A 127,482-nucleotide genomic window follows, 5' to 3' on the forward strand; every position below is an offset into this window, starting at 1 on the left:
GTATTGGGTTTTTTTAGTTACAAGCATCCAAATGGTTTCTCTGAGTCAGATCAAGAAGCTGTGATGTGCAAGAGGTTTTTAACCCTTCTCTCCACAGCTATTCTCCTGATCCAAATAGTACAATGGAGGATTATTTAGATTAGAACAAGGATATTGCATGCAGAAAGGGGTTCGACACCATCCTTGCCCAGCACTGCTCCCTTGATGCAATTAGGATCTTGCATGGCTGCTTTGAACTAAACTTCTCTTCATGAGAAATCAAATAACAGAATGTTTTCTCTAATAAGATCCTTATTTCAAATGTAGGCTTCAGAGTGTGGCCTACTTGTTTGGGTTTTACTTTATTGAGTGTACAACACCAATAGAGGGTCCACAGGTCAAGAAGGCAGTTTCTGCACGTGTTGTAGAGGGAAGTGAGAGGTAGATGGGGCTTGTCAACCTGGGAAGGTAGCCCATCTAGCAGAAAGAAAACTTAGCCCTCACTTGTGAAAAAGGCTTCATAGTAAACCCTGCGGAAAAATCCATACTCGCTGCCTTATAGGACATCTTTGGAGAAGAAAAGGTTGAATAAGCCCTACACAAATCCAGAGTAGGGTCCTTGAGACAATTGGATGGCATCTTGTATGCCTCCTTCTGGTAACTTTTGCAGTCAAGCTTGTGCTGAATGTACTGCTCTGCTTTCCTTTGGACCACATCAGCAAGGCCGAGATGTGGGGGTATTATCATCTGGGCAACCCAGGACCTCCATACACAATGCCTTAGGCCCGCACCCTGGAGAGGTCACTATGGTGCTGCTAATGCAGCCCAAACAATGTGGAAGACAGCAGTTATGAGTTACTGGTCACTGCAGGCACTGTGATTCTCCAGTGGTTTGACTTCCTCCATTGTCTCTCAAGACAGATGGATGCCAAAAAACAGTGTGAATTTAAGAAAATTCTTCGCACGCACGCACGCACACACACACACACACACACACACACTGCCAGATAATGCAAATATAATATGGTACAAAAGACAATGGCCTAATTCAGACAATCACAAAAAACATGGTTTATGGGTGATCTATGGTTATCCAGATATTGTGGACTCCATCAGCCTCAGCCAGCATAACCTATGGCCACTGATAATGGAATTTGTAGTCCAGCAACAATCAGACATCTGAATGTTCCCAGTCCCTGGTTTAGGTGACTCTTTGGACCCAGGACTTGTTATGGTTCATTCCCAATCTCCTCCCCTCCTGTTTCACAGGAGTGTAAGTTTCTGCTCTTACTCTTAGAACAAACCACAGTTTGTTGTAAGTTAGTTTCTGCTCTTACTCTTAGAACAAACCACAGTTTGTTGTAAGTTAACATGCTAATTTGGGAAACTGTGGTTTGTTCTAACCACAGTTAGCTAAAAAACCAATGTAAGCAAAGAAAAAAGAAAAAAAGATTTAGTCCTGCTTTAGTTTAACTAACTTTGGTTAGAATAAACCACTGTTTGTACCAGAATCCAAAATTGTGGTTTGTAATAAAGCGAAAGCATGTAGTTTCGTTTTCCCAAGTGAAACTGTTGTTTAGATGATTGCTTGAATCAGGCCAATGTTTACAGGACAAATGGAGGATGTGACCTTTGATATCTCTTGTGAAAATAATTCATTTCATTTCTTTGCAGTATAATATGTCTGTGGTGAATCAAACAAAGTTCAGAAAAGAGTATATTATTAGACTATTACCAAAGCAAAGAAAAGAAAAGAAAAGAAATGTCTGTTTAGATAATAAATGACCTGGGAAACAAATGAGCTACAAATCACGCAAAACCAACCAACCAACCAAAACCCCCAAAACTTACCTCTAGCCCCAGAACTTACCACATGGCTGCTTTGCAGTGGTGCGTTAACTATAAGTCTCTTAGCTAGAAGAAACTTTTTAGGTGTTCATCTGCATATGTAGAAGAAAGCAAGCACCCAGTCCATGAATCTAGAAACTGAAGGCACCACTATGGTAGAGGCCCTTCTCAGCCACTTTATATTGAGGACTTGGAATAATGTTTGCAAGTTCATTCCCAGACAGGATAATTCAGAGGCAGAATATGTTGAGGCCACCTCTTTTCATAAAACTTGTTTTACCATATGGAAATCACCTGGGTGGAAATAGCACTCTTCTACAAGTACAGAAGTTAGATTAAACTTCAAGCAATGTATCTTATAACATGGAGGCCGCAGTGCAACTGGGGACTTTGGCTCTGCTGAGCAATAATTCTGAGCAAAGCATTATAGTCAGTGTGCTCATCTTGATCTCAGTTGTTAGATGCTGAGGGAAAAACCAGTGTTTGTTCGTGGACAGGTGTGGTTTTGTGCCTTTATGTACACATGACATCTGGCAAAGAAAAGGTGTGGAAAGTCCTCAAAATGGTTTGTCATTCAGACCCCGTGTTGATAAATCTGGATTAATTTACTGGATCTCTTGATATGATAACTAACTGTGTAACAGGAAAGGGGGAAACACAATTGTAATATTTAAAGTTGCATGAGATATATTTATCCAAAGGTTAGGTTCCAGTACTCATCATTTTATCTATAAATATTAATACTAGTTCTTATATTTTAGACTGCAGTGTTATTACTAGTATAATAAGAGTATTGCATGATTAAGATTCAGTATTATTAGTTTGTTTCAAGTTACACCTTTATAATAAGTTTTGATAGCAATTCAACTCTGAACTGATAATCTTTAAGGTCTCTGATGAAACCAAGGAAGCTTGTTTCAAACTGCTTAGCATTCAGAGACCCAGATCGTAAATCCACTTTGTGCCACTTTTGGAGAAATGTTCCAAAAACTTTTTTGGCTTTTATTGCTACTAGTTAAACTATTGAGTGTCAGTCTGTGGTGTTGGTGTTGGTGTTGTTGGTGTTGGTGTTGGTGTTGGTGTTGGTGTTGGTGTTGGTGTGTGTGTGTGTGTGTTTAAAAGACATATGAAGAATCTGTCCCATATCATCCAACTGAAGAGTGTAGCTGGAGTGAATACACACAGCCGTATGGCATCTCAGGGAGGGAGTTGGCACTATCTCATGGCATAGCAGTTCTCTGCTCTAGCAAGAGCACAGGTGGTCACTGCAAGCCTTTTACAAGGGAACTGAGTAAAAATACCCCAACTTTTGTCCAGTGATGCACCTAGAAAACTATGCACTATGAACAAGTGATTAAAACCCAACAACCCACTCCCTAACCTGCCAAAAAGCATGCGCATGGCCACCGACCCACCCACCTGCTTGCAGTATGCATTCATCACATTCAATGGATTCCGATATCCCTAAACTGATCCCAAGACTTCTGTGTTTCATGATATGCAAAAAAAAAGCATCCCTAGATGGTGGTCTAAAAATTTCTCGGTGATGCAAATTTAGCAACGTAATATCGGATAATTTGGAGGAAATCTGCTACAGTTCCAATGCTTGGCATTTAAACTTTAAACATATATATATATATATATATATATATATATATATATATATATATATATCCCCTGATGGAGGCTAAAAGGTGGCAGCTGTGCCAAAGTAGTGGACCCCAAATCGCTGAGCAGAAATGAGCGGAGAAAGCTTTGATTGCTTCTAGAGCAGTAGCGAGTAGTGTCTCTCAACTACAAATCAAGCAAGCTTCGAGGGGGGAAAAAAAGACCCAATCAAGGCAATAATGGCCTCCACTTCACAATCAGACAAGTGCTCCTACTTTAGAAATCCTACCATTTATGGCTGATTGCTAAGCCTGGCCTCATTTCTAATCTAAAGGGCGAGTAATAATTTGAGAAAGGAATTATAACAACTTCCCAACAATTTGGTAAATTGTTATTATTTGGAGTGGGTGGGGGGAGGAAGAGAGGTTGTTGTGAAGCTATTGCTGTTTGTAAGTTATTTCACCCCCCCCCCAAATATATATGGTATACTCCTATATCTTCCACTCTGATTCTTTTTAGTTTCATCCCAGACGTGTTGTATAGAGATTTACCCACCCCACCCCCCAAAAAAATTCTGAAAAAGAATACCATATGATATTGAATCTTTTAAATGTTACATCAAAATGGGGATGTGGGAGGGAGGGAGGGAGAGGCTTGCTGCAAAGCCTTGGCTACCCCAAATTTTGCACTCACAATTATGCAAATATTGCTATTGGGAATAGAAGGCGGGTAGAAAGTGAAGCATAAATTAGATGGTTGCAGAAAGTTGCAGCACCCACCTTGACATTGTATACTGCTGAAGTTTTATTGCAGTTCATTATATTGTCATGGTTTCTGCAACATGCATAATATGGGTGCTAAATCTGTTTCTACTTCACAATGTCACTTCTCAAAAGGGCATTATATACTGACGTCCAGTTTTGACAATCTGTGTACATCTCTGGATTCTGCTGATTCAGAGCAATAATTTATTCATCTTAATTATCTTAATATTACACTATTAACATTCAATAAAGCAGATGTGGTACTGCCCAAGTTAAGCGTTAGGATTTACAAGTGCTTGACTTTGGCTGATCATACTGAATATACATCTGCTATAATGCCTAGTATTATTAGTTCAACAAACTGGTGGACAGAGTGATACAATTCACCCATAATTGTCTTAAACACAACTTCAACTTGTACACCAGTAAGTATATTTAAAACCAGAGGGTAGGATGGGTAGGATGGATATATGCAAGTTGGATGGTTTTCATTGTGCAACTTGGACGGTTTCTATAGTTTCATATTTGTTTTCATAAGATGTTCATAATTTTGAATACCAATCCATATTACCACTGGGATGAATCTGTATATGCTTTAATTTCCACTGCCAATTGCATATATTTCAAGGTCCTGTCCCATCCAACCCAGCTGTCATTCTGTAATAATAATAATAATAATAATAATAATAATAATAATAATTTATTTATACCCCACTCATCTGGCTGGCTTTCCGCAGCCACTCTGGGTGGCTCCCAATGGTATATTAAAAACACAATAAAAGATCAAACATTAAAAAAAACTTCCCTAAACATTCTGTATTGTGTTTCTGACCAGCTGTGACAACATTATCTAAACATAATACAGGTGACCAGTTTCATTCTTCATAATATCATAATTTTATCATACTTCTGTAAATCATCAGTTTACTTGTAGTGTGAGGAAGGCATTATGCCGAGGCCAGGCTACCAGCTGTAGGTTCTGTTTCCATAACTCACTGGTTATAGACAGGTGAGACCTGCACAAGATGAATGCCAAAACTGGGATGCGTGTCAGATCTACATACAAGCCTGTAAGAATAATACCGCGAGTAGCTTTCCCGGGAAATACATTTCAGAAAATAAGTGCAGAAATGAATATATGAATGAGAGGTTTCAGAAATTTCTGGCATTTGTGCGATAATCATTTCAGAACCAACGCTTCCATTTTATTTCAGTAGGCCCCGATCCACTCCCATGCACCATCTGGCACTTTCATTCCAAAGAAAGGCCCTGTTTTACTTATGCGAAGTTGGCTTGGAGACTCTCATAGGATTAAGAGCATGGAGTCTGGCACCTTCACCCAAATATTCTTAATGGGGGATTTAAGTTACTTCAAAGGAACCTACTTCCAAGTAAATGTGTTTAAAATTGAGCCTTAAGTTAAACAAAATCAGAAACTAGATCAATCATTTTCATGAATCTGTTACTTTACTTAGTAAGGTAGGGATTAAACACAGTGTCTTAAACCAGGACTGTCTTATAGAGTCCTTTAATTTCTTTTCTGCATCCATAATTATTTGTGCTTGGGGTGGTATTGGGGTGATTGTACACAGTCTTGCTTTTAACACTGCTTGTTAGGGTGATGACTTTTTTACAACCTCATTTCCCTGTATCATAATTTTATGAGCTTTCATTAAAGATTAGATAAAATCTTACTTTCAAAGAGATTTGATTAAAAAACCTCACGCACAAAATGATTTTAAATTTTTTATTTATCAGGTTTTTTTTTACCATTTTTGAAGTCACTGTAAGCAGATATAAAATTGAACCCAAGCTTTAGAGTCACCAAACACACAAGGAAGCTTTTTTTAGCTGCAGTGACAGTATAGACGCTGCTAGAGGACGATGTTTTGCTACCTCTCCAGTAGGTTCTTTTCCCAGCATGTCCGGCAGGGTCTGCTGGCTGAGTTTTGAGGTCCCCAAAAGGGGCTTTTACCTTGTGCAGGTGTGACATTTGTATACCCTATGTTGCTAAGAACACTCCCCATTGTGGAATGTGGTGTTGTGTCCAAATTTGATACGAAATATATATAGAATTGTTAATACAATTTTATGAAATGGTAAAACGGCATACAAAAAAAATTAAAAATGGTTTGTGCATAACCTTTTTAAATATTTCAATGGAATATACCTCATTTTAGTCATAGGCAAAAGTTCATCCATTTGTGCTACAGGAAATAATGTTGTACTGCTCGTGCAACGCCTTTTGGGTGTTTTTGGGTGGTTATTACAGTACTGCTTTGTTTCTAATAAGTGCAGGCCACATAATGTCTGCTGAAATCTTGTAACTTTTTGTAGCACATATGTCCTGGTTAATTTGTTGCAGAATAGTGTAAGAGTGCTCAAACAGCAAAACTGCAACAATGTTGAGGGAGCCATCAAAAGAACAAGCAAGAAACTGGAATGATGTGTGTTATCATGTCTAGGATGAATCCACCCCTAACATACTGCTATTGCATCAGTAGCATGCTGCAGAATACAACCACGAAAAGCCACCCGTCTGGAGGTGGCCGTGGACTTCCTGTCCTGCACAGCTGAAGCTCATTCCTTGGTGTTCCTTTGTTTCCTGAAATGATGCTGTGGACTTCAGCAGACACGACACTAGCTCAATAGGACAATCGTAAAGCACACATATCCATATTCTGAAGCCCTGACATGAAAACAAATTTGAAATTTTATCATTCTTGTAAGATAATATTTGTGCCCTAAATATATCCCAGCCATGCAACTCACTTAACTCCAAAATTTTGTAGAAATGCTTTTTGAAGGATAATTCTACAGATGACAAAGCTTCAAATATAACTTTACATGCAGATAACAAAATGTTGGAATCATAGGCTCATGAATGGCTTCATGCTCTGAATGCCATTCGCCTTTTAAAATTCTAGGTGGTATCCAATGCTAATTCTGTTCAGAGTAGCTTCACTGAAATCAATGAACACAGCTAATTTAAGTTCATTACTTTCAGTGGGTTTACTCAGAGTAGAATTTAGCTAGCTATAACCTTCTTAATCTATGGTTTGCATATATTCAAAAAACCAAAAATCTGCTGTAATTTGATAATTCCTATACAAATGATTTGAGGATGGTGTTATTTCTTGTCATTTAACTCAAGATCTGTGTTCAGTGTCTTATACAGCTGCTTGTATACAGTAGATCTTTTGTTGGAGAGTTCTGGCTCTATGAGTCCCGAGGTAAATAGTGCGTGCATATGTGTACTTATAACGCAAAGGAAGGGATATAAACCAGATAATCAGATATTATCTGTAAACCACAAGTAGAAATTTAGCCTCCCATTCCAATAATTGTATGCAATGATATGCATACATACGTGTTCACTCAATAATATTCAAACCAAGCCAACAACTGAGATAATAACAGTTTATCTGTTATTACTGTAGAGGGAAGTAGTGAGAGAAACACATGGTGGGGTTTTATTTTAAAGGACAGACTGTTCATAATAAGCTGAATTTTTTTTAAAAAAAACAACCACTGATCAACCTGCAGTTTTGGTTCAAATCTTGTGCTCAGTGGGACTGTCTTGTTGCATAAGAGAAGGAAAATTGTGAGAATGGAAATGGCAAATCTAAGCACAAGTCTCAGCTGAAGCCTGACATAATTTGAAAAGCTAGCCATGGTTATTAAATACATGCCCTTCTTTGAAATAAATTTCCCTTTTATCACTCACCACTGAACTGGAATGTAAGGGCTGTCTCCGGCTAAGCCTTACTCAGAACAGACACATTGAAATTAATGTACCTAAGTATCAGTATCAAAACCTTTATTGGCATCACTTACAAACATTCAAACTAAATAGGACAGTACGATCTCGTCGCCATACCTTCAGTTTGTACCTAAGTGAGTTCTGCACATTTATTTCAACTGGTGTACCAGGGGCGTACCCAGCACCCGGCAGGTTAGGGCTCCTGCCCCCCTCTAGAAGCAATAAAATAAAAATAAAATAAACACCCGACACGGCAGCTTGCCGACCAGCTCCCTGAAAAGTAGCTCCTGCCCCTCCCTCCCCGCCTGACTGTCGGGCAAGGCAGCGGCTCGAGTCGGGAGAAGCAGCCTCGGCAAAGCTGCTGTTCTCCCTTCGGCTCCTTCCCTATCTCGCAGCCCCAGCGGGGCTCCTTCCCTCCCAGCAAAGTGGCTTCCCCTCCCCCTCCCCACCCGGCAAGGCAGCGGCTGGAGTTGTGAGCAGCAGCCTCAGCAAAGCTGTTCCTCTCCCTCCCTGACTCGCTGTCAAACTGAAGGAGGTTTTCCTGCAAGCTCTTCCTTCCTTCTTCAAACCTCCTTTTTAGTTCACATTGGTCTTGCAAATTGTGAAAATTATTACTGTATGATAAATGGCCTCAAAAGTTTTGCTTTTTAAAATATCTTTTTTGCAGCAGCTCCTCCTGTGCCCAGCCCATTGCTGTTTGTTTGAGCTCAACAGCCACATAAAGAAGGAGCTGTGAGCTCAAATCCAATTCACACCCCAAGTAGATTTGCCTGGGGGCAGGGATTTAATTTGCATCTTGCAAATCCCTGACATTCTTTTGTTTCAAAGGAAGAACCTGTGTATTTCAGTTCTTCACCTCAAAGAAATGCAAGCCCCTCTCTTGAGCTGGTTTAGGTATCCAAAGCTTGCCAAATTATAGCAAACTGTTATTGTCCTTTCTTAAGTGCTCCTCTGGTTCCTGGTTCATGCTTTCTGGGCTGTAGCTCAGTATAGATCAACTGCCTTGCATTGCCCTAGGACGGTTCAGTTGCAGGCATGTCCAGGTAGAGTCAGAAACTCTGGAAAGCTGCTGCCAGTCAGTGTAGACAATACTAAACAAGATTGACCAATTGACTTAGTATAAAGCAACTATAAACAAGCAGCTAAGCAGTTTACATTAAATAATAGGATGAATGGTTGACTCCGTGGATCATGTACCTGTGAGTACCATATTTACAGTTTATCAGGTAGTAATTGACAGCATGTACACGGAACAAAACTGAAAGGTTATGTTGCTGAAGGTTGGGTCTATGAGAGCATACTTATTGCTATGGCAGCAAAGCACATTATTGGCGGGGCGGGGGAGTGACCAATATGATCCAGGGGTTGGAGCAATTCCCCTATGAGGAAATGTTACAAAACCTGGGGCATTATAACTTTTAGGAAAAGGGCAAGTAATTGGGGGTGGGAATGAGAGATTTTTATCCTTCTCATAATACTAGAACCAGGGAATATCCAATTAAGTGGATGTGAAATTCAATCTATTTCAGCATTTTAACTTTTTGTACGTTTTAAAGGGGGGGAATCAAGTTTTGTAAGAACAGAAGGCACCTCACCTATCAAGTCTTTGCTGGAGAGAAAATATGTCTGAAGATCTGCATATGACCTTCTCCACCTGCCCCCCCTTTCTTATTTCTCTTCTTCCCAGGAGGGGTGAGGGGTTAAAATTAGGAGCTGGGTTTGATTTGATCACTGGCAGTTTATTAATCTTTAAATCCTACCTAAGATAAAATGAATCAGCCCTATAGATAGGTATAGATAGATCCCCAGCCAAGCTCTCCTGGGCAGCCCCATTGCCACTGCAGAGCACTCCTTCAGCTCACCAGGTCTCACCTGGTGAATGGGACTTGGGCTAGAGGGTGGTTTGGCAGGGCACATACCAAACTTTCTGTGGGATGGCCGCCCCTGGAGCCCTTTCCAGTGACTGCCACAGAGAAGCCTGTTTGTATATTTCTTGGAGTATTTTAATCATAGGATCACAGAACTAGATGGTTGGAAGGGACCCCCGAGGGTCCTCTAGACCAACCCCCTCCAGTGCAGGAATTACAGCACAAGCATCTCTCCCAAAACAAGTTTGCTCTATCTTTCCTGTGAACAGCCCTTCAGATACAACAGAATCATTCACATAGTTGGAAGGGAACCACCAGGATCATCTAGTCCAACCCCCTGCAATGCAGGAATATTTTGCCCAACATGGGGCTTGAAACCACAACATTAAGAGTCTCATGCTTTACTGACTGAGGTTTGTTTATGTTTCCTGTTTTATTTTCCCAAGCAGAGATAATGTGTAAGCGTGGTGTCAGCTCCCTAAAAAAAGGTCAGTTTCACCTGGGCTCCGTAGCCCCGCCCACATTCCCACTTTGTGGCCCCTCCCCTCCCGTGTCTTGGCCCCGCCCCTGAATGACCATGGCTTGCCCCCCCCTAGTTTTGATCCTGGGTACGCCCCTGTGGTGTACTTAGAGTAGGACCAACATAGGGGACTCTCACCATTTAGAGGTATCCAAATGTGTAATGGGTGACTGTTTCAATATATGATCAATATATGATCATCTAACTTAATTCCAAGGGAAAGAAAAGAAGAAGAATGAATGAATGAATTTCATTTACAAAGAGATTCTGATTTTTCCCAGCAGATTTAGGTAACATATGACAGCTTTGCCAATACTTTCACAAATGCACCGTAGGCAGAAACTCTCTGTAGTGCAATGGGATCAATTTACAGACATATTAATAGAAAATTGGCGGTCAAGACCCAGGAAAATGGTTTTCTTAGTACAGCTGTATTCTAGGAAATTTTGTATTCTCTGAATGTTTAGTATTGCACAGCAGGAGTGTAAGCTTAAATGACCCCTAGTGTCAGAAAGCAGCATGCTTAAGATAATTACATGAGCTGATTTTTCCCTTGAAGGATGCACATTGAGCAAGAGAGAGAGAGAGAGAGAGAAAATAATCTAACCTACATGAATAATCTGATCTAAAAATATAGCGGCAGTCACCCATCCCATAATAAGAAATATTTTAAAACACACACAAAATGAATTAAATAAAGAAAAGCTGGCTATTTGTTCTTTTCCTTCTCATTCAGTTCATTTAGGCATAACTATTTAGTAAATGTATATAATGTGAATACAAAGTGATAGTGTGCTATGAAAAGAATTTCCTCTCCCAATGGCAGCAGAACTAAAAGAAGCTAGACATGTTTGGATGTTTGATCATAACCTTCTTCAGAGTAATTTTGGTACAAATGTATCAAACAAACAAAAAAGCCACCTGTTCATTTCAATAAATGAGAAAAACATGCTTGTTTGCTTTTTCTAATTTTGGAAGCTGGTTTCAAAGGTTGCATGATATTTTTGTAATTCAATTAGGCATGCTATTCCACACATATTAGCTCTTCTATGGCAACTAATTTCTTACATTAAATATTTAGTAGTATCTGGGACATTTTCTTAAATCTCTGTTTGCGTTATTGGTAAATATCCTTATGTAGTCAGCGTCAGTCATTATAACATAGAAAAATACATTTCCAGTAATTTCAGTAGATCGGTTGATTGCAAAGGGAAAGATTAAGGGAAAGACTCATAAAAGGCTTCTGAGACACCAGTTTGTTTTCTTAAACAATACTTTGCAAATATAACAGAAAGTGGTATCTAAACCAGTCTGGTGCTTATAAGTCATGCATTCGAATGTGGAAAGGACAGGGCCACTGTGTAAAAAACAGTGGGTGTTTTCCCTTCCAGCCTTGTAATAGAAGTCTCTTAGCCACCATAAAGTCTCACAGAATCCACTTTTTGTTGTCCATGTGTTAGACTCCATGCCACAAGAAGATATACCAGTTTATGTAGCCACATACAGATGGAATAGGTGAACAGTTAAGATCATTTAAATGCTTAAAGAAAAACTTGGGAGGAAGGCAATTTTTCTTAAAAGATGATATGCCTGACAATAAAAGACAGCGACCCTAGAATGTTTTTGCCAAAAAGAAACTACGTGTTCCTCTGGAATGGAAGAGGTGTATTTATAAATATGTAGGATAGTATCATAACAGCTGGATATAAACAGAACTCCAATAGATTAGATTAAGGATGTATCTAGTGGGCTTTTGGGGGGTGATCAAAATTGCTTATCCAGGGTTTACATGACATACTGTATGGCTGAACTTCTCCCAACCTTCTGATCTGGTGCTAAATCACCAATCAAGTAAGGAGAATATCCCAGGAGTGCCATTTCAGATTTTATTGCTGAGATTGCGGAGGCAGAGACAAGATTCTCGGCAAGCTATCAAGGCTTACATTTGAAAATATTCGAAATTAGATTGCAAAAAGCAGTATGCATCAAGAGCATTTGCTGTGGTTTTGTTTTTATCTGTATCTATATATAGATATTACAGCCACAGCAATGTTATCAACACAGGTCAAAGAGTCATCCTTTAATTTATGAAACAAAGAGTTTATGGATTTGGCATGCTTGCATATACTGTGTGTGCCTGCATATGCGATTTGATGTGTTAATTCAGTGAAGCTGGCCAGAAAGATAGACACTAAATCTAGTCTGAAACACAGGTGGGGGTGTTGGGTTGCCCTACCTAATATTGTCCCCTGTGTTGTAGGCAAAATCCTTATGGCTTTGCTGAAAACTCTCTGAAAGAGGCCTCTTCCATGCTGGTCCTGCTCACTGAGATTCTTTAGGGTAGGACTACATTTGTGCAAAGCACATGCAAAAACCCGATACACTGAGCACTCTTTTTACCAAACAAGACAACATGCCACATATGATATAATCAGGGATATGCAGAACTGCGTAGAGAAATTTCACCAACTGAAACTCTTTCAGCTGCCTTCAGAATCCCTCTGGATATTTTGCCTGAGAAGGAATAATGAAATACGCTTCAATTAACCATGCCACACTTTCCCTTTTCTCAGTACCTCTAGTTGCACTTTATAAAATTGCTCTTGGATATCCAGACAGAGGTTTGCATTCATTTAAAAGAAAGTGTAATTTACGTTGGGGTTACATCGATGCAGCTTCATTCTCCCTATTTCCAATGCTCAGTTGTGAGTGCCATTGCTTATGTAGCCAAAAAGGTACCATTCATGTGGAAGAGTAGCAGGAGCAAGGGAACCCTGATATTTGGAAAATTACAAAAAAAACATATGGTGGTGGGGGACCCCAAGGGGAATCCCCCCCAAAAAACCAGCCCAGTGAGTTGAGTGTCCTCAGTAAGCACAGAATGCTGCTTGTCTATGTGTGTTTGTGTATGTGTAGAAATCTGGGTGAGAGAGGGGAAAGGAATAGATGGCGATGCACTTCACATTGCAACATTTTGTTACAGGCCACACATGTAATATCTACTTCACAGTAGGAGAAATCCAGCTGTAGCCAATCTACCAATTTGGAATTGTCCATTAGTACAATGTATGTGTTCCTGGGATGCTAGTTTCCTTTGGATTATCAGACAGTAACTTCCAGCACAGCAGTTGAAGCTCCCAGTTGTTTAGTCCTTGGGATTCTTATTAAACTGTTGGGGCTGTAGAGTTTTAAGTTTCAAAATTACCCCTGCTGTCTTGTCTGATTAAGTGAACATCTACTTGCATGTCAGCAGAAGTATCGGTTTTCAGGGGGAAAGATCATTTTCATGAACGATAGAGTTTTATTTTTATTTTATTTTTTTAAAAAATGTATAATGCAATTACAAAATATGAGCTACCAAATGAAATATTAGAAGTAGCACATAACAACTCTTGCCTTTGCTATGCCACCCACACTTAAGGCAGGTAAACAGCACTTACAACAAAAGTAAGCATCTAATTTTATACTATATGTTGGGATTTGCTCAGTGTTGTTTTGCGGCAGACAGAAGAGAAAATACAGAGCGGTGCATAATTTGTTCTCCCGCTACAACTGAAGAATCAAGATGCTTAGGAGTTTGGGTTTCTTATGTAAAATGATCTGGGGGCTCAGGGAGGGATTCCCCCCCCCCAAGCTTAGCTTTGCAATTGAGAAATCAGACAAAAATGGACAAGGACACCGCCAACCTCCTCAGTCTTGCAACCAACAGTGCATTTTCCTTGCTACATTAGGATTCATTTCATTGACTGGAACCAAACGATTATGATGATGCTCTTATGACCATAAGGTAAATAAATCAAACTGCATTAAAAGAGTGATTAGAAATTTGAATGACTAAACTCATTACAATACATATAGTGTTTATCACCAGCATATTGATGAGAACGCAGAGGTGCCCTTCCAGATTGAAAGGGTGCAAAATGGAGAAGATGCTTCGGTGTACACTGAAGGGTTATTTTCAACAAGATCCAAAGACCCACTTTTGGATATAGCTTCAAAGCTAAACTGTGAAAACTTAAAAGTGTTTTAAGAATATCTGCTGCAATTGTTTCCTGTTGGCTTAATGCTGGACAGAAGTCACAATCTTAGTTGCAAAGGGTTGTGTGGAGGTTCCCTGCTTGTGGAGATCTCCCCAGAACAATCTGGTTAAACACCAACACGGTTAGCATCTAGATTCTATGTGAAAACCTTGCTTTCCCTCTAGACCTTTAATCATTTTAGAATTCTTCTCCATTTTTAAATATTGCTGCCCTTAAAGATCTTTGCCAATTATTTGTGATATTTTATAACAATTGTTTTTTAATTTTTATTTTGTAAGCTCTTTTGTTGCCCTTACAGTGAAAAGATAGGATAAAAATGTTTAATATGAAATGAATATTGCTAACAGAGAAGAAACCAGCAACTTTGGAAACAAAAGCATTTTTTTAACGTCTTTGACAGGCCTGCCTAGAACCACAGGGCCATTTCATGGATGACAATAGCCAGGCAGGGTCAGCGCAAAGCATTACAATTGCAGCAAACAATGGTGTTACTCTAGTGTCTCCCACAGCAAATATGTCAAATCTGGAAGCAATACACTTGAGTGCATGCATCTTGAAACATCTGTGTAAACAAATCTGGAAAAATGACCCCGATCCCTTTTGACATAAAGCCACTGCAACAGTTATAACATTTTGTATTGCCCTGCATGCACAAAATATGTAAGCTGGCTGGAGGAAGAGCTGAAACTGGCAGATAACTGTGTGTCTTCTGAAATGCCAATGTGAAAATGCTGCTCTCCTCTTCCCTAAATGGTACTTCTGCATCAATAGTGACTGCCCTATATTAAACAATCCAAGAAGATGTTGAAATACTAGACATCTGAGGGCTTGTTTGAATTTTCTTCCTTTTAGCCTATTGAATTACAGTGCAAATATTGGGAAATTACTCATTTTGTACAGATAATAATACTAAATTTGATACATAAATGTCTATTTGGTTTTGGTTGTTTTTAATGCAAAGCTATAGGCACACACAGAGTGTTATGTTGGGTGTGGATAATATCTGGAAAACAACAGAACAGCAAGGGATTGGGAGGAACTGATTTTTTTTTTTAAGGATTTGAGGCAAATGCAACTGTAGGTGTTTCAATATTGCCAAGTTCTACTCTGGTTACTTACAAAGTTCTAAAGATGTATAGATTGAAACAAAAGTGGCTCAGTTTACCCCTCAGAACTTTTGGGTACCTTATGGATCCTCACAATATGTATGAAAAGAGAAGAAAAAGAAAATCAGAGGGGGGATCTGTGTGGTTGATAGTGCTGAAATAATATGAAAGCACCAACTCATATAATATATGAACTAGGCAAATCTTTCATATTCAGAACTGTCAAATCTGACTATAGACAGTAGACAATACTGTACAAAACTTGAATTTTAAAATCAGGTTAAGTTTAAAAACTTTACTTTGACATATGAAATCTTGATATATTTTTTCCACTTGCAAAAATGTCATATTTATTTTCGGTTTGCTTCAACTCTTGTGCCAGCTCCCTCCAAAGCTGTGTAAGCATAAAGAAAACATACTTTCAGTTTTATGCCCCCCCCCCAGCTTCAATAATATTCCACAGGTCCAGCTCAAATACAACAGCCTCATACACCCTTCCCCTAGGTACAAATGTAAAGCTAAATATTAAGAGGTTTTTTTTAAAAAAAGAGGTAACATTTTGAGGGTGAATATGTCAGTATTTTCTAAATTTCTCTTGCAAATCACAGAAAAAATGTGCAGCTCCCTTGAAATTTCATTCCCTGTGCTGTGGCTTCTAAAACATTCAGAAGTAAAAACTGATAATTTAAGTTGTTCATTCAACAACTCAAAGAGCTGAAGTCTGAACATTATTGGAAACTAAAAACAATTGTTCTGTTCTCAGTTATCAATCAATTGACAGTCCCTAGTCTAGCTGATGACTGGCAGTGCTATTTTTTATTTCCTTATTAAATTTATAGATTTTTCATTTAGAGCTGTAGGCCATTAGCACTCTTTTTATTTTATCTTAATCATTTTGAAACTGTCTTTGTCTGTGACTCGTCTTTCATGCTGGCTAAAGAGGCAAAGGAGTTAAAGGCTATCACAGACCATTGAAAAACATCTTCCAATATTTGCCACAAGAGAAACACGAAGACACAAATACCAGAAATTAACAGTTCTGCACTGTTTGGAACACATAGTTCTGACTAACCCAAGATGCAAAGGAAAAAAGAAAAGTGTTTTCCAGTCATTATGCATTAGTAGGATATAATCCAGTGAGGTACATGAACTGTATGGATTAAAGAATTAAGAGAATGCCAGTACTGAAAACAGTGCATTAGCTCAAAAGTATGCTATCCTGATCATACAATATTATGTGGCACGTTAATAACATCGGTATCCACCTTTAAAAAAATGCATCTCTTGTTTCTCTCCTATGTATGCTTTACTCCAGTCAATCTTCTCTCCCCACTAACCCCTCCCCAAATGTCTTGGCTCAGTTTTCTATTTTCAACTCCTGTTACTCCCTTCCCATTGTGCCTCCCCCCCCTGCTTTAGAATATGGGCAAGAAGGTGTCTATTTCCTCCACATTACTATATGCTTGTGAAACATGGACCACTTATAAACGCCATCTCCAACTCCTCGAAAGATTCCATCAACGTTGTCTCCGAAAATTTTTACACATCACTTGGGAAGACAGGCAAACTAATAGCCTTTACCAAAGGTGCCATGGGCTTTGAAGAAACTCGATCTCAGGACTCAAGGGAGAAACGTGCTAAGAGGAAGGCACGCTTGGCAAATCCACACCGTGATCAACTCCCGCCCGGAAACCAATGTCCCCACTGTGGAAGGACGTGTGGATCCAGAATTGGCCTCTACAGTCACTTACGGACCCATTGTTAAAACCGTGTTTAAGGAAGACAATCTTACTCGGATACAAGTGATCGCCAAAGAAGAAGAAAAAGAAGATTTCCTTGGCCTACACAGAGCATCTAGCTGCCGTGTGCTCTCTTGATAAATATTATTATTACTGTGTGTATTGTGGGAACACCCACCTTATTTCTAATAAGCTATAACCTATTGCTCTTAATAACTGGTTTTTTGTTAAACCTATTAGGAGCAATAAGTTACGGTATATTAGAAATAAGGCAGGTGTACCCTAACTTGTAAAGCAACTGGCTGGGATCCAAAGAGCCGATGGCTTGAGCAGAAAGCAGCCCCACACATCCTAGGGAAGGTGCAGATTTTCCATCCATCTGGATTCTCTAGGGTGCATCACATGCCATTATTATTAATAATAATACCCTGCCCATCAGGCTGGGTTTCTCCAGCCACTTTGGGCAGCTCCCAACAGAATATTAAAAACACGATAAACATCAAACATAAAAAACTTCCCTAAACAGGGCTGCCTTCAGATGTCTTCTAAAAGTAAGAAAGTGGATTATTTCCTTGACATCTGATGGGAGGGCGTTCCACAAGGTGGGCACCACTACCAAGAAGTACCTCTGCCATGATTGAAGGTCCTCTGATCTTCAGCAGTGATTTTTCCGGGGGTGCAGTAGGAAGGTGGAGCAAAACAGCTCTGGTGTGTGCCATTACATATTGTTGTTGTTGTTTAGTCGTTTAGTTGTGTCCGACTCTTCGTGACCCCATGGACCATAGCACGCCAGGCACTCCTGTCTTGCACTGCCTCCCGCAGTTTGGTCAAACTCATGTTCGTAGCTTCGAGAACACTGTCCAACCATCTTGTCCTCTGTCGTCCCCTTCTCCTAGTGCCCTCAATCTTTCCCAACATCCTTCATGGATCAATGCCTTGTCGTGGCGAAGGGGCTTGAATAACTCACGAGAAGCTATGAGCTATGCCATGCAGGGCCACCCAAGATGGACAGGTCATAGTGGAGAGTTTTGACTAAACGTGATCCACCTGGAGAAGGAACTGGCAAGCCACTCCAGTATCCCTGCCAAGAAAACTCCATGGACAAAGACCATTACATATTGCTTTCACACAAATAAGAGTGTGGGGCATGGGCGTACCCAGGATCAAAACTAGGGGGGGCAAGGGGAGGGGCCAAGGCACGGAAGGGGAGGGGCCACAAAGTGGGCGGGAACAGCGAACTCGCGCTCCGCCGGGCTGTGCCCCTCCCTAGAAGCAGGGCTGGTGGGCGGAGGCGGAGCCCAGCCCAGCGGAGCGCGAGTTCAGCGTTCCCGCCCGCCGCGCCGCGCTCCCTGGTTCCCCGCCGCGCTTGGCCTTGCCTGAGGGCGCGCCGTGGAGCTGGAGGGAGGGTGCGGCGCGGTGCGGCGGGAATGGCGAACTCGCGCTCCGCCGGGCTGTGCTCCGCCTCTGCCCACCAGCCCTGCTTCTAGAGTAGGGCAGCTGCCCTAACTTGCCGAATGGTGGGTACGCCCTTGGTGTGGGGGGGGAAATATGGAGATAAAGATACAACACGAAGGAGGTCCTAGGCTGGGCTTTTTTTCAGCCTGCTGGAACTGAGTTCTGGCACCTCTTAATGGCGGTTGCCATTATAAGAGAACAAGGGTGAGTTCATGCTGAATTCCAGCACTTCTTTTTTCTAGAAAAATAACACTGGTTATAGTTGCCATGATCTCCAATGGCATGGCAGTGGGAAGGATCTGGAGGCTTGATGCAGGGATAGCTGCATATGATTTGCATCGCACAACCTCGTTGGATGGGGATGTGCCTCCAAATACAGAAGTGGGTGGTTGTGGTAGCTCTCTTCCTTCCTCCAAATCCCTTCTCATAAGCCGTCTTTCCCACGAAGCATTTGGCACAGCCCCTTAGCTTCCATGCCGAACTTAAGTTTAAGCACGTGCAACTCTAAGGACCAGATCCTGCTTCCCTGCTTAGCCTTGCATCCACTTCCCTTTCTTATTGCCCCCCCCACCCCACCTGGCAATGCCGAATTTCAGATTGGAGGTTTTGCCCAGCCAGGAACCTGCCCTCTTAGATTAAGTAAAGTGTCATGTATACTAAAGGAGGAACTTCCTGACAGTAAGAGCTGTTCGGCAGTGGGATTTGCTACCAAGGAGTGTGGTGGAGTCTCCTTCTTTGGAGGCTTGACAGCAGAGGCTTGACAGGCATATGTCAAGAATGCTTTGATGGTGTTTCCTGCTTGGCAGGGGGTTGGACTGGATGGCCCTTGTGTATGATTCTAAAGTTTATCATGCAAAAAACAGCTACCACCACCACTACTAGTAGTAATAATACTGGTTTGCTGGCCTCGCCAGTTCTTGTCTTCATTTGACCTTGCCCAGTGGCACCCTGCACTGTTATAAGGTCTCCCCCACCCCTGGATGCGATGGCATTCAGTGCAATTTTTTGCGTTATTCTCTGTGTGCAAAGCTCTTACTGCATGCGTCGTCACAACTAGGGTGATCGTTTATATAAAATATCAGTGGTCCCCACAAAAACATATATTTTCCAGTGGATCTTCCTGCAAGCAAAGACGATTTTAAACACACCAATTCTATGCACACATAACGGGGAGTAGTTTCCACGGAACTCATTGGCGCTTACATCTGTGTTAATGTGTATAGGATTGTACCGCACAAGTATTCCATTTAGTCAGCAAAAAGCTCCATGGATCTCTAACACAGTTTCAATAGGCTGGCTCTGTGAGAAAGGTTTAACCTGGGTTATGTTGTGTCTAAATCAGTGCAGACATGTTCTTATTTAACTTTCACATTCCTAATGACAAGGTGCCATTTAAGCCTTTCCATTTTCCTCATGCATTTCATTTATCACTCCCCTCAAATGCTGTCAGTTTAATTCCAGGCCATTCTGAGCAAGCTGTTTGAGAAAGTGCTTTCCCACCAAAAAAACAAAAGAAAAAACTAAGAAGCTTTCCATTATTCTAAAAATTACCAAACTCCCCACCTCCACCCCTTCATGTATAAAATCTGGAATGAAAGTCTCTTGTGCTGACTCTATGTTGCATACTGCCACCCGGTGGCCTACTGTAAGACTTTTTTTTTAAAAAAAGGAAAATATGTTCTACATTACAATACATTATTTGTCTGATGGACAGAACTACAGTCTTCACTTATCCCCACTGCTTGTATTCTATTCGGACAGATGTTTCCGATAGCTGCTTCAATTTCTAAACTTTTTAAAACCTCATTTAAAAATGCAATTGTGCTGAGGGATACAATACTAAAATTCGAGATCCTTGTCCTTTCCTCCCAGCAAACATTCTTTTTATTAATATGCAACCTGTCAAATATTGTACTTTTAGAATTTATTACGTAGTCCGCAGCGATAAAGAATGCTGCTTTTTAGAACACACAGGGTTCACAAAATATTGTTTCTATGTGCTGTTCAGCAAGTAATAGCATCTATTTGTAGCATGATGGGCATTTTTGGGATGATTTGAATTACATATTCCTGGATCAGCAGGACCAACAACACACATCAAGCCTGTAATATTCAGTGACTGAATTCTGCTTCTTACCCTTTGCTTGTTTAAAAGCTGCAGGATCTGGCAGCCCTAAGTTCTGCTTTTTGAAGCCTAAAGAGTGAATTCACAAATGCCTGGTCTTCCTAATGCCTGCAGCATCAAGTGATGGCTTGTCTATCAACACACACACCTATACAAAAAAAAATCACTTGTGGGCGATTAAGTGTTGAATAATCAGTTCAGGGATATGCAAGTATATCGTCCCTTTTACCCTGTTTCTCTAAAAAAAAATAAGACGTAGCCATAAAATAAGCCATAGCAGGATTTTTAAACATTCAAGGAATATAAGCCTTACTCCAAAAATAAGACATAGTGATAGGCACAGCAGCACTGCTGGCTGCAGCAGCAGGAGGAAAAAATAAGACATCCCCTGAAAATAAGCCATAGTGTTGTTTTTTTTGAGGAAAAATAAATATAAGACGGTGTCTTATTTTCGGAGAAACAAGGCATACCATCATTAGCATGGCCTTGGGCAATGTCAGCATTTCTTTGGGTTGCCTATTCAATGACCTAAACGGAAATAAGCTATGGTGGAGGGCACTGGGGTTAGTGCTAACCATAGTTAATCCCACATTAGAGTTTTGAACAAACCATGATATACTGTAGAAGCGGGTTTGCAAAATGTGGCTTGGGAAGAGCACCATGAACTCCAGAGTTTGAAGGTTTAAGTCAGTTCATTTCACAAGAGTGTCAAAAGCAAGGTCAGGACAGCTTAGTGCCTGCTATGAGTGAATTTTGAAATCTTATTACTAAAGTGCTGAAAAAAACTAAGGAACTAATCAAAGGAACTTTCACTTTTCCTCAGGACCATCAAGTTCCCTTTGTCTTGTCCCTTTAGCTCCTGGCTGTTCTCATGTGGAAGAGTTTTCTGGCTACTTCTAAAAAGCAATGACTATTTTTAGGCTAAAAGCCAACATTGCCCATTTATTTAAACAGTATTTCCAGTCAGAGGCACCCATCTAAAATCTTTAAATTTGTACTCAACAAAGTTGTCCCACTGGTGCAAGACTTCCACCTGCGGGCTGGAACTGTTGTTCTGGCAAATTACCGTATACTTTAACTGTTGGGTTTAGATATGTTGTGGTGTATTCTAGTCATTGTTTTTAACTACTTTGTTTTTATTATCCATTATTTTATAATTGCTGTTTTTAAATGCTGTAAGCAGCCTTGAATATAAATAAATTAAGTTAAACATTTTTTCTCCTTGCCTCCCACCAGATGCTTCAGAAAAGATCAGTGGTCATGTTGGAGGAGAAGCTCCATTGCACAAGCAAAACTCCTTGTACAAATGAGACTCTATTATGCAAACCCCACTAAAAGATGAAGAAAAATGTGATTTCCAAATGGAAATATCACTGCCTAATTCTTTTATAATTTGATTTTGTTTACTCGTCTGGAGTAGGAAGGAGTGAAAGGTTTACAAATGACTGACATGGCAAAGATTAATGCTTGTGACAACCATTTATTTCAGTAGGATGAATTTCATAGTTGCCAAGTTCTCCCTTTTTTTAAGGGAAATTCCCTTATGCTGAATAGGCTTCCTCGTGAGAAAAGGGAAAACTTGGCAGCTATGATGAATTTGTTTCACACTTATTTTCATCTCGCAAACATTTGAAAGCTTTTCCTCTCAGAAGGGCCCTTGTGGTCTCAATTATCTCTACTAAGTGAAGACGATATATATATTTAACAACAGAACTTTCAGACTGGGTTTTCAAAACTGGAATAGCAAATATCAGAGCACAACGATGGTGGTAGTTTGGAATTAGGTAGTTTGGAATATTGCATATTTTGTGTAAAACAATATTGCTTGAAGAACAAGTTTTACCTCCACTATTAAAAATGCCATTTCCACATGTTCATCAACATTTTGTGGCATTCTATTACAGTACTTTGCTGGTAACTTAATATCCATAGTAATCTACTTTAGATATCTACTTTATAGAGCACAGTAATCTATCGGCTAAGCTCTCACAAAGAGCAAAACAACATAAACATTATACAAACATAATGTGGGTATATATCTACTTCACACAATTATCTGTAGCATATTTTAGTGAAAAACACCAATACTGTTTTCTGTCTCATCTTCACTTTCTAAGCCTCTGTTTTTCCCAGGAGAAGTACATTCACCATCCATTTCAGTTCCTTTAGACTTTATTTTTCTTCTGTAGGAGTACATAGTATTGTTCTCGTCTTTGTTCTCTTCTTTCTCCTCAAGAGGTGAGCTACTGGAATGGTCTCTGCTTTCCAAAGCAAGCTGGAGAGAGCTATAAAACCTTAAAAAATAAATAAAAATAAAGGTGTATGGACTTGGGTTTCTTCAAGGTCTGCTAGACATTTATGTATTTAACTTGCTGAGTCCAAATAAGTTAATTTTAGCTTTCTATCTGGTAGCTTGCATCTTATCTACATCTTCTTCCTTTTCCTGCTGCCAATATTTTACCTGCTAGGATTGGTATAAGCCAGGCATCCCCAAACTTTGGCCCTCCAGATGTTTTTGATTAAAGTTCTCATCATCCCTGACCACTGGTCCTGTTAGCTAGGGATCATGAGAGTTGTAGGCCAAAACATCTGGAGGGCCGGAGTTTGGGGATGCCTGGTATAAGCTAACAATAAATTTATTGTTAACAAACCTGTCAATTCTCTTCCAATTTTCTTCCATCTTCTGATTAGCAACTTGAACCACAAAGTCAACGTATTCTTCACTGACCATCAGTTTTCCTTTCCTGCTTAGTGGCACTTCTAAGCAATGGGTGCTTCGGACAGCCTGCAAGTGAGACGAAAACAGGAAACCTGGAATTTACCATCTTTTACTGAACTGGAGGCAGCAGCTACCCCCACCGGAGAGGCAAATTCATTAAAGCAAAGTAAGAATTTTATCATTGCATTTTGAGAACGAGATGGCAAAGGTAGGCACTGCATATTTCTGCCACAAAGTACGTTCACATAGCTTGGTGGAAATCAGCATGTGGTCATATATGTGGCGACCACGATGTAATGACTTTTAGGGATTTTAGTGGCTGCTCCCAAAGTCTGACCAAGAGCATTTGGGGTCACCTCGAGATGGCTTGAAGCTGATTCCACATTTTTTTTTAAAAAAAGTATCTGATACTTGCACTACCACTCTGGTTCTGCGTGGTTTATTCTCTTCAGCATTATTGTTAGGACCACAGCATTCTACTGGGTACTGGACTCAAAGCCGTATTCATGCCTGTCGTATCAGTGCCTCAAAAATAGGTCCCTGCCATTGCAGAGCCTGAGGAGGTGACATAAACAGTACCCACATGGAAGTTGTACTCCGGCTGTGCCTGCCACCCTTCCCTCCTGCAGTGTAGGAACATATAACATACCATCATAATTTTTCCTTTTCGGCCAACAGTTATGCCAGAGTTCCGGAATCCGGCTTCTATAGCCACTTTGTGCTGTAAAAGGCAAGAGGGAAACGGCCATCATCAACCACCACCTCCTCCTCAGCTATGGCCTTGGAGAGATGGGCAACAATGAAACTAAGTGCACTGTCAAGTAGAGATATGAAGACCCGAAACCCCCCTGGAAAAATTAGGAAAAAACCTGGATTTTTCCCCCGAAGCCTTTTTTGTTTTTTGTTTCTGAAAAATTGAAAAAAAAAGGTTATGGAATGTTTTATTTTAACACGATGGATATTTTAAGATAAGGGGTTCAAATATTTTATAAATCATTACAGCTCAGAAAATGATTCTGATTAAATTTCATGCCCATTCATTGAAACTTAGTCCCACTTCCTTCTTCAGTTCTTTTTATGAGAATGTTTTTTAAATACAGTGGAGAGGAAATGAAGCAACAATCTCCTGAACTGTTTACTAGTTTATGTGGAACAAAAAAACTCCAGAAAACAATTTTTAAAAATCCAGAAGTAACATTTATTCATGTTTTCTGGAGTTTTTTTTGTTCCACATAAACTAGTAAACAGTTCAGGAGATTATTGCTCCATTTGTTACAAATACAAATAAATATTATTTTAAAAGTAAATTCTGTTTGTAATAATTGTTTGGATACACTATATTTTTTAATATGCTAGTTGTGATCATTTTATGCCCATTAAAATTGCCCATAGTTATATTTTATGTTTCTAAATTAACAGAATGATTTTCAATCTGGAAAAGAAAAAAGAAGTGCTAATGTAGCATTTTTTTCAATTTTCCTGAAAATTTCCATTCCCCCCCCCCCCAAAAAAACCTGGTGTTTTTTTCCGAGCTTCAAAATTTTCGGAAATTTTACATCTCTACTGTCAAGTATTTGTTTCCAGTCTAAATGCTTTCAGAAATAGGGGTGGTTATTTCAAATGACTTGTTATATTAAAACCTGAATTATAAATGGTTGTTTCTGCTTTGAAATATCCCTGAGCTTCAGAGCGGGATAAAACACCGCGCTGTAAATTGTATTGCAACTCTAAAATGTTCATGATTTGAATTCAATAGGGGCGTGCTTGATGGCAGTGTGGAAATGTGTTGTGAATCGGAAAGCTTAAAAGCCTTATGTTACAGGCAATTCAGGGGCAAGGAAGCTCAGACCCAGAGGCCAAATCCAGCCCCCTGGAGCCTTCTGAGGCTACACCTCATTCACATTTATTGCTCCACCCACTTTTCTCTCTGGTCCGCTGTCCACTTGCCTACAGCCCCCGGAAGGTTGCTCACAAAGGAATATGGCCCCACTTCTGCTCTCAGTGCATGAGAGAGCTTGCATCTCTCGAGCAGCGGAGCTGCCAAACAATTTCCAAAGCTACTTTTTGGGGGAAAAGCATCCAGCTTTAAATGCAGCTTGCAATATGGCACAGACCAGTGTTTCTCAAACGTGGGTCTCCAGCTGTTGTTGGCCTACAACTCCCATCATCCTTAGCTTAGAGAATTAGTGGTCGGGAATGATGGGAGTCATAGCCCAACAACAGCTGGGGACCCAAGTTTGAGAAATGCTGGATGGACGAAGAGTTGCCATTTAGGGGAAAAAACAGCAACACCAAGTCTTCTCTGGTAGGCGCTTCTCCAAATTGTGGCCATATTACATAATACTCAGCACGGCCAAAAAGTTAGGAAAAGCCAAAGATAGCATTTTTTTTGCTGATGTGAACCAAAGTAGTAGAAAGAAGCTTGCAATAGCTCCTGGAAGATGCATGGTCACAGTCTTAATTATCACAAGTTTAGCCCCGAAAGGGTTCTGGCTACCACACGAAACCATGTCTGCAATGAAAGCTGCCAGCCAAACAGGACAGGCAATGTTTCTGAAATTCTCATTCCAACATCAGTGGGATCTTTGCCGTTGATTTTAACCAAACTATAATTTTACTTGCGAGCATCACATCTGCAGAAATAATAAAAATCCCATTTCGCTCCCATCATCGTATTTTCATAGTCTTAGTTATTAAACGCAGAATGCTTTGGGGAATGGTTGTAGGTGTGAGAACTTAGTTAAGAGCCAACTGTTTCTTATGTAGCAAGTATGGAATTTAAGTACAACAGCAATACTTCACTTTACCAGAAGTTGTGCATCTTGAAGGTCTTGACACTGCACATGAAGCACAAATGGTTCAAATTTGAATATGGCATCATCTGTCGCTTTCTGTAAGGCTGTGAGCTGGAAGATCCACAGTATGTTACTATCAGTGCTACATCTGTGAGCCATAAAAAAAAACAATAGCTAGCCTATTTAGCATCTCAAAAACACTGCACAGCAGAAGCTGATTCAGTCTGCTAATTAAAAATAAATTCCTACAACTCATACTACTTACCGTACATACTCTGCTTGGTTGATTCCCTTCAGCATAATGGATTCAGCTACACATTCTACTGGGATTTGACTTCCCAAAGATACACGCGATATCATTTTAGAGCTCTGGAGGCAACGTTGTATAGCTGTGACTGTTCACACCGTACACACTCATTCGCAAAGTCTCACCAAAAGCCTCCAAACAATCTGTTGTTTTTTTAAAAAATACTCAATCTAGCAGCAAGGTCAAAGCACTGCTTTGAGAGATGTGTAAATTTTGGGAGGGGGCACTTTTTCGACAATCAAATTGTGAGGCTTTTTTTTTTAAGGAAGACTTTTTTTCTGCACATGTAACCTTTTAAACAGGGAGGGGGGAGAGACCAGTATACGATTACTTTTTCCTGCCAGCAGTGCCTTCATTCAGGAATATTATCTCTCCACTTTGGAAAGATATTGACCAGCACAAAAGCAGACTGAAATCTAGTCTAGTAAATGTCAGTAAATGTCACTATTCTATGCTAGATAAAGCAGCAGCTCCAGCTAGAGCATAATTTCCCTTCGGTGAGGAATTTCCACCATAGCAGAATTTGTACAGTTGCTAAATTACCGTACCATTGATGGATCATGGCTGGTGCCAACCATGTGGAAGTGTGTACTCTACAGAAGTTCTTGCCTGCACAGATCAAAGTTTCTCTATTTTTATGCCCATCCCAAATAAATAATCTGGCTTGAATTTAAGCAATGCTTTTAGCTATAGTTATGAGCCAAGAGTAGTGATTAATCTGTAGTAGGCCACACTAATTCAAACGATATTGCAAAGTGAAAGGAAAGAAGGCATCAATTAAAATAACTACAAATCAAAACAAATCCAACTATTGGTTGTGGTAAGGTGTATGTATTAGTTTTTTTTTCTTTAAAATATCATTAGAAATCTTCATATAACATGTTTTTTCAACCTTTCTACAGGTTTGCAGGTCTCTAACGAAGTCTGAAATGTTATAGATTCAAGGTAGGCACATCAAATTTCTCTACATAGAAAGGTTATGCCTCCAATTGGTCATATTCAACAATTAATTAAAATTGCTTTTGCCCACTCATTAGCTGAAAAGGTTCCACTGAGCGGCTTACTAAGGCAGTCCTTAGTGTGGGGTGGGGAAGAACCTAGTTCATACAACAATCAGCTGGGATAGAATGGCTGTCAGTAAGTGACAGCTCTGAGGAAGAGCCAAAGGCAGCTTGTCTCTCAGCAGTGGTGATTGATGACAACCCTTCTTCTTTTCTCTCCCTCCCTTCTGCTACCTGATGGAATGTCTGCTGCTAGGAGACCACACGGTTGCTAGGACACACAACTTCATTTTCTTTAACATCTTAAGCTTGCCTGGGTTCTTTGACCATATTGCATGGCATATGGATTCAGCAATTCTTCTCCATGCTCTTTCGACTATGGGCTAGAGAACTAAAAATCAGAGCTGGGTTGGTTCTTTAACTACCAGTCCCTGAAATTCTATACTAACCTCTTGAGGTAAAAACAAGGGGTTGTACAGGTGAAATTCAGAAAATTAGAATACCGTCAAAAAGTGCATTTATTTCAGTAATGGAACTTATTATTTTTTATTTTTCTTTTAATTTTTACAAATGCTTTCTTTTGGAAATTCCACAGTAATAAAACAAATAGTTACAATAATACAAAAATAAACAAAAATAAACATTACTATTGCATTTCATTAATTCCATTCCATTTATAATTGACCCGCCTAACGACAAATAATTACAATTACAACAAATAAAGGCTTGACATATCTTGCTTTGCATGTCATGCATCTATCTCATATATTGGTTCCACCTTTTAAGTTGCATTACTGAAATAAATGCACTTTTCGACAATATTATAATTTTTCGAGTTTCACCTGCACTGTATACTATGGTTGCAAAGCATGCAACTCTATCAAAAGAGAAAGGTTGCCAGGAAATCCTCGCCAGAGGGTTGGGGGAGACTCCTGGATCAAGATTCTTTTGCCCTCCTTGCACTGCAGTTGTATGTGATACAGCCCCCAATGTTCAGGACGCTCTCCCGAACTCTAGTGAGAGTTTCCAGGGAGTCACAGGGGATAGAATAAAGATCAGTTGTATAAACTTCCTCTACTCAACCAATCATTGGAAATGATAAGCTTAAGTAAGATCAGCTGGCCTATGATCTTAAATATGTACTCCATTCAAAATACCCTAATGATGAAGGTGCCAGAGTATTTGAAAATTTACTTTAATTACAGACTCTCAAACATATTTTTCTATATTCTCTCTCTCCCCCCCTCCAGTTTTCGCAGGTAAGTCTAACAGAGCAGTTACAGTTACAATGATTTATCCTCTATCCTAGGAAAAGGAAGCACATAAAATACAGTTTAATCACCATCCCGTCATAAATCCAAAAAAGATATAGGCAGGTATGGAAGGAGAAGACCTTGGGTGTAGCTTGAGATAAAAGAAAAAGGAATTCGCCACAGAAGTAGCATCACTAGATAAAGAAACCAGCTTCAACGGACAAATTCATTTTAAAACACAGCTTTCTGGTATCAGAGCTGCTATGGTGCATACTTCAAAGAAAGCACTGGCTGTTTTTCCTCTACACATGCTTATAGTTTCTTTGGCTAAATCTATGGAGACTTACAAATCACATTTCTTCAAAATATGGTTCTGAAATATGCATTGTGATTGAAGGATATTGTTACCGTATAGCTTCTAGATCACTAATTTCCTGCAAAAGGCTCAACTTTAATATTAAAATACTGAAAGTAATTTCCTATGCACACTCCCACCTTTCTTCCACAAAAGCCAACTGCCAAATTCCCAGTGGGTGTAGGATCAGGCTCTCAATCAATAAATATGAAAGCATAACTTCTGGAACTGTAATTATATACTGCTGAGGCTGAAACAAGTCCTTTTTCAGATCTCAAAAATACCCATTTTTCATTAAACTATAATAATAATACTGTAGAGAGTTTTGCCATGTGGTGTTTTGAGAAAGGGGCGTCAGGGAAATATTTTCACGTATTTAGTTACTGGAACTACAGTCTTCCCTCCAGAGATTCAATCAGATCTACAAGCGTGGGCTGTTGTATCTTCTGGTGTAGAAGAACTGGGCTCCTGGAAACCCTGCATCAGACAGGTAGCAATTATAATATTTGTGTGATAGCATTAAGGCTATCACACAAAGATTATAACTGTTACAAGCAGAAAAACAGCAGTGATGGAATCAAATGTCCTGCCGCCTTTAAGAACTTGGTAGTCCACCTTTTTTTAACAAGTGAAATACTGTACAGCCTATATTACATACAACTAATTCACAGATGTTAAAGATCTCTCATACTTTCACTGTAACAGTTCTATTAGCCAAATATGAAAAATCTAAACATATCATTCTACAACAATGGCATTTTTTTTCTGTGCTAACATCCTGCATCAGCTACCCTAAGTCTGCCCTCACCTGGTAGATATTGGAAACTACTACAATTTCCAGATCTCAAAATAAATCTCAAAATTATTGACTGTATGCATATGGCACAAACAAGGATTTTCTAAGCATGCATAAAGAATTCACCCTGGAACAGTTCTCTTACCACGTTTTCGATTGTACATATTTGATGGGTCACCATGAGCCAGGTGCAATTCTGCTTCTGTATCTCAAAGCCGGTGGTAGCCTAGCAGGAAGGGGAAATCGTTTCATAAATCTCTGGATATATAGAAACCAATGCAGAACACTTCCCACAATAAATTTCACACCGCAGGTGAGTGGGAGAAAGAAAGGCCAGACAGAAAAGCACAGTGTGGTGGAACAAATGTGTCAAAGTGAGAGTATGAGATGTTTCAGTGGAAGGAGAGGGAAGGAGACAAGAGAAATGACCAAAAACAATCTTTTTTGGAACCTGCCACATTGGGCTTAGGTAAAAGAAACCTTATGAACAGAAGATGATTGCTACTGCATCAGGCCAAAGGCCTGATAAATATCCTGTTCTCACAATGCCCAACTAAATGCCCATATGAAGCTGCACCTGAGTTCAAAAGCACTCTTTCTCCTGCCTGTGATTCCCACCTACTGGTATTCATCAGAGATATAGTGTCTTCAACACTGGAGGTATAACACAGCCATCATAGCAAGTAGCCATCGATAACCTTGTCCAGAGTTTTGGGTTTCAGTGTCACCAGTATGTAGATGACATCCATCTCTCTCTCTCTCTCTCTCTCTCTCTCTCTCTCTCTCTCTCCTTTCCATCTTAAATATGGACCAAATGGGGGTGAACAAAAAAAAAAAAAAAGACAAGGCAAGCGTGCACCTGGTCAGTCAAAAGGCAGATCAGGAAATAGGAATTCTACTGGTGCTGAGTAGCGTTACACTTGTGCACCAACTATGTCAGCTCCAGATGCCTGCTCTGGCAATGGTGGTACATGTCTTAGTTATACCCCATTTGGATTATTGCAACATGCTCTATGTGGGACTGCCTGTGGAAAGTGCCTTAAGATGCTGCAGCCAGCTTGCTAACTGGAGCCAGTTACAGGGAGTACAACAACTCCACTGGTTTCCAGCTTGTTTCCAGAAACAACTCAAAGCACTAGTTATGGCATATATATCTGAAGGATCAGATCTCTCTATATGAGCCTGCCTGGGCTTTGAGATATTCTAGGGAGACTCCTTTCCCTTTCCTTTCGGCAGCAGGCAAAGCCTTTGGCCACTAAGGGGCTGTTGTGGAAAAGACTTCTGAGGGTGCGTTTGCACACATTTATTTCCATCCCCTGCTTTTTTCTTTTAAATGGTTTTCAGTGTTTTTGGTGCTGTTTCAACAAAATTACTCCCCCCTCCATTTACTGTATACTGATTGTGGGATTTTCCTTTTAATGCTGTGAGTCACCTTGGGTCCTGACTAAGGCAGAGAGATAGGGTGTGTGTGATTTGTTTAATCCCCATTTAAACGTCTGTGATCTGAACTGAAAATGCTGAATAAGTTTGGAAAAGGCAGATTTTCCCCCCATAGGAAGATAATGGAATTTGAGGAGAGGAGATGCTGATGCCCAACGTCTAGAGGCTGTGAGTAGAAACGGCTGCACCCCTGGATTCCTATTGCTGAAGGCTACCCAGTAGCAAGTCGCGCTAAGCAAGGATTTCCAGAGGAGCAGCGACGTCCGTCTCCTACAACGAAAGCATCCCAGAGTTTTGCGGCGCCCTAAGCCAACTAATAAATGCCTTATTACGTTTTCGTGAACCTGCAGTCTGAGGAAGTCGGTTTAACGGCACAATGGTTTTGTTTTAGTATTTTAACTTCTCGTATGTTTTAATGTGTCAAATTCCACCCCCCCACCCCACCCCACGATTTTATCTTTTCACACACCGCTTTGAGGGTGGGGTTTGTTTGTTTTTTAAATCAAGTGGTGTACAAATTTTATGAAATGCATTAGGCTTTAAGAAGCCCCACAGGCTCTCCGCGTTATTGTAAATCCTAAAAATTAAGATTCGCACAGGAGCGTACGGAACTAAGGTTTTACTTTTGAATAAAACCCGAAATCTGCACAAAACTCTAGAGGACGCAGGAGACACCCTGAGCCATTTGGGCTGGAGGAAAAAGCTGTTGGGTTTGCGGGTCCCCCGCGTTGGTTGCAGTGGCGGTGGCGGTATCGCCCCAGGGGATCCTTAGCCGGGCTCACCTCGGCGCGGGGAAGAAGGGGCGGCTGCTCCAGCACAACCACGCGCCCCGAGCACGAGCTGGTGGTGCAGAAGCTGTCGCGCTCATTGAGAAGCCGCACGATCCCCGCAATGGGCTCGTCCACGCTGCCCTTCCGGCTCCCGTCCGCGCGCGACAGCCGCTGCTCCTTCCAGCGCTTGAAATCAGCCATCGACGCCGGCTTTTTTCCATCGCCGCCCGCCCACTTTACCGCTCTATGGGCGCTGCCATCTTAGTCCGACGGCGGCCCGCTTGGGACAAACTTGTGGCCCGTGCGCATGTACCCTGCGCGGGCAGCGCGAGTCTGTAATTTGAGTTCAACGGGGCTAATTTGAGACTACGGTCCAAGCGCACCTATTGGGCTTGCTGCTGTGAGAAGGCACGGTTAGGATCCCGCAACAAGTCTACATAGGCTTTGATCCTGCGCGCGTTTTACTCGATAGGCTAGCTGCGTTTCAGCCGGCTTTATTGCGCCCCTGGAAGCTTGTATGACTCGAGACTGCAGCGGTGCAACAGTACTTGCTCTCAAGCGTCTGTGGAGGGTTGCTGCACTATTGCATTTTAGCCTCTCGGATTAGCAGAGTTGTTAGGAGGGCTGTGGAACGAGAGTAAGGAGGAGGAGATGTAGTCTTTGTATGTGCGTGTTTGTGCCTTAGCTTCCCTAGAGGCATCTAAGGGCGCCAGTGTTTATGTGCGGTACCGGAGGAGTTTTGTCTTGCCCCCCCCCCCCAGATGCTGGGCGATATTCCGGGAAATAGGCAGGTGCCAGGAGATCCAGAAACCGAAGGAGAGGAGCAAGACAGTGCAAGCACATGCATATGTACTCGGAGGCAAGTCCCCACTTGGGCTCACTCACAGGCAAGAAGGCACCGGATTGAAGCTTAACGAGGATTTTAAAATCTCCATTGGTCGTAGTGGCGCCTACTTTTGAGTAAACAGCACAGGACCAGGGCTGCAAAACGCTATGCATACTTACATACTGTCCTTATTATTGTTATTACATATTTCTTCATACCGCGTTTTTTTTCCTGCTGGAACTTAAGACGGCTCACAGATAAAAATAACTGCTGAAAACATGGGGTGGGGGGGGAACAATTAAGCATAGTTTTACTATATAGTTTTAATTGTACCAATGATTGGTTTTAAAATGATTTCTATATTGTTATAGTATTAAAAACCGCACCTATAAGTTTTAATTATATCAATTAAGAGAGTTGCTAAGCGAGCAGGAGACGCCGAGGGTAGACACGTGTTCTACTGCGCGCGCGCCGCCCTGGAAGAATCTTCGCCGGAGCAAAGGTTGCGAAGGTTCTGCAACGGCGGCGCTTGCGCACTAGAACTTACGGGACTCCGAAAAGATGGCTGCTCTAGCGTGAACCCGGAAAGAGCGCATTGCGCAGGCGTGTCGAAGATAAGTAGGCGAACCGAGGCTGTGATTTAGTGAAGCTCGTTTGGCTAGGCGCGCAATCACGTCGTTCTACATCAAGAGGGTGAGTGACGTAAAATGGGCTTCCCCTCTCATCCACAGTTGGCAAGGAGGGCTTTAGGATGTAGCGGAATGCGTTGCGGAGATAGGATCTAGGTCTGTTTTCCCTGCTGCTGGGCATTGCATTACGCGCGCGTGTCTTATAGGCATAAAAAGGATTGGAGATTGAATTGAATATAAACGCACCTCTGCAAGCAATGTGTCTTAACTAGCTGACCAATGCTAGGATGTCAGTGTGATCATCGCAACTGGGTGTTGTGTTTTTTTTGGGGGGGGGGGGTCCTAAAGCCACCCTTAATGTAAAAGCAAAGGAAATGCACAAAAGTACAGATTAGTGTATTATTTAGGGCAGCTGCTTACAAAAAAAGCAGGTGTTTTGATAGCACGGACCTTGTGGCATTGGTTAGCCACATGTGTTTGCTGGGCGGGAGGGGGGTGCATGCTTAGTGTACTGTATACACTTTCCACCAGATACCAGATCCTAGCTGGCAGCCAGTCCCACTGATTTGGGCTCTTTATTATCTCATTATCTCTTACTTTTGTTTTATTTTTTTTAAACAAACAAACAAATGTAGAGCAACCTTGAAAGAAAAGTTACAAGTTATTTTTATTCTGAAGCATGTGACCAGCTGTGTTTTCTAAAATAAGAATCTGGCAAAGTTACCCATGCACACTGAGGTTCAGGAGAAACTTGAATCTGTCCATTCTCCTGATAATTGAGAGTTACAATGTTTCTAACTGTGCTACAACTTGTTGCAGCTATTGAATTTATTTTAGAAAAGACACATATTTACAGTAGTATTGTTTGGCAGTTACAAACAGCTTCAGAATAGTTGCTGAAAGTGCCAATTTGATGGCAACAAGTCCAGAAAGTGATGTTTAAAATAAGAGGTCTAAGACTGCTCTCATGTATGGGGAAGAGAGTAAACTACAGAGTTCTGTACATCTGAACCATAGTTGCTGAGTAGAAATGTGAGACATTTTTGGTATGTGGTAGGGGCAGTTGGGAATATATTTCTTTTCTCATTGCCATCATTTCAAGCTGATCTGTTTCTGTCCCTTTTTGGCTTGATTTTTTCCACCTCTAAGATGACCTTTGTTATGTCAACAGCAGTCAAAGTTAAAAATTATTCTCATCTAAATTCTACTGGCTTTAAAGGATACAAAGGTTAATGCTGGTTGCAGTTGAAATACAGATATTAACATGGATAGATGCACCTATGGTAGCAAAGGAGTCTACCTTAACATCTTACAAATGAAAACTCTCTCTCTCTCTCTCTCTCTCTCTCTCTCTCTCTCTGTGTGTGTGTGTGTGTAAGGAAGTAAAATACCTATTTTTATATGAAGGTCCACTGTCTGGAGTGTTTAGACGACCATTACAGTACAGTCATACCTCGGTTTAAGTACACTTCGGTTTGAGTACTTTCAGTTTAAGTACTCTGCGGACCCGTCTGGAACGGATTAATCCACTTTCCATTACTTTCAATGGGAAAGTTCGCTTCAGGTTAAGTACGCTTCAAGTTAAGTACGGACTTCCAGAACCAATTACACTCATACTTTGGGTTAAGTACACTTCAGGTTGAGTACTCCACAGACCCATCTGGATCGGATTAATCTACTTTCCATTACTTTCAATGGGAAAGTTCGCTTCAGGTTAAGTAAGCTTCAGGTTAAGTACAGACTTCCGGAACCAACTGTGTACTTAATCCGAGGTACCACTGTATTGCATTTCATTGTAGCCATTTAAAAGTCAAATCTTGTCACTGAATTTTAAACAGATACCTGCATCTTTAGATACTTCTCTACAGTTTTGGATTCCTTAAGTACAGTACCTGGTTGTTACTATCAGTGGCAGTGAACTTACATTTCATGGGCTGCTGGCTCGCAGTGTTAGCAGGGTACAGTTAACCTTATAAAAATAATTTGATCCTCACCCAAACCCCTTTTAATGGCATTTCAGTTCATATGTAGTTGGGCTGTCTACTTGAAGGGGTGCTCAGGTGTCCTTGAGACCTCTTGCAGCAGGTTCTAAAACAAGGAAACTAGCAAGGATGGCAATAGAAGGCCTCTTATTAGCTTTCATATGGCCTTTTCTGTGCCCAGAGATTTTTGATCAAATTTCTAGAACCTTCTGTCTCCCCCCTGCCTTTTTTCCATGGGTGACTTTACAATTTACAGCCTAAATGAGATATTGTTGATTTAGGCCAGAATGCAGAGTTTGAATTAATGTCAGTAGTTACTCAATCTTGGAATGCCAGGGATAACTTGAAATAGTTTGGGACCCCTTCATTTTCCCCTCAAGAGATGGTTCCAAGGGCCACAATTTAAGATCTGTATGGCTACTTCCTAAATGCAAGTGAACTTGCTCCCAGGGTTCTGATTCCATGCTTATCGATAAGTTGTTTGAGGCTGACGCCAAGCGTTTTTGAAGCAGAAGCAGGTTAGGCAGAAGAAAGCAGCCAGCACAGGTGTTAAAATCAGTGTTCAAAATGCCCCAGGAGCCAGGTATGTTTTGCGACTGGTGCAGGTCCAATTGCAACCATTTGGAAATCTTTGAGTGCCACGTTGGCAACTGACATCTCAGTGTGGCTGGCTCCTCCAGCTTTCTTAAGCAGGTAAGCAGAAGGGCTTATTTATTGCATTTACAGCCCACCCTTTTCTCCAAGGAGTACATGGTTCATCCCTGCTTCAGTTAATCCCTACAATGATCCTTTGAGGTAGGTTTAGGCTGCAACTGGCCAAACGTCACCCAGTGAGCTTTATGACTTGAGTGGGAATTTGAACCCTGATCTCCCAGGCCCTAGTTCAGGCATCCCCAAACTTCGGCCCTCCAGATGTTTTGGACTACAATTCCCATCTTCCCCAACCACTGGTTCTGTTAGCTAGGGATCATGGGAGTTGTAGGCCAAAACATCTGGAGGGTCGCAGTTGGGGGATGCCTGCCCTAGTTTGACACTCTTAACCACTACACCACACTGGCTTCCTAGAGTACTTCTGCTATTGGGCAGCTATATAAATCAAGTACATAAATAAATATTGGGATAGCAAAAAGTCACTTGCATTTTTTTTCATTGAAACTTGAATTTTGTTTTAGTCCCAATTGTTTTACTTGATGTTTTAATGTGTTATAAACCGTTTTGAGAGTTTTTCCTTTAAAATATAAAGCAGTATAGAAATGAAATGAAATGAAATGCATAGCTGTCAAGTTTTCCCTTTTCTCGCGAGGAAGCCTATTCAGATTAAGGGAATTTCCCTTTAAGACAAGGGAGAACTTGACAGCTATGATGAAATGATGATGATAAAAACAAACAAACAAACTCCCCTGCAAAAAAAGGAAAAAAAAGTGTCTGGACATTTCATTGTGGCAGCCGTAACCTAGGTTTAAGGTTCCATTTGGCAATTAGCTTCTATATCTGAGTTTCTAATACTGGTTAAAATGGCTGTGAGGGAGAATGAGCCACTTCTGTAGAACCCTAAAAGTTGACAGGAATCTCAAAGGTCATCCAGCTCAACCCCTTGCCAGTGCAGGAGCTGCATCCCATGCGTAAAAACCTAATGGAAGGAGTTGCTCTGTTCTCATAGTGACCTGCCAGATGTCCATGAGAATCCTACAAGCAGGACCTGAATGATATAGGACTTTCCCCACCTATGATTCCTAACTACTGTGATTCCCATTATTTGGATTTCAAACTCTTCTCCAGGCATAAAGTCTTTTAAAAATGGGGATTCAGTTATTTATTTTTTAAGCTCGTGTAACTCCAGTTGTAAGGTCTCCTGAAGATGTGACAAAAGGTATCCTTTCTAAGCTGGTTTGTGTGTGTTTGCGCAAGCATCTGCATATTTGACAGTGCAGTCCTGTATTTGTCTACTAAGATGTAAATAAATGGGGCTTATTCCCAGGTAGTGAAGGGAGGGGTTTGCCAATTGTATTCTTGAGCTAAATCTGATCATATAGTTGCATTGTATAAGTCTGATTGTATGGCTTAGCGCCCCCCCCCCCAATATCCCTGGGATGTCTTGCTTAAAATGCTTTTTTTTCTTTGCCTCTCTCTGTGTGCCAAAGGGTAATGTAAGCAAAAGGAACAAGGATGCCCAGCTTGCTATCAAGGCCGGATGGCTGGCCTTGTCTAATGCTATCAGTCTGACGCATAGAACAGGCAAGATAGTCAAGGACTCAAGCCCCCCCCCCCACTCAAGGCTGCTTGAGGATGCTACTGGGGTAGCATGAGTCAGCATATGTTTACAAGAAGAACCGGGCACAGGAAGATCCTTATATGTACTTGTGACCCCGTTGTGTTTATGAGAAGGACAGGATACGGATTTTCCTTATATGGGATTGTAACCCATGACCCCCTTGCGTGCACACATTTACAGAGGAGGGGGAAAGGAGCCCAAGAAGTATATAAGAATGTTTGCAAATTCGTGTTTCTTTACTCTTGTCGTGAAGCTTGATCACCAAGAGTCTCTTAAATTTAAGAATTAAATTCTTTCTCTGGATTCAACCCTCGGTGTCGTTATTGACTGTCCCTGTCCCTGCCTGGGCGCAACTTAAGGACCCTTATCAGCTAATAAGGCTACAGTAGGTGGATACAGGATTGCGATCTGATTCATTTCTTATCCAAAGTGAAACTATTAGTTCTCCTTTGTATAAGTCAAAAAACCTCCAATTGGAAGCACATTGTTAGAACAGAATGAAATGCATGGTGAACCTCTGATTTAAGAGCAAGTAATTTGATCCTTTCTCTTTGAAGTGGGAAAAGCGTGGAGGTTAAGATAGTACTGTATTTTATCTCTGTGATTTTTCAGGTTGCTATGGCAGCCGGGAAAAATGTGATGAGAGCTGTCAAAGTGTTTGAATTTGGTGGACCTGAAGTGCTTAAGCTTCAAGCAGATATTCCCTTGCCAATTCCAGGAGAGAACCAGGTAAAAACAAAGACCTTGAACTGGATATATAAATACTGCACACACTGAAATTAGCATTATTGCTATTTAATAGTTTATTGGAAACTTTTCTGCGTCAGTCAGCATGCAGAATGAATTTGCAAACAGAGTAAAAATCCCACAGAACACAGCCCTGGGGAGCAATCCTGACATCTGTACATGCCATTGCTTGCCAATACTGGTATAACTTTTGTGGTTACCTGTTTTATAAAGGATCCTGCAAAAGTTCTATAGGGAATTAACATTGGTTTGCCTGTTACCAAAAAAAAGAAAGAAAAAAGGATTTGTGTTCTTAATGCTTAATAAGTGTTTATGCTGCTTGTATTTTGAACACATTTGACATTCAACAACAAACAACTTGGCATGAAAATGAAGGTACCAAATTTCTTTCAGTTGTTCAACAAATATCCTTTTCTTCTGCAGGTTCTCATTAAAGTTCATGCATGTGGCATTAATCCAGTGGAGACCTATATTCGTTCTGGGACTCATGCTAAAAAACCAGCTTTACCTTACACACCTGGTTCAGATGTGGCTGGGGTAGTACAAGGTGTTGGAGGACATGTAACTACTTTAAAGGTATCCCATTTTTGTTGCTCATTTGCTATCTTTTATACAATATAATTCCGATCTTGGTTACTAAACTGGGTCTCTTCATAGTTCCTGTGTCTTGGATATGATTCATGTCATCCCTATACATCTGAATTTCTGCCTTCCTGTCTACAAATTTGAATGTAAACCTTTGTTTGTTAACAAACTTTGGCCTACATTCTTTGCCAAATAGTCTTTGGTACTTCAGTTACTCCAGACACAAGTGCTTTCAAAGTGTTGGATTTTAAACTAGTTGTTAATTCTGCTTCTTCTAATGCAGAGTTTCCCAAACTTTGGTCTCTATCTGCTTTTGGACTACAACTCCCATCATCCCTAGCTAGCAGGACCAGCGGTGAGGGGTGATGGGAATTGTAGTCTAAAAACAGTTGGAAACAATTAGTACAGATTAGATCTGTTGTAATGCTGTTATCTTCTTCTTGTGGGTATTTCACCTATATAATTGGGTTTTATTTAACTCTTATGGAAATGCCTTCATTTTTACACAGGATACAGAAAACACTTTGGCACAACGCTTCACCTTGTGCATTTGTTTTCTCCTACCAGAAAGGAGACAGGGGTTTTACCCTTGGTACCATTTCTGGCGGTTATGCCGAATATACCATTTCATCAGTTGACACAGTCTTTTCCTTGTCTGATAAACTGGACTTCAAGCAAGGTGCTGCAATTGGAATTCCATATTTTACTGCTTACCATGCTCTCTTTCAAAAGTAAGGCAATGACATCCTAAAATTGCTTTTGAGCAATAAAAATGCAGTAACTTTGGGCCTTTCTGCCCAATGTTCATTCCCTTGAGGCTTTTCTGTGTCACATGTTCAGTCAGACTAATTTTTTCCATGTTCTTTAATGCAGCAAATTTGTGGGCACTTTGTCTCCCTCCCTCCCTCCCTCCCTCCCTCCCTCCCTCTCTCTCTCTCTTGTTTTGAGCCTGAGAAAAAAAGGAGTACTTGTGCAACAGAGTGACAGCATTTAAAAAGCCAGTGTGGTATAGTGGTTAGAGCAGGCACCCCCAAACTTGGCCTTCCAGATGTTTTGGGACTACAACTCCCATCATCCCTAACTAACAGGACCAGTGGTCAAGGATGATGGCCGTTGTAGTCCCAAAACATCTGGAGGGCTGAGTTTGGGGGTGCCTGGGTTAGAGTGTTGATCTGGGACAGGCATAGGCAAACTCTGGCCCTCCAGATGTTTGGGACTACAATTCCCATCACCCCTGACCACTGCTCCTGTTAGCTAGGGATGATGGGAATTGTAGTCCCTAACATCTGTTGTGGAGGAGTTTGCCTATGCCTGATCTAGGATCTGGGAGATCAGGGATCAAATCCCTATGCTGCCATGAAGCTCACTGGATAACCTTGGGCCACTAAGTCTAACCTACCTCATAGGTTTGTTGTGGGGAATTACATGAGGGGGGGAGAACCATTTAAACCACCTTGTGCTCCTTGGAGAAAAAGGTGGGATACAAATGCAATGATTGATTCATTGATCAATACCTAGGCAAAGTGCTTGTGGCTTCAGTCCAAGCTTGTTCTGATGGCAGTGTGTTTAACAGGGAGTTAGGAAGTTAGTTGGCTGTTTTGCAATAATACAGTGGTACTCCAGAGCCTGTGTTGGGTTGTGTGTGTGTGTGTGTTTTTTTTTTTTTTTAATGTACCACTGTATTTCCTGCTCATCACTGACAGGATTATTTTGTGGCCATCAAAGTAGCTGCACTGTGACTATTTAATATTAAGGGACATTGACAGTCAACATAAACACTGTTGTTTCCTAACACAGATTCAGAAGAAGTGCATTCTGGGGTTCTTCCCAAATTAAAATTCATTGAATGTTGGCTAATTTAGTTTTTTAACTCCTCACTACAGCTATACTGTTGGCTGCATAGCAAGGTACACACTTGTTTTTCATCCTTCGTTAGCCACTTCCGGCAACTCCTTGTTGGATATAATTTCTTGTACAGATACAATCCAGACAGTTGTATTGAAAATGTCTTGTGTGTGTCTCTCCCCCCCCCCCTCCAGAGGATCTGCTAAAGCAGGAGAAACCGTGCTAGTCCATGGAGCAAGTGGAGGGGTAAGTATCATGAAAACTCACCTTATGCTTAAAAGGGGCTTTAGCATGGTAAAGTACAGTGCCTTGTCACCCCAGTGGGTTGGCTCTCTCATCCATATGCCTTTCTGAACTTCCATCTCCTCTGCCCTGCAGCCCACTCACACTGTCCCAGGTTCTATCCCAGAGGGTTGGAGTCCCTCTGGGAGAGGAGAGAAAGGGAGGTCCCGTTGCGTGAGCAGAACTCCACTTGCCCCCCAACACATGGGGTGAGGTGGGGCTCATGCAGGGCTCAGTTGGGGGGAAGGGCTTGCGTCTACAACCAGCTGCATTTCTTCACACTACTTCAATTGCATGGAGGAAAATGCTGGAATAGGGTTTGCGTGGAGTTCAAATCTGGCCCTGTTTAGGCTTTTAATCCTGAAGTCCTGGAAGTATTCTTCTTCTTCTTCTTCTTCTTCTTCTTCTTCTTCTTCTTCTTCTTCTTCTTCTTCTTCCTCTTCCTCTTCCTCTTCCTCTTCCTCTTCCTCTTCTTCTTCTTCTTCTTCTATTATTATTATTATTATTATTATTATTATTATTATTATTATTAAAGTGTCAAAGCTCTGTAATTGCCTCTTTTGGTCATGACCTCGGTCCAGTATACCTGAAGGAGCGTCTCCACCCCCATCGTTCTGCCCGGACACTGAGGTCCAGTGCTGAGAGCCTTCTGGTGGTTCCCTCACTACAAGAAGCCAAGTTACAGGGAACCAGGCAGAGGGCCTTCTCAGTAGTGGCAACCGCCCTGTGGAACGCCCTCCCACCAGATGTCAAAGAGAAAAACAGCTACCAGACTTTCAGAAGACATCTGAAGGCAGCCCTGTTTAGGGAAGCTTTTAATGTTTAATAGATTATTGCATTTTAATGTTCTGTTCTGTTGGAAGCCGCCCAGAGTGGCTGGGGAAACTCAGCCAGATGGGCGGGGTATAAATAATAAATTATTATTATTATTATTATTATTATTATTATTATTATTATTATGAGAGACATGGCAGAATCCAGTACAGTTGTACCTTGGAAATCGAACGGAATTCGTTCCAGAAGTCTGTCCGACTTCCAAAACGTTCGAAAACCAAAACTTGACTTCTGGTTCGCTGCAGGTACGACCGTACTGGCCAAGATTGCTGTTCTTTCTGTTTTATGAAGTGCCTTTTAAAAATGTTAACTTGGCAAGATATTGTTTTCTTTTTTAAGCAAAAACCCTTTGAAAAGTACTTCCTGTTCAAAGTTTGACACTGTTGCTTCCAAAGTAGGGCTTGAAATGATGTTAATGAGAAGTCCCTTGCAGTTGTTGCCTTTGAAATGTGAAGACTGGGCAGTTGTGTTATAGTGGTAATTGAGCTGATATATTTTACTGTCTCTATAAAAGAGAAACAGAAGTGTGTACTGTTGGTTGGCTTAATTATCAATTTCCCTGATTTTATTTCAGGGAAGTTGTGCTAAGAGAAGCCATATACTGTTTTTGTGTAGGAGATCAAGTCATGCTATATCAGACTGTTTTTACAACTTATTTAGGGTCACCTGCAGCTCTGTTGCTATTGAAATTTCCTCCTTCAAAACGATTGTTGTCAATAATTATATAAGGAAAATGCTATGTTAAACTTACAACACTCCCCCCCCCCCGGCACCCTTTTTAAAACCTAGGTTGGAATAGCAGCATGTCAGATTGCAAGAGCTTATGGCCTGAAGGTCTTTGGCACAGCTGGAACGGAGGAAGGGATGAAACTAGTTTTGCAAAACGGAGCCCATGAGGCATTTAATCACAAGAAGAAGGATTATCTCACTCAGATTAAGGTAATTTAGAACACAGACTGCAAAGTAGTAACTGGAATACTAGTTACTGTAAAATAGAGGGCAGTATTCTGCTAACAAGTCCTGTTAGTGCAAGGATTTCTGCTTGCATAATGTGCCTTCCTCCAACCACATCCTCCCCCCAGATCTGCTCCAGAAGATTGGGGGAATGGCTAGGACAGTTTTTGGGGTGTAGGAGGAAGAGGAGAACATTCCATTGGAATGTTCACCTTAGTGATATGTTGAGTTCCCCTTAGAGCTCCATAGGTTCCCACCCATTATGTTCCTAATGAGCATTTTTAACACCACATGCACCCTTTACTGGGTATACAAATGGGTATCCATACACCTGGCTTCCTGCAATCTCACAACCTTCTTTAATAGAGGAAGTGTGAGGGTTTTATAGTCATGTGTGGCTGCAACTGAATCAGCAGCCTTTATTAGTCTGACCAACGGCAGGAGGCCAGAGTGTTTTTCCCTTCGCTTGTGCGGTTCCAGGGCAACTGGCAATTGGAACCAAGCATTGTTCCTGGTTTGGAGGAGGGAAATGAGCTCCTTGCAGCTGCTAGGGTTGCCAGACTCAATAGAGGGCAGGACTTCTGTGCCTTTAATTGCCCTGCTCTCTTTTGAGTCTGGAAACTTTAAAGAGAAACCAGCAGACCCTTTGTTTAATTTCCAAGCAAAGGGTCTGCTGGTTCCTCTTTAAGGTTTCCAGACTCAAAAGAGAGCAGAGCAATTAAAGGCACAGAAGTCCTGTCCTCTATTGAGTCTGGCAATCCTAGCAGCTGCTCCTTCTCTAGCTGATAGATGTAGCCAGGTTGTTCTGCTCTGGACTCTTGCTTTTTAGAATGGTGGTATTTAGATTGTGTGCTTTTATTTAAAATGCATCTCTGGGTTAATTGTGGGACATAGGAATTCATTCTTTTTTCCCCCAAAATATAGTCCGTCCCCCTACAAGGTCTGAGGGACAGTGGACTGGCCCCCTGCTGAAAAAGTTTGCTGTAATGTGTATCTTTGTCTTGTTGTATAGTGGCCTGTGAGCTGCTTTGTGTGCATCTTGATTATTATTATTATTTACGAAAAAGCAGGATATGAATAATAACTTGTGAACCACAAAAGCAGCCAGGCTTCCATGTATCTTTGATACTGAACTGCTGATTTCTTATGCAGGAAGCTGCTGGTGCACACGGCATAGATGTGATAATAGAGATGTTGGCCAATGTCAACCTTGCCCATGACTTGCAACTGCTGTCAAGTGGAGGCCGAGTGATGGTAGGGATGCACCCCCATAAATGAGAATCTTAATGTTTAGAATTAAGCGGTCAGCATCTCATTCTCTCCACCACTTTGTGTGACAGATTGTGGGCAGCCGTGGTCCCATTGAGATAAACCCCAGGGACACTATGCTGAAAGAATCGAGCATCAGAGGACTTTCTTTATTCTCTGCATCTAAGGTAAAAATAATCATCATCATGCAGTGTATGTACATAATTCACTTAGAGGAGCCAGCATGCCTTTTCTGTAACACAGCCTGGATCGGATGCTTGGCTTCAAAACATGGGACGTTCTGGAAAGCTTCTTTAATCTCTCCCTATATTTTCTTCGTCCCCAAAGGCGCACACACCCCTTTAATCATTTCATAGTCTGGGGAGCTTTACATAAGCTCTTGGGAGTCTATTGCTATCTGTTGAGAAGCTTTGGACTGGCCAGTGAAACTATATTCTGCAATAGCATTAATCTTTCAGGAGCTGGTCTTGCCTCTTTGGGCTTCATATGTCCTGCAACTTTTTCCCTCCATGCATTTAGAGAGAAACAATGTTCTTAAAAACCTCTATTGCTTGGGTTGTGAGGAGTACAGTCGTACCTTGGATCTCAAAGGCCTTGGTACTCGGACGTTTTGGTTCCCGAATGCTGCAAATCTGGTTCGTGAACGTTCTTTGGAACCCGAACGTCCGCTGGGGCTTCCGTGGCTTACAACTGGCTGCAGGAGCTTCCTGCAGGAGCTTCCTGCAGCCAATCAGAAGCCGTGCTTTGGTTTCCAAACGTTTTGGAAGTCGAACAGACCTTTGGAATGGATTCCGTTCGACTTCCAAGGTATGACTGTACAAACAAAAACCTTCTTGTACAGTGGATAATTCCTGCCTCCTCCTTCTCCAGCCTTCTCCAGCTGTGTCCCATGGAAAGTCACTGTTGGCAGCGTGGTGTGTGGGGAGGGGGTGGATTGATTTCCCAGCTCTTGCTACACACATGTGTCATAACTGCCACCGCCATATCCAAGCCTTTCTCCAGCCCTTTGGGAGAATTTTCCACGGGGCTTACAGGTAGGGGTTGGGAAATCTCTGCTGCGAAAACTAAATTGTGGTTGCAGTGCTCTGGAGCCAAGCCTACATTCTTTCTTCTCCCCACCCCCGGGTACAATGTAGAAGAATGAATTTGACTGCTGGAGGGCATAGAAGTATTTTCCTTTCGTGCTCAATTTAAAAAATGTTTTCTTCTCCATTTAGGATGAGCTGCGTGAATGCGCAGCATCAGTTCTGGCTGGTGTAGAAGCTGGCTGGCTGAAACCAGCAGTAGGCCCTGAATATGCATTGGAGAAGGTGGCAGAGGCTCATAAAGACATAATACACAGCCCAGGTGCCTTGGGGAAGATGGTGCTTCTCATGTGTTAAATTGTGCCTCCACACCAATCGTATAATCGCTGCTCACAGTTGTTAATGTAGCACGTTCTGAATACTCCTCAAAATGTGGTTCAGGTATAAGTTGCAATAAACACTAATTTGGGGAAATATTTGAATATCAGGTTTAAAAAAGATGACATGCTTTGTATTTCTGACTTAGACACTCTGCAGTTTGGGGGTGGAGTTTTTTTATTGCAGGTCTTTGTAAAATATGTTTGTTTTGCACCCGAACGGTATTGCTATATTGCGGACTACCATTTCCACACATGAACGTGCTAAACGTGTTTTGGGGCCTACATTAGGGAGTTTTAGAAATCCACTGTTTTGCCTTTAATTTGCTAACTACAGAATTACGTTCCAGAATCCCTCTTTTCAAAATAAAGAATACAAGGAAGACAGACTCAACAGTTCCTTTGCTTTTCGTCTTTGGGTAACAAAGCTCATCCTTAAGCCATGTTACCTTTTAGTAATCCACATCTCCAGGAGGAGTGCCATTCTTTGGACAAAATGCCCAGTTTATTTCAACTGCTGATATGGGGGAAAGGTGTGATTTGATCAGTACCTGTGTACATCCGTATGCAATCACACCCAGCCTGTGTTGTCTTTGCTCTTTGGAGAAGAGGGGAAGACTGTGCAAATAGGGTTTCCACACATATGAGAGTACGCACAAACCAGCCACTGTTGTTCTCTTTGTAATGGTAATGTATAGATTTAGTGGCTTCATTCTGATGTAAGGCTAAGGCAGGCATCCCCAAACTTCGGCCCTCCAGATGTTTTGGACTACAATTCCCATCTTCCCCGACCACTGGTCCTGTTAGCTAGGGATCATGGGAGTTGTAGGCCAAAACATCTGGAGGGCCGCAGTTTGGGGATGCCTGCCTTAGTGAATGAAGCATACTGAGCCTCAGGCTTGAATAGTTCACCTCTTCAGTGTGTGTAGGAGAGACCCGAGCCTTTCAGTTTCATCTTAGGTGAACCACATATTGCCATGTCATACGAACCTGGGCAAACTGTTGTGAATCTCAACCATGGTTTGTTGAAACAAACAAATTTCAAACCATAGTTTATGAAACTGGTTTGTTTTCAAATCTAGTTAAGGTTAACCCCCTATGCTCTTTTCCCTCGCAGTTTTTCAAAAGAACTGACAATGTAGGCATACATTTACATTGACCAAGTGAAACAAATATTGGGATACGTTCCTCATACCTCTTCTGAGTTGTTGTAATGTGCTCATTTTCATGCGTTTGATAGGAACCAGGAAAAATTTTTTTTCAGGTATGTGAGGTTGGGCCACTAAAGCTGGTTCCAAAGTAAGGTTCATAAGCTTACCATAATCCATCATGAATTTCATTTGCACTTATGCAAGCATGCCAAATGTTACTAAGGGAGCAAGAAGAGAAAGAAGAATGCAATAGAATCTTGCCACTCAGACTAGCCATCTCCTATTACTATGCAAATGGCCTCCAGCAGTGAGTGTAAACATTTCAGCACTCTTGTAGGATGTTCGTGTTGAGAGAGCTAATACTACAGGAACTACATTTTACAAATCTTAATTTAAAATGGGTTTCTTCAAAGAATGGCCCCACAGTGCGGTGTCACAGGTACCAAAAAGCAACAACACAAAACCCCTATTGATTTTTTCCCCATTATCATCCCTGTTTATCCAAGAACTGCATTTTGGCTTGCTGCTTGCTGCACATAGCCAAGATAATTGGACAGAAGGTAGCAAATTTGGGCGTTAGAACTCAAGTTAAAGAGTATGGTTGTCCTTCTGAACCACTACATGTTGAATTTGTACTGGGGATGCTTGTGACAGAGCATCCTTTTTCAAGTGGTGTTCTATGATCGAGAGCAGGAACAGTTGCAGTGGAATTACTACAAAGCATATGGGCCACTTTATTACATCTACGGCTCAAAAGGAGCATTTGAAAATGGCTTTGGTACCACTCTGATTCAAGCTGTTGCCTGGCTAATCAGCAAAGGTTTCCAATGCGGGTAAATGTCTGCTGCATCTGCAGACCACCTTCCCCCAGAATTAGCTCTAGAAATATATTAAAGGTGCTCGTTCATGGATCTGAGCCTTCTGCTAAATGTGACCTAATGCTGCTGGATTATTTGGTTCACCTGAGCACATGAGATGCATGAAATCTAGCACTGCTGCCTTCCTTGAAAGATGGAAGTATAGAGATTATGGCTGTCAGAGCAAAGCACCAGGGAAGATGAAATATTACTTAGGAAGGCCTGGTAGCAGCTGGTTGGGCATGTGATGGCAGTAACTAATAGTGGAACTATGAGGTCAGATGTATACAGAAACGAGAAGCTTAATGATACGTTCTTTGCAACAGCGTTCCCTGTGCCCGCCTACATCTGTCTATCTCAGTTCTTTATATCTTACCTTTCAGGATACAAATCCTCCCAAGGCAGTGTACAAGAAACAGTGCAGTATTAGTGAAAGAGCTAACGTGGTGTCTACTAGTTGTTATGGACTAGAGCTCCCATCACCCCCAGCCAGCCCAGCAAATAGTTAAGGATGATGGGAGTTGTTGTCATCAGCAGTATGTGGAGCATACCAAGCTGGCTGTTGCTGATCTACAGTGAGGGGGAAAGTCTTTGATCCCCTGCTAAATTTTCCCGTTTGCCCTCTTGACGAAGAAATGACCAAACCATAATTTTAATGGTAGGTTTATTGTAGCTGTGAGAGACAGAATAACAACAGGAAAATAAATATTATTTTTTAAAAAAGAAAAGAAAAAGATAGCTTAGTGAATGCAAACAGGACTGTGTCCTGTAGCCTTTTCACAGAACTTCAGTGCCATTCAGAATGCAATAGACTAGAGAATGCAAGTAGAAGGAGGAGGTGTGGTTAGGCTTTTAAGAAATAAAAGTTGCCAAGAAATTTTGGGCAGGATTCACTTGCAGAAACGCACGAGCATTTCCACTTGCCCGAAGGGGTTACTCCTCCCTCTGCCCGCATTCTCCACAAAAGTGGCTCAGGATGGGTGGGTGTGGAATGCAGGACCATTCCCCCTGACAACCTGGAATGCTTGGAAGAGCACAATGTTTAATTATATCCTCTATTCAAAATAAACAATTGCATGCATAAATACAGCATAGGCCTAGCAGTGATGTTCCACTGTTTCCTGTTGATGGAAGTTTTCAGTGGTGTTGAAAGTGACCGTGGAGAGAGCTGCTTGACTTCCCACCAGAAGGGGTCGTGCTACTCCTGTTCCTAACACATTTCTTATCTGCAGTGATGAGATGCATTACATTTTATACCAGTGAAGGAATGGGGAGATATTCCTAAAGGCATTTGCCAAAACACAATTTCACACTTTCTACCTGGGAGACGCATGGGATATTACCTCAAGAAAGGTGGAAATGGGAGACCTTTCCTTCTCTTCAATAAGTTATTAGCACTTCTGTTTCAACATGTTTCCTTTACCAGGACTGCTGCAGTAATAACAATACAAAATCCCCGCTTTGCAAAGAATGGGAGAACTAACCTTTGAAATGCTGGTGGCTTCCTCGGAACTATGTGAAGGCATATGCTTATGCCAATGTTTTAAATGTGTTAGGAAATGGGACAGACATGGGGCAGGGACCCCACAGTGGAGTCCCATCGTTCCTGACTGCTGGCTGTGCTAGTGAGGGCTGATGGGAAGTTACTTATTACTTTGATTTGCCTAAGACAAACAATACCTCCTTCACAAAAACTCCACACAGAGAGAAGCAGCAATAAGAATGATGATTATCATAAGCCCTCCAAAGCCTTGAGAAAGATGTACATCTTCGCATGGTGCCAAAAGGGTGATATTTCAGCGCCAGGCAAGCCTTGCTGGGAAGAGAATTCCATAGAATGAGGCCACAACCAAAAAGGCCCCTCTCCCTTGGTGTAATTCTTCAAACTTCTCTCAGAGCACCTACTGAAGAGCCTGAGATGAATGAAGGGTCCAGGTATGTTCGCTTGGTAAATTGTAGTTCAAGAACATCTGGTGGGACTTCTCTGCCATACACACAGCTAAGCATAATGTGATGAACAAGCCATCTCACTACTATGTGTAAAGTGCTGAATATTTATTTTGCTGACTACATGGCCTTTTTGCAGTGAAATTAAGACAAGTTGCCAGAATCAAATTCTTAGATTCCAGCTTAGTTTTGCTTACCACTTGTATAAACCCACAGTTCTGGGTGGCATGCTCTTAACTCCACAAAGATAGAGGTTTCTAGAACAGGTAAGCCTTAGGATCCTTGTGGACAGATAGGAAGATAGGAGTGGAGAACTATGACATCTACTGCCTCGTCTTCCTTGAAATGAAGGTCCAGAGGTTCATATGGATTGAAAAAGGTAGACAGAAAAAGCCATTCAAAGGAACAGACAAAAAGAGGACATTTTCATTAGGAGTAGGAGATGCCAGCAAAACACTGGGTGGTATTTAATTGCCATGCTCAGAGCAGACCATAAATGGACTTTAGACATGGCTAACTTAAGTCCATGGATGTCAATGGGTCTAATTGGTACAGTATATGACTTAGTTGGATACTACCATTGCTTTTTAAAAGTTTCCTTCCCACTGTTTTTAAGCCAGAACAGACATTGTATTAATAGGACCATCAATGCTGTGTTCTTTCTCAATACAGTACACTTTTTTTAAGCCTTCAAAGCCTGTGGCCATCACTACATCTTATGGCAGCAAAAACCTTAATAAGTTGTGCATTGTCTGAATAATTTCTAGAAACATGTTCAAGCTCAAGAGATTTGGGAGACACTCTGCACCTTTTGCAGCTCTGTAACAAGTCTTTTTGACAAGAGGCAACTAGAATCATACACTGAAATAAATATTCTTGATTCACCCCTCAATTCGGAGTAAAGTATGCATACTTCTTAGTGGTACGTACATGGGACGCGATTGCTTGTCCCTTTAATACTGGTCCCCAGCTGTAATGTTGCTTTAAGTGTGCAGTTGTCTACCACTATGTCACCTTTCCTTTCCTTCTCCTTACTCTCCTTCCAAAGCACATTCAGTGACATGACTTCCCTCAGAACTGTAGTTTCACTTATCCGAGCTACAGTTCCCAGCACCCTTAACAAACTACAATTCCCAAAGTTCTTTGGGTGAAGTGACTGAACATACTTTAAATGTGTTTTTTTGGGGGGGAATCTCCCCCTTTTTGCCACTGCCTATTGCAGATTGTGAGCACCTTGGAGGCAGGGTTCTGCCCAGGTAACTCTTGTTAGGTTTACATCCATGCTGATGGCATCCCAGATCCTCCAAGTGTCTCTATTTTCCAGGGATGACCCTGATTTAAAGAAACCATCCTGGTTTCAAATTTGATCCTGGGATGTCCCAGTTTAATATAACAACAACAACAACAACAACAACAACAACAACAACAACAACAACAATTTAATGATACCCCACCCATCTGGCTGGGTTCCCCCAGCCACTCTGGGTGGCTTCCAACAAAATATTAAAATATAATGGTCTGTTAAACATTAAAAGCAGGGGTCCCCAAACTAAGGCCTGGGGGCCGGATGTGGCCTAACCGCCTTCTCAATCCGGCCTGCATACAGTCCTGGAATCAGCATGTTTTTACATGAGTAGAATGTGTCCTTTTATTTAAAATGCATCTCTGGGTTATTTGTGGGGCATAGGAATTTGTTCATTTTTTTCAAAATATAGTCCAGCCCCCCACAAGGTCTGAGGGACAGTGGACCCTGCTGAAAAAGTTTGCTGACCCCTGATTAAAAGCTTCCCTACACAGGGCTGCCTTCAGATGTCAATTTTCCTTAGGATGTCCCTATTTTCATTGGAGAAATGTTGGAGGGTATGGAGTTATCCAACCTTCAAGCCACCTGTAGGCAATCCTGTATAGGGAAGTGTTTTTTTAAAATGTTTCATTATGTTTTTATATATGTTGGAAGCTGCCCAGAGTGCTGGGGCAATCCAATAAGATGTGTGGGGTATAAATAGTAAAATTATCATTATGGAATGGGACGTCTCTATTTCCATTGGAGAAATGTTGGAGGGTATGGCACCCTGCCGTGACGGATCACCCTCTACACACAGCATTGACTCGGTGGCGATTTCAGGAAGAGACCAACAACTGCTGCAAATGCTTCAGATCCTCGCCTAACAGGGGCAGCTGCGGGAGCGCAGTGGAATCAAAGCAAGCAATTCCCCTAGGACGCAGATGAACAAGCATTGCGGCTGGCCTGGCCAGGGCATACCAGCTTCCGAACCTTTAAAATGCGGCCGTGCTGTTATCTCAGTTGGTAAAGCGTGAGACTCTTAATCTCAGGATCGTGGGTTCGAGCCCCACGTGATTGGGCAAAAGATTCCTGCATTGCAGGGGGTTGGACTAGATGACCCTCGTGGTCCCTTCCAACTCTATCATTCTATGTTCTTAAAAAGGGACTGGATCATAAATTAGCCTCCATGTCTGAATCACTGGTCTAACCACATTGCAAACTCTATAATAGTTCTGTGTATGAGATGGGGATTCATCGTCTCTCTCCAGCTCTTCCGAGGTCCCTGTCTGCAGATCAGACCAGAAGCTCCACCGACGGTGTGTTGTTGTGTGTGTATTTGTGTGTGTCGGGTTACAGGCGCCTGGGGAACCTGCTTTCAACACAGCGCAAGTGGCAGCGCCATTCCTCCTATCAGCTGAGAGAGCCTCCACAGTATACTGCCAATGCATTGGGCTAAAGGAGGTTTTTCTCCCCCCGCCCCGGTTTCTTTCGGTCTGTGCGCCCGCCTCCTCCAAAGCATCACCACGTGGCCCTCCCTTAGCAACGGGAAGAGATGTTTTGGCACAGTCAGCTGGGGGTCAGGTTAGGATCCCCGAGGGGAATCCACAGGGTAGCGGGGATCTGGAAGAGGCGAGGAGGATCAGCAGTCAGTTTCTGAGGCGACTGCTGTCTTTTAAAAGCACACGACCTTTAAGCATCAGGGTTTTTTGTTTCTGCAAAAATGAACCATCCTCACCCTGGGTAAGTGAGAAGGTTCCAGATCTTCAGGGGGAGGGTCAGGGGTGTGTGTGGTCTGTGGTGGGATAAAATGGACTTCCGTGGGATGGGGCAGACAGCAGCTGTATATATTTTGTGTGTCTTAAAAACCTACTTATTCACCAGCTTGCGGGGGTGGGGGTGGGGGGCTTTTTGGTATTGTTTCAGGGTTCATCTCCTGTTTAAAAATTACATATACCGGTATGTGCCTTTTCTTCCCCCATTACCAAAATGTCATTTTCTTTTCAAAATGAAAGAGAAGCTTTTTTTGTATAATTATGACATGCGTCACTCTCGCCACCAGAGTTGCAAGCGTCAGGTGCTAAACCTCAATTAATGGAGCAGAAAGATATGTTTAGTGCAAAGTTTTTTAGACAGCAGAGGAATACGAACAGGGAAGTGCCACAGCTGAACCAATTCATGTTCTTCAAGAGCAATGCGGTGGCAAGGAGCATGGAGGGGTAATTTAATATTAAAAACCCGTATCCAAATGAAAGTTACTGTTATCTTCCTCCTTTTGGGGTACCTGCCTAAATACAGATTTGGCAGCTCTTGCTATTCAACCAGCAAAGTCTTTTGTGCAACTTAAATATAGTAAAACTGATATTTTAAAGCAACTGTGATGAGTTGCTTTCTTGTAATGAGCCATCAGAAATAATGGCTGGGAGGCAAAGTATCCTTGAGCTTGTCTTGAATTTAATTTAAGTTTTTCTTTTCCCTTTCCCTTGTATCACCTTTTCAAAGAAGAAGAAAATGGAGGGGGTCCGAATTTAAATCATTACAAGTTTCTTGCATTAGAGATGCAACAATAACTTTGACTTTCAATTCCCGTTGTCAACACTGGCTGTCCCCCCCCCCCCAATTAATTCTTTGAGAATTGTGAAATCAACTGTAAGGAAAGCAACAGTATTAAATTCACAGCTATTGCTTAACTTGCTAAAACATCCAGCTTTTTATTGGGTAATATTCACACTTGCTTTGAACTTGGACAGATGATTATGATGATTATTTTTAAGTGAACTTTACGTGTTTTAAACACATGAGCTTTAGTGAAGATAACCCCTGAAGCTGTGTGTATAGATTAATTTAACGAAGACAAATCCATATACTGTATCTTGTTTTTGGCAAATAATTCTCCATGCTAAGCCATGCAAACTGAAATGCTGTCTCTGGCGTCATTCTGGGAGGACTATTACACAAATCCGATCCATGGAGTGCTCCAATGTTCAATTAATGATGGACCTATTATGAATTAAGGGATCCAGATTAAGTTAGTTGTGCTTGGTTCTCATTAAAACCAATGCTGTTTACATAATGATTAATTTACTCCGTTGATTTCAATGTGACTTAAACTTAACAAACTGAGGCTACAATCCTATAGCCACTTACTTGCTAAGTCCCATTGAACTCAGTGGGTGATATCCAGGACATAGCAAGAATATGCAATGCAGCTTTACATAGTGATCATAAATAGAATGTGCAGGGAGAGGAACAAGAAACTAGGCTAATCTTTTACGATCTTCTACGAAGCCTCTCCACATAGTTTAGGCATACCTTTTTGACAAGGTAGTAGTGACAACTAGAAGCCGCAGTGGACAAAATTGTCCTTACGTGTAACTCTTAAAGCTGCTATAGACCTATCAGGGTATATACTGGGGGTGAGGAACATATGGTCTTGCAGATGCTGCTGGAACTCCCATCACCCCTGACTGTTGGGCATGGCTTCCTATCTGTGGCTGTTGGGTACTGAGGCTCAATATTGCAGAGGGGGTTGCATGAGATGACTCTTTGAGTCTGCAATTCGACTCTGCAGCAACTCGAAGATTCAAACATTGGGAGGGCAGCAGGCTCCCCACCTGTGGTCAATGCTGTATCACTGGCCTGCAGCTCCAGCCCTCCTTTTTTCCCTCCCTGCCTACAGTATCAATACTGCTGCCTCCTGTGATCCTTGGCCATATGAAGGTGTTTGTGTCAGAGACCCATCTTCACCTTGGTTCTTCCATACTTCAACTCTATCTCTTGAGTCTTGACCATTCCCATGCATTGTTTTATTAGTCCACTCGCTACTCAGTCTCTTTAGCTTTCTAAGCCTCTTTTTCTTCCTACAAGGCTCTCCAGACCTCAGCATTAACATTTATTCAGCATCCCTCTCTTATTAACCCCTTCCTGTCTGAGAGATCCTGGCCTTCCTTACCCATTCCTCAAGCCTCCCCTCCTCCATCTATTATGGGTTCCCTATCTTCTAGAACTTTTCCCCCAGTACTCATTCTGCCTTTGAAAAATAGTTATGATTCTGGCTCCAGGTCCCATGTTGAGTTGATTTTTAATCCCAGCCAGACTGGCAGCTCCATTTTTATCACAGAAGGCATATTGCAAACTTCCTCAGAGTTTTGCTTCTGGAAGTTAAATGTTTAGAAACATTCCATACTATTAGTCTATTCTCAGCCAATCAGTGCCAGAGGCTTTACAGCCATCAACACAATACAACGTCTATTTAAATTATTTACAACTCACTTTTCATTGTTCACACAACCCTAGCATGAGCAAAAACTTTAAAATACACCAAAACAACATTTCCTTTAAACAGAACCCAATGTAAAATCAAACAACATAATTTAATAGTGATTATTGGAACTTGTGAAATATATATAACTTTTCAAAGTCAACCAAATCTTTGTTCTACTTCCTATGCCTTTGCACCATGCATCATATTCCATGCCTTACTGTGAGGCTGGATCTAGACACATAAAAAAAAGTGTTTCAGGGAAGCACCTTGTAAACCTCAAAGTGGGAAATCACGTTGGCGAAAGACAGAACTCAACACCACCACCTGGTGTCACAGTATTATAACACATATAAAATGCTTTTCCTTTACTAATGTAGCTGAGTCCTAACATTCATCTGCCATTTGACAAGTTAAAGCCTGGCTAAGTTCTTTCATAATTTCTCCTGGTAGCACATGTATACCGTGATCATTTTCAGATTCAGAGGTGGCTCTTAAAGGAACAAAAGCAAACTTCTAAATATTCAAAAATTAACTAAGGTCTCAAGAGTGATTGGTCAACTAGCTTTAACATGAGGTTTCATGTATCTGAATGGGTCGTATATAATCTGCTGGGACTTCCATATTACATGAAACATTCAGTTTTCTGTTAAATGAAGGATCTGTACACAACACCAGCTTAAATGCAGCTACGTTGCTGTTTTCTCAATTCAGATCAAAGCAGGTTTTTGGAAAACTGAGTATTTCATAAGAAACAACAGGACATATACAGGATAGATATGGACTGTGATTGATGCTGAGTGTACACCACTTTCCAGTGGGAGTGTGCTGGATGCAGAGTAAACAGGAATGTGTATACACTATACTATATATTTACCCAGGAGTAAGACCCATTTACCTTAATGAAGTTTATTTCTGAACAGACGTATGTAGGATATTGCTGCTATTCTGTTTGCAAAGGTGCCAGTTTTCTTTATCGCAACTGGAAATAAAGTCACATTGGTCACTGTATTAAAGCTATTAAACCTGGGAAAATATCTCAGTTGCGGTTGGGTCTCATTTCAGCTTAAGTGTAGAATTGGCAATAAAGTGCAATTGTAAACTATAAGGCAGAGTTTGTAACTCCCTGGAACTGGCTCTACTGATCAATAACTAGGATCTTTCCAGATTGTTTCTTTGGTGTACCATTGCTAACTTAATTGCACCATGAACAATTAACCGTGAAGATTTGTTTTCTAAAAAATAATGTTAGAGACTTACGGAGTTTTATGTTCAAATCAACTTTCAAATCAATAAAAAGAGACACAAAATTTCGCTCTGAAAGCAAAATGTACTGTGACACACTATTAAAGGGCAGATAATGCATTGGATCTTGCATCATAACCTGCCAAGGGGGCAGGTCTTTGGTTTGATAAAGCCTTAAGGGTTATGGTTCTGCGTTTCTGCATGATTAGGCCTTGATGGCTGGTGGCCTCATCATGCCCTTTTCTGACTGGAGTTGTGTGCTGGTTGGAGCTGTGCATTGCACACCCTAACAGGAGGCAGTGAGTTTAAGCAGATGAACGGTTGGGACAAGTAAGGCTCAGGGCTTGCAGGACCTACTACTGTGTTTGGGGATCAAGCCCTTCAGGAACAACAAGTGATTGGGGGAATTATTCCAGTGCTAGGAGAAGCTCTTCTCATTGCTGCCTGTGGTTGTACACTTCACTCCTACATGTTTCCACCCTCTTCTATCACCACCCCAATGAAGATGCTTTATTCTCTTTTGTCTCAGGTCAGGTATGGTTAGTAAGCTTGTGGGAAACAAACAGTGCTTCATGCAATGCCAGGAACAGGTAACATAAGAAGAATGTTGTTTGCTTGTGGTCTTTCCAGTGTTGAAAACATAATATGTGTGCTATGGTTTGCTGTTAACACTTGGAAACAGAAACCTGGTCTAGGCTTTCAGGACATAGTGTGTGTGCACACATGCATTGTTTGTTTGAATGAAAGGCACACATTTCTTTAAAAGGGTGGAAACCATGCCCACACGTAAGCAGTGATGTCTTACTAAATTTTATCGTATTGGACCTGCTGGGTTGGAAAGGAGCCCATTTCTTTCTCACAGACTACAGACTCTCATGAGATGTGCTTCAAAAGCAAAAGAGGCTGGGGTCCGAGTCTGCCTAGAACAGTGGTTCCCAACAGGTGGTCCGGGGACCCCCAGGGGTCCGCGAGCTATGCCAGAGGGGTCCGCAAGATGCTATTAGAATAAAAAATATATTAAATATATTTCGTATGATAACAGATTTTTTGTTTTGGCTGCTTCCTGCATGAGCAGAGTCTAGCGCAAAACTAGAATTAGATAGAGGCAGTAGTTCTGCTGTATGCCGTTAGGTGGCGCTTTACAAACACTACTGTTTTGCAAAGAGGCAGCGCGCGCATTCTACTAACGCTCACCTCCCCAAGATGCTTTGCACGCGTCGGCTTCATTTGTGCGCTACTGCGCAGGTACCCTGTCTTCTCCATTCCCCTCCCTCCTCCCTGGCGTGCGCTGCCTCTTTGCAAAACAGTAGTGTTTGTAAACAAAGCGTTGTTTTTCGCGGAAACTACAGTTCGCGTAGTTAAAAATGGACCGTTGGTTAAAAAGTGGTTCGTTAAAACGACAAAGGCCTACAGATGAAGAGGAAGAACTGTAAAAAACGTATAAATATAAAATATAAAAAGACTCTTAATTTGGCTCTCACTTTTTAATTTTAGGATTAGGAATTAATGGGGGTCCTTGTCACAATCGCGGCTCGATGAGGGGTCCTCGAGAAAATTTTGTTGGGAACCCCTGGCCTAGAAGCTAGATCATCAAAGCTGGAAGTCTTTCTCTGTGATCTAAAACACATGTGGAAACAGGGTTTGGGGGACTGGCCTGGCTCGGTTGGATATAGAAGTGTCTCTTTGTATTGTTAAGTCCCTGATGTATATCTCTGTGCATATTTACCAGTGAGGGGAAAGGGGAGGCACATGATGATGCATGGGGATGGAAAAGAATGGGGACCAGTAATGGGCTTCTCCTAGCACATGATGCTCAGTGTTTTAGCAGCAAATAGAAGTAAAGCCAAAAATTGTAAGAAGACCAACAAATTACATATCTTCCGAATAGACACACATAATTTCCTTAATCAAAAGAAACCCAGGGTTTCACTGGATCTGAATCTGTCCCATTCTTGCCCATGGGGTGTAATGCTGCCTCCTTACAATCGTATGCGGTGAATGCTAAGCATTCACTTATACTGTAGCTGATAAACCGGCCAGCTTTGAGTTATCTGATTCAGTAGCCCAGGGATCCTCATGGAGAACTCCAGGTTGAATCCAAACTGTCCAGGTCATGATCTATGGCAAGTGTGGGGAATGTTGGTCATTATGCTTGATGGGGCTGATGAGAGTTGCAGTTCTACAGTAAAGTACCTGGAACCAAATATTATCCACCCTTGATCTACAGGTATTCATGAGCAGGTGTGTGGCAAAAGGTCAGAAGTGAGGACTCCCATAACATCTCTCTTGGGATTAGTAATAATAATTGCTTGTCAGAGAAAAAGAGCGTGGCATTTATTCTACTGAGCACTGCAACCTTAAACCTGGCTTTTGAACAAAGTGCTATTTGAGCCTATAATGAATTTGGACGTTTTGCTGAAATGAGACTATCCACAACTGAAATGTAACACAGTAGTTCAGCAGCTAGCGTTGCTCCATCCCTGTGCTATGTGAGATATCTGTGTTTTAACTTATATCTGGCCCGTGAAATACTGAGAAGGAAGTAAATGAAAGAATATTGGGGTAGGTTTATTCCCCCCTACACCTCTATTCATGCAGCACACTAGTGCCAGGAGACATTATAAATCAATGCGTGGCATAATTGCTGCAATCTGGCAGCTTCAGATGCAAATGCAACTACTGCGATAAGGAGAGTAACATAAAACAGTTGCTATAGCGCCAGTGTTTAATCACCAGGCATAACACGTCAAACTAAATTGTCTGCTTAAAGTTCAATTTATCTGCTGTAGGCTGTGGGATCATTGTGAAACCAAAAATAAACTTCCTGTAAGTCTTTGGCTTTTGTCAATGTTCTTTTCTGAAGAGAATATTTTTATGCCACCCTTTCTTCTCACCAAGAGACCTCTTTTGTTTACCACCACACAACTTCCTGATAGCAGATCCACCTGCTAAAAGCCACAGGGTTAACACACAACAAGAGAACTGAGGGAAAAGAAAGGTGAGCTACCAGTAATAATAATTTTATCCACCATTTCATTTAAGATGAGGTGGCATAAGTTTCCTTGGCTTGCTTGGCATTTAAAAGAGGGGTTAAAGGTAAAGGTAAAAGGTAAAGGGACCCCTGACCATTAGGTCCAGTCGCGGAGGATTCTGGGGTTGCAGCGCTCATCCCGCTTTATTGGCCGAGGGAGCTGGCGGCGTACAGCTTCCGGGTCATGTGGCCAGCATGACTAAGCTGCTTCTGGAAAACCAGAGCAGCACACGGAAATGCCGTTTACCTTCCCGCCGGAAACTTGCACTTTGACATGCTTTCAAACTGCTAGGTTGGCAGGAGCTGGGACCAAACAATGGGAGCTCACCCTGTTGCAGGGATTCAAACCAGTGCACAAAGAATCTAAACCAGATGCACCTCTTTAAATGCTCATGTGTAGATATCACCCTTGTTGGGCCAGGACAGGTCTTTAAGGACACACATCGTAGTTCTGTAAGCACCTTAATTAAACACGCCAGCTGTGGGAAATGCTGGTGTAACTGCAGCAGATACAACTTCCAGCCTTCCCCAACCTGTACTGGCTGGAGCTGATGGGAGTTGTTCTCCAAAACCTCTGGAGGGAACCAGGTTGGGGAAGTTGGCATAGAACCTCTCTTAGCCCTGAAAAAAGTTACCTAGGTAACTATGTGGGTTGTTTTGCCTGGGTGTTGTGTGTATGTGTGTGTGTTCCTTGCATTTAAAGATAAACAATTCTCTGGGTTGTTGTTTTTTACGACTGTTTACAAGTGACTATTTTGGTTTCAGATTACTTGCAAATTATAACAGTCTAACAGACAAGCACCTGGCAGGCTACTTCAGCAACACTCGGATTAGACGTCACCTGCGGAGATCGGGGCTGGTAAGTATGCAAATATTTCCTGTCAGTTTCCCTGCGTTGAGCCCTGGAGTGAGGAACCTCAGGCCCTTCACATATTTTTGAACTACAACTCCTATTGTCCATGACCATTGGCGGCACCACTGGGACTGATGGGAGATGAAGTTTCTCACTCCCAAATTAAACACATCTGTTTATTGAAATGCATGTTATCCAACCCTTCCTCTTAGGATCTCAGGATGACGTGCATGATTTCCCCTTACCCTTCATCTTGGTGACAACCCTGAGAAATTGGTTTGGCTAAGAGAAAGGGACTGGCCCGCAATCACCCAGGGAGCCAGATGAGTGGGAGTTTGAACCACATACAGTGGCTAAGTGGTGACACTTTTAGCATTCTATTTCATACCCCAGCATATTGCCCTTGCCACCACCCAAGAAAAAGCATTTGGGGCATACAGTGGTACTTTGGTTTACGAACTTAATCTGTTCCAGAAGTCCGTTCTTAAATCAAAGCGTTCTTAAACCAAGGTGTGCTTTCCCATAGCAGCGGGGGGAATCAATTGCAAACGGAACACACTCTCAACTGGAAGCAAAACATGTTCTTATTCCAAGGCAAAGTTCACAAACCAAAACACCTACTTCCAGGTGTGCAGCACTCTTAATCCAAGTTGTTCATAAACTAAGCTGTTCTTTAACCAAGGTACCACTGTATTTCATTTACTACCAAGCCTGGGTACCATGGCATTCCTAATAATGTGGATCACACCTGTCACAAATCATTGTGACAGCATTGAGAGTTGACCAATTAATGTGGCAGCATTATATGGCATGCAGTCTGCACAAAGGTTGCACACTTCCTCAGGAGCATCCAATTGAATTTTGTGGGACTTACTTCTGAGTAAACATTTGTAGGATTGAGCTGAATGTACCCTCTCACAGGTGATGTGGAACCCTTCTATTCCAGGGTTGTCATTATTGGCCATTAAACCTGTCACTCACATTTACAGTGACTTGAGTCCACTGTAGAGAAGTGGAAATCAAGCAGCCCAGGTGAGAGTGGACCAGGTGGGCAACCACCATTTGCAATAATTTTGCGCATTTAAAAAAAATGGATCAAAAACAAGTTGCTTCTGACTTTGTTGAAGTGCTGGAAAACAGAAGACATTTCATTTTGTTTACATCAGTGGGGTATTCTAATTCGGATTTGAAGAGTTGCTTGTGCCGGACTTCACCTATTGATAGAGCAGCAGGTGAGAGTGACACAAAACAATGGTTCCCGTGATGGAATGTTCCATTTCTGGTTCCTTAACTGCCTTCTCCTCACTGAACAACCCACATTGCCTGGAAATCTCATCTATACTATACATTGAAAGCTACATCAGACCAATTTAAATGGTTGTGGCTTCCCCCAAAGGATTCAAGGAATGTTTGTTATGGGTGCTGAGGAAACCTCTATTGCGCTCATGGAGCTACAGGGTTCTGAATTTCCTAGCAAGTGGGGTTGATTGTTAAACGACTCAGGGAAATGTAGATTTCTGAGAAGAATAGGGGTATCCCAATAACTCTTAGCTTCCTTTACAAACCATAGTTCCCAGATTCTTTAGGGAGAGCCATGTCTGTTTAATGTGGTATATTACTGTTTAAATATATAGTGCAGATGAGGTCTGACTGCAGGCAATTGCCTGATTTGCACCTAATATTTTTTAAAACACAGAAAACTCAGTGACAAATGCTCTCTTTTGTGAGGAGCTGAGGGATCAGTGGGGTGGGGGTTTGAATTAGACCTGAAAAACAAAGAGATGCAAAATTGAGAAATTGCTGCTTGCAGCAGCTACCGTAGTTGTTATGTAACATCAACCATGAAGGGCTAAAAAGAATAATGACTGCTACAAAAGCAGGCATCGTGAAAATAAAGTAGAATCGCTGAGATAAAATGCAGTGAATGCTGGGAGGGTGGATGAATTGAAATGGAAACAGTATACTTTTAGGCTATGGTTTTCTTGAATAATAGAAGAACTTTAACTTGGTCACCACACTTGCTAGAAACCCCCACTCTCTTTAACTATCTAATGTTATATATGAGTAATGCAGTAATAGGTCAATCTGGCATACTGGTGCTTTTAAACTGTCTTGCTCTTATGACTTAACACTGCAATTAATGGAAGAGTTCTTTGGGGTCCCCCCCCCGCTTTTAATGTAGTTTTGTTTGAAATATTCATACCTCTTCCTTCTGGTTCTAAATATAGGTGACAATATGAATCCTTACTAACAAAAACCTGAAACTTAAGGTTAAATGAGATCAGAATTGTACTTACAGATTTTTTATGTGATCATGCCTTCCGGCAATGCAACATTCACAAAAGTTAAAGTTTCCGTAAATATTTTTGCTCCTGCCCACTAAATGCTGTAGACCTCCCCTGCTTTCATTCTTTGCGAACATTTTCTAGTATTAACATATCCTGTAAAAATAACCCCTCTAATTTTATTTACTTCCTCCCTTCCTCTTTTCTCAAAGAAAGCCTAACAACCCAATGGGGAACATAACTCCATCTAAGCATGCATTTATATGCATGTTAACTCGAACTAAGTTCCGCTGATTTGAACAGCGTTTGCCCTTCAGTAGTGTGCATGGGGTTGCAGCCTGATTTACAGTACAAGCCTAAGCATGTCTACTCAGAAGTAAGCCCTATTACATTCAGTGGGACTTGCTCTGAGGTAACCAGGTATAGGACCACAGCCTTAATAGGATATTTTCCAGTGTAACCATTCACACTAAACCATTTGATGTTTTATCGTATTTTTAGTTTGATGTTTTATTGTGTTTTTAATACTCTGTTGGGAGCCGTCCAGAGTGGCTGGGGCAACCCAGTCAGATGGGCGGCATACAAATAATAAAATTATTATTACTTATTATTATTTGGCATAGAGATTGCAGAAAGGAAAGTGGATGTGTATATACCATATGTTTAAAACACATTTAAAACATGGGATTTCCCCAAAGAATCCTGGAAACAGTACTTTGTAAAGACGCTGGGAATTGTAGCTCTGTGAGGGTAAACTACTGCTCCTAGAATTCTTTGTGGGAAGTCATGTGTTTTAAATTAATGATGTGTCATAGTTCATCCTCCTGGCCATCAGGGGGCAGTCTACAGCTTCCAGGTGGGAAAGGCAGTGTTCCGATGAATTGCTATTGAGATGTAGACTTTGTCCATTCATGGAATACAGATAAATGAGAATCCATTGGGTAATCTTGGTAATGTGGAAGAGTGGACTCCTTGGTCACAAGGCATTTGAATAAAAGCTATTTAGAGGAGAATCATGCCACCTAATGAGGCACTTAGCATTTTCAAGTGACATTTGAAGCAAAATAAGACCGTTCCGTGCTCAAGACGTCTAACACTAGGAATGACTGATGAAGAAGTATTAATGGAAACTGGAGCTTTGTTCCATCTTAATAAACATGACTTACTATCAGTAATACAGCAGCAACCCATTTTAATGCTACTGGAGACCTTTTGGTGACATAGATTGATTAGGTCTGCATATACTTGCTATCTTGGCATAGGGCTTGGGCTTCTGAGCATAGTTGCATCAAGTCATTCCTACCCACAAATGGCACCAAAGAGTAAGCCTGCTTTTAAGCTGTCCCCCCCCCCCCCCGTGCTTCTGTTACATAGCTTTCCAGGCACTATTTGTTCTTGAGTAGTTCAATAAATCGTGACTTGGAAGGCTGCTCTTAAAAACTTAAAAATGAAAGAAGAGTCTTTTAAAGAGGACGCTGAAATGGAATTTCAGGCTGGGGTCCTAAATGTCTCTGTGCTACACTGGGTACTTTTCAAGGTCTCCTACCTCATTCAACCACATAGCACAAATTGGCATAGCATGTATGGAGTGAAGGCGCATCGTTGTGTTCTGGCCTTAGAGCCTGGCTACACATTACACTCATAACATGAGAACAACCACACAGTGTGGGAATGTCCTCTGCTGACCCTTCTGAAGGCTTCCTGATCAACAGGCAGAGAAAGGTGGGAGAGATAGGAATTGCACAAACACAGAGTGGACACGAGAACTGCTGGCTTATCCTCTGCTCCAGGGATGGTCAACATGTTGCCCTGAGAACGTTGTTGGCCTAAAATTCCTATAATCCCTCACATTGCCCATATTGACAAGGGCTGATGGGAACTGTAGTCCAACAACATCTGGAGAACACCACATTGGATACCCTTCTCCACCCCTTGTTTATCTGACTTCCTCTCTTCTTAATGGAAGATTTTCTCCAGGAGTTAAGAAGGAGTAGGAGAACAGGACATAAGCCAATAAAAAGATTGATAATAAGTAAAGAGTAACGAGAGGCAGAGTAGGCAACCAGTGGCTCTTCCTTCACTGTGTTCTGATTTTTTTTTAAAAAAAATCTCCTCTAGAATCATAGAATCATAGAGTTGGAAGAGACCACAAGGGCCATCCAGTCCAACCCCCTGCCAAGCAGGAAACACCACCAAAGCATTCTTGACATATGCCTGTCAAGCCTCTGCTTAAAGACCTCCGAAGAAGGAGACTGCACCACACTCCTTGGTAGCAAATTCCACTGCCGAACAGCTCTTACTGTTCTTCCTAATGTTTAGGTGGAATCTTCTTTTTTGTAGCTTGAATCCATTGCTCCGTGTCCGCTTCTCTGGAGCAGCAGAAAACAACCTTTCTCCCTCCTCTATATGACATCCTTTTATATATTTGAACATGGCTATCATATCACCCCTTAACCTTCTCTTCTCCAGGCTAAACATACCCAGCTCCCTAAGCCGTTCCTCATAAGGCATCGTTTCCAGGCCTTTGACCATTTTGCTTGCCCTCTTCTGGACACGTTCCAGCTTGTCAGTATCCTTCTTGAACTGTGGTGCCCAGTTTCCTCTGCCAAATTTGTAGCAGGCAGAGTTCTTACCCTATTCCTGCGTGACTGTGATATGCTTTCACTGTTTTAAATTCTGAAATACATAATGTAACCTGCCCTGGGGCCACCTCCTGGCGAAGGATGGAAAATAAATTAAATTACCACCACCACCACCACCACCATATAATAGTAATAAAACATCTCAAGCAGTGAGCATATCATTCTGCTAGGTTTTTAAGCAGAGCTTTCATTGACAATGAAAGAAAATGAGGAAGGCTTGGTTCATATTGATCTCCTTGGGTATATTGGACCTCAAGACATACTAGATCATGGGTAGGCAAACTAAGGTCCCGGGGCCGGATCTGGCCTAATCACCTTCTAAATCTGACCAGCGGATGGTGCGGGAATCAGCATGTTTTTACATGAGTAGAATGTGTGCTTTTATTTAAAATGCATCTCTGGGTTATTTGTGGGGCATAGGAATTCATTCATTATTATTTTTTCAAAATATAGTCCAAGCCCCCACAAGGTCTGATGGACAGTGGACCGGCCCCCTGCTGAAAAGGTTTGCTGACCCCTGTACTAGATTGTGACTAATAAACACATATTTGGCAAAGTTGCCTGGATCTTGATTCCTCTACCACCCTCTGTACTTTTATTTTACTTTTTCTTGGCAGATCTCAAGAAGTGGAAGAATAATATCAGAGAAGGAATATCAGCTAAATGCTATGAGGAAGGATCACCATAAGTATATACGGGAATGTTTGGCCCAGGCCATATTCCACAAGGTGCTTGAAATGGAAGTAGGTTTACATTATGGCTACTTCTCCTAAAGGCTGTTAAAAAGAAATATTCATAGTGTTATTCCAGAAGGATTACTGAGAAAACTTCCTGGTGTGGCAATAGCATGCAAATTCAACCTTTCCTAGGGAGAATGGTCTCATTAATATAACAACATGGTAGCTTGAAGAGTCTGCAACACTTTAGGACTTAGCGACCAGAAAATTCTGAACACCCATTTCTCATGACAGTAGAGCGATTAAGGAACATTTGAGAGTTATTATGGTTTAGTTGTGGGATGCAGGTGGCTCTGTGGATTAAACCACAGAGCCTAGAGCTTGCTGATCAGAAGGTCGGCGGTTCGAATCCCCACGACGGGGTGAGCTCCCGTTGCTCGATCCCAGCTCCTGCCAACCTAGCAGTTCGAAAGCACATCAAAGTGCAAGTAGATAAATAGGTACTGCCCCAGAGGGAAGGTAAATGGCATTTCCATGCGCTGCTCTGGTTTGCCAGAAGCGGCTTTGTCATGCTGGCCATATGACCCGGAAGCTGTACGCCGGCTCCCTCGGCCAATAATGCGAGATGAGCGCCGCAACCCCAGAGTCGGTCATGACTGGACCTAATGGTCAGGGGTCCCTTTACCTTTACCTTTATGGTTTAGTAACGATGAAATGTATGCAAGAACACAAGGGATATCCACCCCTTTACTAATTCTGACTGTGAAGAGTCTGTGAAATTCTGTTAAGAAGCAATCTGATTTTTTCTGACTCTCTAAACCATGCCTTCAAGGTTTTGCTATCAGTATATAAAGTCCTTAACACATTGGGACCAGTTTGCTTGAAGGATCATCTCATCCTACATGTGCCTATTTGACTGCTTCAGTTTGTGGAACATACACTGTTCCAAGTGCCACATACTGCTTGTACTGCATCTGTTCGGAGTACAGTGGTACCTCTGGTTAAGAACTTAATTCGTTCTGGAGGTTCGTTCTTAACCTGAAACTGTTCTTAACCTGAAGCACCACTTTACCTAATGGGGCCTGCTGCTGCCCCCGTGCCGCCGGAGCATGATTTCTGTTTTCATCCTGAAGCAAAGTTCTTAACCTGAGGTACTATTTCTGGGTTAGCGGAGTTTGTAACCTGAAGCGTTTGTAACCTGAAGCATTTGTAACCCGAGGTACCACTGTAAACCATTTAGAGTCACAACCTTTGAACTCCCTGCCTTTTGACATTAGGCAGGCACCCTTGCTATGACGTTTTAGATTCCTGCTGAAAACTTGCTTTGTTTCAGCAAGCCGACCTAGGTACATAATTTAGTCTTTGTCTTTAAATGTTGCTGATACTATCTGGGTATTATAATTCATATTGTTTTATATTTATGCAAAATATAAAACAAGTATAATACCAACAAGAATACTACCACCAATGATAACCACATCCCAGTGCAGAGTCAAGCTTTTACCTGGGTAGTTACTGGAAAATTGTTTTTATGTGTGCCCTGTAAATTTGCTTGTCTGCTTTTGTTTAATTGGTTTATACATTTTTTTCTGAATTAAATGCACATGCAAGCAAGCTAAGCAGTGTGTTAGTGACTGTGAGGATAGAATCATAGGACTATTTATCTGGAGCAAAATCCAATAAAACGCCTGCATGAGCAGGTAAATTTTTCCTCCACTAATTTGCAGGTGGCCTGAGAAATATTAAATCATAGCAAAAACACATTCTCCAATAATTTCATATTGGCAGGGAAGAGGAAATTAAGGGAGGAAGGAAAGCTGCATGAATAGCCTGCAATTGGTCAGAACCAATAAAGTGGCACGAGCAGCTCAGAATGCAAGAGTTCCCTACAGCCACTGGGTTCCACGCAGTCATCTCCTGAGGGCAAGGCAGCAGGAGGTCATGTTCCACCTGTGTACTCAAGAACCTATTACAGCCCATCAGATACACGCTCACATCTACCAATACGAACACCCAAGGTCAAGGACAGCCAGCAATAACAAAGAGGGGCATGGATGTAAGGAGCGAGGCAGGGCAGGGAGGAGCAGACGCTATCTCATTCACACAGAAGGTGGAAATGTGGCTGCAGGTAGGCCCCATTCTGCCTTGGTTCCACTCATGGATTGTTCCTGCCTTCTGTTTTCCCTTTGTGATGCTGATGCCCTTCCGTGGTTGATCCTGTGCAACATTAAGGTGCACGGATCGCTATATATCTATATACCTCCAGCCCATAATGCAGGTTATTCTACCTGGACTTCAGGTCTCTTGAGTCCTCCTAAGATGCCAGCTTTCATGCTATGCTTCCTTTTGACATGGCTGCTTTATCTTGCATAGAGTGTAAAGCAGCAGTTGAGACCAACTGCCTTGGAACCATGGAATTCTAAGGGAGGCCCCGCTGTCACATACAAACATGGAGATAATTTAGCAGTCGCCTATCGCCTCCCCTCCCCTCCCCTGGCCAGCCAAATAACACCAGCAGAAACACCTTGCTCACCCAAGGACCGTTGAAGGGACCTTATGGATCATCCAACACAATGGTTTTGAACAGTTTGCCCGTGGAATACACAAAGAGAGTTTTGCTGTGGACTTGTATCACCTTCTCTCCAACTCCCGTGCTTGCCAAGACTGGAATCCCCATCAGTGGAAGCGGGATAAGATCGTTTTACTTGGTTTGGAGTACATTAGAAATTTCGCTGTTCCCTTCTCCCTGTTCCCTTTTCTATGAGAGACCAAGTGTAGGGAAAGACTCTGTGTGGCCAGGGATAGTTACGGGTATTGCCTAAGACTGGAAGGGGGAATATCAGTGGTCTCTAAACAAGGGGTGTGAAACGCAAAGGGTGGAACAGAGGTCTGATGAGAGTTGTAGTTTTAACAACACTGGGGTGGGGGCACTACATTAGCTCATTAGCTGCCCCATTATGTGTAACAACACCCCAATGGATGGAAAAGTGCCATGGGCCAGGCCTGGGGAGTGGGAAGAAAGCTCAGCAAAGGCTGCAATTTAAGACATTAATAGACATTAATAGAGGCATGCATGATGTGCCTTGTGGTTTTTGGAAGATTTACCTAGGTGTAGCTCTGTTGGCCGCAATGGGGCTTAACTTCTGAATAATCATGCTCAGTGGTTGTTACTTAAAATCATGTCAAAAATGGCTTCTAAAGAGCACAGGGTCTTTGATTCAGATCAGAACATCTGCAGAGTTGTAGGGTGGGTGTGGGTGGGGTTAATCATTTGTTCCCAGTTTAGTTGGTCCTCCTATGCCTGTTTTTAGAATTGGGGTTTGGGAGATTCTATTGGCTCAAATAAGAGTTCTAATTCCAATGCATAGGGCAGGAGCAGAGCCCCTGATCCACGTGAAGACTGAAGTGAGGCAGACACTTAAAGTCCTCTACCCCTCCCAACAGGGTCCCGGTGCAAATCAGGGTCTCACACTTGTAACTGCATGCATGACAGTATGTTTAGGGCAAAATAAAATGGTCATTCCTTTTCTTTTTCTATGCCAACCGTTTCCATCTCTGAAAACGTTTACATCAAGATGGCCCCAAACAGTGTAGCTAATAGGAAAGATGGTAGTTTTAGCCCAGCAACATCTGAAGTGTCGCATGACATGTGGTTTAAAACTACATTAAAATTGGAAAAGTACTTATTTATTGTACATGTCGAGCAGAGTGCTGATTATGTCACAGTGAGGCTGAATGCATATGATCAAACCAGAATGTTAAAATGACGTATTGGTTTTTAGTTGCTCTGTGGAGCTTGCAATATGCATTTGGTAATGTGTTTTATGAAGTCACACACAGGAACCCCACTCCTGCGCACACATACATTCCCCCCATGTTTTGTGAATATTGGTGGAAAACATATCACAGAGCAGTGGTGAAGATTAGCCTCAAGCTTTATTTCTTCCAATGCATGTGAATAATTGTTAATGTGACATTTGCCTTTTCTTTTCTTTTTCAAAAAACACCTAACTAGCGTCATCACCAGGGTGAGCTAAAAAGAAAAATTGAAACTTCTGCCAGAAAAGACCGTATTCAGAGAGCTAAGGTAAAGATTTTTCACTTCCATCTTACAAGAAACTTCAAAAACTTGTTTTGTGAATGCTAGAAATGGGATCACTGGTGTGATGGATAAGAATTCTGTGAAGAAACTTCGTCAGATTCTGTAAGCAGTTACTTCTATGTATATAGCCATGGCATTGATATTTATTTCATATCTCTATTTCTCTCTCTCTGTTCTTAATGCACAATTGGCTGTGTTCTCTCACAGTTTATTAGACATGATTTGCTTTTGACCAGCAACAATCACATTTATACAGAAAAAAACCCACAATTTTTTTCAAATCAATTTTTATTAGATTTTTCATTTACAACCAATTATATCATACCAATGATTCCAAATTATACAAACTCAGATCCATTAATCCCAAGATTATGCCAAATTATAAAATTTCTTGACTTCCCATACTTCAAATTCTGAGGAATTTTGAGGGTTCTGATCATCGATAATTACTGTCTTTCTAGTCAATGAAATCCAAATCCTTTCCAATCATTGTAGTCCAAAAATAATCCAGATCTTTTCCAACAGTTCTATTACAATCCTTCGATCTTCTCGCAGCCTCTGAGGTGTTCTCAAGCGAGATTAAACAAAAAGTATCTGTTTCTGTGTGAAATTTATGTCCAGCTTCCCCATAAATTCCCTTGCAGTCTTTCCTTCCACTCTGGAATTTTTACCGAGTCCAACCAACAATCTTCTCGTGCTAGCAGACACCATCATGAGCCAGATCCAATAAATCATGTCCGTGCTTCTGTGCATTTGTTTCTCCGGTTGCAGATTTACAGTCTTTCCAGGCAAGGGTCAGCCAAGTCCAGATAATAAACACACATCTAATAACATACCAGTGGCTCCCTCACTCTATGACTGCTCTTCCGCAACCCGGCGTCCATTTTGGTGGGCTCAAATATAACTGCATCACAAGCCATAAATCTTCTTAAAAAGCGTCCACAAAGAATTTTAACGAACTCCAGCTGCTGATGAAACCACATTAGGGAAGCTATGATCTTACAAGCTTATCAAAAAATATACCAATAAAATATACCAATAAATCCTCAATTATATATATTTCAATATCCACAAAGTTAATATTATAATTTCTCGCTTGTTCTAGGTATTTTAGACTGTTCTTCTAGGGAAGGTTGTTAGATGAAATCTTAAAGAAAAACCCCCCACATTTACTAATACCTCAAGAGTCATTTGCTAGTCTTGGCTCTCTTATGAGGTCTCAAAATACTGGTTTAGTAATGGAGGAACAGATTTCTCCAAACAGCAGGGCAAACAGGGAGCATCTTCCATTTCTTAACTATACCACTTTCTCAGGCATCTAAATTTTCTAGGTGGAACGATCAAGAAGGGCAGTGGAAGATGGAACTCACCTGCTTTCCCCACACCCACCCACTGGGCCAAGAAATCGCTTGGGGCGCCGCAGATTTGGCAACAGAGGATACTTAGGTCAACTGGTGAGTTGAAGCGGGCCCATAGGTCATGTTATGTTTGTTTCAGCTCTGTCCTACAATTAACTTTCAGCTATGCCCACAGGTGGTGCTGTGGTCTAAACCACTGAGCCTAGGGTTTGCCGATTGGAAGGTTGGCGGTTCAAATCCCCACGACGGGGTGAGCTCCTGTTCCTCGGTCCCAGCTCCTGCTAACCTAGCAGTTTGAAAGCATGTCAAAGCGCAAGTAGATAAATAGGTACTGCCCCGGAGGGACGGTAAACGGCATTTCCATGCGCTGCTCTGGTTTCGCCAGAAGCAGCTTAGTCATGCTGGCCACATGACCCGGAAAGACTGTCTGTGGGAAAACGTCTGCTCCCTGGGCCAGTAAAGCGATATGAGCACCGCAACCCCAGAGTTGTTCGTGACTGGACTTAACTGTCAGGAGTCCTTTACCTTTTTTATGCCATCACAGGCCACAGCCCTGATCCAACTGGAATCAAAGTGTTAAGACTTCTGAATTTGCAACATTGGGATTTTTACCAGTAACATTTTTTTCTTTGCTTTTGTCTAAAAACAAGACCTAACTCTAGGCCTGATGACCTACTTCAATCCCCCAATTCTCTTTATCTGACCATTAGGACTCTTCCCATACCACTTTGCCTTCCCAGCAACAAACACGCTCTCTTCGCAGACCATGCCCCTCACTGGCCCGCTTTGCTGCCTCCCCGAGTATTTTTGGCTGGTTGAAATGTGTCCTTAAATACTGATACAGTGGTACCTCGGTTTAAGAACAGCCCTGTTTAAGAATGATTCGGTTTACAAACTCCGCAAAACCGGAAGTAGTGTCCTGGTTTGCGAACTTTTACTTCGGTCTAAGAATGGAATCTGAATGGTGGAAGGGCACCGGCGGCGGGAGGCCTCATTAGGGAAAGCGCGCCTCGGTTTAAGAACAGTTTCGGTTTAAGAACGGACTTCTGGAATGGATTAAGTTTGTAAACTGAGGTACCACTGTAATACCTTTTGTTTGCTTGGATGGAGGATAAGAGTTTCATGTGTGTGTGTGTAAAAACTAGTTTACGGTTCAAAGGTAAAATATATGTTGCTCCACCCATTTTTTTCATTTGACCACGGGGGGGGGGGGGGAATGCCCCCCGGTCCCTGGGCAGCAACATGAGGGGCAGGTGGGACTCTTCAGACTGGGAAGGTAGCCCATTTAGGAGAAGGATAATTCTGATCCTAAGTCTCTGCTGCCTTGGGGGATATATTTGGGAGAGGAAAAGGCTAAGGATTAAACTCTACAGAAATCTGGAGTGGAGTCCCAAAAACGGTTGGATGGCGTCTTCTACACCTCTTTCTGGCAACTCCTGCAGCCACACTGGTGCCAAAAATATTGCTCTGCTTTCCTTTGGAGCACATCAGCAGGGCTGAGAGTGTGGTCTTGTGGTTTGGACAGCCCAGGGCCTCCAGGCTTGCACCCAAGGAGTTTATTGGCCTCATAGTATCCTCGCAGCAACCCCATGAGGTAGATCCGACTGAAAGATTCTGAATTGCCCAAAGGCCACCCCATGATATTTGTAGCTGAAATGTAGTGTTTCACTTGTTCAAGTCTTATGGTCCAGCTACTATACTGCACAGAGATTTCTTAAGATATGAAAATGGCATTACGCTTCAGCTGTACAATGACGTTTTTTATTAAGAAAGCTGCTTTGTTTCACAGTGAGGCTGTGTCCATGCTGGGTTATTTGTGCCTCTGGGTGCTGCTTCTGTGTGGGCATTTGTGTACCATCATCCACTTATGAGTGCTTTCAATTTTATGTTTCCACCTTAGTGTTTCTGGTCCACATTAGTGGGCAGTGTGCGTTGTTCTTCTCTCCCTGCAATTAGCACTTCCCCATTCACCAAAAGTTATGGAAACTTTAGGTTCCTTGTGTGCATGCACACAGCCCACACCTTTAATTGCTATCATTTTTTAAATACAAGTTTTCCTATATACCAGATTTGCATAAAAAGAGTAGTAGGGGGGAAAATGAGCGTATTGAGCTCTAAGCCAGTAACCTGTGCACACACACCTTTATTTTATTTTTAAAAATGCAAGATTTACACAAAACAGCAGTTTATAAAAGTGTGTCCCTCAGAGACCAGCAAGAATATGGAGTCACTTGCATGAAATGTTCCCACTGCCTTTCTTCCCTTTTTCCTTTCTTGCCTCCTATGTCTGCAAGAGCAAATTTTCTTTTTCATATCAAGTACAGTTGTTTTGTGCAAGAGCAGTTCTGCACAAAATAGCTATGGTACCTTCAGCAACAACCACTGGAAAAGGGCAGGCTGCATCCTTTCCTTTGGCCTCATGGAAACCACATGGAAGTAGGGGGTGGTGTGTATAAACTGCACCCAGAAAATGTCACCACACATGTAAAAAAAGAAAGAAAGAAGAAGCCCACCCACACAACCCACTTCAATGTGTCCACAGTCTGTTTATCTGGATTATCTGTGGATTGGGAGAATCCAAATTTAACACAGGGAAAGTACAGCCAAGCAACTTGGATGAGGAGGATGTTGTGCGGATGCTGCAAAAATAAAACAATAGAGAGTCAAGCATCTTCAGATACTCATTAAACTCCAGAGTGGATTACTCTTCAATCTATATATATAAAAATGTAGACGGTGCATGTTTGTTCCAACGAACCTCTCTCCACAACCGCTTACCCGATCGTCCTCAAATTCGCCCACATCGGGAGTGCATGTGAGAGTGTCTCTATCCACTTATGTTGTCCATACACACACCTAGGACAGGTAGAAACCTAGATTTGTATACAAAAAAATTGCCCCCTCCATTGGACATCCAACAAACAACATCGCCACAGCAAAGCGTGGCAGGGCCAGCTAGTCTCTTATTAAAAAAAACACATCGTTCTTTATTTTGTCCACATGACTTCCCAATAGAATATATGTCTGAATACCATAATTATTACTGGCAGAACAGTGAGCAAAGCATCTGGTCTGATCCTGTGACCAGTTATTCAGTTAGGGATATGATAGTAGTAGCAGTTGTGTTGGACCTCTGCCTATGTACTTTGAAACAAAAGCACCAGGTCACATAGAGTGAGCTGCTCCTAAGCGTCTCCCACTTTCCCGTTTATTTAAATTGCCCAGGCTACCTATCCTCGACCAAGCACTGCGCCAGGGAGTATACAGCAACCAGTCCGACTGCAGCCGCTTCTCAGCTGTGCCACAGATGAACCTGCACCAAAGGCTGCTTCTAGACCAAAGCCCCTCGTCTTTGAGAAAGAACAACAATATGCCAGCGGGGTCAGACTTTGCACTTTTATACAAGCGATGTTGTAGAAAGAATGATTATAAACTCACTCATTGTATTAATAATTAACTGATGGCCCAGCATGAGGTTAGCTAAGAGATTATTGGATTCCAGCTCCTATTTGCCCTGGATATCATAGCTAAGGATGATGGCAGCTGTAGTCCAACTGCAAGTTTTTTGAGGGGGTTAAGATTGCTATATGGTAACTCTTATGTTAGGGATGTGGGGTGAGAATTTGAAGCACACGTTGCAAGCAGAATCAAGGCAGACCTGGCTGACCAGGTGCACTTCTTTGATTCTACTCATACCCCAAACTCTCTCTAGCTGCTACCCTGTTCTTCTCTTCCGTAACACAAAAAAACTAATCTGCTTGGACAGGCTTCCTCAAACTCGGCCCTCCAGATGTTTTGAGACTACAGTTCCCATCATCCCTGACCACTGGTCCTGCTAGCTAGGGACCATGGGAGTTGTAGGCCAAAAAAACATCTGGCGAGCCACGTTTGAGGAAGCCTGTGCTAGGATGTCAGTTATCCAGTTCCATGTGCCAGGATCTGGGTAACTCAAATTCTGCCCCACCCCAAAAAAGGTTGGTTTTGTAACTTCTCTTAGTACCAACTTAAGCAAAATTATATTGTTCTTTTCTGCTATCTATCAATCCATTTTTTGTGTTATTTTGCTGTTCATAAGGAGGGGCATGGACCTTTGAGATAGTTGGGTCTCCAGCTGTTTTTGCACTAAAACCCCTGACCACTGGTTCCCTGATGATGGGAGTTGTAGTCCAAAGACAGCTGGAGACCTAAGTTTGGGAAACCCTAGGTTAGACCAAAGGTCCATATAGGTCAGCAGGGCCGTCTTAAGCATATCTTAAGCATATCCCTCCGACGCCCCCCCCCGTTTCCCAGTGTGGCTGTCTGGTGGGCGCAGTGCACAGCATGGCTTTCGCAGGCGCCGCAATGCGGTGCCCCCCCGGCACCCTGTGCCACCCAGCCTTGCCGTAGGGCCGGCCCTGTAGGTCAGCATCATTCTATTTCCATCAGTGAACAGCCAGATTCTTCCCAGAAACACAGCCATTGGTACTGTCACTGCCTCTGAACATGGAGGTTTAATGTAGCTGTCATGGCTAACAGCTATTGATCCATGAGTGTGTCTGATCCTCTTTTTAAAAAACATCTACGCCAGTAGCCCTCGCCACATCTTTTGGCAGTGAACTCTATTCACCACTTACACGTTGTGCGGAGAAGTACTTTCTCAGTCTACTGCCAATCACTTTCATTGATTGTGTACTTTCTTTGTAATTGCCTCAGTTAGTAAGCTGCCATGATCTGGCATGTGATTATTCAGATTCATGACTGGAATGCAGATACATGGCCAACGGGACGCTCTGTAGCACACCCACAGTAACTGGGGATGTTCTACACCAGGCATCCCCAAACTGGCGGCCCTCCAGATGTTTTGGCCTACAACTCCCATGATCCCTAGCTAACAGGACCAGTGGTCAGGGAAGATGGGAATTGTAGTCCAAAACATCGGGAGGGCCGAAGTTTGGGGATGCCTGTTCTACACTAAATCAACTAACCCCTGTGATGCGGACTCCAGACTAAAGACAACAGCGGCAACACATGGACCGATGAAAAATGAGGGCATAAATGTTTATCTTTATGTATATCTTTCTAAGTTGCAGCGAAGCGATATTCAAGAGTACAGTCCATATAGTATCAAAATAAAATTCATCCAGTGATATAATTTGAATGCTTAGCGATATCTGTCGATGCAAATAATAGCAAATCATAGACAGTGATCTGGATAATGACACTGTTTCGGCCTGTGGTCGGTTTGGTGTATATTAGACTTCTAACACCTTGGTTTGGGTAGCAGTGGTTACATAGTTTTATGACCACTGCTCCTTAGAAGTTGACTGTATACATTTCTGAGGTATGCTATTATTTTGTTTACTTTTGTGTTGTTTACCTTTATTGTACTGGATGAAAATTAGTGTTTTTGATTATTAAGAACCTAGTTCATGCTGGTTATTGTCCTAGACACACACACACACACACACACACACACACACACACACACACACACACACATATATATTGTAGTTCAACACTGAGGAAGACCACGTCGAAACAGTGTCATTATCCGGACCACTGTCTATGATTTGCTATTATTTGCATCGACAGATATTGCTAAGCATTCAAATTATATCACTGGATGAATTTTATTTTGATACTATATGGACTGTACTCTTGAATATCGCTTCGCTTCAACTGGGGATGTTCTGGCAAGTGCAAACCTCACACACGAGGCAGCAAATGTTCTCGGTGCATGTGCCTCATGTTCCCTGGAGGAAACCCTGTCAACTGTGAATGGGAGAGATGTGGTGTACCTTGGCATGTGCCCACTCCATGTTTACAAGCACACGTTTGCCCTTCTCACAGTTTTTTCCTTTCACACAGAGTTCACTGTGGCAAACCCTGAGGTACAGTACATTTACATGATGTGTGAAAACGTCCCATAAATATTATCTCATAAAAGCAGAGGACAAAGGGAATTCCAAACCCTAGAGGAGCAGTAAAAGGGCTGGGATGTATTGAGAATCTGTATCGCAGACCAGAAATGAACAAGTGGGTCTGTATTCCCCCCCCCAAAAAGAAATTTGTGTGTTTTTTTTTTAAAAAATACATTGAACCTAAAGTACTGAGATATTCTAAGCAAAAAAAGTCTATTGAACACTGCTCTTAATGCATAATTTTAAACAAGGCATGGATGCTAACTGCTGTTAAAACATTTCAGGGGGAGAAAGGGGTGCTGAAATCTCTGGATTATTCAGCTGGAATATCCCCATACCGACTTCCTGTCGTTAACAATTTTGTGGTACCTACTCCACCACCTCCCAGAAGTGATAAGAAAAGTGGGACACTGAGAGGCCGCCGTTTTCGCCCAACAACCGCACCCAATGGCTTGGACCAAATGATGAAGGTAATATGATTTTGCCATAATTTTGGGCTTTCATGTTTCCTCGATATCACATTTTCCCCTAAAACCTTTGAGAATGTAGACTGATTTGCGTGTTCAGATCCAGAGACCTCCCCCCTAAATAAATTCACACTTCACTCAAATTTTAGTTTTGGTTTTTGGCAGAATTTAGGCCACAACTTTATTGATTACAGGAAGTGAGTGGTTGCATAGGCTCTGGTTTGACTAGCTCCCTGTACCCTTGCAGGTAGCGCTGACCCAGGGCACCAGCATAGGTCAGCCAAGGGTGAACACCTGGATAGGCGAAAAGCCAGGAACAGACTATGTCCACCACCCAGATGTCCCCCTGGACTCTGGCATGGGCACAATCCCCTCACAGGGGTTGACCAAACCATTTGAGTCGCTGCATTCCTTTAACGTAATACCCTTCACATGGGGATGGTGAGAATGTTCTCCCATCCCTATCACCTGAACCAGTGCCTATCCACCACATGAGCACCCACACTCACCGCCAACCACTCACACCTGTAACCAATCCCTTAACCCTGCTGACATGGTGGTCAGCCACAAATCATTTCCAATCACAAACAGATGAACCCCATCAAGCCTGTAAAGGGACACATCATGGAAGGTAATGCCCTGGTGATGGATCACCATCCTGCCCAAGGCCAGGACCTTCTTGGTCACTGTGCTCTGGATGCACCTCCTGGCCCTCTCAGTGGCAACTGGGCATCGGCTACCACGCCACACACATCGCTGTAACAGCTGCAACCAAAAAATTTTGAGTCCTGGAAGAGCTGCCTTCAACTCTTCCAAGTCCTCCTGCATGCGGGTCCGCAGGCACAACCCGGGAGCTTCCAGCAAATCATTCTTGCCCAGCTGTACCACCAATACCACAGGCGAGCCTTCTGCAGACACCTTCGCCCGCACCGTCGGGAGAAGCTCCTCCCAACACATTCCTCGTCTGGATATCCAGGAGACGCTCACATGGTCAGGGAGCCCGAGCCTGCGTCCAAATCCAGACTCCGCCACCCTCCTGCTGGCCCAGTGGGCAATGCTTTGCCCGACAATCCAGATGTTGAATATGGTACAGTGGTGCCTCGCTAGACGAAATTAATTCATTCCAGGACTCAATTCGTGCTACGAAAAATTCGTCTAGCGAGGCACCGTTTCCCATAGGAATGCATTAAAAGTCAATTAATGCGTTCCTATGGGCTCTGGGGGAACTGGTGGCAGCGGTGGCACTTGCTCTCTTGGCTCGGGTAAGTCAGGCAGGCGCTTCCCTGAGCCAAGAGAGCAAGCGCCGCTGCTGCCAACGACAGAGCCGGATCGGACGAAGCTTCAGAGGCAGGTGGGAGGCGGCGGAGGGAGACCACCTCCGCCTCCCGCCCGCCTCCCCCGACACGGAAGGCAACTTCGGACGTCTCTGAAGTTGCCTTCCGTGTCGGGGGAGGCAGGTGTGAGGCGGCGGAGGGAGACCACCTCCGCCTCCCGCCCGCCTCCCCCGACACAGAAGGCAACTTCGGACGTCTCTGAAGTTGCCTTCTGTGTCGGGGGGGGCAGGTGTGAGGCAGCGGGGGGAGACAGCCGCCGCCTCCCGCCTGCCTCCCCCGACACGGAAGGCAACTTCGGACATCTCCAAAGTTGCCTTCCGTGTCGGGGGAGGCAGGCGGGAGGCGGCGGTGTTCCCCTTTCGCTAGATGAATGCCCTGATTTTCTGATCGGAGGTTTTTATGGCCACTTTCGCAAGACGAAGCGGTGGCCATAGAAAACCTCGTCGTATAGCGAGGCAACCTCCGATCAGAAAATCATTTCGTTAAGCGGAATTTTCGTCTAGCAGGGCATTCGTCTAGTGAGGCACCACTGTATATATATCCCCGTATTCAATGTCTGGATTGTCAGGCAAAGCATTGTCCACTGGGCCAGCAGGAGGGTGGCAGAGTCTGGATTTGGAACAGAAACAAAAACAAACTAAAAGAAACAGAAACATACACCATCTGTCTATCTATCTATCTATCTATCTAGTGTATGTTTCTGTTTCTTTTAGTTTGTTTTTCCTCTCTTTTCTTTCCCTTTTTATTATTTTGCTCTTTTTAAATATCATCTTTGTCTGGTTTTTATAGTATTATATGTTGAAAACCTTCAATAAAATAGATTATTTTTTAAAGTGACCTCATGGATCAGGCCAAAGTCCCACCTGATTCAGTGTTCTGTTTCCTGTCCGATAGCTATGGGGTGCCCACAAGCAGGGCATGAAGGCAATAGCACTCTCCTGTAGTCCTGCAAGCACACTGCCTCTGACCCTGGAAGTCCTATATTGCCTTTGTGACTACTAGCCCCTGATAGACTTATCCTCTCTGAATTTGTCTAATAAAGCCACCTAAAGTGAGGGCCACCACCACATTATGTGGTAGTGAATTCCATTGGTCACATCATTTACCTTCACTGGATTATTATGAAAGAGGAAGGAACACTTTTCTGTATCCACTTTCTGTCATTTGACCCCTTGCCTGTGTTTCCACTAAAGTAAAAAGCCTCACACACTAATCTTTTTCGTAGGAGGGTTGATTCACACTCCTCAGAATTCCGGTTGCTCTTTATTGCACTTCTGCTGCACTTTCCTTCCAGTCCCTCAGTATTCTTCTTGCTGTGTAGTGACCAGAGCAGTACACTGTCTTCCAAGTGTGGTTTCACCATAGATTTCTCCAATGCCATTGCAATATTGCCAGTTTTATTTCTGAGCTCTTTCATAATGATCCTATTATTTTATGCTGGAAGCGGGATATTATTATTATTATTATTATTATTATTATTATTATTATTATTATTACCCCACCCATCTGGCTAGGTTGCCCCAGCCACACTGGGCAGCTTCCAACATCAAACATTAAAAACTTCCCACACCGATACAGGGCTGCCTTCAAATGTCTTTTAAAAGTTGCATAGTTCTTTATCTCCTTGACATCTGATGGGAGGGCGTTCCACAGGGAGGGCACCACTGCTGAGAAAGCCCTCTGCCTGGTTTCCTGTAGCTTCACTTCTTGCAGCGAGGGAACCACCAGAAGGCCCTCGGAGCTGGACTTCAGTGTCCAGGCTGAACTATGGGGATGGAGACGCTCCTTCAGGTATACGGGGCTGAAGCTTTTTAGAGCTTTAAAGTTCAACACCAACACTTTGAACTATGCTTTGAAAAGTACTGGGAGCCAGTGTAGATCTGTGCCCACTACCCAATCTAACTGTCGCATTCTCGATTAGTTGTAGTTTCCGGGTCACCTTCAAAGGTAGCCCCACGCAGAGTGCATTGCAGTAGTCCAAACAGGAGATAACCAGAGCATGTACCACTCTGGCGAGACAGTGCACGGGCAGGTAGGGTCTCAGCCAGCGTACCAGATGGAACTGGTAGACAGTTGCCCTTGACACAGAATTCCGTCACAGAATTCACCTTTTTTCATTGCTGCTGCATAAGATGTTCTCTGCCTCTGAAGTACCACCTTTCTCCATAGTGTGATGCTCTGTGCAGCCCCAAACAGCTTAGGTTAGTTCATTGGACTCTTTCCATGTGGTGCATATGGAATATGTGTCAAGGTAGTGGGAAGGCCCTAAGTGATTGCTTTGGATTCTAGCAGAGGGATTGTACATGCCATGTTGCCAGTTGCTCATCGCCTTCCCACATGTCCAGAGTGTGATTGCTAAACACTGACAGCAGAAAATGGATCTTGGCAGGGCAAATATCAGCCATGGAAAACTGCAGGTATCTCAGTGGACTTTTGTGCTCTTTGATGTAGGAGACAGTGAAGTTCTACAGGCCTCAAATACAAAGCAATGCGTCTGTTACCATGATCTATTTGGGGAAAACAGTACACCTGTCCTATGACCTTCTGGACAACCGAGAGGAAATCAAAATATATCAACAGCACTGTGGAGGTGAAAACCTGTGTGTGTTCAGAGACAAAGTACTGGAGGGAGGTAAGCATGAGAAAGCCCAAGAGTTCATTTCAGTTCTGGATAACTCTTTATTTTATATGGATAAACTGTGGAAGTGGAAGCGAAATTATTTCCGCGAAGCTGTGTCTCGTTATGCGTGTCCAGGGACGTATATACCAGCTGCCTCAAACTAAGTCTAGATTTACTGTTTCATGATTGAAAACGAGGCTGCAATTACTTTTGCAAATTATGGAAGAAGGGGATGTACAGCGGTGATTTAGCAAAATACAGCAGGTTAGATTAATTTTTGGATGGAGATGTATGGTTAATAAAATGCTTGCAGGGGTAAAATGAATACCAAATTATCTGCTTACAAGAAGCTATAATATATCAGGGTGAGCTGTTTATGACTCCAGGAGGGAAATGAATACATGCTTGAGCTTTGATTCTGAACGTGAATCAATGGTGACAATGTTGATCTGAGGGAAGACTTGCATGCTGGGTAGAATTAATCTCATGGCACAATAGAAGGCGATTGCTGTGGGAAGGATGTAGTCTCTATTTTACTTATTTATTTGAAATAAATAATAAATTAAGTAAATATAATTTACATTATTTAATTTGCAGTAGTGGTAGGCAATGAATAGAATGTAGAAGTAAATATAGCCCATTCCCAGAGGTCTTGGACGGGATACACCACAGGTAGCGAACCCTTTTCAGCATGTGAGCCAGTGTGGTGTAGTGGTTAGAGTGTCGGACTAGGACCTGGGAGACCAGGGTTCCAATCCTCACTTGGTCATGAATTTTACTGGGTGACCTTGAGTCACTCACTGCCTCTTTCTTACCTCACAGGGTTGTTGTGCAGATAAAATAGGGAAGAGAACTACGTAGGACACCTTGAGCTCTGGGGGTGGGTGGGATACAAATAAAAGGACTGCAAGCACTTGGCAGCCATCTTGAATCTCAGCTACCCCTGCCCCCAAAGCAGATGACCCACGATGGTATAGCAAGGTCAACACAGACCCTAAATATAGGGAGGGTGATCTGGTGGACGAAGTGAAACAGAAGAATCTCAACGCAACATGCAGCAGTATATATCTATCCCTTGGAAGCAATTTCTGCAACCCCATTGGCCGGAACAGGTCCCATGCTTCCGAGGGACCAGTCAGGTAGCTGTGGCAACCCAAACTGACCCACTCCAGCAACAGAAGGTCAGTTGTGGTGACCTCACCACAACACGTGCTCTCTGGGAGGAGAACCCGATTTGTAGAGTTGGAAGGGACCCGGAGTCATCTAGTCTAGCCCCTTGCAATGCAGGGATCTCAGCAGAAGCACCAGTGACAAATGGCCATCCCACCTCTGCTTAAATACTAGTACACTAGGCTAGTATCTGCACACATTCTGTATCTTCCTTTTTTATTTAAAGAAAAACAAAAAAAACCCCTAAAGGGTAAGGGGGAAATCCCTCAAAAACAGCTTCATGAAGACTGAGCATGTGAACATAGCTATAGAGTGCTTCTGGCAGTGGGTGATTGGGAGGATGGAAAATAGGTAACAGGAATGGAATGGAGAGGTTGGAATCCTGAACAGCAGAATTCTGCACTGCAACATTTTGTTGCAGCTCCAACCCATGGCAGTGTTGCATGCAAGTTCTTTCTAGTTTTGGGGAGTTGCAACTTCTTTCATTCTCACAACAAAACAAATGAGGCAAGTTACTTGTTTAGTATTAATTTATCTTACAAGAAGATAGTTGCCTCTGGTGAATCCAAGATTCTCCCCGCTGGGCAACATTAGATGCCTTACGTTTATAGTTTGATTAGCGCTTCGGCTTCCTCTTCCTAAACTTAGTTATTTCTTTTGTTAAATTTCTTTCCTGCCACTTTAAGTATGCAGTGCTCCCAGGATGATGTATAATAAAATTCATGCATGCACACATCACACTCAGTCACTAAAATAACAAAATGAACAAGAGATGAAACATTATAATGAGAATCAGGAAAGAAAATAAACATCTTTTACATAGTGGGGGAAGAAAACAAAATTCTTTTCTTGGCACCGAAGTTTCCAAAACATGGGGCCATAAACTAAGAATCTCTCACCAGTCACCACCCACTTTAAATCAGCAGGTGGTCGCACCCAAGGGACAGTTTCAGATCAGAGTGATAATTTAATATACAGCAAACACAGCCTCAACAGGTACCTGAGCCCCAGGCTCTATAGGCTTACTCTCACAAATGTTTTATAATAATTCTTACAGCAGTATTTCTCAACCTTGGGTATCCAGCTCTTTTTTGGACTACAATTCTCATGATTCCTGACCACTAGTCTTGCTAGCTAGCGATGATGGTAGTCCAACAACTTCTGGAGACCCAAGGCTGAGAAAGGCTGTCTCATATTTTCTCTCTCTTGGTCAATAGTACAGTAGATGATGGGCTTCTTACTTCTCACGTTTTAAATCCAACTGAAACAAGCAGAAAAGGCCAGATGAGGCATTCTTGGACAGTGCCATTTCTATCTACAGGGTTAGGGTTGAATGTTGAAACACACTGCCATGCCAAGAAAGCTCACCTGAGAAGGTTTGAGCCCCGCTTTCTCCCAGGCACACCTTTACACACACACACATGTTCCCCTTGATGCAGGAAATCCTTCATATGTGCCACCTCCTCCCAGCGATAAGGTACCACATGCTTTCCCTGTACACTTGAATCGGCTCTTAACTCACCTTAAATGCTGTGGAAAAGGCTCAAAACAGTCTTGTGTTGCTGCTGCTGTTTTCAATTGCAGAAACTTTTCAGTTTGTCTCCAAGCGGCATTACGGCTTCCCCTTCAGCCTCACTTTTTACCTCAATGGAATGCAAGTGGACCGCTTAAGTACCTGCTGTGAATATAAACATCGGAAGGGGACTCGGCTGGGAGGTAAACATGGATACTTTGGTCTCGTCAATGTAGAACGATCAGCTCCTTGCTACAGGTATGGACAATGGGTTGGTTGTCTGTTGGGACCTGGAGTCTGTAGCAGATAAAATGGGCATGAAAGAAACTTGGCTTTTGAATTTGCTGCCAGGCTCTTCTTTTAGGGCCCTGTACCTGTTCAGGTATAGGTTCAGGAACTGGCTGCCATCTTGCATCCTGCTGATTCCAAGCTCCAAAAGAGAAGCCTTATGCAGCCAAACAAACAAAAAAACCAAAAACCTCCATTAGCACCATTTTAATACTTCCAGTTAAATTGTGGCAGAAGCTTTCATGATCCTGAGCGTACTTCATCCAATGTACGTGGCATGGTGCATCTGACAAAGTTGGTGCTGACCCAAGGAAGCTTCTGCCACAATATGCTGGTTAGTATTTATGAGTTACGCCACTCTCGGTTGGTTTTGCTGAAACAGGCAGCCCTGGATAGTATAGCCATAAAAAGAGACCAGCTATTCTATTCTTTCTTGATGTCGAGTATGTGGCAGCGTGCGGCATCAAATGCATAACAGAGACTGAGGAGGCACAGGAGGTGCATTTGCATGTATGAGTTGAAGGAGAGTAGAGGATAAAGCTTTTAAAGAAGGGTGCACTTTCAGATTCTGGGAATTCAACAAACAAACAAAAAACCTTAAGAATGGCTTCATTTGATTGCTTGATTTGTTTGAAACTTCTTTCACCGGCTGACACCACTTTTGCATGGCTTTCCTCTTATTTTGTGGCTTTGCTTGGTATGGGTTGATTTGTGGGGTGCTTTCAAGGTAACGATCCTGCTTTGTAGCAGTAGACTGAACAAGATAGTCTTTTAATCCTCTTCAATTCTGCATCCCAGTAATGTAGTCACTAAGTGCTTGCAAGTATTGCTGTATTTTTTGCTAAATATTCAAGGTCTGTTTAGGAAATAACGATACTAAGACAGGATAAAAATAATGCTCAGAAATTACATTATAGATCACAGCCATCTTTTAAAGGATGGAGTCTCCAATGTACTTCCTGGTTTATTCTGATATTGCAGTTAAATTAATATGGGCACACCAGGACCCTCATTTTTGTCTTTGGCTGAAATCAGTGGCAACGCAGCAATTTCTCCTTGGAAGCATTCCTTTCTACAACATTTCTTTTGATTTGCAAAGTAGCACCAGGCAAGAGAACGCATGCAAATTTTCTAGTCTCATCTTTCCCTGTTATAAGATATTTTATAAATAACAACAAAAAGCAGAAGAAAAAGAAAGAAATGGGAACCCCCATAGAGCCAAATTACTTTTCAGATAAGCATATTCCACTATCCAGAAACACTTTCCCCCTCTTCAGAGTAAGATTTGCATAATGTATGTAAATGTTATGCTATCACTGGTGTGATAAGGCTGTTCGGAGGAGTAGAAAGCATGCAAATTAGAGGTGGTTGTATTTTTCAGTAAATGTCCAAACTAGCTACATGCATGTGTTTCTGTGACAATTTGCTCCAAAAAACTTGGGAAAATAGCAAAATCCTTCAAACAATATCTTTTATAAGGGAATAATGTTTACTTCTGACGCATCAACATTTAAGTCTTAAGTATGCAATCCTAGTATAGACACATACCTGGGAATAAGCCCCATTGAATTCAGCAGGGCTTACTTCTTAGTATATATGCATAGGATCACAGTTTTAACCATTTTAATTATTATGGCCATGAACCTAATTTGCTATTTTGTTGCCCATGCACCCAGTTTGAAAATTCTGTTTTGGAGCTTTTAGTAGTCTGCTTAGGTTTTTATCATCTATATCTTCTACAACCTTGATGACTTCACTGCTTACCTCAGATTCCAGATCATTTATGAAGAGATTAAATAGCACTAGTCCTTCCCTCCCCCAATTGCATTGTGAGAAATGTCCATTTCCTCCTCCCTCCCCAATTCTTTTGATGATGTGTTCCTAAGTCATAAGCCATAATAGGGTTTGTCTTCCTGTCTTGTGATTGCTATATATGGAGAGGATAGTGCAGGAGAACAAATCACACCCAAACAATCATAGTTTGTAGGAATACTGACTCTCTACAAGTCTTTGAAAACATAATTTCAAACCTAAGTGGCGCTCCGTGGAACAAACCAGACAAGTCTCCTTTTTATAGAAATCTTTACAAAGTATGATTCGCTGTGGGATGAAAAACATGTGTTTGCATCCTTTCTCATCCACTGCCAACAGAATTGTGGCTATTCCTCTTAAAAGAGGCTTTTCTTCTTTCCCCAGATCAATATGCCTGCCTCGTATTTTTCCGATACAAAGTGCAATGGTCATTGCCGGGGAAAATGTGCTTCTAGGCAACCTGTTAACCATGCTATTTTTTCCCATCCATAACAAGCTAAGTTTGATGGCATTGCCATTTTGCAACCATTCCTTATGAATCCACAGATAGTCCTACTCAGAGTAGACCCACTGAAATTAATGGGCCTAAGTCGGGCATGTCTATTAATTTCAGTAGATGTGTCTCTTTTGAGCATGATTAATATTGGATATAACCCACTTCTTTGCATTTTTTAATATAAGCACAGGAACCTAAGATGCAGCTGTAACTCTGATGTTGTTTCTTCAAGGCTCTTGAGCCACAGGAGAGCCCATGATTTGTGCCCTTTCCATTATCAATGGTCTGCTTTCATAATCTCCCACTTTGCCAGGTGTATCATCAAATTGGGTCTGGACAAAAAGCCTTTCCCTCCCAAGAAAAAGACCACTGTTGCCGATGAAGAAAAGAAAGAAGATTCTGTGAAGGAAGAATATAGCTATAAGCTACCAGGGAGTAGCAGCAGTGGAGAGGAAAGCAAATATTTAAGGTTTACTCCAGCTACCAAACAACAGAAAGAATTTGTGGGAGATGCTCAAGAAATGCAAGAGGAGGCAAGAAAAAGAGCATTAGCAATAGAAAGAGCCCTTGGTGAGTATGAAAAGAGCCCAAGAAGTGCAGCGATTGATGGTATAGTATGAATGGGGAGAAATTATTGCACAGTATATGCCCTGCAGGCAGAAAGTTCCAGCGCCAGTCTCTGGCATCTTCAGTTAAGGAATCTCAGCTGGTAGATGACAGAGGAGACCGCTCTCTGCCTGAGACCCTGGAGAGCATCTGCCAATTATGATTAAGCAAACATAGGCTAGATAATTGTTTTTCAACTGGTGTGTCAGGACTCAATACCGGGTCACTGATTTATGGTAAGGTAAAAGGTTAAGGACCCCTGGAAGGTTAATTCCAGTTGAATTTGACTATGGGGTCCGGCACTCATCTCTGCTTTTCAGACCAAGGGATCCGGTGTTTATCCACAGACAGCTTTTCCAGGTCATGTGGCCAGCATAACTAAACCACTTCTGGAGCATGGAAACACTACCTTCTGCAGTGGTACCTATTTATCTACTCAGGCTGGTATGCTTTCGAACTGCTAGGTTGGCAGGAGCTGGGACAAGCAATGGGAACTCACCCCATCACACAAATTTGAACTGCCGACCTTACAACCGCCAAGCCCCAAAGGCTCACTGGTTTAGACCACAGTGCCACCCGAACCCCATTGTCTATTGTGGGTCACAACAGCAGTGCTACCACCATACAAATATAAGGGGAAAAAGTGGCCCCCAGGTTAATAATTGTGTTGAAGGTGTGTCCTGGGTCTGGAAAGGTTGAGGACTACAGGGCTAGAAGGACCAATGGTCTAACCCCATATAAAATAGTTCCTTAAGTTCCTATGAAAATTGCCCCCTAGTTATCCTGTGTTCATAAACATAATCACACACACACTCCTAATCACACCCACAGAGATGTCGACACATGATAGGATGCATGGCCAGACACAGGAGTTACTATCGATACAGTGCTATTAGTGACAATTTAACCCCTTTTTGTTTAGCTATAACCATTTTGCAGAGCTGATTGTTTCTTTATTTATTTATTTCTTTGTTTAAATAGTTCTTACTCAGGCTTCCTCAATCTCGGCCCTCCATAATAATAATAATAATAATAATAATAATAATAATAATAATAATAATAAAAATAATTTATTATTTATACCCTGCCCATCTGGCCGGGTTTCCCCAGCCACTCTGGGCGGCTTCCAACAAAACACTAAAATACAGAAATCCACCAGACATTAAAAGCTTCCCTAAACAGGGCTGCCTTGAGATGCCTTCTAAAGGTCTGGTAATTGTTGTTCTCTTTGACCTCTAGTGGGAGGGCATTCCACAGGGTGGGTGCCACTACCGAGAAGGCCCTCTGCCTGGTTCCCTGTAACTTGGCTTCTCGTAGCGAGGGAACCGCCAGAAGGCCCTCGGAGCTGGACCTCAGTGTCCGGGCAGAACGATGGGGGTGGAGACGCTCCTTCAGGTATACCGGACCGAGGCCGTTTAGGGCTTTAAAGGTCAACACCAACACTTTGAATTGTGCTCGGAAACGTACTCCAGATGTTTTTGGCCTACAACTCCCGTGATCCCTAGCTAGCAGGACCAGTGGTCAGGGATTATGGGAATTGTAGTCTCAAAACATCTGGAGGACCAAGGTTGAGGAAGCCTGTTCTAACTTTTTCAAACATAGTGGTTTATAATGCTGCTTAAAAATAAATTAAGAATATCACCAATTTATCCTTCATTCTTTATATAGCACAAAAAAGCCAAAGTAAGTAAATAAACTCCAAATACACTTTGAAATGATGCCTAAGAAACTGCTAAAGAGGCATGATGAGATTTCCTGGTACAGTGGTACCTTGGTTTTCGAACGTCTCAGAAGTCAAACGTTTTGGTTTCCGAACGCCGAAAACCCGGAACTAAATGCTTCCCTTTCCACTGAGTGTTCCTCAATTTACTCAATTAAATTTGCAGACCGCCCATTGCGCCTCAGTTTTTAAATGTTTCAGAAATCGAACAGTCTTCCGGAATGGATTACATTTGAAAACCGAGGTACCACTTTACACATGACGTGGCAAAGCTGGTAATCTGTAAAGCGTGGGTGAGAAATGTTGGTTCTCCAGAAGCTGTTGAACTGCAATCCCATGAGCCCCAGCTAGTGATCAAGGATGATGGGAGCTATAATGTGACAACATTTGGATGGCCACAGGTTTTTCCCCCTTGCCATGAAGCAGATGTAAGCAGGTACATTGTGTTTTGACCTCTTTGTGAGCAAAAATGGCTGGCGGTCTCTGCTCCAAGGAGAAGGCAGCAGGTAGTAAGGGATGACTTCAGTTCTGCAAACATATAGACAAATTTATCACCTCTAAATGAAAAATTTGGAATTAATTCATTATTTTCAGATTTAGAATTCAGTTAATGGATTTACCTCAAATGCATGCATTTAGTCCTATTAGCAGGAGCCAGGTAGAATCCTCTACTTCTGCTAATAGGACTAAAATCATGCATTTGAGCAGAGCTGGGCTGTCCTGGCAGGTCCTAGCGAACTGTTAGCAAATTTGCGCCTCTGTACAGGAATTGAAGACCCACCACTGACATTTGTTTGCTTCTGCACGTGAGTCCTTTGCATGCTCTATTTTCCCGCCATAAATACATTCTCACTTCCGACTCTTGAAACTTCCTTTGTGAGTTTATTGCAAGTTTCTCATTAGTTGCCAGCTGTGCAGTTTTGTTTCATCTCCCCTCTTCCCCCTTCAGGAGGTGGATACATTTCAGACAATTACCTGTGGAGGAGACTCTGGCTGTCCCAGATGCAGCTGGAACCCTCAATCGATGCAATTAAATTTACTTACTCCTTAAGCCCCACTCTACGGGTTATTGTTTATTTGCCTAATTGGTTCCGCATGAGATGCTCCCCCCTATATTTCTTGTTCTTCCTGGCATTCTGTCATTTGAACATGGAGGAAAGTTGATAGGGAAAGGAAAGAGGTGAACAAAACTCGAGAGATGAGAAAATGTGGTCCCCAGGGAATGTGTCTGGTTAACACGACAGCTTCTTTTACGTGATAACAGTTTGTTGCTTCTCTGCAAGGTGGTAGTGAAACAAGGGATGCTGCCAAAATACTTTATTTGTGAAAGGTCCACATGCATCTCAGTATATCAGCATACAATTAATCCATTCACTGATGACGATATCCAATGCTGAGGTGGACCTCTTACTTGGCATAGGGCAGTACCCTCAGCTATGGGTAGGAACTAGAGCACTACAGGTAAATTGCAAAACCTGTGCATTGTTTGTCAAACTGGAACGATGGTTTGCATTTATTACAGCATGAATGCCAGACTGGGTTGAGGTATCTTGGGTTGGGTGCATGGAAAAGGACTGGATCTGAAGCTGCTCTTCCAGGAAGAACCCGCCCATTCACAAAAGGAAACCTTTGGATCCAACACCAAAATGTTGTCTTAGCAACAGTAACTGTACCAAGCAGTTACACAATTTGATGGAGATTTTCTCCAAAATGCATTGAGAACCAGAGTTACTTTTTCAGCTGCCATTTTCACCTTTAGATTCAATCCTTTCCTTCCATGATGCCATGTAGTCACACTTAGCAGTATGCAGCATTTTCCTTGTAAAAAAAAGCCCCCAATTATGTTAAGAATTCTTCTTGCCAGCCCAGACTTCCAACTCAGCTAAGAGCTCTGCTTGCTACTTCGTTTGTTTAACACCATCACTCATTGCAATTATCCTAGAGCGATACCTATATCAGTGAAGATATGGGTGGGTGTTACATGGTTTGGTCAGATCAGGCATGGAATCTTTTGCGATAAGCAAGTGAGGGTTCTACTGCTTCCATGATGCCCCTGTTTACATCTGCTTACCTTTCTCACCCTGATCTGGCCACAGTGATCCATGCGACGGTCACCTCCAGGCTTGATTATTGTAACTCGCTCTACGCGGGGCTGCCCTTGAAGCTGACCCAGAAACTCCAGCGGGTGCAGAAAGCTGCAGCGAGGCTCCTCACAGGGTCCTTGCCACAGGATCACATTCATCCAGTGCTTTACCAGCTGCACTGGCTCCCGATGGAGTACAAGATCAGGTTTAAGGTGCTGGTTTTGACCTTTAAAGCCCTATGCGGCTTGGGACCCTCGTACCTACGAGACCGCCTCTCCTGGTATGCCCTGTGGAGGACCTTAAGGTCCACAAATAACAACATTCTGGAGATTCCAAGCCATAAGGTGGTTAGATTGGTTTTGATTAGGGCAAGGGCCTTTTCAGAACTGGCCACAACTTGGTGGAACGCTATTTCACAGGAGACCAGTGCCCTGCGGGATTTGTCATCTTTCCACAGGGCCTGCAAGACAGAGCTGTTCCTCCTGGCCTTTGGGTTGGATTCAGTCTGACCCCTGTGTTTTCCTCCCTCATGGTTTTGATTTATGGACTACTTAAAATGAGGCTGCATTTTAAATTTTAATATTGTATTTTAATTACCGGTAATTATTTTCTTTTCTTTTATGTCTTATTGTAATTTTATTGGTGTTAGCCGCCCTGAGCCCAGTTTTGACTGGGGAGGGCGGGGTATAAATAAATTTATTATTATTATTATTATTATTATTATTATTATTATTATTATCATCATCATCATCATCATCATCTAAGCACCTATCAGATATTATGGGATGGAATTACATGTATTCTCCGCAAACACACATTTTCCCAAAACATATTTCAGGACTGTTTGCCAGTGTAATTATTTGCTTCAATGTGATTCTGTCTGAATGAGACCCACAAAGAGAAATAATAGAATGCATTTGATTTCGCGGGATTGATTTCAGGCCATTTGACACACTGCAAGGTAGCAAACAAGTTTTCCACAAAATATATAGTTAGGCAGGTTTACTGTGGGCAGTCCTGGCTTTCCTAAAGGCATATATTTATGATGTATGTGTGTCCAAGTATATGTGTTTGTGTGTTTCATATTTTTTGCTTGTATACTTAAAAACCATAATCTGAGAGGTGGTGCATAGTGAACAGAAAAAAATAAGATTTCTGTTGGTCCCCACTCACCTTGCAAAGTCTGTGAGGATTTGGAATGTATAACAACTACAAGTCCTTATCATCCTCCCCTCCATTGAAATAATTCCAATGGACTTAGTGTGGAGATTGTGCCACAATTTGCCCTGGCTCTCTTGCGTATGGAGTAGTAAGAAAAAGTTTTTTAACATTTTTATATCATTGTATAGTTTAAATCCATGGCTCAGCATGTTAACTTTATTGTTTGTGTGTGGTGTGTGTGTGTGTGTGTGTGTGTGTGTGTATGTGTGTGTGTGTGTAGGCAGAAAAGGGTCAAATCAAAGGCTAATGGGCTTAACCTATTTGGGGTTAATGAGATATTCAAGTAGTTTGCGCTCTATTTTCCATCTCACGGTATGCTTGTCCTTATATTTCAGGATACGATGAAGATTTTGAAGCAGATTTAGAGAAATCAGTTTGGAAAGTTAATGAAGAAGGACAGACTGGTGATCAAATGAAAAGAATGTCAAAGTCACCCTCAGATGATGAAAAAGATAATTTAGACCATGAAAAGGAGGATAAAAAGTCATCACTGAAAGCTCCGCGGGCCTCTGACAGTGAACGAGATGAAAGTGATGGATACACCGGGAGTGACTTGGAGGAGGAGAAAAAACAAGGTTAGTTGTTTTCCTTAGAGTGGCATAGAATGAATGGCCTGATGCATGTTTAACTTGTTACATATGCCCTGTAATGGGCTATCTATTTTGTGGTTCACATCTAAGTACCCATTTGAATTACGATTGCCAAATTGATACAGAATGTGCCAGTCAGCACAAAATAAGCAAAGTCTCCCAAGATGCTTCTTTAAACCTCTTTTATCTCTCAGGTACTATATGAGCTAGAAGAGGGAATTTGGGTCTCTCTTCTCCAGTGTGTGTGAAGACAGAAACTAAGCTCTCTCTTTCAGACCACTTCCTTTGTTCCTCTGGAAAGGTTTCAGTCTCACTCCAGAACCCATTAACTTGGACAGGAATTTATGATGCCCGTTGAGGAGCACGGTGTTATAATTTCTATTTAGAGTGTGCCCATGCTCACATACCTTAGATTGTGGATGTCCAACATTGTGTAGAGTGAAATAGACCTCTGGCCTTTTCAAGCTCCCAAATATAGCTGGTGGGGGGGGGGGAGAGGGGATGAGCACACAGGGCTGGCCCAAGACATGTTGGCATCTGAGGTGGACCCCAGGACGACTCTTCCCCCTCCCTGCCCGGGACAATGCAGTGGAGTAAGATCAACATTGGGTTCTGTTGCCCTGGGTGGACCCTGGACCCTGCCTCCTGAAGCGGTCTCCTCACCTTGCCCCATAGGTGGGCTGACCCTGGGAGTACAGGTTTCCCCTTTTTTTTATACCTTCCCTTCCCCTCTCATCCTTACACAGTAAGTACATCTCATGTACTGCTAATTTCAGACAATGTTTAATTACTGTGATCCATAGATTATGGGCCTGCTCAGACACTTCTGTGCACTACTGCAAGACCTTAGGGAAGGGGCCGTAGTTTAGTGGTGGAACATCTCCTTCTATGCAAAAGCTCCCAGATTCAACTTGATACTGGGAATGTCCCTTGGATGAAACTCTGGAGAGCCACTGTGCTGGCAGTATTGCGCTGGATGGACCCATGGTCTGACTCAGTATAACAGACCCTTCCAAGTGTCCCTATTTTCCAAGAACAACCCTGATTTAGAGAAGTTGTTCCAGTTTCTGATTTGATTCCCGCTTTTCCCTAGGGCATCCCTATTTTCATTGGAGAAATGTTGGAGGGTATGGAGTTATCTGACCCCCCCCCAAAAGCCATCTGAAGACAAACCTGTATAGGGAAGTTTTTTTCAATGCTTAATATTTTATTATGTTTTTATATATGTTGGAAGCCACCTAGAGCGGCTGGGGCAACCCAGTAAGATGTGTGGGGTATAAATAGGAAGATTATCAGTATGGAATGGGATGTCCCTATTTTCATTGGAGAAATGGAGGGTATGGTGTAAGGCAGATTCGTATCAGGAGCAGGACTCGCGTGTCGGGTGCTCCCACCGCTGATGTGATATCATATCACCCTGCCCTGCAGTGTAGAACCCTGAAACTTCCCCTTGCAAGATCCTTTTCAAACATTATAAACATTGACACCTGTGGAAGAGGCTACTTGGGGAGCTGACAGCAGTTGTTTGTCAATGTTTGTAAATGCTCCTCCTGTGTTCCAATTCACATGTTGCAATGAATCACTTGTGTCTCTTTGACATGAGCACATTCATGGTATTCTGTGAGTTCCTGGCTCGCTTTTTCCATTAAAAAAATAGAGCTAAAAGAGAATGAGCCAATTAATTTGTAATGTATGAACTGGCGTAACGTATGAAACTGTGTATAGTTTTCATCATATGAACAGAAACATCTTGCATAGCAGCCTGTAGATGTCACTTTTGCATTGTAAAGTGCCAGGCACAAAAAAGTCCCACTGTATATGAAAGTGAGAACCCATAGCAACAGTTCTAAGGTGTCTCTCCTGCCATTTCTCTGGACTCCATAGTAAGCAGGGATTTCCGCAAGCCAAATTCTGGTCAGCGGTTGCAGCGTGACTCCATTTTGATCCAAGAATGATGTGCCCACAACCTCAGGGTGATAAATATGCAGTCCTTTGCCTTCTGAGTTGTATGCAGGGGACAAACACTCAGAATGATGAACCCCAGATAATTGTTACCACAAGGAAATTAAAATGCTGCGGAATTAGTTTTCAGTAGCATAAATAACATTTTTGGTAACCTCTGTCCTCCCCAGTCAGCATAACTGATGGAGATAATTATTTCCTTTATGTATTCTGAGCCGCACACCTTCATAAATAATCTAATGGGAAGCATGTATCTCATTTCCCATTCATTAATACAAACAGCGAAAGGGGTCCAAAAGCTAGGCATGCTTGCAAAACAATGGAAATTGCAAGCGTTTTGGCTTTCCATCGGCACAGAGCTGATTTCTTCCTGTTTGTTTCTTATCCTGCTGTTTCTTTTTGATACTGCCATAACTTACACAACAGTTGCTTGTCAAACTGGACCAGGCATTCTGTGTTTACTGCTCCCCTGAAATCTCTCCATTGAAATGCCTCCCATTTTGACAGGCTTTATCGGAGAGCTCTTTTCCCAAGCCAAACGTTAATGTAGCTTTTGTATTTCTATTTCCTGTGTGAAATAGGGAAAGGTAAAGCAGCTGACTGGGAAATGGATGCTGCTGCAAGAAAGATCCAGTGTTTCTATAGGAAGCACAAAAGTCGACGGCGAACTCTGGGTGTCAAAACAGGTTTGCAGTTGGTCTGCATGGACGAATCTTTGTTCTGATCAAAGAGACTTTGATTTCTCTAAGCAGCCAGTGACCATGAAGGATAATCAGCTTGCAGCTTTGCTAATCATTTAAGAAATAATTACGTGCTCTTTCTTTTTTTAAAAAAAGCTGGTGTTGCTTCTCAGACTTGTGGTCACATGATACTGGGAAGCCTGTAGTTGCATTGCCACATATATTGTGGCAGCCTTTGCTAATAGCTAGGCTGATCTGATAACTGATATGATTTATGTCTTGACAAATCATCTTATTTGGGGAATGAATTTTCCTTTTGCTGAAATTGCTAGTAACTCTGAGGGTGGTCTTCCTCCTGCGAATGGCTTGGGTCATGGATAGCTTTCTTTTATGCAGGCATCAACCAGGGCACCTGCCCTCTGCTTAGGGCACACCTTATCGTGGATGATGTACATCAGAGATTGGGAATCTGTAGCCTTTCAGAGTTGTTGCACCACAACTTCCATGAGCCCCAGCTAGCACGGCCAGTGGTCAGGGTTGATGATAATATCTGAAGACCACAGGCTCCCCCATCCCTGGTGTAGATTGTGTTTGGTGCTGGGTAGAAAGCCTTGCTTTGTGGCAGGGTCCTATCTAAACAGCTTTCTTCCTGCTCTTTTATTTTCGGATGCATATTTCACTTGCTTCTGATTAAATTCTCTTGTTTGGAATTCATTTATGTAATTTTGTTCCACCCAATGAATATTGCAAAAATGCTTCCTCATTTGCACAAATCGTCCACCCAAGTCATTAGGAGATGAAGAAGAATCTCCTTTACATAGCCTTACATTAATAATGTAGCTGCACAGTAAATATACAGCTATTTGGAAACGTTTCCTTCCATCGGAGTGTGAATCGTTGGAATTCAACTTCAAAATGGAGAGGTTTAATATAAAAAGGGGCATTCTTGTTTCTTTCTTGTTTAGGACCAGGGTGCTTTGGCCATTAGAAGCAGGCATATGTTAAAAAGTAAGACTTTAATCTTACAACACATATTTGGAAGGAAATCCCATTGAGTTCTTTTGAGTAGGTAAACTCTGGATTATGCTGCATGCAAGTTCCCGCAATGCATGAAGCTGCTACATGTTTTTCCATTTGCTTCTGTATGGAGGAGACCCAGGTAGCCAGGAACGATATAGGCTCCTCAATATTTACCTAAAGTTAAATAATATTGACTGATAACTTTCAGTTTGAAGTATTAGGGTTAGAAGAAGAGCCACTCCTGTAAATGTGCTTGCAGCTGGAAACAGTGCTGAGGCTAGAATAATAAAATAAAGAAAGGTATGTATTTATTGATTTTTTTCATTTCACTCTGGAGGTAAATAACCATAAGTAGAAACTGATTCTAAATTTGCCTTGGTTGTTTGACATCACAATTAGGTTGAACTGCTTCTTACAGTAGAGCAGGCATCCCCAAACTGTGGCCCTCCAGATGTTTTGGCCTACAACTCCCATGATCCCTAGCTAACAGGACCAGTGGTCGGGGAAGATGGGAATTGTAGTCCAAAACATCTGGAGGGCCAAAGTTTGGGGATGCCTGCAGTAGAGGCTGAAGTTCCCTTGGAACAACATCAGATATGTATGATCAGACCAAAGGTCCGTGTAGTCCAGCCTTCTGTTTCTTATAGCAGCCAGCCACATGCTTCCTGGAAGACTAAATGTCCCTCCCCCTTGAATCTCCATTGATGTGAAACTCAGTAAAATGCATCGGCTACTTTTTAGGGTAGAGGACAAGGAAGGTGGCGTACTAAATTTCTAGCTGGATACAGGATTTGTACTCATGAGTAAAGCAAATTATGGAAACCGTCGTTTATGTTGTTAGCTCATCCATGGCTCCATGTGAGTGGTTTCTTTTAAACCATACCATCTTCGTGTGTTTTTATTTGCCTTTGCATTCTGAGTGATTTTGCCCTCACCGTCAGTGCATTTGCTGTGGCACATTTTCTAGTTGTTGGAAAGTTATGGTTTCAAATACTGATTTGCTTGATTCTGTAAGCAACTCACATTTACTGTGCAAACCTGATTCAAAGCTACTTTGCAATGCCTTCTGTGCTATAGGATGGAAGGTAGCTACTCCCATACTCCCTCTAGGAGAAAACTTAGCTAAGTCAGGAATGATATTTTTCTCCGTGTGCACTTTTTTTTGAAGGAAATGTGGGTGAGCTCCTATATTCTCTCTTAATTATGAAGGGGCCTACAAGGTATACAAAGAAAGGATAGGTTTGAACTTTGATGCAGGTATAAGGAAATGAACATAGGATTAAATTGGCCTGTAGTTATAGTGGTCTGAAGTGGTGTGCATGAAGGGAGGCTTTGTTTGTGACACCTGTCACTGCTACAATGCCTGTAGCAGAAGTGTTCATGGGGCTGACTTGGGGTTTTCATTATTAATCCGCTACATGCACTCAATTAATTATATTAAGACACATAACAAGCTGCACTTCTGGATAAGTAACTGATGAAGCCAGTAGTAAATTTCTTTTGACTATTGTTTCCTCAACCGTATGCTTTGTACAAAATTATGCTTGGCTGCTCATGCGTGTTCTGCTGCTGCTGCTATTTAACATTAATTCAGCATGCCATTCATTAAGCAGTTTTTAAAAAAAAATAGTTTTGTTTTAATTGTGGATTTGACTGGAAGCAGAGTATATCTTGGCCCCTATACTCACTCCCAGCAGGGAGTTAAATAATGCACTCTGAGTTTTACAGATGAACAAATTTCAGATAAGTAGCATTTAACTAAAAATCCTGACCCATTTTGTGTGATAGTAATTGATCCATTCAGAGGAGAAATCCCAACGAGATATAACTTAAGTGGAATGATCATGCTAATTGGATAGGCGTGACAGTCTTTATTGAAGTGTTTTATTAATAGCATGCAAGACTGGTTAGGAAATGTGTATGTTTTGTAGCTACAGGCTGTAGAAATGAGGTGACCAACCATATTGGGTTAGCACTCGCTATCACTTCAGTGATTATAGTTTTCATCATCATGGGCACCAGCCATAGCTTTCTTTGTTTTCCCACCCATAAGTAGTTCAGTAACTAAAGTGAAGCCATATAGGATTGTCTGCAGTTTCAGCATAGCTGCCAAGTTTTCCCTTTTCTCGCGAGGAAGCCTATTCAGCATAAGGGAAAATCCCTTAAAAAAAGGGATAACTTGGCAGCTATGGTTTCAGAGGAGACTGCTTATCATTCAAAAGACTCTGACAGAGTAAAATTGGATACGACAGACCCAATGTTGTGCCGTGGACGAAAGCTTAGTGTGGTTTTTCTGGTTGTCAGTTTGTCGCTTGCCAAATGCAAACAATAGCAGTCCACTTTACAGTGTTGGTGTTATGTGAACAATTAACAGCAAATAATTAATTAGAAACACCCTTGGGGACTGAAGGAGCTGATTCTTGAAATCTTATCTGGTGGGGAAGGAGCTGTAGGTTCTGAGATGGGAGCTGCAGATTGGGGGCTGCACAAGTTGTGTCACCCTCAAGTACGTATGCAAACCAAGTCATTATTAGGGCATTTTCTTCCTTCCTCCACTTCCTGGAATTCCCTTCTGTGGGTAAACCCACAATCACAAAGCCTCAATGACTGGTGACGATGAGGGGAGAAGATTTTTAGAAGACATCTGAAGGCAGCCCTGTTTAGGGAGGCTTTTAATGATTAACAAATTAGTGTATTTTAATGCTTCTGTTGGAAGCCGCCCAGAGTGGCTGGGGAGACCCGGCCAGATGGGCGGGGTATATATAATAAATTATTATTATTATTATTATTATTATTATTATTAAATCATAAGCAGTGCCATTGCAAGATTGACTCTGGAGGATAAATAGCAATGTGAATACAGGGGTTTTAATCAGAACTGTGGGATGAGCAGGAAGTCAGATCTCCCTTTCCCTTGATCTTGAGGGATGCCCGCTGCAGATGTAATTGAACATTTAAAACTAGACACATTCATTGTCATCAATCAGTTCGGATTGTCTGGGTTGGCCTTTAGACTTTGCTTTCTCCCCAACTTTTGCAAGTATAGTGACACCCTCCCCTTTTGGGGGGCAGTGAACATTCTTGCCCCCCCCCCCATGTGCATTCTGAAGTGGTGGTATGGTCTAGGAATGCGTACTTCATGTTAGGGTGCTGATCGTGTATTTTGTCTCTGAGTCACATGTTGCATATTTGTTACCCTTCTTTCAATCCTTTGAACTACCAGAGACCAGTGGTTTGTGGCCAGTTTAAGCAGGAGTCACTGAGAGTGTGACAATGATATGTCAGGCCTCTGTAGCGGTTCATGAGTAGCAAAAGGAGTAATTGTCCAATCAGTGTTCTAGTTCCATACAACTGAAGACTACCTGTATGAAGCCCTGCTCTCAGTTCTGATGTGCTAATAGATTAATCTCATTTAACCACCCTGTGTCCCAATTGTAAACATAGTTCTCTGCACATGAAAAAATGAGAAAATATGTGAAGTAATTCTTTCTGTTGGTGTAACAGTGCTCCATACAGAATGACAATAACACACCCATTTGGGTCATTTTTATTGCCACAATCTCAAGCCATTAATTTAGAAGCTTTAATATTTCTGTTGGCTTGATTTGTGTAATGTAGCCCAACTGCTGTTGGTGAGAATTGGATTCTCTTACTTCCTGGAGCAGTTTTCAGCAAGAAACAAAATAAGTTTCTGTCTCTAGTGTGTTGTTCCACACTGGAGGATGTGCTTCGGACATTCATTCCTAGTAGATATCCTTCCTTGCTTCAGTCGCCAGGAAAAATGGAAATTAGAGACACTTTCTGAAAAATTTTCTAGAAGCCCATTTCTCCCTTCTTTTTGCCGTCCCCCCCATATCCAGACTTTATTGTCTGTAAGTTCTAGCCAATCAAAGGAAGCTCAGATACCATATAGAAGTGCCCTGAAATACATGAAAGTAGCTGTTTCATTGACACCTCAAGATGGCTGAAAGTGATTTCCCCTCTCACTGTCAGTGTCCTTGCCATGGCACACTTTGCAATTGTGGAGAATCACAGTTTTGAAAACTAATTTAGTTGATTCTGTAAACAACTGATGTTTACTGTACAAAACTGTTCCAGAGCTACTGTGAGATTCCTTCTGTGCTAGGATGTAACAAAGTTACTCCAAGACTCGCCCTAGGAGAAGACTTGGCTAGGTCAAGAACGATAGCTTTCTCCTGTGTGCTCTCTTTTTGAAGGACGTATGAGTGAGCTCCAATATTCTCTTTTCATTATGAAGGATATACATGGCATGCAGTCAAAAAGCAGAGTGAAAGCTTTGAACATTGAGATGTAGCTATTTTCCTGAAACCTCAAGATGGCTGAAAGAGGCCTTTCCCTTAGTTAAGACATGATGGTGACCAGAATAAAAGATTGTGTGCTCTTTTCAGTTTTTGTTAGAATTTTGCTTTCCCCCACGTTTCCCTTAAATACCATAAACTAATGAAAGGAGGGAAATGGGGACACCTTCTGGGCTGGCATCAGAACCCAGCATCCTTGGGCATTTGATATCCAGCAAGGCCCATCAATGATGCATCTCCTAGTCCCCTCATCTTCAAACAAATCCTGGCAGGATACTCAAAGCAGCACTAGACAACTGGGTCTATCTTCCATTTTATTTTCTCAGTTTCCCTTACAATGATGCTACCTTGAGGGCATTCTTTGAAATTAACATTTGCTAGGTCCAGCTAGAGTGCTATTAAACTACCACATCCTGTCAGTGCATGGATTTCTGCTTGCACAGTGGGACTCGCCTCCCTCTCCTCCCCTAATACCCTCCCCAAATCTGCTGCAGTGGGTTGGGGGAACAGATCTGAGGGAAGTGTTGTGGGGAGAAGGTGAGAAGATTCCATTGCTCAAGCAGAAATCCTTGCACTGACTGAAGATTCGCGTAGTGGTACATTGGATACCACCCAAGGGAAGAATTCAGTGTCTCACTATGTGTTGTTCTGTCCGGACCAGCATTGTGGCTTGCCAAATGGAACAATCTCCTCTGCCTGCTGTTCTAGGGTTTCTCCTGCCCCTGCCCCGTGAACTAATTGTAGGGGAAGGGGGCGGGGCATGCAAGAAGAGGAGGTGGGGATGCCCCATTGCACAAGTGGAAGTCCTTAGGTGGGCTTCTACTAACAGAACTCATCAGTTGACTTCCACCCTTAGGGTTTTCAGTACATAGTTACAGAGGATTTTGAGGGACTGCAATGCACAGATTTCATTGACTCTGTTTTTACTAAAAAATAAAAATGAAATTGAAATGACGATAGGAGCCTGTCCTTCATAAATAATAATAAAACGATGGTCCGCTCCAATCTGTGCACTTTCTTGACAGCTTTTAATTTCAACAGCTGGTGCAGGTCCAAATGAAGGCGAAATTTCTCCAAATGTGGAAGATTTTAATAGTGTCTCTAGATAAATGAGAAACGGTAATCCTTATTTTTCCATGCAATATTTTTGTTGAGCGCAGGCAGAGAACAGGTCAGAGAAGACTGAACGTATGGTTTTCAAATCCTCGTAGACCATAATCCTGTGAATAAATCAGGATGACTCATTAGCTGGAAAGCAGTGCAGGCTGTTTTTGCTGAGGCAAACAGCTATTTCTGTACCAGGCTGTTTATGTTTTCAAAAAAACCTGATAATATTTTTAATGACCTGGGTTGCTGAAATGTCTCATGGCCTTTTACACACTTTGAGGCTGAAATCTAATGCCACTTTAAGGTGGCTTTTGCACATGTCTCAGAGGCAAAAGGCAGCAGAAGAAGCGCGAATCACTCAAGCTCTCTGTTTAACCACATCCATATTCTTGTGTTCAGGGAGGAAAACAGATAGATCCTTCCAGGTATGATACACATTTTCCAGATGGATAGGTAGAATTATGTGTCTCCTGTGTGTGTGTGTGTTGTACCCATTGCCCCTTCAGATGAGAACCTCCCTTGGGAGATGGGAGTATGAGTCAGTCTTCTCCTTTCACCATTTCTAAAGAACATTCAAAGAGACACTGAAGCTGAAGGTATATTTGTTATTAAATTATTAAAAGTGTTTCTGCTTATCTTTCCAATCCAATAGATGGCACTCAAGGCCTCCTTTCATACATTTGATACTATTAGCTGGCACCAATGACAAGCTTAAAGCACAAGATGTGATAAGGTTCCCTATGTCTGTGCTTTGACCAATGACAAGCTGCCATAGATAATTAAATCTTATCACTTTCCAGCCTGGTTTTTAATTTGCTGCAATTTTCTGAGGGAGCGATTTGTGTTAACCTACAACTGGTCCACACAAAATAAGACAGGCATGGATGCCTTTTAAAGCAGCTGTCTCTGTGTAGCATGTTGAAGTTTTTCCCTTTTCTTTTTAAGGCTATGGTGACATTTTTTTAAAAAAACATGCTACCCCACTCTGAAGTATGCAGCAAATTTCTATGTGTGTGACATTGGGCTGCCACAGGAAACAATCTTTAAATGACCTTCATGTTGTGTGCTTGTCTGCACCAGCCCCAACACATTTCTTCTCTTACATTATTGCATTACCATGTGGATTAATGTGAAGACTTGCCTTGAAAGTCCTGGTTAATGAAGATAGGCTAGCTGGAGGAGCTAGGTGCTCACATTACCTCTGGGTCTCTATCTGCTTTGTTGCTAAACATATCTCCTTAAGTCAACAGGAGTGTTGATCCAGTATCTGCCAGTAACATCTATCCCCCCCCAAATAAAACATTCATCCAGTATCTTATGCTGAGGGGTATGTTAATATTTATCAAATGCATTAAGTGACGCTGTCCATTTGTTAGAGTGCTGAATTTGGACCAGTTTTATTGAATTCAAGCTCCAATTGGTTTACTGATTGACTATGTGCATTGATTAGCTATATGTTCTACAGCCTTGCTTCGCGTATGGAAAAGAGATATTTTAACGCCCACCTCACAGTAGTGTTTCATTCATTCTTATAATATTCATTGGAAAATGCTCTACATTACAGAAGTGCAATGAGAGGATAAAGAAAACCCTGCATTTTTGCTAAAGTAAACATGTTTCTTTTACAAAAGAATCACAAGCCCTGCAGAATATTCACAGTAGCACAGATGGGAAGAATAATTTAAAATATTAGCAAAATTTACAAGTAATTATTGGAAGCAGGCAGGACATGAAAGGAGCTCAGAACTCAGAACTGCATTTGATAGAAAACACAAGAATATAATACGTTACAGTATTGATTTTAGTTTTGTCTATAACAGATTTCCAGTGGATTATATTATTCAGTTGAAATGTTTGGTCTTTGCAAATGAATGAACTTTGTTTGTCAAGGATTTATGGCAAATGAAATTAGAAGCTGCAGCATTTTATGTGATACTGAGTAGCCCTTAGTCTGAATCCTTGCTTGAGCTTTCCCCTAACTGGGTGGCATTATCAGAAAAGACTACATAGGTGTCCAGTCTGAGCAAGGTGTCTGCTCTCAGTTCTTGGATACAGTGACAAGGTTGTAGAGCAAACAGACAAGGATGAGGCCAGAGCAAGTCAGGTCTGAGGGGCCAAAGGTAGGGGCATAATCAGTACAAGGGACACAGATAAACTAGGGCTAAGACAAGGCACTCATCACAAAAAAGTTGTTTGGACTGATGGGGCAGCTCTCAGGCCAGACCATTATAGGCCCAGGTGTGCAGGCATTGGCTGACCTGTCAATTCAGTTGATAGCTACTTCAGTCTAGTTGGGGTTCATGCCCTACAGTTAGGGCTTAGCCTCACTTACCTTTTGCCCCAATCTTTCCAGGCACAGGTTCGTGCTTAAAAGTTCTGTGTCCAAGCATTAAAAATAAAATAAAATGCCCCAGAGCTTTCCACACAAAAACCTGCTCTTTAGTGCTCCATCAGAGCAAATGTCAATTCAAGTTTTTTGCTGATTTCCTGGAAAAAGTGGAGGAAAGGTAAGTGTGGAGAAGCCCTTCGTCTGCCTGGTTCAATACCTTGCAGTAAATGAAATACTTTCTGAAATCCCACAGGATCACCTTGGTCCTCGTGATACCTTTCCTGATTTGCAGTATACAATCAAGTTGAGTTTCTAACATTGTGGTCTTAAACAACTCCCAAGCATTTGGAGTGAATTAGATTTTCAGTTTCCTTTTTACCAACCTCCTCATTTTGGGGACATTTCCTCTTTTGAAATCAAATGTGACCATGTTGGATTTCCTTGGAGACCTAGCTATTTACATGTTTAATTTTACAGCTTAATGGTCACTGTTCCCCATTGGCTCAACAATGCTTAAATCTTGCACCAAGTCCTGTATGCCACTCAAGATTAAGTCTAGGGTCACTGCCCTTCTGGTCAGTTCCAACACCAACTGTTCTGGAACACTGTCATTTAGGATACCTAGAATTTTTATCTCTCTGTCACGACTAGAACACATATGTAGCCAGTCTATGTGAGGGTAGTTGAAATCACCCATTACTACAATGTTTCCACTTTTAGATGCTACCTTGATTTCATTCATCATCTCAAGGTCTCCTCAAACATTTTATTCTGAATGGTAATTTTATTGCCCCCCCTTTTTACACCACTTTGTGCATGAAAAGTGTTATATTTCAGAAAAAAATAAAACGCACAAGAATCGTTGAGCAAAAGCAAAGTGAATAAGGATTTCAGAAAAACCGTGCACTTTCATCTTAGGTACAGGCGCTGATGTTGAAGATCCTCAGGTGAAAGACCCTGGCAAACACACCCCAAAACAGACAGACAACTTCTTTTAAAAGGAGTTAAACAACCACCCCTCCCACCACCTTAATGCCTTTCTTGCCTGGCATAAAAGTAACTAGGGAATATTGGAGACAGCTTTATCCTGGGCTTTAATGTACCCATAACAGCGGACTCATAGGCAGGAAGTTCTTAACTACTGAATCCCCCAGAAATGTTTTAAAGAGTAGATGCCTAGATTGAACTCATACTTATAAAACCTGGTGCTTTAGCACTAACCTGAAGGGCTCTCACATCCCCCTAGCAACACTTTGTGCTGCTGTGGAGGGAGGCCCGTTTCACACACAGTCCTAGGTTTCTCCGCATGACCCTGCAAACAATGATTGCAAGCGCTGAGAAGATGTAAGGTGCCATTGAAATGAAATTGTGTTTTACTCTTTGTAGGCAGGAAGGTTGCACGCTCCCTCTCCTCCAGCAGCGTGCCGTACAGCAGCGAAAACGACTCCGACCGCGAGACGAGAAAGCGAGGCGGCAAGCGAGAGGAGACCGACAGACATTCAGGGTATGAAAGTGAAACCGCAAAGACCCAAAGAGAGGAAGGCCAAGGAACAGACGTGGAGGAAGAGCCGGACAACATAGCAGCCAGAGATGTGCCAGTCACCTCTCACAAAGTCAGGAAGGCAAGACTTCAAGACACAAGTCCAGACAGTGAGGAAGGCAAGGTTGTAGGTTCGGTGCACAGGAGTTTGAGGGACGACAGGGAGAAGGATGTGTTCGAGCATTCTGAACACAGCCATCGAGCAAAGAGCAGAAGCAGAGGACCTTCTGAAGATGAGGATGAAGGTGGTAAGTATGGTCTGCAGTAAGAACTCTGATGGGTCCATTGCATACAAGTGTGTGGTTTTGCTTGTCCTTGAGTGACTGCATCATTTTGCATCCTAAGCTTTGGTAATGGCATATGAAACACAACATATGTTAGAATGATGTGATTCCCCCTCCCACCCCCAGTTTACTGCGTGTGCCAAATTTCTGGCAGTGTCATGCTCTGAAATGTCCATGCCATGCTGTTGTATCGGGTGCTATAATTGTGGTCTGTGTGATTTAACATGTAAGGCTTTGGTGAGCTTTCCTCTTGTCTCCATCACTATCGTTTGCAGGGCATTTTGTGACAGCTGAATTTATTACTTTCCTAGATGGTAAACGGAGACAAGCAGGTGAAATGGATCTGAGATCAAGCAGTGCCCAAACTTGATTGCCATCCCGTCTGAAAGCACAGTTGGAAAGGCTATTTATCAACATAGGGAAAAACAATTGCATCAAATGAAGTTAATCAGTGTATACTTCTTATAGGTTCAGAGACATAATGACATCTAAACCACATCTTTGCATGCTTTTATTGTTTGGAGTGATGAATATGGGAGGCACGAGATAAAAGTTTCTGTTCCACATTTTTTTATTGTGAGATTATGGACAAGTTTCATAGCTTTAAACTTAGCAAATTGAAGATAGGAATATAGGAATCTGCCTTATATCTGGTCAGATTATTCATCCTTTCGAGTATTGCCTTGGCAGCGACTCTCCAAAGCCTTAAGCAGAGGTCATTCATATGACCTGCTATCTGATCTTTTAAACTGGAGATGCCAAGAATTGAATTTGGGGCCTTCTGTACACAAAGCACATGATGGTATGGCCCATCCTCTAAAACTATCTATCATCTATCTATCTATCTATCTATCTATCTATCTTACAAGGGACCCAGGTGGCGCTGTGGGTTAAACCACAGAGTCTAGGGCTTGCTGATCAGAAGGTCGGCGGTTCACCTGCAATGGGGTGAGCTCCTGTTGCTCGGTCCCAGCTCCTGCCCACCTAGCAGTTCGAAAGCACATCAAAGTGCAAGTAGATAAATAGGGACCGCTACAGCGGGAAGGTAAACGGCGTTTCCGTGTGCTGCTCTGGTTCGCCAGAAGCAGCTTTGTCATGCTGGCCACATGACCCGGAAGCTGTCTGTGAACAAACGTCGGCTCCCTCGACCTATAGAGCGAGATGAGCGCCACAACCCCAGAGTCGGACACGACTGGACCTGATGGTCAGGGTCCCCTTTACCTTTATATATATATTAATTATTTTGGATCATAAAATGCATACTGTTTGCACAATAAATTCCTATTTTTTCTGGGTCTAAACCCCTTGGAGGCAAAGAAACCATTAAGGTGTGTGGCATTATTACTTTTAACTTTAGATCATAGTGAAATCATTCTAGTCACTTAATATCAACCCATAGTGATGCAGACATGAAAGAAAACCATAAGTCATGCTAATTCTTCTGATTTGTATTTTTATCTGCAATCATCTGGTGGTGAAATATACATTGATCTTGCTTCCTATTAATAGACATTGATTGTTTGTTTCTTATTGCTTTGTGCTGTTCTATGGAATAGTTTGGCATGTGCAGAATGTTATGAAAATTGGAATGGTTTGCAAACATCTTTGGGCTGGGTTGCTTTTCATTTCCTTGCAATTTGTTATGTATCTAACATGGAGGAAAATTGAGGAAAAAAAGAGAGAGAAAAGTACAGTTCTGGATGATTATGCTGAATTTTTTATGGGTGTTTTAGTTGTTTGAAATCTTTCCCTTCATCCATATGCTGGATTCTCAATGTGAGCAACTTCCCAATTAGACTGTTAGATGAGATGAATATTTAAGTACTGTTGAAGAATGAAGTTATTAACCGCTTAACAAGTACACACATAGGATTAAGTGCTCTAATACAAAATGGAAGCATGGAGTAATCATGTGGGTTGAGTTAATGGCCTGCCACAGATTTTAGTGTAGAAGGGTATCATCATTTCTGTTTAGCTCAGATTTCTGAACATGGTAATTAAACAGTTGTTTGATAGTCCTGGATTTGAATTAACATAGCATTGAGCAGAGGATGTATTCAGAATCTACTGCTGTGGTAGCTGGAGGTGTTGAGATTTTAACTGGCTACTGAAATTATCTTCTGTCTCTCCCATTTTTTTGTAATTTTTTTTTTGTTGCAGTCTGCTGTATGTCTGCTTGGATAGGGTTGATCAGATATAGCTAGAGACAAAAGAAAAGGAAAAACAAAAATAAAACCTGTTCAGTGAACTTTATTTTGTAGCAAGAAAGAGAAACCCACCTACAGAAGCAGGCTTCCATGTATGTTGAGGATGCAAGTGTCCATCCTGGATGAGCATTTGGATCTACATCTACATATTGTGAGCTGCCTTGGGTCCTATACTGGTAGAAAGGCAGGATTGAAATAAAATAAAATAAGTACATCGCAGTAATAACAATAATATTTATAATTTTATTATCTATACTCCACCCATCTGACTGGGTTGCCCCAGCTACTCTGGGTGGCTTCCCACACATATAAACACATAATAAGGCATCAGACATAAAAAAACTTCCCAGTACAGGGCTGCCTTCTGATGTCTTCTAGAAGTTTTATAATTACTTGTCTCCTAGACACATCCCGACCCTTCCGCCACTGGTTGCATGCAGCATGACTAGAATGGGATAGGTGCCAGTATGTGCATAATTTATTGCAGCATCAAGCTTCTCACTGCAATAACCTACCTGTTTCACCCACACTGCAGAACTGGAAGAAAATCATCCTTAGACACCAAGTGGTTTAAACTCCTTGTGTTCAAGACTTGTTAACAAAGCAATGCTGGGGCCCCAATGGAGCTAATGAGGTGTGTACAGCCAGGGGTTCCCAAACTAAGGCCCGGGGGCTGGATGCGGCCCAATTGCCTTCTAAATCCGACCCGCGGATGTTCCAGGAATCAGCATGTTTTTACATGAGTTGAATATGTCCTTTTATTTAAAATGCATCTCTGGATTATTTGTGGGGCATAGGAATTTGTTCATATTTTTTTCTTCAAAATATAGTCTGGCTCCCCACAAGGTCTGAGGGACAGTGGATCGGCCACCCGCTGAAAAAGTTTGCTGACCCCTGTGTGTACACCTAGGCAGAACCCATCAGGCTTCCTATTTTAAAAGAAACCTACACTAATGCCAGAGAGCTTTGCAACTTTCAACAGTGATTTCTTTTCATATACATGTTGTTTTGGAGACGAGAAGAAGAAAAATCTTCTGTTGTTTCTGTTTCGGGAATAGTGGTTTCTAAGCTAATAGGAATGCAATATTAATCCTATATAATAAAGTGCAAGTGTCTCTGCGTCCAGTCCCTGTGTCCCTGTGTCCGCACTACTGCGGATCTGCCCCACGGACACAGGGATTGGACGCAGAGACTGGACGCACACATGCACGCGCTCTCCCCACCCCCCACCTGTGTTTCCCTGCGGCCGCCAACCGCCGCTCCCGGCCGGACTGAGCGTTGGCGGCGGGGAGGGGGGGGAGAGCGTGTGTGTGTGCGCGTCCAGCAAGGACAGGTCCCGGGGTTCGGAGAAGCGCTGCGCAAGCGCTTCTCCAAACCCCGGGATGTCTCCTTCCTGTCGGCAGCTGGGGGAGAGGAAGGAAGGAGGAGAAAGGGCTGCTTTCTCCTCCTTCGTTCCTGTCCCCCTGCTGCCGACAGGAAGGAGAGGTCCCGGGAGCACCGGATCGAGGAGCCGGTCTGCAGAGTCAGTGCCCAGCAACGCCATGCTGGATTGAGGAGGCGATGCTCCGTGCGGCGCTGCTGGGCAGTGACTCTGCAGACCAGTGCTCCGTGCAGCGCTGCTGGGTGCCGACCCGGCAGGCTGCTTCCTTGATCCGCACGGAGCATCGCCTCCTCAATCCAGCACGGCGTTGCTGGGCGCTGACTCTGCAGACTGGCTCCTCGATCCGGTGCTCCGCGCAGCGCTCACATATGTTCTAGCGCCCGTTTTTTTAACGGACTGAACGACACTAGTAATACATATTCTGTTAAGAACAAGTGAAATGTAAATAAACTTTATTGCATAAGCACTGAGGTTACAATGAAAATATTATCACAACTTTAAACTGTGTCATGGCCTAATAAGAATGTGGTGGAAATGTAGCAGAATAGGACATGTTGCTTCTTAGGAATATCAAATGTTTGTTGAAGAATGGGGATTTGCATTCAGATCTGCCCATGCATCAAAATGAGATGAAGCTCACAAGCTATTTAACCTGCTTAGAGAACTGATGGAATCATTGGAATTGCATCTGGAAACTTAGTATTGAAAAATGTCCTGAGTTTATCTGTAGGTTTTCTATTGTCTTGTTATTTTGGTTTGTGTGCAAATTAAAAATATTTCTAAACAAAAAGATCACTTTATGATCTGGTGGTATTTTTTGTAACTTGTGTTGTTGTTGTTGTGGCAGTTTTTGTTTTGTATTGTGGAAATTCCACTGCATGCGATTTTAATATCTGATAGATGGGATGCTATTTGCTTTATGTGTTTAATGCATCCATGTGGGTGACATGGATTTTAATTGGTATCCTTATCTACTAGTAGAGTAACCTGTAAGCCAATGTGTGATCAGCATTTCCCCAATTTCTCTCTTTTGCTCCCTGTTTTGTGATTGTTGTGCTATTTTTTGAAGATGGCAAATCCGTCAAAGAGAAAATAGCTGAGGCCATAGACCATGATCGACTTTTGAGTTCTGAACCTGAACCAAGTGAGTCCAGTACGGAGGATGAGGAGGAGAGCATAGCTAAGAAAGATAAACATAAAGAAGATAAACATAAAGGTAAAATCAAATGATAAAGCCTTACGTGTCACTACCCATTCAAATACTGGTTGATCTTTATTCTTTTTATTTTATACTCTCATCTCATCCTTCTTTTAATTTCCTTCATCTTGTAGTTTTGATTGTGTCTGAATAACTGGCGACAAGATGGTTGCTTGTTTAGACTGCTTGGAGGCTGGCTTGTGTGTTTGAGTGTTTTTGTGTGCTTTGACATGTCTGATACAGCAGATTTCTTAAATTCTTAAGGCTACACTGATCAGACTTAGAATGAACCCACCGTTTAACTAGTATTCCCATTAAGGAAGATCAAGCAGGCACCACAAATGCTGCCTAGATGGTATGGGGAGATGTGGAACAGAATCAACAATGCATCTCCTGCAATGTCTGGTTTGAGCCTTAATTACCCATATTCTACTTGAAAGTCTTGGCCTAAGTGATAGTTAGGCAAGTGCTTGATTAGACTAATGGAGGAGGATAGAGAAGAAAGCTTTTGATGTTTTCTCCTACTTCACACTATACTGTACAAATCTTATAGTTTCCATAAACAATTTTGTCACTAGGGAAATGGTGGTTTTTCCTAATAATACTGCTTCACTCTCCTCGCTACCTCCCTTGACCTTCTGGCTGAATTATAACCACTCTCCCCAGCTCTATTCCCCTCAGATGCAGCTTTTTGATTCCAGGATTTGTCTGGTTTGATTGCATTGTTCATTGAGCATCACACATAAGGGCATAGATGGATGCCATCAGCACTTCAGCTCCTACAATTTTTCCTCTAAAGTGTTTAGATTATACAAGCATACAAGTCAGGAAGAAACCATTTCTCTATATAGATGTCAATATGATTCTTTCCACTCCATTATATCCTTTAACTTTTTAGAACATAATTTATCAAACGTAGTTTATCAAGCATAATTAGTAACATGTAGGCTGGGTGCTTGCGAAGTATCTCCCAACTTAATGATAACAGTTCCAACAGGAAAAATAAAGTTAGGCTACAGCCTATATACCCTTTGCTGGGTGCAAAATTGGACATGCATAGGATTGGACAGCCAGTTTCACTACTGAAATCAATGAGAACAGTTAATCGCAACCTGCATAAATTTCATTAGTATCAAATGCACTTTGCACAATGAGTATTTTTTTTAATCAGGGTGTGGAATAGTGCTCCCCTATCTTTTGATACTGTGGTCCCAGTTGTTTTTTGAGCACTCCATTCTCCCACTCGTGTGCGTGTGTGTACATATCAATATCTATATGCTTGATTTAATGGCTGCCAGATGCTTTTCATCTCTGCCTTTCATTGCTATAATTCAGCAACTCTTCACTTGGTATGGAGCTATTCTGCATGATGAACTTGCTGTCTGAGTATTTATATTCCAGTTTCAGTGACATGGCTAATCTTTTTCAATATCTGTTCATGGGCAAGGCTATTGGGAAAAGAAGGGTTGACTGACAACTTTCTGTTTATATAGAAATTGCTGCTTCTAAAAAATGTGGGAGTAGGCAGAAACACATGACAGTTTCTTAAGCAGGACAAAATGGGTCAAAGCAGGAGAAGGCTCCCTCCTGCATTATTGTGCCTTGACCTCTATAGAATCACGTGGGCACAGAAAATTAACATGTCCAGTGTATTCCCACGAGGTAGCATCCTTCAGACATCAGTCCCTCATGGGTTAATCCACACAATCTAGCCCACAAGTTGCCAGTGCAGGATCTCATCAAATGATTCACAGTGGCTAAGCCTAGCCATTCTCTGAAAGGAAGGTTGAAAAACATGACACCTTTCATTGCAAAGTATTTTTTTTAAGAAAAAGCCCAACCCAACACTGATAGAGTTATCACAATTAGAACTCATGCTGTGCTTATTTTAATAGTGCCAGATGGAGCTTCCTTGGCAAAAGAATCGAGAGTGTTTGAATCACAGAAGGTTGCGGGGCAAGTGGAGCATGTAAGACAGATGGTGGGCAAGGAAAGAGCACTTGACGAAGAGGAGCTTGCCGATGAGGAAGGCCCTGAAGAAGCAGCTTTGGGAGAAGAATTGCGAGGCAAAGATGTAAAAGCTCTTAAAACAAAGGAAAACAAATTATTGAAGGGAAGTGTGAAGGACAAAATATATGTGAAAATCCAACGGGAGGATGGTTCTTTTGTGGAAGAAGAAGAAGAAGACATGGCTCCGGGGTCAAAACTTGATGGGGTAGTCTCCTCAGATCATGAAAAAGCAGCTGTTTCTGGAGCCCTAGTATATGGTGGCAAAGGTGTCAGACAAGGAGTTTCATCTGAAATGGAGGAAATAGTCCAAGACATTTCAGGCCTGCGGGGGGATGAAACCAAAAAAACATATCTAGAAGTGAAAGAGAAGAAAAGAATGTCTAGAGACAAAGGTTCAGCTCAACAGAAACTAGAACGTCGGGTGGGTGAACCCTTGTCAGAGACTGAGGCTGAGGGGGTCATTTCAGGAGAAGAGAGTTCAGCAGTCAAGCGAAGCTCAGAAAGAAGGGCTGGAAGGAAAACAGAAGTGAGAGAGAAGAAAAGAATATCTAGAGATGGAGTTTCAGCTCAAGAGGAACTAGAACCTTGGGAAGGTGAACCCTTGTCAGAGATTGAGGCTGAGGGGGTCATTTCAGGAGCAGAAGATGAAGACACCACAGCCCAGCAAGCAAGAATAATACGAAAGGCAGAGAGGTCAGCAGTCAAGCAAAGTTCAGAAAGAAGGACTGGAAGGAAAACAGAAATGAGAGAGAAGAAAAGAATATCTAGAGATGAAGGTGCAGCTCAAGAGGAACTAGAACCTTGGGAGGGTGAACCCTTGTCAGAGTCTGAGGCTGAGGGGGTCATTTCAGGAGTAGAAGATGAAGACATCACAGCCCAGGAAGCAAGAGCAATACGAAAGGCAGAGAGGTCAGCGGTCAAGCGAAGTTCAGAAAGAAGGGCTGGAAGGAAAACAGAAATGAGAGAGAAGAAAAGAATATCTAGAGATGGAGTTTCAGCTCAAGAGGAACTAGAACCTTGGGAAGGTGAAACCTTGTCAGAGACTGAGGCTGAGGGGGTCATTTCAGGAGCAGAAGATGAAGACACCACACCACAGCAAGCAAGAGTAATACGAAAGGCAGAGAGGTCAGCGGTCAAGCGAAGTTCAGAAAGAAGGGCTGGAAGGAAAACAGAAGTGAGAGAGAAGAAAAGAATATCTAGAGATGGAGTTTCAGCTCAAGAGGAACTAGAACCTTGGGAAGGTGAACCCTTGTCAGAGTCTGAGGCTGAGGCTGAGGGGGTCATTTCAGGAGCAGAAGATGAAGACACCACAGCCCAGGAAGCAAGAGTAATACAAAAGGCAGAGAGGTCAGCGGTCAAGCGAAGTTCAGAAAGAAGGGCTGGAAGGAAAACAGAAATGAGAGAGAAGAAAAGAATATCTAGAGATGAAGTTTCAGCTCAAGAGGAACTAGAACCTTGGGAAGATGAACCCTTGTCAGAGGCTGAGGCTGAGGGGGTCATTTCAGGAGCAGAAGATGAAGACACCACAACCCACCAAGCAAGAGTAATACGAAAGGCAGAGAGGTCAGCGGTCAAGCGAAGTTCAGATAGAAGGGATGGAAGGAAAACAGAAATGAGAGAGAAGAAAAGAATATCTAGAGATGAAGTTTCAGCTCAAGAGGAACTAGAACCTTGGGAAGGTGAACCCTTGTCAGAGTCTGAGGCTGAGGGGGTCATTTCAGGAGCAGAAGATGAAGACACCACAGCCCAGCAAGCAAGAGTAATACGAAAGGCAGAGAGGTCAGCGGTCAAGCGAAGTTCAGAAAGAAGGGCTGGAAGGAAAACAGAAATGAGAGAGAAGAAAAGAATATCTAGAGATGGAGTTTCAGCTCAAGAGGAACTAGAACCTTGGGAAGGTGAACCCTTGTCAGAGATTGAGGCTGAGGGGGTCATTTCAGGAGCAGAAGATGAAGACACCACACCACAGCAAGGAAGAATAATACGAAAGGCAGAGAGGTCAGCGGTCAAGCGAAGTTCAGAAAGAAGGGCTGGAAGGAAAACAGAAATGAGAGAGAAGAAAAGAATATCTAGAGATGAAGTTTCAGCTCAAGAGGAACTAGAACCTTGGGAAGGTGAACCCTTGTCAGAGTCTGAGGCTGAGGCTGAGGGGGTCATTTCAGGAGCAGAAGATGAAGACACCACAGCCCAGCAAGCAAGAGTAATACGAAAGGCAGAGAGGTCAGCGGTCAAGCGAAGTTCAGAAAGAAGGGCTGGAAGGAAAACAGAAATGAGAGAGAAGAAAAGAATATCTAGAGATGAAGTTTCAGCTCAAGAGGAACTAGAACCTTGGGAAGGTGAACCCTTGTCAGAGTCTGAGGCTGAGGCTGAGGGGGTCATTTCAGGAGCAGAAGATGAAGACACCACAGCCCAGCAACCAAGAGTAATACGAAAGGCAGAGAGGTCAGCGGTCAAGCGAAGTTCAGAAAGAAGGGCTGGAAGGAAAACAGAAATGAGAGAGAAGAAAAGAATATCTAGAGATGGAGTTTCAGCTCAAGAGGAACTAGAACCTTGGGAAGGTGAACCCTTGTCAGAGATTGAGGCTGAGGGGGTCATTTCAGGAGCAGAAGATGAAGACACCACAGCCCAGCAACCAAGAGTAATACGAAAGGCAGAGAGGTCAGCGGTCAAGCGAAGTTCAGAAAGAAGGGCTGGAAGGAAAACAGAAATGAGAGAGAAGAAAAGAATATCTAGAGATGAAGTTTCAGCTCAAGAGGAACTAGAACCTTGGGAAGGTGAAGCCTTGTCAGAGTCTGAGGCTGAGGCTGAAGGGGTCATTTCAGGAGCAGAAGATGAAGACACCACAGCCCAGCAAGCAAGAGTAATACGAAAGGCAGAGAGGTCAGCGGTCAAGCGAAGTTCAGAAAGAAGGGCTGGAAGGAAAACAGAAATGAGAGAGAAGAAAAGAATATCTAGAGATGAAGTTTCAGCTCAAGAGGAACTAGAACCTTGGGAAGGTGAACCCTTGTCAGAGATTGAGGCTGAGGGGGTCATTTCAGGAGCAGAAGATGAAGACACCACACCACAGCAACCAAGAATAATACGAAAGGCAGAGAGGTCAGCGGTCAAGCGAAGTTCAGAAAGAAGGGCTGGAAGGAAAACAGAAATGAGAGAGAAGAAAAGAATATCTAGAGATGAAGTTTCAGCTCAAGAGGAACTAGAACCTTGGGATGGCGAACCCTTGTCAGAGATTGAGGCTGAGGGGGTAATTTCAGGAGCAGAAGATGAAGACACCACAGCCCAGCAACCAAGAGTAATACGAAAGGCAGAGAGGTCAGCGGTCCAGCGAAGTTCAGAAAGAAGGGCTGGAAGGAAAACAGAAATGAGAGAGAAGAAAAGAATATCTAGAGATGAAGTTTCAGCTCAAGAGGAACTAGAACCTTGGGAAGGTGAACCCTTGTCAGAGATTGAGGCTGAGGGGGTCATTTCAGGAGCAGAAGATGAAGACACCACACCACAGCAAGGAAGAATAATACGAAAGGCAGAGAGGTCAGCGGTCAAGCGAAGTTCAGAAAGAAGGGCTGGAAGGAAAACAGAAATGAGAGAGAAGAAAAGAATATCTAGAGATGAAGTTTCAGCTCAAGAGGAACTAGAACCTTGGGAAGGCGAACCCTTGTCAGAGATTGAGGCTGAGGGGGTCATTTCAGGAGCAGAAGATGAAGACACCACAGCCCAGCAACCAAGAGTAATACGAAAGGCAGAGAGGTCAGCGGTCAAGCGAAGTTCAGAAAGAAGGGCTGGAAGGAAAACAGAAATGAGAGAGAAGAAAAGAATATCTAGAGATGGAGTTTCAGCTCAAGTGGAACTAGAACCTTGGGAAGGTGAACCCTTGTCAGAGATTGAGGCTGAGGGGGTCATTTCAGGAGCAGAAGATGAAGACACCACACCACAGCAAGGAAGAATAATACGAAAGGCAGAGAGGTCAGCGGTCAAGCGAAGTTCAGAAAGAAGGGCTGGAAGGAAAACAGAAATGAGAGTGAAGAAAAGAATATCTAGAGATGAAGTTTCAGCTCAAGAGGAACTAGAACCTTGGGAAGGCGAACCCTTGTCAGAGATTGAGGCTGAGGGGGTCATTTCAGGAGCAGAAGATGAAGATACCACACCACAGCAAGCAAGAATAATACGAAAGGCAGAGAGGTCAGCGGTCAAGCGAAGTTCAGAAAGAAGGGCTGGAAGGAAAACACACTTAGAAGTGAGAGAGAAGAAAAAAATATCTAGAGACAAAGGTTCAGCTGGACAGAAACTGGAATCCGAGGTGGGCGAACCCTTGTTGGACACTGAGACTGAGGGGGTCATTTCTGGAGCAGAAGATGAAGATATGACAGCCCAGCAAGCAAGAGTAATACGAAAGGCAGAGAGGTCAGGAGTCAAGCCACGTTCAGAAAGGAGGGCTGGAAGAAGAGCAACAGTCAAAGGTGTGGTGGCAAGTGCAGAAGGTGCAGTGGAGGAAGGGGATCTAATTGAAGAGGAGGGTGAGGAAGTTGAAGAGGGAGGGAGAGAAGTGAGGCCTGGATCTGGAGTGGCAGCACCTAAGCAGAAACAGAGAGGAGGAAGAAGGAAGACAGAGGCAGAAGGAGAAGTGGATTTTGAAGAGGCAAAGGCAGGGAGAAAGGTGGCAATTAGGAGGACAGAGGCTGAAGTTTCAGGGAAAGAGAGAGAAAGGGGGTCTCGGTCCATGGCACATGAGAAGGAAATAGCCCATGGAATGGCCATCACAGCAATCCCAAGGGTAGCTGGCGTGACAGAGGCAACACACCTATCCGAGCCATTCACGCAAAAAGCTGCATTAACAGAAGGAAGAATGGGCAGTCATGTCACCTTCCAAGATGAAGTGGAAAAAACACCAAAAGAGACTGTGGCCGGGAAAATGTCACCTGACCTGGGGGTGCAGATAGAAGATGCAAGTGAAGAAGTAGAGAAGGAAGAGGAGGCATATCCAACGATAACACTGAGAGATGTGGAGGAAGCTCTGTTGGTAGGGATGCAGAAGTTGATAGAACAAGTATCGCTTATGAATGTGGAGCAGGTGGAAGAAGAGCCTGAAGTACTTGAGGGGGATGTTTCAGTAGAAGAGGCTCGAATGCTGTCTCACAAGGAGGAGGCTGGGAGGAAAGAAGTTTTTGGAGCTGTAGTAAAAAGAAAAACATGGGGTGCTCAGAGCGACAATGCCAAGGAAGCAGGTACTGAAGAGCCTGTGGAGGAAAAATATAGAAACGAACAGGGGAGAACAGGAGAGGAAGAGTCTCTGGAAGTAAATCTGCCAGTGAAAGAAACTGTTCCCAGCAATGCACAACAGCCTGAAAGAGAGCTGCCAGCAAACTTCACTTTGCAAATGATCAGCCTAGAATCTTCTCGAACATTTCGAACATCTGACTGAGAAGAAGGGGACTATTGATGAAGGTAAGAGAGAGAAAGAGAGAGAGAGAGAGAGAGAGAGAGAGAGAGAGAGAGAGAGAGAGAGAGAGAGAGAGAGAGAGAGAGAGAGTAATGGCCCCAATTCAAAGAGTAGCTTTAGGCCTGCCTAAGTGTTTGCATTAGCCATACATGTGTGTGTTTGTGTGACTTTTCTCCTTTGACTGGCAAACACTCGCCCACAGGAAGTAATAATAATAAAAACCTGCCTTTGAAACTCACCTGACTTCATTGCCTCCATAGCTATAGCTCTGGAGCAGAGTGCAGGAGCCAGCTAAAGTTCCACCTTTCTTGACACTAATTTCACTGGAGATAGTTGAACTTGCACTTACTCATTTGAAACAAATCAATAGGAGTTTAAGAGTGTTTGACTTGACTTTACATTGCTGGTTTTTTTTAAAATAATAATAATAATAATAATAATAATAATAATAATAATAATATATCACATAGACCTCCGTCTCCTTGGAGGAATTTGCAGCTGTTTGCATATCGTTTGGGCTGGGGGCTCCCTTCAGGACAGCCTATGGGGCCAGACTGCTTAATGGCTGCAGTAGAACTGGTCAGTTTCCCTTCAGACCATTTTATGGGCCTATGTGTAGCAGGCTAAAATGGCAACTTGGGAATTATTATTTTTTACACAGTTTTCTAAAAGATTCAGCCCAGTTCCTTTAGATCATGAAAATACTGAATGGTAGACCTGATAGGAGCTGTTGATTGTACAGTGGTACCTCTACTTACACACACCTCTGGTTACATATCCTTAGGGATACCACATGGCAAACCCGGAAGTATTTTTCTGGGTTTTGCTGCACGCGCATGCGCAGAACATTCACCTCCAGTAGCAAAAACCTCGAGATCTAACCAGAGCTCCGGAACGGATCCCGTCCGCAACCAGAGGTACCACTGTATACCACTCTCCCAAGTGGAGGCTGGCAGTGGCAGTAGTAGATAGCCAGGTTTGGTTTCCTTTAGCAGAGGAGATTGCTGGAGAGACCTTTCTTTGGCATTTTGTTTTGTTTTGTTGTGTTACAGATATACTGGTGGAGGAAGATAACTTAAACATTTTATCAGAGAAAGCCCACTGCAGTCCCATCAGAGCAAAGCATTCCTGCATCCCAGATGCTTTTGGCTTGCAAAGCTCAAAACTCAGCTCAGCTCTCTCTGCCTGTTTTTCAAACTGACAGCTTTGGTTTTTTTCTATCTCACACATAGATCTTGCTCACACCATTCCATCATTCTTAGCTGTGTGGGTGGGGCTGCACTTTTTCCAAAATGGCTCTCACCTTCTGGAGTTGTCCCAAGCTAGTGGACTAGTGTTTGGGGGATAAGGAAGTTGGGAAAGAATATGCAAACATCTTTGAAAGGTCCTTGTAAAGCATTGTTTTAATAGCTCTGAGGATCAACTGCAACAAAAAGGCCAGTCTAGTTTTGAAAGGTTATTTCTGCCATCTTGATTCAAAATGGTATGCAAACAGAGGGAAATGGTACACAGTGGGAAACCTTCTCTTTGACCCCAGGAACCAAAGTTTCTTTACAATCTCTAAAGAGATGTTCTAATGCACAGCAAACAAACAACTTTCCAAAGTAGCAGATTAGAATTGCTAGTCCTTGTTATGCCAAATTTGTAATCTTCACCCTATACAGCTAACTTTCTTTTCCTTTTTTGCTTCCTTAGAAAACTCTGGGGTTTGGCATTCCCAGTGTGTCATCACTACAGTCCCAAGACAAGGTGGAACAATGACTCACCCAACCAAGCATTCTCTCCAATTATTCCACAGCTTACATTTTCTCTTTTCCATTAGTCATATTATGATTTATGATTATTTAGCCATTTTTCCACAAATCACTCTAGGCTGGTGCTGGCTGGGATGTCTGCCCTCCTTTTCCTTTCTTTTCCTTCACGAGTAGCACAAACATCTGCCGCTTTTTAACCAGAACAGCTCCAGACTAGAGAAATCTAGCCCATTTCAGAAATAGCACTCCTTTATAATTATGAAAGTAATAATCATGAGGCCTGTCCAACAGCTGCCACACATTTCTTTTAAAAAAGCAGAAAATTATTATGTTGCTGGGAACTTCACAAAAATCAGCCAGTTAACTGTGGTGATAGTGAGAGCCACAATGAGGGCTTTATGTAGAATAATAAAACACCTGAAAACAGATGAGAAATGTACATATTGTGATTATACCCCCCTGCCTTTGGTGTGTCATTTGTGTGGGTTTTTCGTGTGTGTGTGTGTGTGTGTGTGTGTGTGTGTGTGTGTGTAAGCAAGGCTAGACACATGTGTTCCAATAGAAAGGTGTGTATGTTCTGACCAGGTCTTTTCTACATCCTTTCAAAAAATAAATATCAAATGTTCAATTACACTGGGGTTAGTTCTGCACCCAGGCACAGAGGGCGCAGCCCGCTTTGCTTTTCATGTTAACTGAGCTGCTGTTGAGAGGAGCTGCAACATGTCTAAGGGCAAAGTATTATTCGTTGTTGCTGTAGCATCGACCCCCTTGCCTCTTTCTTGGAGTTGGCTCCTTGCACTTCTGCTCTTTCAAGGGAAGGGGGCAGGCAGACTCCCTTGTACAGGTGGAACTTTCCGCAGGGAGCTAAGCCATTTGAAGACGTCACAATCCCTCAGGCATGCATGCATGCGACATGCATTATTTCAGTGGCGTGGCTAGCTGCCTCAAAAACAGTACTTATGCGCGATGCAGCTCCATTTGAATGTCTTAACATACACGGGGCTTTGCGCTGTCATACAGAAAGAGATCTCGCCAGTATCAGAGTATACGCACATGCCTTAACATGAATGGCAGGGGTAGCCAGTATGAAGCCCGCTGCCCCGAAGCTTTGAACTACAAATCCTACCATTGCTCATCATTGGCTGTGCTGACTGGGGCTTATGGGAATTGTAGTCCAAAACATCTGCAGTGTTAGGTCAGCTTGAAGATTATTTTATGTAAAAATGCTGAGATTCCTGGGTGAAGACTGCATTTCTATGTTTGGTGTGTGTGTGTGTGTAACACCAGAGTACAGAACATCCCCATGCCATGCCACCATCTTCATCTGAAGTGCCTTAAAAAAGGTAGATTTTTTATTTTCTTCACATGTTGACCTTGCAGTTTCTTAGTAATTCAGGCATCTGCAAAGATGCTGTCAAAGATGGGACACTGGTCTCCAAACTCTTGCCCCACCCAGCATGGTCAATGGCCAGGAATGATAGGCGTGTCAACTACCGGATGTGAGCCACCCATTCTGAAAATGAACAGAATAGCGAAGACTAGCAGCACAATCCTATCCACATTTACCCAGAAGTAAGCCCCGTTGAATTCAGTGGGTGGGATTCCTGCCTAAAGGAGGACTGGGAAGGTGTTATTTTCCCGCATTTCCATCACCGATTTGACAGACACATTAGAATCCCCTACATGTGAAGGTATGGACTGGGACACTAATTTCAGCAATAATGGATTGGCATTTTATGAAAGGAGAGAGCTCCCTCCCCCGTGCAATTTAATGCTTTCCCCTCAAATGGAAAAGGATCATGTTTTAAATTACGTGACATTGATAAGAATAGAAACAAGAAACAATTATGTTCCATTTTTGAACATGATCAGGCTGCGTAAGGGCAACCGGGAATAGACATAGGGTGGGCAGGAAGAGAGTTGGGGGAAATAGTGTGGGGTCAAACCAAGCCCCCCCAATGAATGCCTATGTACCACTTGTCCAGATACGCACTTAGCATGCTCAACAGGTCCCAGCTCAATCCCAGCTGGCATTCTCACGCCAATCCCAGCTGCTCGGAAGTTGCAGAAGGAAGGAGAGAGAGGGAGGAGGAAACAAGTAGGTGGAATGATTTCTCTGTGTTTCTGCTTGTGTCAGGGTGGGAGAGGAGGCAAAGGGAAGTGTTTCCTCTGCTCCACCCCCTCCACTAAAAGGACATAAGAACACAATATCTGTGTGAGCATCTATTGGATGGGGCCCCCCGCAAATGAACTGTTGCGCTTCCTTGCATCTTACCACATTGTGCAGTGTGCATGCATATGTCTGTGTGCATGACGGCGCACATGTACATGGAAGTGTGTGTTGATGCAGGAGACATCATTCTCTCATTCCACGCCTCCCTCTTATTTATTAAGGGCCTAAATTACTTGCAGCATGCAATCAATACAGAACAATAACACTGTCCATTGGCTTGCAATTAGAATAAACGTTTGGTAGTCTCATTAATTTTATCCAGAAAGAGTTTTAAGCTGTGTAACCAAAGAGCTCTCTGAGCAGTGTACATTGTACAGCTGTAGATGAAGCATGGCTAGAATTCACAAAGCTCTTAAGAAAGAAGCATACATAAAACGACTATAATTAAACACGGGGGGGGGGGCACCAGAATTTTTAAAAAATCACATATAGGGAACTGGGTAGACTTCCCGATTTTTTTTATTTATTTAAGGTTTCTAAAGATGTTTAAAACAATATGGTGGAGGAACCTTCCTAATAATAGACAGGAAGTTCTAAAGCGCAAGTTTTGCCACAACACAACCATGGCATCCATGCTTAAACAGCTATTTGGTCTGCAGTTGTAGCAGGTGATAGCATTTATTTCCATGCTGCAAAGAGGTTCGACTCCTGCAAATGAAACAGCAGTTAAAGTACAGGAGGAGTCACACCCGTATTGTGGATGGTTTTTCTTAAGGTTGGCCGAATGCCTCCACTCTTTGAGCCTGGGTGTCAGATGCAATAGTTAGCATGTCCCTGTGAGTCCCAAATGGTGGACTCTCCCGCCCCTTCAATATATTTAGCCTTCACAACTCTGGATGTTTGCTTAGACCAGGCATCCCCAAACTTCGGCCCTCCAGATGTTTTGGACTACAATTCCCATCTTCCCCGACCACTGGTCCTGTTAGCTTGGGATCATGGGAGTTGTAGGCCAAAACATCTGGAGTTTGGGGATGCCTGGCTTAGACTTAGATATATAAAAGCAGTGTTTGATCAAGGATCTTGGACTTCAGGGAATTCTAACGGACTGTTCAAGAGCCATTTTTCACTATCTGTCCTTATGGAATCTAGTCCCAGATTTCCTGCAGTGGTGACCAGAGATGCCATAGAAAATGAAACCCTTGTATCCTTAATAGTTGTGCAGACCAGAGAATTTTCCTCTGCAGCACCAGAGCATGACAAGCTGCCCCGTGTCTGAAATACACTTGCTGCGTCTGCATTCATTCCTAACTGTATTTCCATTTCTATTCTGGGATTGCTAATGCATTGTAAAAGGCGCATGAAATAGCCACATAAAGCATCTCAGCTTCTCTTGCTTAAGCCTGTGTATATAAATATATTTTCAGTGTGATTAAAATGAGACTTGCAAATTATTTTTGTATTGCGAGATTTAAATTGTACTTCTGATTGGGGCCGGTGCTACTATTTGGCAGAGGGAGCCAGCTACCCCAGGCATCAAACACTGACGGGCAGGAAGTGGTGGCGAGATGTTGGCAGACAGGCTGAGTTTGCCACTTGGTCTGCCCCGCACCTCCTAAGCTAGCCTGCTGCCTCCAGGCACAGCAGATAATGTTGTCTGTGATGAGGTAAGATTCATGGATGATACCTTGTTATTTGCCTCAAGTGGCAAGATGTCTTGGCCTGACTCTTTTCCAGGCACTCCTTTGCTTGTTCATATGATATGCAATACTTCTGCTTTCAAGGTGTGAACTCTTTGTGGCCATTGAAGCATCCAGAATGTCTCTGAGGTATGTCAAATTCTACTGTGGAATAATATGTGGTCAGTGTTCTCCACCCAAAGCAATCTATGCTATTTATGAATTTTATGGGTGAATAAATTTGTTTATTAATTGCCATGGATTCATATATATTTTTCCTATGATATGTATATGGAAGTATAGCAGCATGACAACATGCTTTGTGTGATTTTTCATTACCATACTGCTCGAGGGCTGCTTCACATTCCTAACATCATGAATAGTGTCACTTCTGCATACACAACATATATTTAGAACACATTCCACACACATCCCCAATGAATCCTGGAAACTCCTGGGGGCTGAGGTCCCTTCAGCCCCTCCAATAAAATATTAGAGGAAGCTACCTCCCCTAAGTTGATGGGCATTGTCATTCAAATGGTGTGCATACGCAACATCTTGTGATAGATTATGCGGGCTGGGGGCTTACCTGCCCCCCCCATATTTTATTCAAGTTGGCACCCCTGCTGGAAACTGTAGTTTGCCCCTCACAGAGCTAAAATTCCCAGCATCTTCAACAAACCACGGTTCCTGGGATTATTGGGGTGGGGAAATATGCCTTAAATGTCTGGTATGCAAGCAAGCCAAGCCATCATGAATTGCATTGTTGCTGCAGTTTTCACCCAGTGAAACCCACAGAAGCTGACAGCAGCAGTGGTACCCATCTCCTGGATTCCCCCAGCCCACTCTGTTTTCCAGACTGTGATCCACTCCCTTTTAAAGCTGGAACTATCTAACGGCAATGGGTTTCGCAATTACGGAGCTCCTATGCACAGGCAATATTGACATTTGCATACTGCATACAAAATCTAAGCGGTGTAGCATTAAGGTAGGCAGCCTCCGTTTCTTTCAACCCCGCAATAGTTTTGGAAGGTTTACAAGAGATCAGGTTAAATTGCTCAAGGGGCTTACATATGGTCTACAGGCTGCCAGTTAGTCATCCCCGAGGTAGTCCAACCAGCTGCCAAAGTTCAAAGCCTTTTGTGCAGATCTATGACGTGTCCACAGTGCACAGTGGGTGGACATGCTGAGTTCTTGGCTTCTTTGCCACATTTTTGTTTTTTAAAAAACCATGTAGATAATAAATTAGCAATCTGAGTTTCAATCAGGTTCCCAACAATTAGCGATGCTGCAGCAGCAACAGCTGGTAACTGGATGGTCCCGAAAACATCTCAGTGGGATATTTTCTTTTATATGTATTTCAAAGGGACTTCATTTCTGGGAAAGGGACAAGATTAATTCGGCCTTAGTAAATAACTTGAAGACTCTGTATTGGGCTGGAATTTTGGTACCCAAGAAGAAGAAAAAGATCATTTGAATTAATAATTCTTTCCTTCTGAGAAGCATGCTTTCCCCCAAAGACTTGATATTCCTTCTACAGAGACCAATTAATTGAGGCAGTGCTTTCTTCTAATAGCCAATTATATTAATTACCAGTAAAACAACGTGTTTGCTTTGCTAGAATCCAACCAGTATGGCTTTGTCAAACGCTTTGCATTTCAAACTGCTCAAGTCTACGGGCAACCACTATCTAGGAATCAGCAAACGAAATGCAAATTCTCCATGAACGTGGAAGGTCAGGTGCTAGCAATGGGACCGGGCAATTAAAGGAGGCATAGCTCTTCCCCCGGCTGATCCCCTTGTTCTATTCCTAGTCCTCATTAATTTCTTACACTTGGATGGAGCTGCTAATGGAGATTCATTGTACAGAAAGAGCTGGCACTTTTCACTGGCAGGGCTCCTGTGCCTTTACCAGCTGAGTGGCAGGCGTTCGACAGAAGGAATGGTTCCCGTTGCAACATCGCCTTCCCATGAAATGCTGCCCCAGTTGCATTCCCATTGCAGCTCTTAAAATGCAAGGGGGTCCTTTCCTACCACAAAACATTGGCTTACTCTAACTCAGCAAATCAATGTGTTACCTGTTCCTTAAGCATATAGAATGGCCTAAGAGAAGTCTGAACTTATCCAGGCAAATTCTGCCATCGGGAACTGGAACGCTGATCAGCCTCGTGCTCCCACCTGGACCACTCATTTCAAAAGGCACTAATAGAACTGAGGAAATTGTGTGCTTTTCAGGCATATGGAGTTGAGCATGGAAAAGGTCCGTCTACTCCTATCTGTGCATTCTTCTACTTTGGAGAAGGTCCCAGGTTCAGCCCCTGGAATCTCCTGGTAGGGCTGGGAAATAACCACACCACCCCCATAGGAAGTGCTGGAGATCTGCTGCCGGTCAGTGTAGACAATACCAAACTAGATGGGCCAGTGGTCTGACTCAGCGTGAAGCAGCTTCCTATGGCCACAAACCTCTGTTCCTTGTTTTACCCAGATAAATCTGCCTCAAACGAATGTGGAAGGCCTCCTGCTTCAGCAAAGCAGGTTCTCCCCTTAAAGGAGAGCATGGGTTGTGGAAGGGTTAACAAGACATCCCAGGGTTGGAGAAGTGGGTCAGTTTGGATGGCCACATGTGTGATTGGTGGGTGTGCTGTTGCTGGGGAATTTTGCATGTAGCAAATGATTGATTGACAGCCTTAGCCCCATATATGCTTAGTGAGCAGCTTTCAGTTTCCACTTTGCTGCTCGCAACGAATCTCCCGCCCTCCGCTAATTTTAGGTGTTCTTTGCATTGACCTTGCTGTGCCTGTCATGGGGTCGCCTGTTTTGGATATGGGGCCTGGTAGGAATTTGCCCATTTGGCTGATTGACTGGTGCAGGGTGGCTTTTGCCTACTGTTTAGCAATAAGTCACAACTTGTAAGGTTGCGGTTAGGCATTGGTTCAAATTGGATGGTGGAGGGGTACGGATTTTGGTTGGGCCTGCCCCTCATAGTTGCTGCTGCCTTTAGGGGTATTCCGTTAAAGGAAT

The 127,482-nt window shown here is 42.5% G+C and overlaps 3 protein-coding genes across 8 annotated transcripts; 2 read left to right on the forward strand and 1 right to left on the reverse strand.

The window, feature by feature from the left end:
• Positions 1 to 21,901: 21,901 nt before the first annotated feature.
• On the reverse strand, positions 21,902 to 32,521 carry TYW3 (tRNA-yW synthesizing protein 3 homolog). Its single transcript, XM_035124253.2, has 6 exons — positions 32,264 to 32,521; positions 30,187 to 30,267; positions 26,342 to 26,440; positions 24,184 to 24,255; positions 23,467 to 23,600; positions 21,902 to 23,109 (listed from the first exon to the last, which is right to left on the reverse strand). Exons 1-6 carry the CDS (start codon positions 32,450 to 32,452, stop codon positions 22,884 to 22,886), a joined length of 801 nt encoding a protein of 266 aa, XP_034980144.1. The 5' UTR covers positions 32,453 to 32,521; the 3' UTR covers positions 21,902 to 22,883.
• A 1,084-nt stretch (positions 32,522 to 33,605) lies between these two features.
• Positions 33,606 to 47,128, forward strand: CRYZ (crystallin zeta). 3 transcript variants are annotated; one of them, XM_035123626.2, is made up of 9 exons: positions 33,606 to 33,862; positions 38,573 to 38,689; positions 39,131 to 39,283; positions 39,860 to 40,023; positions 41,332 to 41,383; positions 43,043 to 43,192; positions 44,360 to 44,461; positions 44,548 to 44,643; positions 45,694 to 47,128. In XM_035123626.2, exons 2-9 carry the CDS (start codon positions 38,579 to 38,581, stop codon positions 45,856 to 45,858), a joined length of 993 nt encoding a protein of 330 aa, XP_034979517.2. In that variant the 5' UTR covers positions 33,606 to 33,862; positions 38,573 to 38,578; the 3' UTR covers positions 45,859 to 47,128. The 3 variants fall into 3 exon arrangements, with proteins under 3 accessions (XP_034979517.2, XP_034979513.2, XP_060132796.1); XM_035123622.2 differs by having other exon boundaries at positions 33,606 to 33,770; positions 45,694 to 47,127; XM_060276813.1 differs by lacking the exon at positions 33,606 to 33,862 and adding an exon at positions 37,783 to 38,345.
• Positions 47,129 to 52,580: 5,452 nt separating this feature from the next.
• Positions 52,581 to 121,038, forward strand: ERICH3 (glutamate rich 3). 4 transcript variants are annotated; one of them, XM_060276814.1, is made up of 16 exons: positions 52,583 to 52,858; positions 60,418 to 60,511; positions 66,050 to 66,175; positions 70,125 to 70,196; positions 71,543 to 71,665; positions 74,795 to 74,950; positions 77,754 to 77,939; positions 81,722 to 81,902; positions 84,645 to 84,831; positions 87,483 to 87,739; positions 93,136 to 93,375; positions 95,934 to 96,038; positions 106,194 to 106,595; positions 111,289 to 111,435; positions 113,313 to 118,863; positions 120,554 to 121,038. In XM_060276814.1, the coding sequence occupies exons 1-15, from the start codon at positions 52,839 to 52,841 to the stop codon at positions 118,838 to 118,840; spliced, it is 7,824 nt and encodes a 2,607-aa protein (XP_060132797.1). In that variant the 5' UTR covers positions 52,583 to 52,838; the 3' UTR covers positions 118,841 to 118,863; positions 120,554 to 121,038. The 4 variants fall into 4 exon arrangements, with proteins under 4 accessions (XP_060132799.1, XP_060132797.1, XP_060132798.1 ...); XM_060276816.1 differs by lacking the exon at positions 66,050 to 66,175 and having other exon boundaries at positions 52,581 to 52,858; XM_060276815.1 differs by lacking the exon at positions 95,934 to 96,038 and having other exon boundaries at positions 52,585 to 52,858.
• The last annotated feature ends 6,444 nt before the right edge of the window (positions 121,039 to 127,482 follow it).

Source organism: Zootoca vivipara, chromosome 7, assembly GCF_963506605.1.
Source record: "Zootoca vivipara chromosome 7, rZooViv1.1, whole genome shotgun sequence".
In the NCBI taxonomy this organism is placed as follows: domain Eukaryota; kingdom Metazoa; phylum Chordata; class Lepidosauria; order Squamata; family Lacertidae; genus Zootoca; species Zootoca vivipara.

Coding starts and splice junctions, on each gene's coding strand:
- TYW3 (XM_035124253.2), bottom strand. CDS start 32,452: ATGGCTGATTTCAAGCGCTGGAAGGAGCAGCGGCTGTCGCGCGCGGAC. Junction 23,601..24,183: donor GAAAAGGAAAAATTATGATG/GTATGTTATATG, acceptor TCTCACTTGCAG/GCTGTCCGAAGCACCCATTG. Junction 23,110..23,466: donor AATTGGAAGAGAATTGACAG/GTTTGTTAACAA, acceptor TTATTTTTTAAG/GTTTTATAGCTCTCTCCAGC.
- CRYZ (XM_035123626.2), top strand. CDS start 38,579: ATGGCAGCCGGGAAAAATGTGATGAGAGCTGTCAAAGTGTTTGAATTT. Junction 38,690..39,130: donor CAATTCCAGGAGAGAACCAG/GTAAAAACAAAG, acceptor TTTCTTCTGCAG/GTTCTCATTAAAGTTCATGC. Junction 43,193..44,359: donor ATTATCTCACTCAGATTAAG/GTAATTTAGAAC, acceptor TTTCTTATGCAG/GAAGCTGCTGGTGCACACGG.
- ERICH3 (XM_060276814.1), top strand. CDS start 52,839: ATGAACCATCCTCACCCTGG. Junction 60,512..66,049: donor ACCTGCGGAGATCGGGGCTG/GTAAGTATGCAA, acceptor TTTTCTTGGCAG/ATCTCAAGAAGTGGAAGAAT. Junction 66,176..70,124: donor ACAAGGTGCTTGAAATGGAA/GTAGGTTTACAT, acceptor ACACCTAACTAG/CGTCATCACCAGGGTGAGCT.